General features: G+C 41.0%; 6 protein-coding genes and 2 non-coding genes across 10 annotated transcripts; 5 read left to right on the forward strand and 3 right to left on the reverse strand.

Annotated features, from left to right (window-relative positions):
* Nucleotides 1-11,552: 11,552 nt before the first annotated feature.
* Nucleotides 11,553-51,886, forward strand: tox (thymocyte selection-associated high mobility group box). 2 transcript variants are annotated; one of them, XM_072363638.1, is made up of 11 exons: nt 11,553-12,166; nt 24,585-24,656; nt 27,633-27,698; nt 31,546-31,656; nt 35,680-35,964; nt 43,198-43,440; nt 45,290-45,514; nt 46,489-46,569; nt 46,658-47,152; nt 50,338-50,498; nt 50,868-51,886. In XM_072363638.1, the coding sequence occupies exons 1-11, from the start codon at nt 12,062-12,064 to the stop codon at nt 50,902-50,904; spliced, it is 1,881 nt and encodes a 626-aa protein (XP_072219739.1). In that variant the 5' UTR covers nt 11,553-12,061; the 3' UTR covers nt 50,905-51,886. The 2 variants fall into 2 exon arrangements, with proteins under 2 accessions (XP_072219739.1, XP_072219740.1); XM_072363639.1 differs by lacking the exon at nt 24,585-24,656.
* A 4,572-nt stretch (nt 51,887-56,458) lies between these two features.
* Nucleotides 56,459-65,104, reverse strand: lrrc53 (leucine rich repeat containing 53). The gene is made up of 8 exons (XM_072363901.1): nt 62,500-65,104; nt 62,220-62,348; nt 61,876-61,974; nt 61,586-61,761; nt 61,199-61,362; nt 60,893-61,082; nt 60,450-60,642; nt 56,459-58,868 (listed from the first exon to the last, which is right to left on the reverse strand). The coding sequence occupies exons 1-8, from the start codon at nt 62,504-62,506 to the stop codon at nt 56,479-56,481; spliced, it is 3,348 nt and encodes a 1,115-aa protein (XP_072220002.1). The 5' UTR covers nt 62,507-65,104; the 3' UTR covers nt 56,459-56,478.
* Nucleotides 65,105-65,245: 141 nt separating this feature from the next.
* cryz (crystallin, zeta (quinone reductase)) lies at nt 65,246-69,810 on the reverse strand. Its single transcript, XM_072363902.1, has 8 exons — nt 69,605-69,810; nt 68,820-68,972; nt 68,503-68,666; nt 67,032-67,083; nt 66,204-66,353; nt 66,010-66,111; nt 65,823-65,918; nt 65,246-65,609 (listed from the first exon to the last, which is right to left on the reverse strand). Exons 1-8 carry the CDS (start codon nt 69,710-69,712, stop codon nt 65,445-65,447), a joined length of 990 nt encoding a protein of 329 aa, XP_072220003.1. The 5' UTR covers nt 69,713-69,810; the 3' UTR covers nt 65,246-65,444.
* A 403-nt stretch (nt 69,811-70,213) lies between these two features.
* Nucleotides 70,214-77,628, forward strand: dars2 (aspartyl-tRNA synthetase 2, mitochondrial). 2 transcript variants are annotated; one of them, XM_072363977.1, is made up of 17 exons: nt 70,214-70,742; nt 70,916-71,015; nt 71,459-71,525; nt 71,702-71,803; nt 72,103-72,198; nt 72,312-72,435; nt 72,556-72,602; nt 72,803-72,909; nt 73,419-73,488; nt 74,002-74,181; nt 74,990-75,097; nt 75,274-75,336; nt 75,487-75,639; nt 75,730-75,948; nt 76,050-76,160; nt 76,280-76,355; nt 77,097-77,628. In XM_072363977.1, exons 1-17 carry the CDS (start codon nt 70,580-70,582, stop codon nt 77,285-77,287), a joined length of 1,977 nt encoding a protein of 658 aa, XP_072220078.1. In that variant the 5' UTR covers nt 70,214-70,579; the 3' UTR covers nt 77,288-77,628. The 2 variants fall into 2 exon arrangements, with proteins under 2 accessions (XP_072220078.1, XP_072220079.1); XM_072363978.1 differs by lacking the exons at nt 70,214-70,742; nt 70,916-71,015 and having other exon boundaries at nt 71,519-71,603.
* A 1,850-nt stretch (nt 77,629-79,478) lies between these two features.
* bpnt2 (3'(2'), 5'-bisphosphate nucleotidase 2) lies at nt 79,479-84,784 on the forward strand. Its single transcript, XM_072363695.1, has 8 exons — nt 79,479-80,113; nt 80,651-80,723; nt 81,092-81,238; nt 81,355-81,511; nt 82,140-82,235; nt 82,377-82,535; nt 83,262-83,396; nt 84,054-84,784. Exons 1-8 carry the CDS (start codon nt 79,995-79,997, stop codon nt 84,194-84,196), a joined length of 1,029 nt encoding a protein of 342 aa, XP_072219796.1. The 5' UTR covers nt 79,479-79,994; the 3' UTR covers nt 84,197-84,784.
* A 1,669-nt stretch (nt 84,785-86,453) lies between these two features.
* On the reverse strand, nt 86,454-88,029 carry ankrd45 (ankyrin repeat domain 45). Its single transcript, XM_072363696.1, has 2 exons — nt 87,744-88,029; nt 86,454-87,423 (listed from the first exon to the last, which is right to left on the reverse strand). The coding sequence occupies exons 1-2, from the start codon at nt 88,021-88,023 to the stop codon at nt 87,224-87,226; spliced, it is 480 nt and encodes a 159-aa protein (XP_072219797.1). The 5' UTR covers nt 88,024-88,029; the 3' UTR covers nt 86,454-87,223.
* Nucleotides 88,030-88,609: 580 nt separating this feature from the next.
* trnaq-uug (transfer RNA glutamine (anticodon UUG)) lies at nt 88,610-88,681 on the forward strand. Its single transcript has one exon. It is a non-coding gene; the product is annotated as a tRNA-Gln (tRNA).
* Nucleotides 88,682-89,373: 692 nt separating this feature from the next.
* Nucleotides 89,374-89,445, forward strand: trnaq-cug (transfer RNA glutamine (anticodon CUG)). Its single transcript has one exon. It is a non-coding gene; the product is annotated as a tRNA-Gln (tRNA).
* Nucleotides 89,446-109,743: the final 20,298 nt, after the last annotated feature.

The raw sequence follows: 109,743 nt of genomic DNA on the forward strand, positions 1-109,743 counted from the left end.
ACATTTTTAAATGCTAACGTTGACTGAGCTTCATAGAACCTTTACAGAAATGTAGTTAAGAGCTGCAGTCACGAGAGTCTTCGCCTCACTGCAAACTGCAACTCATTTCCTGTCATACAGATTTCCCTCACAGCCATTTGGGGGAAGATGGGAATGGAAAATGACAGTCTGGACATGATAAGATTTACAGTGAAAACTGTGGGGCGTGTTACCAAATGCTGGAATTCAAGGAGTGTCACTTTATGATTGACTTCACACTCCTCACACCCCATCCCTATCTCCAAGAAATATGTTTCCAGACAAGTAAATGGCAACACAAATACATTCTGAGTGAAATGTAACTGCACATTTCTGTTAATGTGAAGAAGTAACAATTACATTGACTCTGAGATGGCAGGAAATATGCTCACTAACAGCACATTTTTCCCCCTTTAAACTAGCCATTTGCAGCAGCAACCTCAATTTCTAAGCCTTATATTTACCGTATGTTAGGGAAATGTAGTGATTTTCGTCTTGTATCAAATTTATTTAAAAAAAAAAAACATGTTGAGGTGAAATATATTCAACCTCTGAGGTGGTGACTTTTGGATTTCCTCATGGAACTTACAATTCAGTGTAAAATATCTTGTTTGCCATAGGGAACAACTGAGGAAAATTTAATTTTGGCTTTTGCACACAGCCCTTCGCTGTACGACGTACATATATTTTTACATTGACACAATTCATAAGGTAAAGGTTTTGGAGATGATAGGAGCAAGGCTCAGAATAGCTTACAAAACAGTGAGCTGTCTGACGAGCAGGTAAAAACCCCTTTTTGCCATGTGAGGCTGTGCCCACTGACAATGCTGCATCTGCAGTGGTCCCACTCCAGTCCACAGCATGGAAATGTAACTGGTACATTGTTAATGTGGTTTGATTTTTTTTATGTTTGGATTGCAAACACATTTTCACCAAGAACGCTGCTGTAATCTGACTGGGAAATACGTAATGATTGGAAACATGGGCTCAAGTCATCCAGGTGAGATTTAAACCTTGGTTACCTCACTGAGCAACATATCACTTCTACCACACTGTTGAAGGTGCAGACATAGAGCTGCAATGGCGTTCCATTTGGAAGTTCCCTAATACTGTGGATTTGTGACTTTTTACCAATGTGGGAATTACCAATGTGTGAACACATACTGTTTTCAATCTAGTACTCCAGTGTCACTCCTTACATTGGCTTGTGGGGTATGTATTCACATTGCTGACCTCTCTGTGCCGACGCTGCTGCAGCTTGACGCTGCCTGGACAAAATTTTACCGTTTGTAACGAAATACACTGAGTTTAGTCAAAATGTGACAATCGGACCGTTGGCCAGTTGTAACCAGATAGCAGCGACTTTACTTGAAAGAGTGGGAAGAAGCACTTAAAACTTGAAACCGACACAACACCCCACACAGAGTAGTAGAATTGTTAACATTGCAGTTTCCAAACATGCCAGTTAATACACTTTAAATGCCCGTGACACATTGCCTACACCCTAAAACTGCTGTGAAAACGTCTACTGTTGTCAATGTGAGGTCATCATGATAACCAACAAATGTTTTGACTGTGCAAATTTGCTGATGTGCTTCCCTGACACTAATGTACAACACATCCGAACTCTGGATGGAACACCAGCTCCTGAGACGTGTCAGGTAGCTGTTGAGAATGCTTTAATCTGTTAAAATCAGGGCTGAAAAAAAAATACACGTTCCTTAAAACCTAAACAGTTGCCGTGCACCTGGTGTGAAGCTGGTCTTAGTTCCCCCGCAGCATAAACTGTTGACTGGCCCAAAACTGTTAAACTTAAAGAAATGATCTGCTTCCAGCACAAAACAGACTTAAATAAATACTGACACAAATAATTTATCTCATGGAATCTTTGACAAAAATAGAAGTTCTGGAAGACAGAGCTGTTAATGTGAAGTGGAATTTAAGAGGTAGCAGGATTAAGATGAGCGAAAGAAAAAAAAAAGAGCTGGTGTGGCTTTTATACTGGTAACTCAAGCATTTGTCAAATGGCTGAATTTTTGTAGCATATCAGAAACATAAAATTCCACTACTGCCCTTTGGAGACACTCATAATAATGACTGTGTTTTACTAGATCTATGCATTTATGGTCTTATTATTATTAACTCCGTAATAGATTGAAACAAGAGGCAGTTTTCTCTCTTTGATCAATAAAGTCAAAACTTGCTCTGTGCGCAGGTGCACTATCACACAGCTGCCAATTTCTATTCAAACAGTCATGACGCACACTCAGGCAAACATGCACATTATGTCTCTGAATGTCTCTTTGAGAGAACATTGCTTTTGCTCGTTCAACTATCCACTGAAATGATCCTATGCTCCAAATACTCTCATGATAGATCTCACACACAAGAGCTCCATGATAGCACTCGATAGCTCCAGCTCGGACAGTTTTACACCTAATTTGATTGTGTTTTATTCAACCAGTCGGGCTAACATTGATATGGCCGCCCTGTTATTGTTTGGCCAACTTTTTGTACAAGTAAGAAGGGTTTTGTGGTTTTTTTAAGTTAAAGTAGGGAGAAATGTGAGATAAACATGATGAGGTGAAGGAAGCAGGTGCATTCAAGCCATTTTGCCTTTTCTGCCTGCTTATCAGGGCTTCAGGGACTCGCGGCTCATGGAGTTCATTTAGATTGGTTAATTCAAAACCAAAAACTGTTGTCACAGTTTGAATCAAATACTGGCTTAAAATCTCAGGATTTTCCAGTAACAAACTTGATTTTAAATCTACGATCTACGATGAGAAAGGGGAATGGAAAACTCTGGAATTTTTATCATGATCAGGTAAAGATTTCACACATATGTTAATAAAAAATATGTTTATGTTTTCTGCACTCACATGAAATATATAAAACCATGATGGTCTGGTTTAAATACAAAAGTCAAAAGTACTGATGCTGCAACTTGTCCATCACATACACCGATGAAGTATTAACAACATAAAATTTTATTTGAATAGCTCCTATCTTTTGTTGAATTGAGCTCAAATATACACTCAAATATTCCTCAGAATGTATGTCAGTGTGTGTGTGCCTGTGTGTGTGTGCTGTACAGTAGCATAATAAATAACCCACGATGAAATAATGATGAGGCTGGGTGTAAAACAGTTACTGCAGGGAAAAATAGGTTTGAATGATGCATCAACCCTCAGCTAAAAATGTGCAAATGAATTCGGTGGACTTGACATTCATCGAATATGAGACAGATCAGAGGAGTGTGCGTGTGTATATGCACAAGCGTGTGCGAGACAGATAAAAAGCAAAGGGAGTGAATATTTTGGCTTGTGTGAGGTCTGTAAATTTTAATCAGTCTACTTTTTGTCCAGACATCTGGTCAGGTTCTCCATCTCCCTTTCTGAAGTAAGCTCCCTATCTTCCTTCTCTTTCTTTCTTTTAGAATCACACTTGAAGTGTAGAAATGTAAATTACCATTATTTCAATATCAACATCCCTTTAAGAACATTTCTGGTCATTTATAACACAGGCAACATGTCAGTGACATATCTGTAACAAAAGTGTAATAGATAGGTTAATTCAGAGCATTGGTCGTCCAAATTATGCATTTTTCCGTTCCTGAACAAACACTTTTGTGAGTAAACTTGACCAAGACACAGGTTAAAAGTAAATGAACAATAAGGTGCTTAAGCCTGACCAAAAGAGACTAAGCATGGGGAAACAGAACATGGATACTAGTCAGAAATTGTTGGCTTTTGTGAGCTTTAATACATCGTAAATTGTACAAATGAAAACCTTGTTTTTCTCACAAGGGAAGGTGCCAGACGTAGAGCAGGGAAGGATTCCCATTAGAAAGTCTACTATAAGTGCGTGTTAATTGCTTTTTTTTTTTGATTGACAATGTGCCAACATGTAGGTTTTGCTCTCAAGTACCTCAGTGCCACTCTTTACTCCAACCCCCAACCAGCTGAGGTGGTTTACATGACAGTGTGAATGCACTTTTATGCTGATTGTTAACATTAAGTGGGAATGAAAATCATTCTCCGACAGCACAAACAGTGCGCAACATCAACTTAGTGTGCTAAAGTAAGAAAATGATCACTTCCCAGCATCTTGTGAAGATCCACTGAAAAAAAACCGCAACTTAGCAACACATTACGTGCAACAATGCGATGTTAGAGAGGCTGTGTTCATGTCACCTTCCCAGTATCTGGATCTCCACTGCCATTTTTGGTTTGTATTGAGAAAAGCTTCCAATAACGCACAACAGATACACACACTTGGCATGGTGTGCATACAGCTAGAAGTTTCAGGGCCAGAGAGACAAGGTTCAACATTTGATCCCACCCACCATGACTTCTTTTCTTTCTTTTTTTATGTCAAACTAGGGCAAAGAAAAAAATACATTCCTTTGATATGGTGTTGAACTAAGGAAAAAGTGAATAAAATGAATAGAGCTTGCCAAATATATCGCTTAGCCTACAATGCACTCATCTTCTATGAGCTCCAATCATTTCTACCAAATCCCACACACTTTTTTCCCCCCACTGACTTTGATTGATGGCGTTTACTGTATCAGCAATATGAGACTTTCTTCCTCCCAACAACAACCTGGTAGTTTTCCTTATGCAGGCCAAAACAACCTGTAATTACATTAAGAACATGTGGCCTCAAGTGATTGTGAGAGTAACTCTAAGGGAGTAGAGTAGAGCAGAGTAGAGAATAATTGTAAAAATAGTATCTATGAAGGTAATGGCTGTGTTTTCACTCTGGCCTTGATTGTTCTTTAACCCTAACCCTAATCATTTTAGATTTTTCATTGTAGCGTGTTGTTGCCTTTTTTTTCTTTTAGTCCATTCAAATTTCCCCCCACTGCCTTTCCTTGACCTCATTATGTTTTAAATTATGATTGTACCCTCTATGTAATCAGTTCTATTCAAATCTTTTTTGTCTCCTACCTGAGTGTGTACGATCAAGCAACGATAATGGCCTATTGAGGTACGTTGAGCCTAATGCCAGAATTCCATGACACAAAAGTGGATCTTAGCTAAATCACCGCAGTAGCTTATGCATGAATACACAGCCTGTTCCAGAAAATGGTCATTTTCAGAGTGTCGGATTGATATTGGCTAAGAACAAGCATCATCATTTCACTGATTCTTTTTCTCAGAATACCGCAGATAGCATTTTAATGTTGTCAGGCAGATATTGAATTGAGGTCTGACATTAAAACCAATCTGAAAGCACTTGATTGATGTTGAATAAATGTTGGATTTACCACCATAACAGATACCCAATCAATATTGATTCCACCATCAGCATAAAAAGTCAGTCTACAGTACACACCACATTGAGATGGCATCATGACTGTCAGATTTAACAATTGGCAGTGAATTGATCAAGTGTTGACTTGATAACAGCTTTTCAACTTTTACTTTATTGAATAAGTTATCCTCCATGGATTTTTAACCCCAAAAAATCAACCCAGAGCAACGTTTAATCAACTTTTTGTTGCCAGATCATGAGAAAAACTCTGGGAGCTGATGTTGAAACAAAGATCAGCACCACTCCACGTGTTAATTTGCTCCATTTCCATTGAAAAACAATCAGTAACATCTGCGCCTCTATTTATGCAGCTCTACATCACTTTAACTGGCCAAAAATATGAGCTCAATCACACCCTGGGGATCAACTCCCTTCTCATTAAGACGTTCACTGTAAGCAAAAGCAATAAGATAGAATAATGTACATGTATATGCATGTTATGAGAGAGAATATTGAAACAATTAAGGGATATGGCTCATTATAATAAAATATTCTTTAATGCGATACATTTATCATTCGCATTGGGCATTCGCTTCATCTATCTTCCACCTTTTCCATTCTTTTTGGTCTTTCAGTTTGAATCAGGTGAAGAAACTCTGGTAAAATGCTGGTATGTTAGAGAGACGACTTGAAAAGCTGACAGAAAAATTAGGATATGTATGCAGCAAAGGTCCAACTAGACACAAGACAATGACGACATGGTTCGAGTTTAAACATTAAGGCCACCATGGGACCCCTAAATGTTGATTACTAAAATCAACATGCGACCAAAAAAACATTAAAATCACTGCTGTGTTTAATTATTGTAGCAGCTGTGGCTCAGAGGGTAGAAAGTTGGATGTTGGAGCCTTATGTTCACCTGCTGAAGTGTTTTCATTGCCTGATATCAGACAGAAATGTCAACCTGAGCAGACTGATTCTAAGGGCTGGAAGCAGGCATTTTCACAGATGAGAGCACAAAGATTCTCATGTGAGACACATTCTCACAACTGGAAATGCTCCAGAGCAGCACATGGGTTCAACACGCAGAAGGAAAGATGGAGGACGCAAAAATCATGCTGCTAATACTACAGGGTTTTGATTACAGCATATTGAGTGTGTCTATAGATTTGTCTGCAATGAAAACCAAATTTACACGGATATTAATTCTGGATGTATTTTCAATGCGTCTGCAATATATGAAGCATATAAAACATACAGGCAAGCAGATGGGGATATTTTCTTGGAAAGACAATGTTCAACATTTTACATTTACCTCCACTAACAATGACTATATATATATATATATATATATATATATATATATATATATATATATATATATATATGTTTTTTTTTTAAAGCCAAACTTTGACCTTTGACCCATGTACAGGTACTGAATATGAATGACAATCTACATTATATGAATGCGAAACAAATAGTTGCATTTTATATGTTGCATCTTGAATTCTTAAACAAAAAAACTTAAAAATGAGTCGGTCTGCACATCAAAAAGCACAGCAGCCAGAGCCAACTGAAATATCACCTTCCTGTGTGACACTTGGCACTGGCAGCCAGAATCCAATCCCAATCAAAGCATCTAAATTCCTCATCCAGATTCTATAGTAAGACCAAATAGTTTCTAACTCAAATCACAACGGCAGGAGTTAAACCTGAATATTCAACCTGAGAATACGCTTCATGGCCGCAGAGGGGCCAAGAGCCATCATTTTTTCTAGATATGCTTTCTGTCACATTAACTACATCAACTACTTTGATTAGTTTTTTGATGCTATAATAAAGATAATTGGTGTTATGATTTGCTCTGAATAAGGTAGTAGAATGTTTTTCTTTCCCTCAGCAATCATTGTCTCCGTTAAATAACAAATGGGTTATACAGTACAGTAAGAGTAATTTAACCAGTAAGCAAATGTTTATATTATAATATCTAGCAAGCTCGGAGCCAAAGTGGGATGGACTAGCAAAAAGGGTGTACCCCGCCTTTTGCCCAGTGGTAGGTGGGATAGGCTTCAGCCCCCCCCCCGACCCTGAATTGGATTAAGTGGGAATAGAAATGGACGGATGGATGGAAAGCAGGAGCACGTCTACTCAATTTAAAATTTTCTTGACGTGCAGTTACTCTTTTATCTGTTTAGAAAAATGACAAGCGCACAGCAGTCGTACACAGCCTCAATACCTCGACTCCAGGAACTAGTCACTACTGCACTGCCTCGGATTTCGAAATACACCACCAGCATCCCAAGGTGGCTGCAAATTTTTCATAATATTTTGACTCCGGTTTTGCTCAGTGGGAGGATATAGTCACATGTTGTTCTTTTTAACACATTAGCTGGGGGTCATGGTTATGGGAAGACAGCGTCCCTTTTAGAAAAGATAATCTCGAGTTTTAAAAGTCAGGCAATAAGAATCAGTATAATCACGACACTGTCATACTAGAGAGAAAAGGTTGATTTTCACAAAAGAAACCTATAAATTAAGTTAAAAAGACATTTAAGAAGAAAAATGTAACAAAATACAAAAACATATTGTAAGATTATTGCACGAATGCTTGTAAATACAGCATGTAAGTAAACATCTGAATCATTTAGGATATAAGGTATTTTAAACATGAACTCTTCTGAAATACTTAAACTTAGATAGATTAAATCAGAATTTTTTTCACAGCTTTACAAACATTCTTATTCCTCTTGAATATTCTAATATCCTGATAGATTTTTCTACCCCTATTATCAGTTAACAACTCCCTTTTGCTCATTTTCTTCCTTTTCCGCCCTCTTTTTATTATCTCTTTCATACTGGAAAACTGCAAAGCCTGAAGGGCTAGCTGTTTTCACACAGGGGTGGATTGCTGTCCTATGAATCTATAATGTAATCCCCCTACATGAGGAGCCACACATCATTCAGATGCTACAGTACATTACGATCTCGACCTATAAGTTGGAGGGTTCATGCATGGGAATCTGAGAACTGTAGGGAGAGTGAGACTGAATGCGTTTGTGCTTCATTTCTGGATGTGTTTTTTTGTGTTGACATGAGCTGGTGTTTGGATGTTTGCAACTGTGTTCAAATCACAGTCTGTCCATGTGTGTGTGTGTGTGTGTGTGTGTGCACGCACATGTGCATTTGTACCAGAGGGTGCATATGTGGATAAGTGTTTTGAAAGTATATATGGCTTAGTATACATGTACACATGGTTTAGTGCCTATATACAATGTGTGTATGTGCAAGGAGTTTTATAGAGAGGAACTGTATGTGGGGGAGGAGAATGTGGAAGTGAATTATGCCTTTTTCGGAGGGGAGGGGTGCATATATGTATGTGTGTATGTGGGGGATGGGCGACTTACACTGTATGTTCACTAAGTATATGTGGGCTCGTTTGTTGTGTTGTATGTATGTGTGATAAAGCAGAAAATGCAGATTATGGTACATAAACTCTGCTGTGCATTTTTATGTTTTTCAATGGATGAAAAATGTTCCTTCAATGTGTGGTTGTGTGAGGGACTGGACCATATGCATATACTTACACTTGTAGCCCACATGTGTGCCTGTATTTCCATAAAGGGTGTAATTATGTGTGTCTCTGCAGGTACTTTATGTGTGTGAGCAGATTTTTTTGATTTTTTTTTCATACGCATGTGTGGCCATCTGTCTGAATGTACTGTATGAGTGTGAGTCTCAGAAATGGGCATGTATGAGTGTGCATGTGTGCGTGGGTGGGTGGGAGACGATCTCTTTGTTTATGTGCATCTTGTGTATATATATATATATATATATATATATATATTTGTAGAAAAATGCCATTAAAGATCAGCCTGGCAGAAATTAAATCAACATTTTGTCCGCATCAGTTTGTCCTGAATGTCTTCCTGTCTTTCTCTCCAAAACACACGGTCTGTTTCACTGTTTCATTTATGCTGTAACCACTCTGAAGCATCACTCACAGACTGTCTGGTTCTATTATTTTCCATGCGTTATGTTTGTTCTTTGCAGGAGGTGAATTAAGGTCTGTAAGATATTGCTACTGTAACATGGCACAATGAAGACTTCCTTTGTTAGGATTCCACCTGTAGTTTGCAACTACATGACAATAGTTTAACATTTAGCTTTCATGCAGTATTTGCAGTTTTATTCCTTTACTCTGAATTTTTTTTTTTTTAAATTCCCCAGGAACTTGTTGCATTATCGTTTGACTGGGATGGCCACAAACAGTGTATATTCAATGTAAGAAACCAACATAGAGCTCTCTCTGAACTGGTCACCGGATTCCTTTCCTCCCACACTTTTTCCGGTGTTGGATAGCAGGTGTCTGTATCCAATTATCTGTAACTTTATAATATCAGCAACCTGACATTCACGCCCACCTCTTTCCATTAATGGGCAGCTTTGTGGGGTTGAGGTTTGTACAGTGACGCTTGAAAGTTTTTGAACACTTTGATATATCTGTATGAATATGACCTAAATATCAGATTTTTAAAAGGGTCCTTAAAGTTCTGATTAGCTAGAAAAATGACGCAAAATAATGATTGCTCTACTGATGATATTGAAATGATATTTGATGTGGGGAAAAAATGGTTTAATCTTGTTTCCAGTATGTGTTGTGGCCATCTGAACAGCAGTGACTGCAGCTAAATGTTTCTAGTGGCTGTTAATCAGTCCCACTCATCTACTTTGATGAAATTTTGTCCATTCCTAGATTAAAACCTAGGATGTTGCTGGTTTTCCCTCCGTCAACTGCTCGCTTCAGGTCCATGACATTTCTGTTGGATTAAGGTCAGGACTTTGACTTGGCCATTGCACAAGATTAATTTTATTTCTCTTTAACCGTTCTTTGGTTGGCTGACTTGTGTGCTTAGGGTCATGCTCTTGCTGCTTGACCCACTTTCTCCTGAGATTCAGATCACAGATAGACCTCCTGACATTTTCGTTTAGACTTCTTTGGTACAATTCAGAATTCAAAGGTTCATCAGTCATGGCAAGCCTTCCCTGGCCCATTTGCAGCAAAATGGGCCCGGACCACAATACCACCAGCATGCACAATCTTTCTGACTGTGGATTGGTGGGATCGAACTTCATAAGAGATCATTTTGTAACATTTTCCAGCTCGATGAGAATCTTTTCTGAGGCCCTTGACCATCTCCTTTGTTTGTGCCTTGATGCACGTCTACAAACATATGTTGTGAAGTTCAGAGTTTTAAAATATCCTTGTTCTTTACTTAAAACAGAGAACTTGTTCATATCTGTTTGTGAAGCCATGGACAGAACTGATTAGTTCTCCAGTCTCACTGAGTTCTGAGCTGAAACTTTGGTTCCAAGTTACTATGCCAAATATGGCTTGTGCAATATCTGTGGGCAAATCCTATATGGAAAATAGAAATTGTTATTTTATAATCTGTATGTTTTTGTGTCAATTACCATTAATTAGCTTTTGCTTGTTTTTTAAAGATGTGTATCTACTATCAAACTATTACGAGGCTTGTACTGTAACAACTGCTCAAAATGTTACAAAATTGATCAATAAAATATCAATTGCAGTTTGAATAAAAACAAACTCATCAACTATGTTCTCACGTTTGTAACTGTCCAGTTTCAGCTTTTTTAATTTAATTTTATGTGCTTTAAATTTTAATTTTATGTGGAAGGACTTTATATAAGGAAATAATTAAGTAAGCATCTAAGTACTACAGACTGCCATAATGTAACAATGAATATACATAGAATATACAATAGGTAAACACCCAAAGCAAAAGATTGTTTTGAAATGATCTAAGTTAAAGCATGATGTACTGAACATAAAACAACACATCTCTTTCCCCCCATTTTTTGTAAACCCTGGGAGTGCATTCATTTAGGCTGCAGAAAGACCTGCCTGGACCTTGCTATACTCATCTTCCTCTAGATGGAGTACGTGCTGCCGTTCAACACCGACCTTCTTTGCCAAAGTAGACCTAGCAACATATTGCGGTACCATCAAAAATAAAGTCACTCTATGCAGTGGATTCTCAAAGAATGATTTTCCTTACAAAACTGAAATATCCGGTTTTAGTGAGTGTGTTCATCTGGGTTTGGAGTACTCATGCTTGCTTCGTCACCTCCATACTCTTGTTTTTGTTCGGTCCGAACTAGGGCTTTTAATTTGTGAGAAATAAAACTTCCGGTTTATTGTGGCTAACTCGAGCCAGCTTGTGTTAGGAGCTCTTTGTATGAGTGGTCCGCGAGACAGTAGAGCACCGGGCACACGCGCGGCAACAACAGCAGCAGCAGGAAAACGTGAAGCACAGAGTCCCAAGCGGGGACACACAGGGTTCAGCGACGTACCCGGTCCGAAACACACATCGCAACTGGATACGTACTGATAAAAGGAGGGAAAACGGCGTTTTTTTAAAAAAAGGGCTCAATTTCCTTCCAACGTTTGTTTTAACGACAGAAGTGCGTTTACCGGGAACTTTGCTCCCCAGAGCAGCAGTTACTGGAGCATGAAAGCCGGCGTGTAGAGAAAAGCATCAATCCTAAACTTCAGACTTTAGCTAGATATAGGCTCATTTTACTGATGAACCGAACCAAGCATTTTTAAACAAACCTTTTCTTTGGACCGACGTTGTTTCTATGCGTCGTCCCTAAGAGACTAAAACCTTTTAACTTTGCGAGTTTGTTTTTAGTGGCTCCTAAAACTCAGAAGAGAAAGTCGAAAAGAAAGAAAGACGGAGACGTGGATGTATTTTCAGCCATGGATGTAACAGTTTACCCACCTCCTCCGCAGCATTTGGCCGCACCAGACCACACCAGACTGGGGCAGCTCTCCTACCCTGACCCGGCCTTTGGGACCAACAAGGTAAGGAGGGATAGTCGAAAAAAAGTATTTTTCGTAATGTGCTTCTGTTTGCCATTCACATGGGATAAAAGCCATTTTGTGCTGTCCTGTTCTGACTACCTTTGCTACTCCCCGCTCTGTGTATTCTTCTTTCTTGCCCCGCTAATTAAGTCGTAATTAATTGTCTTATTTGACTCCAGTTAATTAACGCAGCCATTGAATGTAACTACATTTTAGTGCTGCTCAGTTCTTCCTCTCACCGGCTGATATGTAATTTTACTCTGGCTTTCTCGTCAATAATGTAATGACACCTATAATTAAAACTTCTCCACTGGTAATTATTGTTAATTGCGTTTAAACACGCTCCTCGTTTTTTTTAGTCCAAGCAGAAGAGATGCGGTCATGACAATGTGATACATAACCAGCAGAAATGAGACGACCATGCCGAACAATCTTTTTCTATTGCTTCGAATAAATTATTTCCACCAGAATTCACAGCAGGGCCTCTCATTTCTGCCTCTGTTATGCTCAAGTTGATTAGTGTCTTGGAGGATCAGTTGTCTTCCTCCCACCACAGCGAGGTCAAAGGTCAGGGTCAGATCCACAACACAAACCTGGACTTGGTAGGGATCCTGTGTCTGGCTGAAATTGACTGCTGGAACAGGACAACTGAATCCTAGGTTCACTAATTGTCTTCAACATACCTGTCTCGCTATGCTGAGGGATGCTCCTCAGAATAAGCGGTCTGTGAACCTGAAGACACACAGATGCGCCAAAACCGCCTTCATTTGACAGTGACGAATTGTTTTATGATTTAATTGTGTCCAACTGATGTGTGCAGCCAGCACAATTAACAACAGATTATTGACCTCTCCTCGGTCTTGGTGCGGTACCGTAGGACATTTTTGTTTGGTAGTTCTGTAGATTTGAAAGCAGGTGCGTAGAAATAACACGTACAGAAGTTACAAACTGCAAACAACCATTTTGTTTTCCTGCCGTGTGGACTCTTCTTTCTCGCTCTTTCAATTTTTTTTTAACTCTGTTTCGTCCAGCTTCGTTGATGTGATATGTTTACACAGTTTTAGTGTTTCCAAAGTAATCAAAGTAAAACAATCAGAACGTTCACACATTTTAGGGATTACACAGAGCAGGGTGGTACGCTGAGATTTGAATGAAATGGATGAAAAAGTAAGAGTTAATATTAGACTAAGTGTTTTATATGTCTGTTCTAGACTCTTGTGTGTTAACGCTGGCTTTACTTAACTGAGCCCTTTGTTTTTTTTTTTGTTTTTTTTTACTGGCTGTTTTTACAACCCTTATCTGTTTCATGTCATGGACTAAGTGAACCTAATAAAACCCAAATAGACTTTTCATCTTTGATTGGGTGACGACTTTGTGACCGAACGGATTGTCTTCAGGCCAGTTATCTCATCCTTCCCAAGGTGCTCCCTGTTCCACTAATGTATGAGTTTTCCTTCACTTCAGCTTCGACTAAACACCTTTGGTTAGCAAAGAGCCGCTGAAGTTCCCCCTGTAAACTGACTTTTGCTGCATACATGTTTCATGTTAAATATTAGATACGGGATATTTTGCACATTTTAAGTACTTTACGGGATGGACAGTTCTGTTTTTCAACATGTTTAGCTATATTTTCTTGGGGGAATAACCCACTTTGAGGAAATTAGCCCATAAGTTAATGGGATAGTGTAGTGGTAAGATTGCCACCTTTCATGTGGGTGACAAGGTTTCAAATCCCCTACATACAAGATACTATCTCTAGTAGGGGTCCTCAGGCAAGACCCCCTTACCCTGACTGCCTACCACTGTAACTCACTTTGGATAAAAGCATCTGCTAAATGCATAAACATAATGATCAATAGTTTAATTATCATAATAATTAGGTATATTTTGTCAGAAGAAAGTGTGATTAGTCCCATTAGTCGTCACTGTTAGCAGTGTTATTCTGTGCTGTCTGACACACAGAATAATGTTTAGCATTGCCAACAGCCTCGAAGATCCAGCTAAAGCCATAAACCACTGGACAGCAACTCAGAGGAAATTATACTAGTTTATGCTGTAGTGTTAATCAACTGGACTCTTCCAAATTGTTTTCATAAACATTACAACTCTGTGATGCTCACAGTGAAGTATTACCAGCAATTAAATACATTAAATAGCAATGAATTATCAACATCCCTAGTCAGTATAGCCCCCTGAGGTCTTTAAGGGAAAAAAAACGAACAGTTAAAAAACTTTATGTACCTTCCACAAGGCAGAATAGATGTGCAGCAGCTGGAAAATGGACAAAACATAAAGACTTTGAAAAGCATGTCGTGTTATTCCAGAGATACAGTTTGATTGATGTATAATGGGGGGAAAATGTTAGTTTCTCTTCAACTAAGTGCAAAAAAAGCAAACCCCTTGCAATTATTGCCCATTAAAGTGTCCTAGGGTTTTAGGTTTGACATTCAGCAACTTTGGCTCTGAAAGTTGTTGACATAAGACTCTTTCACTCACACGTTCTGCCACATTGGCGAAAAAGACGTCCGTGTTAACCTGCCGCGGTTCCTCCTGGTAATTCACACATGCCAGACAGAGGCGGCTCAGTCCCACATCACTGTGTCCTCATACACATCCAACAACGCAGAAGTAGAGTGACGAGTCCTGCGACTCTGGCTTGATGCATGTAAGCACACGTGAGGTGGGATCGTTTCGACTCCCTCGCTGGCTCAGATTCGGCTCTACTTCCAACTGCCTGCTGGGACGTACGGTCTTTGCTACAGGACTTGACTCACCATTGCAGTAGGGTCTGTTAGTATTTATGTTCTGCATAAGAAGAAGAAGGAAGTGTGAGCCTTGTGTTTTCTGCAACGTCGTACTAAACCGGTCTCTCTTGTGGAAGTGTTGCCTTATTAGAAGAACCGAGGACGATAAAAGAGAAGAGATTGTATGGGACATGTTGAGTTAGCCGTCTCCTTTCTGCCATCACAGCCACCTCCCCTTTCCCGCTCTTGTTGGCTACGCTGAACAGCCCATAAAAGTGAGCGCTCTCACCAACAGACCCAATGCAACAGGTTGATTTTGCATCCACAGAGTTTCAAATTTCAGATTTCCATACGTGCCCGATGGCCGATTCTTGACTCGGTGTATAAAAATTCTCTGAACTCATCCTAAAGGCGACTTCCCTGATGTTTCTGTGTACAAACTATCTGGTAGGAATTCAAAAGTAAGAACTGTTTCACCACAAGCTTTTTAGCTGATTGTGAAGACTTAAAAAGGATATTAAATTCATGTCGTTATTAGTTGTTTTTCTGTTTAGTTTTCTTTTCCCATAACCATCTTTTTACATGTCTACTGACCAAACTCACCGTACAGTATACCAGGGTGCCTGTTTTTAAGCTCAGAATCACGTTATTTGTGGAAAGGCTCCATACAGCACAGTAATGTGTTGTTGCTAGTGAGCGTACTTGCTTCAGAAAACGGGAGGGAGAGATAGACGGTAGATGTTGGGGATGTGGAGAGAGCAAACTGTGCGGTTGGGGGTAGGGACTGGAGAGAGATAGAGAGGGTTGTTGGGGGTAGGGATGTCGTAGATGAGAGAGCGAAAGAGTGACAGAGAGAGTGTGTGCTGTGGGGGTGGGGCCACCAGGGTTTGTACTATATTTCTGTCTGCGTGTCTTTTGATTCACGGCTCTGTCGACCTGATAGACGAGATCATATTACTGCGAAAGGGGGAGAGAGAATGTGGAAGGGGAGGAGGACAAGAAAGGAGGGTGGCAGGAAGTGGAAGAAGAAAGCAGGAAGCGGAGAGAAAAAAAAAACAATAGTTGAGGAACAAAAAAAAGGGAATAGGTATTACAGAGTGAGGCAGAAGAAGTGTGTCCCACAGATGTGTAAAGCGCTGATAACACTGGTGGTCGACAATTTTCACCTCAATAAAAGTGGAAAAAAAATCTGCAGAAATACCACTGAGGAGGCTGGATTTCACTGTATATTATACCCGTGGTTGGGAGTGATGATGACCAGTCTAACACTTAATTCATTCTTTTGGGTACATATAGTTGCTCCTTGGATGGCTTTTTTTTTTTTATTAAAAAAAATCAATGTGGTGACTGTATTCAGCAGTTTATCCCACAAACCCAGAGCAGCGGAGCCTTGTTAGAGATCCAGAATTAACCTCAGCTCACCCTGCTTTCCCCGTACTCATTAAACATAATGTATTGCACTGCTTATACTTCACATTTCGCTGCATGTGAGGGAGAATGTAAGAAGGGGAGATGGTACTGTGTGATTACACAGAACACGTGACGTATGGATTCAGACCTGACAACACGTTTAGGTTCCCTCGCAGAAATTCTACTTGCAGTCCGAACATGATCAGTTTTTGTGATGTCATCCATAGAAAGTATTTGTTTTGATATTTAATTGTTCGAGCAAAATTGTAATGTTAAAAAAAAGAAAAACTGCCTCTTAACATCTGAACATCTCCCACTTTTCCTTTTACGCATCAACTGTGGCTGCAGGATAGTATAATGGGTGTTTTTTTTAGTTTTCTGTTGCTTACGAGTAATAAGTTGATCTGCAGATTAAAGGATAATGAAATTGATCTGTATTTGCAGCCTAGTGTATAACATTAATGGAGCTGGTGGGAGATAGGTGTCAGGAAATGATTAATGTGTTTTAATGGATTTTGGTTAATCTTAAGAGTTTTTTTTTTTAATCTGGAAAATGTCACACGGGAAATTACTCTTATTTTTGTCCCAACTGCCCTTTCTCTCAAGATATGTTCTCTCTCTCTCTCTCCCTGCTCAGATGGTTTTGTTAACTTATCATAAAAGAAACTGAACAGTATGGCTACGATTAACAGTAAGACCAAAAGAGATGGGATAAGAATGAAGTTGAGGAGGTGGTTGTGCTTGGGTATCTCAAACCTCGACAGGCTTCACATACAGTTGTGCTCTTTTGCGTAAGTATACGTCGCAGTTGATGTTGTTTCGGGTTCCAAAAACCTTGAGTGACACATTCAGGAATTCATTTAATGCCACACGCTCCCTCCACGGTCTTATAGTCTTATACCTGTTATGTAGAATTTATGTTGCATGTATTTTTAATTGACATCAGCTCGGCTGACTGACAGATGGCGGCGCACATTTTCGCTGCTACTGCGTGGCTTTATTTATTTGTTAGAGTTTTAAAATGTTGTTTTTGTAGAATAAAGCCATTTTAAAACTAAAAGTGTCTGAGTGGTTGTGGCCAGCAGCCAGCTTAGTGTCCCTGTTTCTGGTTCTTGTGCATCGTTTAGCCATGCTTTGACTGGATATCATGCCCCGGTTTTCTACAAATACGAATAAGAGCAGCGCGTTTGATCCAAAACTGTACATTTGTGACATCACTTAAGCCTATTCCAAAGGATGTGTATTACGTGTTATGGTGCAAGCATGTGAAGTTCTAGTTCTGTTCAATTTAAGGCCCCATGCAAGATGGGATGAATCAGTGAGAGGGAGAGAGAAATGAAAGAGGGACAGCGAGAAAGAGAGAGACAGAGTGCCTAATGTAAACATAATGATTATGAAAGCTGGGTGAGGTATTTCTAAAGCAAATATAGAAGACGAGAGAACGCTGAGGAAAGAACACGGCAAAGAAAGGGACTGGTGGATTTAAATTGAATGAAAACAGTGCAACGTTGTCAGAAGACAGGGTGAGGTTTGAAAAATGTGGAAAGCCCAGAAGGAACAGAGGCAAGAGATAGTAAGTGAGAGAAGTATTTATCAAGATATGTGCTGTATAGATTGAACTGTTCCAGCTCTGTCTTTCACACAGTCATCTGCCAAAGACAATAGGTGTTTTCAAATCATGCGAATTTTCGAATCATCGTCTTTGTGGCATCATCATCGCTGTAGTTTTTGCTTACTGAACATAGTGAACACGGAGCGACACAAGTTTGGTCCTTATTTAATTAAAGAGATGCTGTTGATGTTTGGAAAGTTATGCAGGAAGGCGGTTGGTGCTGCAAGGCTTAGCAACATTAAAGAGGGAAATGTTGCAATTTATGCAAATTAACTTTCGCATACAAACTGTGCAGTCATTTCCCAAATAGACTTGCTAGGAAATGTGAGGCAGTGGTGGCACTGAGGGATCAGTAGGCTTCTTTCAGGATAAGATTTGGACGACCATTAAGCAGTTTAACAGCTGGAAAACCACAGCTGTAAATAATGAATTGAATCACGGTTGAATTCCATTAAGCTGCTTCAGTGTCAGGGCCCTGATGTTGTTATTGATGGTTCGCTGTCACTGTGTCATGGAATAAGCGACACTTTAGAGGAACTGATATTCTGTGATAGAAGATATCCGCTGTGATAGAAACATTTTTAGGTTTCTGAGTTTCTTACACGCCTCATTGGGATGTCCTTTGTCCTCCAGGCTGAAGTGCTGCTTGACAACAAATGGTTGGAGAAAATCTTTCTGTTGCTGTGTTTGCTAACAAGCAAGGGTCTTCTCTCTGTGAGTCATAGACTAAAAAGTGATTTGGACTTAAGGTCTTTTCAAACACGCCTCCGTTGTGCATCAGTGTCATGCGTGAAAGTGCTGAAAAGTGTTGTGTATTTCCCCCAGAAGCCATACGAACTTGTTGAAAATTCACAGATTGAACAATGTTCGAAACTTTTCAGTGACTTTTCAGTGACTCACAGCAGGACAGCTCTCACTTCTAATGAGTCTAACATTTATAGGAGCTACTCAAAACACTTATCAGAGATTCGTTTTTTTAAACTTTAGCCCCACAGAGCTATCGTCATGCTTCTGTGCCCCGAGCTTAAAAAAGAACTAATCAAAATGTATCTGTGGTAATGTGCATCCAGGGGCAGTTTTATCAGAAATGTCTCTGCTTACTCATTCAATCTTTAAGTTGGTCCATTTGCATCTAATCCATAGATTATACTGGAGCAGCTTGGAATGGGATTGACAGCCCAAAGTAACCTGACAAAAACAGGAGGACTCCTTTTAACTCAACCATGTGTGAGTCGCCATGAAGAACAGAACATCATCATCACACCCTTTTCTCCTTAAGCTTAGTGTATACCTGCAGGGTACATACTGTGTTTTCATGTAATGTTAAATCTGCTCCACGTGAGCTGGCAGACTGAACTTACTGTATATTGTGAGGGCTGGCAAGTAGCCATGGCATAAACAGGATAATCCTCTCTGCTATGAAAAATAATGCACTCTTCACAGAACCTGAAAGGAAGTATTACCATTTTTAAGGAACAATCATTGTCAGTCAGGATTACAAAAATGAATTAATATGGTGAATTAAAAATGCCTCGTATCAGACAGCAATATGTGTGAGTGTTATGGTATTTGGTGTTCCTATAGTGGCGTACAGTGAAAACCTCACCAGATCTAATAACACTAAGACATTTGGCTCCAATGCTTCTTGCAATGTATCAGCAGTGTTTCGATATTTCAGTCCAAGCTATTCCAATATATGCTCAGTACATTCACTGTTATCTTACCCTGTGGCCCTCTTCCAGCAGTTTTCTGCACGTACAGTAGTTCTGCTTTTGGGTCTTCCAGTTTTCTAACCATTTAAAGTGTCGTCATTTTATCTAATTATCTATCAGAACACACGCAGTCAATCTGTCAGTCCGTCTGTCCAAGTTGGCATTCTTTCTTACATGGGAACATCTCACCAGACTCCTCTGCTTCCCCCCACCCTTCAAGCTGGCTGGTGATTGGGTGACTATCGGTACTGTTGCTCGTGTGCTGGTTTGTGTGAAAGCGCTTCAGTGGGTGAAATTGCGAGGACAGAGCGATGAGGGACTCCTTGTTGGTGGAGGGATGCCAAATGGAACAGATGGGCGGAGACAGTGCGCTGCCAGAAGAGACTAATTATCAGGATTTCGGCTCCAAAACAAACATATTGCAATCAAATCACATACTGCAATCATTGCTGCATTGTTCTGTGTGTGTGTGTGTGTGTACTGTATTAGTGACAAGGACTTGGATCAATTAACTTGTGGTGGACGAGATTGGATCAGCTCCCGTGGCATTATTCAGGAATTGTTGGAGCCCATTTTTCTGTTGCAACTGGCTTTTGTTCACGATTCTGCAATCATAGCTGTTGTAGAGAAGTGCTAATTGCCGTGGATAGATTGGAATAAAGTTGTAACATTTTAGATTTGTAAAGTTGTGTCTGTTTTGACCCTGCTTCTCTCTGCCTCTACTAACTATTTGTTACTTAAACAGACGTTCCTACTTCTCTGTGGTTTATCTGGTGCTTCTGTGTTGTGCAGACAATGGAAAATGGGAGATCTTGAACTGAACTCCTCTCGTATGCTACTTCCTTATCTGAAAATCAAGATTCTGATTCCTAAACTGTACACACACGAACTGTTGCCTGGTTTATATCATGTCAACAATGTCGTAGACGGTAACATCACAGTCACACACATTTATTTGTTGCGGAAGTTTTTCATTGTGAGTTAAGGTTACACAAAACTCGCAGTTTGTTCCGATGTTTTGCTTACTCTCCCTCAAAATACTAACAGTGTATATTCCATCATATTCCATTCAACAAATCACCACTGAGATGACTCCAAATAAATGCTAATGTTGCGCTGAACTGTTGGATATAGATACATATATTTTAACTTTATAGCAGGGCCAAATGGACTATTAGCGGCGCCGTTTTAACGACGCAGTCAAACAACGTGCCGTGACGCGGGAAACATAAACAAAGATGTCGGCAGTGTGGAGATATTTTAAAGTGTCGGCGAGCGAGAAAAGAATTGCAGTTTGCAACAAGTCTTTGACCAAAGTATCTAGAGGAGGTTCCTCTGCAAAGACCTTTGGCACTACTGCTTTAATGAATCATTTAAAAGCCTGTACCTGTATCAGTGTATGAGGCTACAAGCACACACTTATAGCGATTTACCTGAGCCTTCTGTTTACATTATTAGCCTAATGTGACTAAGTAGACTTGTGCCAACAGGACAATAATTCATTTGTTGTGGGTTTATCCACTTTTATGCACTTTAGTTTTTTTGGGAATGCACTTCTGATGCAAGTTTTGTTTGAAGTAGATATTTCTGAACTCAGTTATATAGGGCTAATATAAATGTGAAACTACTGGAATATTCAACTGTCAGAATATTAAATAAATATTTACTTTCTTTTGAAAATCATGACTAAAAATGTATTTTATTTAGGCAATATTTAAAAAAAAGAATAATGAAAAACTTAACAACCACATTCGGTATTCGGCCAAGCATTTGATCTTTATTTGGCTTAGGCCACAAATTTTCAATTATTATAATAATTTATATGGCTCCTTCCCTGATCAGCATTGACTGGAACATCACACCTGGGAGCAGATGGTCATTTTCAAAGATGGTGCTGGGGCAAATTAGCCTAATTACGTTGGAAAGTCAGAATTTTGTCCACCATAGCCTGTAAGATAAAACTCATGTCATTCTGCCATGTTCTAGTCGCTTACTTGAATGTCCCCGTATTGTTTTGTGTTTTTGCCAGTTGATTTGGCTAAACAAAAAGGAAAGATTTTCTTTTTCATAACTCTGGTAACACGTGGTTGAATGTGTCGATGACTGTTTTGCTTCTTGGATTTGTCTGTACTCTGCTTAGATGATTGCAGCGCAGAAAAAAAATTCAATTGAAATGTTTTCTTTGGAACAGTACTGTTGAAATATGTACCACTGAGTCAATATGTAGTCTTACAAAATGATCAGACGGCTGTTTTAAGAGTGTTTACCCACACACATACAATCTAGATTTACGGTCAGAGTGAAACATTTAGCCAATAAACCTTTGTTTATATTGTTGTCAGGGTGACAGAGATAAGACGGATAAACAGTTGCTGAGCTGAACTATCACAGCTGCGAAAATCTCACTTTTCTACGCACACACATAAACAAAGCGTAAGTCGTTCCTTCTTTCTCCGTCTGACTGTGCGCACTTTAAAGTTGTTGCTGTGTGGAGCTGAAATTCATTCAGTCCAGTCCAAGCAAACAGCTGCACCACCCTTTTACTGGGCTAAAAGTTGGCTACAATGTATTTTTGACAGATTTGTGGAGGTGCAACTTTCTCAGCTCTTGATGTAAGCTTTATCTGAACAGGAAGTCAAACACAACACTGCAAACATTCAGACTGCGTGACATTTTCTTACTGTTTTGTGTTTTAGCCATCCATGGAACACCTGCATGTACTTGTTTTGTCTTCTTTTTAAGCCTGTGCCCGTCGTGTCAGGCTCTAAAATGCTTTTAATCAGACGTTTTCACTCTTATTGATTTGATTCAATAGTACCAATCCCCCAAAAATATTTTTGCAGCATAAAGAAACCAACAGCTACTCGTCATTTGTCATTTTAAAAAGAAAAAAGAAGTCATTACTACAACTTTATTACCTTACCTTGCATTTCAGATTGCATCACTCGATATAAAATGAGTAAATCTACAGATTTACGTGAACCTTTTGTAAAATGCATTTTTAAAAGCATCTATGAATCTCTTCAATTTAGTTGAACCAGATGACAGTCCAGTCTCTGGAAAATGGAGTTAAAATCACACTCCTCCCATTTTCATCCTCTGAACTCACTCCGCCTCACTCTCTCCCAACATTACCTCACCCTCTACCTCTTTCTCCATCCCTCATTCGCTGCACATTCAGTTTCTCAGCCTCTACCTCTTTTTCTCTCACTCCTCTCCTTTTTTTTTTCCTTCATACGCTGTATTCCTCTCCTTTCCTTTGTCCTTGTCTGTCATCCTAATAGTCTCTCTCCCCCTCTTTCTCCCCCTTCCTCCGACCCTGACCCACTTAGCTGGCTGCTTGTTATTCAAACCTTTGCTTTACCCACACAAATACAGACATGCACACACAGAAATGGAGAGGGAGCAGCAGAGATGAGAGAGACAGAGAAACATAGGCATGAGGAGGGGAGAGAGAGTAAGAGTCATTGCAATATTTTTTTAGTCCTTAGTGAAAGGTTTAAGATACACACTCGCAGCTTTTGTGACACCAAACAAACAGTCAATGTAAAAATGTGTGATTTCTGTCTTAGCAGCAAATAACAACAACCAAAGCAATACTTACTCACAGAAAAGCTCAGCCTCACGCCGGGTTTTCTTAGCTTAGCTGCAGTTATGTTCTTAGCTGTATGTTTCCTAACAGTTCATTCAAAGTAAAGTAAATGAACCACAGTCGTCCTAAAAAACGAAACACAAGCTCCCACCTGGCTTGTGTGACTTTAAAGAAGCGTAGATGCTCAAACATCTGTATATGTGACAGAAAATAGGGCAGTGGGGTTTTATTAATGGCAGAGCATTGGTTTGGAAGGGGCTGCGCTGCACAAATGTCACCCAAAGATAATAACAGGGTATTAAACAGGTGTGCGCTTGCACGTCTGTTGCACCAATTTGTCCAATTTGTTGGAGAAATGTCAGTGGCTAGCCTGCTAATTGCTCTCCTACTGGACTGCTATCTCATGCAATGTTTATCCAGTATGAAACAGCACTTTGCATGGTGATAATTCCTTTTGTTTAAAGTGAGGCAGCTGTGCCAGTTTTGTACCGCAGTTCAACTTTAATTCTGAATAGTAAAAAAAAAACAGGTGTAAAAATGCATGGAATTTGTTTTGGTGTAAAAAGTTGAGGTGGAACTTTAAGGATAAAAATCTGAAAGCGTAGTGGAGCGTTAACATGTAGCTGAATGTGTTTTCTACCTGTTTTAATCCTGGTGACGGGTGGCAGTCCGGTGACCTATGCTCGTCCCATCTTACAGTTAAAATGAAAAGAGCTTTTGGATGCTGATGGAAAATCTCCGTCAAGATCTTTTTTTTTTCATCCTTTCGCTACTTGAAGTGTTTCCTGTGTTGCGAACCAGTGATAACTCATCTCATTATTATCAGGAAAAAGTGCTACATTTCTGTCAAATTGAGTAACTTTTAAGACAGTTTTGGTTGAAAGTGCATCATTTCCAATCCCTGACAGACACAGCGATGCAGCTCTGTCTGCCTTTCCTCTGAGTTAATGAAGAGCGTAATAGGTTCCACTCTGACTCTCACACTGAGCGCCTCCTGAAAAGAAATCATCACCATTTCTCTCCACTGGCTTTTTTTTCCTGTGCCCTCATTCTTTCTCATCTGCTCTCCTCTCACGGTACTTATTGTAGGTTGAGAGCTATATTTGTCCGTTGGCTAGCGGGAGCACATTAGCTACTTAGTTTACCCACCACAGAATGATTCTAATTGCACCCTGATCAAATAAACTGCATGTATGTTTTCTATGTGATGTTTGACATTTGTAGGATTTACAGTCATTAGTCATCAGTATCCAGTGATTAGCTCCGCTGTTTCTGTTGTGCCATGCAAATAAATGTGGACAGTGTGTTGATAATAGTTGTAATTTCTCCTCTGTCTTTCAAACTGAAGTGTTTTCAGAACAAGCCTCCCCACCACCACCATCAGAGCTTCGAGCATCCTCGTCACTATCACCAGACTCAGGTTAGGCTTATCTCAAAAAGTGCAGCTATTTCAGACTGACTTTCAGATAGTCTGAGTCGATGCTTATTTTTTGAGGGATGAACACATGTGTATTACTCTCACATATAGTTAATGAGCTGTCATTAGCCTGAGTAATGTTATTTCCCCTTCATCTGCCTCTAATCTGCCCTGTTCTGCTTTTCCTTTTGGCATTTGCCTTCTGCTAAATCCACAAACAAGATTTATCTCACTTGGTGATATAATTGAATTACTGCCATTATGTGTTGAGTTCAAAGTTTTTCCCTAACTCACAAGTGTGTGAAATGACTTCGATATACAGCATCAGTGAATTATTATTATGTTATAAAACTTATCTTAAGTTTCTGAAGAGATAAGATTAGGCCTATATCAGTATATGCAGTCATATGGCGTATAGGGGAAACGCTGGCATCAGGCTGAAGTTAAACAATAGATCAAAGCCCGTGGAGCTGGTTCAGGGAAGAGTCGGGGCAACTGGTTGAGCTGGTGTGAAGGAAGTTACAAAGCACATAGTTTTATGAGCTACTAACTTAAATAGATGCTCATCCACAAGCAGCCTTTGTGAAGCTGGCAGCGTTTCCTGCTGAGTGTGGTTTGTACTGCACACTGCAACGAGAAATATGTAAATACCAAGCAGGATATCATTATAAACATTTTAAAGTGCTGTCACGAGGGCTTTTCTGTCTGTGAACTATTGCTCAAGCCAAATATTATGATAATATTCAACATAATAGCCCTCAGATATAAGCAGCCGTCTATTGGGAGAGATTATTATCGTAGACTCATGTGTAAATAAGATTAATTGTGATTACGTGATATTATCTAGCATGTCATGTTGCTACAGTAGCCTAGAAGGAACAAACCTCAGACCAAAGCGGGCGATGTAATGTTTTCTGCAACCACCTTGGAAAAGACGAGTGAGACCTGTGGTTACAGTTTGCAGTTGATACCTTTAGATGTCAGTCAACCGTTTGTTTCTCGAGTGTCAGAAAACAGAGACAGCTTTGCAGTCCAAATCCTCAAAGATTTGACTTTTATACAATTATTAAGTTGACTCTTTAATAGTCATACTGCACCTTACAATGAAAATACATGTAAAAAATGATGTTTTGGTGCTTTGTCTCAGTTAGTTGATTGTTTAAACTGAACTACTGCTAATTAAAAATTAAAAATTAAAAGCTGAAACAGCACATAAACAGTATGTTTGGGGGAAAAAAGTGTCCTCTGTAAAAGAGTCCACTGTGCCACAAGATGCTAAAAGACAGCCCTCTGTCCATTACAACTCTGTATTTTGGCTTTCTGTTGACTCTGTAAACCTACACCTCATTTGCATAATACCCAACAGCTGGCAAATGGATCAGGCAGCTACACCTGTCTGTCCACCTGTGTGTACGTGTGTGTGTGTGTGTGTGTGTGTGTGTGTGTGTGTGTGTGCGCTAGTGTACACAAGACAGTGCTTTACTTCCACCCACCTGTTCAAATGTTCCTCTTGTGTTTGTCAACTGAGACAATGATTATGTTCTTGGGATACCATGAATTATTTGAATATGGCTTATAGATGCAAATATGCTCTTGTTTTTTTTCCCTTTCCTTGCGTGGGCTGAAGGGTTTGATGACTAATAGTAACTGAAGGCCATATTGCTGTTTAGATTGAAGCACATCTTCTCGCATTCGGTACCATTTAAGCGAGTGACTAATGACAACTATACATAGAAGTTTTGATGATTCACTTTTTCTAATGACTGTTCACATTTATCAGATAATGAAACTAAATATTTGCTGATTACAGCTTAGAGATGGGAACAATTGCTGGCTTGTTGTCTCCTTTTTTTAATACTATTGTTTCTTTGACCTTTTCCGTTACAGTTTAAGCTTTTTTGTCCTTCTTTAGGAAAAAGCACTTTGTCTTTGTCAGCTCTGTCTAAACCATGGGCAAATGTGCTGTACATATTGACGTGATATTAGGAGAACATGCAATATGTGACACCTTGGTTGAATATTGCAGACTTGCAATATATAGATAAATACTTAATACAAAACTTCCTCTAAGTTGAATGAAGTCCTCATTAATCCGTCAGTGTTAGCCTACCATTTGACATCATTAATTTTAAGTCCAAGCAGTCTTTTGTGATGTATATATAGTGCTCGCTGATATGGGGAAGATGGTAAATTTTCATTATAATAGCAGCCCTAACACACCAGACCGAACAGGACTTGCTATCAGCAGCAAAGTTTCTGGTGTTGTCGCAGCTGAAACTCTCATAATGAGAAGGCAACTCCAGCCTCATTTCATCTATTGTTGCAACTAAAGCGTCACCAGTTCTTTTTAGGTCTGTGCTAACCCGCAACAGTTAAAAGTACTTTGAAGTGATGTCAGTGAAAATATAATGGTGCATTGTACGTCAGAAACATTATAGTTGACTAAAGTGTGCTTGTTGGCCTTAATATGATGCAACAGTGGGGAAAAAAGTTGGGAGAACATGCACACAGAGCCAGGAACCCTCTTGCTGTGAGGCGACGGTGCTAACCACTACACCACCGTGCCGCCCTGCTCTCATACAAACAACTTATAGTTTGTGTTATGTGGTAACAGCGAGTTATGTAACCGTCGACTACTTGCAACATAACAATCAAAGATGTAAGCACACATGGTGTAGGTGTAATATGGGAAAAATGTGTGAATGATACACACCTAACTGGATGTACGACTCAGTAAGGGAGCATCCTTTGGTGATGAATATATAAATACCATCATCTATAGACAGAATATAAGCTCATCCAAGCCTCTGTGTGACTATAAGGGCTTTTCATTTTAAAGGAAGAGAGCAGATTGAGTATGGGTTGGCTGCTTTCCACTTATCTGCTACCTCCATCTCCAGTCATGACTGGCTGTTCTGTGTTTGCTATGTTTGATTTTAGTTTGTTGACATTGTTGCTCTTGCTTTTTGTTCTCTCCAGCTGGATGGGGACACCATGTTCCTGGGTATGCCAGAAGCAGGCCTTGACTTCGCCTCGGCCAATCAGGTCAGTGTTTATCATTTAGTGTGTGCGAGACCAAGAAAGTGTTTCCCCTGCAAAGCTGTCTCTCTCTGACATTTTGTAGTTTCAAATTGTATTGAGCTATTATTACTTGTAAGAGTGATTTCACAGTCACTTAAGTGCATAAAGCTGAAAATAAAGGTGACAATGCACAGCTTAGGCGAGTAACATCTTTTAATTATCTTCTCTCCTGAAATTTAAAATCCACGTTTGTGACAAGGCTGAAGATTGTAGGTCATTTTGTGGTGATGTCGCAGCACACATTACTTTACAACATGTGGTTACTCGTCTTTATATAGTCTTTGTGTGAAACAAGCTAAATATGTGGTAGATGTACACAAAACAAACCTAATAAAGTTTGAAGGAGCCAAAAGACATAAAGAGTGTACGCTGTAGTTTAGTTTGTTCAAAAGTAATGAAAGAAGGAATGGGAGTTTTTCCAGAATTGGTTTGGATTTAAGTTTTTTTTTAGGTGGGGCGCTGGAAAAAAATGAATCAATGAAACAAGAGAAACAAACCATGTCTTTCACCTGTGAGTAGACATGATGGATAGGATTGCTAAGGCCATAAAAAACTGTCTGATAGTACTATCATGAATATTATAGGCTTCGATGTGTTCGGCAGTAGGGAGTGCTGTTTATTAAATCTGCTTGAATTTCGTAAATTTCACATCAAGAGCCCCTCAGACAGCCACTGAAGAGCTGAACTGTGCACTGTAATGCATCAGTTGAGCGGAGGAAAGGCTTATGCTCCGATGGGAGGAGTGATATTATTTCACATCATGTTGTTGTTGTTGCCTTCTTTAAAATCATTTGATCGTGCTCCACTGTCTTTGAGCTCACCTTTCGCTATTTTAGTCTGATTTCCAGTTACATGGAAAAGAAACGTCCTCCTTATCCCGTTCAAACGTGCAAATCAATATCCCCGTCTTCTCTCAGATGCATCTGAAGCATTACAATGTGTTTCTATCTGTGAGCTCCCTCGTCGCTTTCACTAAAGGAGAGTTGCCGCAGTACACTGTGCGATTATTAAGCAACACAATGTGTGTATTGGCACGAAAATGATTAGACTTCAGGTTTGAAAAGGTCCTCCAGAAGATAATTTGACTTTTAATCAGTTCCGTGCCAAAGCTTTCTTGGCTGCCTCGTTTCAATTTATACGAGTTCAAACATTTTTTTAAAAATCTTACGTTTGTGAAGCAGTTTTAACAAAGTAACTTTAAGAATTTAGTGTTATTGATCATCAAAACAATTATTTTCTGCCTTCTTCTGGATTTGGGGTTGAGTAGACAATGTACGGTAGTGGGCTGTCGTGGAAGAAATTTGCATTAAAAACAGTTCTGATTACGTAAAGTTAGATCTATAGTAAGAAGTAGATGATGGTGTACACACAGCTGCCTGTTATGTCACTTCTGTGCTTAGCTGTTATTAGATTACTTGGCTCTGAACAGCTCTGAAGCTGCGCTATGCAGCAGACACGGATTTCATCGGGCTATGGATCTAACTGCATTCAGAATGCAGTTTCTTGGGGGCAGGCATTAGAGCACAAGATGTGTGTTTGTTAGCACAGAATTACCTCAACACCAAGGAAAGCCCACATTAATAAGAAGCACTACTACATTATTCATAAAGTACCATATAGAGAATATTGTGTGGCATAGAACTGAATGATTTGATGTTTTATTCATAGTGTTGTTCTGTATGAAGATGGGGAGTGGTGAGTGGAATAAGAATTTATAGCTTTATTATTGAAGTACCATTGCTCCCATAAAGTCAGAGGTTGTTGTGATGAATGGGATCAATTTCAGACCAGCCTGACCCTCATCCTTGTCATTTTCTGAGTTGTTAATGGATTAGTAGTAACGGTGTTACATCTGTAAGGGTGTAGACACAGGGAGGGGGCAAGCGCTACTGTGAAAGAAAGGAAAAACTCAGTGGAGCAATATCTGTGTAGATTTACAGTTTCCAAGCCAGTACACTACAGTAAAGCAGGATGTTTCTATAAGTTCAGCTTTGGACTGCTCTGACTGCGCCTTCATTGAAAGACAATGTAACACTCCAGTAAAAACATTGAAATACTGTTAAATATGTTTTTCATATGGTAACAGAGATTTTGTCTCTTTCAAGCCAGTGGCTGACAAATCAAAAAGAATTCTGCTTTCTGCACTTGAGGTCGTGTTGTTAACCTTTACTGTAAGATAACAGTTTACAGTGTTATCAGTCTTAATCTGGGCTGAACTCAAAGGGTTTTATGTTCGCAACATGGAAAACTCTTTTTGTTTTGTTTTTTTTTGTTTGATAGAATGTCCTCGACAGCATAAAAAAGGAAAGACATGTTGATGGCCTGGATTAAATCTCAACAGAGCTTTCATTTGAACTGAATGTTACTGTTAGTGTGTAACATGCTGATGGTTTAGCAGGTAAAATGTAGATAGTGTTCACCATCTTAGTTGAACTAGTTGTCATGGTAACATTTGCTACTTTGACCTTTAAACTCAGCCAGTCCACCTATCGTCCCTCTCACCCGCTGCAGTCAACGTCACACCTCAGTTCACCTTTTTGTCAATGCGGCAACTTTTCAGACTGCTGTTTCTCTCGCCGCTATTTCACAAAGGTGCCAGTGGACACATTTAGCAACTTTTTCGACAGATAGTGTGCAGCTCTGCCTGGTAAGAGTTCAGTCTTGCTCTCCTGCACCACTCTGCCTCTCGTCGGTGGCAAAATAGAGCAAACTGCAGCACCCGTGAGCGCGCCGACTGCACATGTGCAGCACTGTTCTTGTTTTGATTGTTACCCAGATGGAGACTGTGCAGGAAAAATATACGTCCTGTCGCTTCTACCTTTCTCTCTGACTGGTCAAAATGCATATCAATGTAGTCTAAATTCACGACCGTTTTCTTTCCCTGATGTAAATTATTTTTCTGAGGTTACGAAATCAGGTTCCCAAATAATGCACGCCTTTCACTGTATCAAAAAAGCTTTCAGGCAGCCTTAAATTCGATGGCTGTAACAGCTCGAATCTGCCACATGTGTTTTTCACTCACAAATCGCAGGTTCTGCTTCTTTTTTTTTTTTGACCACATTGTAATTAGTCTATCTATAAAGTTAGAAGTGGACACAGTTCAGGGAGCCGAGAAGCCGGTTTGGATGCCTGTCTTTCAGAAGCAAAACAGTGTCCTTTAATTACTGCCTAACATCAGTATGATATCTGCAGATTTATAGTGCTGCTTATAGGTTTGGGTAAATCCTAAGTTATGACTAGTAGATTCTAAGTTATGACTGCACAGAAATGAATAAGTGCAGCTTTGTGGTGTTTAAAAAAAGAGCATAGGGATCTTCACACTTCCTCATTAATCATAGCCAACCTGACTATTCTGTTTGTGAGACTGTGTCAATGAAGTTTTTATGTGTTTCTCTTCCTTCACTGCAGCTGTGCAGCACTCTGTGTAACCTTTTCTTATCAGGGATTAGCTGTGAAGGAAACGAACAAGCAATTTATTTACAGCCCCTCCCTGTCTGTCCAAAAAGCACCTTGACTCTCTTTTATTTCTCTCTCTTTCTCTCTGTTGCACCAGCCCAGTTGAAGCTGTTCATTGGTTTCAATTTAAATTGCAATATTGGACAAACATAAAGATAAAAGCCGCTTCTGACCTGATTGTAGGAGACTTGAGTCGTACCCCAGGGTGAGCTCTGCACAGAGAATCTCTCTCTATCTCTCCCTTCCTCTTGTTTTGTCCTTGCTCCTCTTCATGGCCTTTGTGTTTGACCTCTGACCTCCTCCTGGCCTCTGGACCCATTTCAATCTTTGTTTGTCTTTGTGATTCTTCCCACAGTTTCGTGTGCCACAGCCCCCTCACCCACTCAGCAAGGTGACGCCACCCAACCCACACTCACAGCACTGGAGGAGGGAGGCACACATGGCCGACATACATCGCCTACCCTGGGTAAATGCACACACACACACACACACACTCACACACACAGTTAGGTCCTTTCAACACTGCTGTGGAGCTACACCTTTAATCAAAAACAGCACCACCTATAGGAAAAGAAAGTAGCAGCAGCAGTTTCCACCCACACATGAGGACCTGCGAAGACGCCATCTGAAAGTTAGGAAAGTACAAGCCTCAGAGGGTTTGAAGTCACATCAGCAGTTTTTATGGTCAAATCCTAGACATTTGACTTGGTTTTAAAAGAGGCTGCCGTCAATGTTCTTTTGCATTCCTGTAATAAAGTTGAAAAGTCTAATAAAAATTTGTATCTATTTTTCTGAAGATGTTCTATGTGCAGGCAAAGAAAAACCGTTTTTATTTTTAATCCAGAGAGATGCAGCTTCATCAATGCCCAGATCCATTTTTTAACAACCATCTCAGAAGGAAAACATCAGTCAGGATCAAGGAAACAACTTGAAAACGTAACTCCTGTTGCCCGCAACTGGCACAAGTGTTAAAAAACTGTAACGGCAGGTGCTTTTCCCATTGGAGACAAAATCAACAGGGTCGTAAAGTCTAGATCTGGATTTCTATGTTGCTTTGCCACGTTGCTGCTGGTGTAATGCTCCATGCCCAAAAGGAAGATGGTGCAGGTAGATGATTATTTAACTCGCCTTATATAGCTTCCCCTGGTCGAGTTTCTGGGAGCGTTGAAGGAGCATTTAAAAGCTCATTTCTCCTGCAGTTATTATGGGAACCTGTGATTTGCATGGTGCCGGGTCTGAACAGTGGAGACCGGACCACAAATCCCTCAAATCATCCGAGTTCAGTGCTGCTCGATCGCAGCAGCACTTCACCTCGTGAAAAATGAAAATCTTTGAACGTCTCTCATAAATGCCATTTGCTTTATTGCGTCTGCATGGAAAATCAGGCCTTCAATCATATGAAAGAGGTTTGTTGTTTATTATCAGAAGCTTGACCTTCACCTCGGGTTTTTCTCTCGGGGTTCATGTACACAACAAATCAAAGAGCCTAACTGTCCTCAGTTTAGTGCTTGTTACGTTTTATTTTAGGAGTTTAGTGAAGTTCAAAACATCACCAGGACGTTTGTCTTAAGTGCCTACACCGATCTGTCTAATGCTGTTTGGAAAATTAGATTTGATAATTAGTTTGAAATGGTCGAAGGTAATGACATTCACTCTCATATCTGCACTCACATTTGTGTCCACATAATTAAGATGACAACTGTGAAATTACCTGTAGTGTTTTTATGTTCTGCCCGCTGTCTATGTCTCTTTGTTTCTCAAACAAGAAGATGGCACACGGTGTTAGTGATCAGGCAGAGGACAAGTGTCAACCAAGCGCACCCTCAACTTTCAGTCCAACAGCTTCTGTCATAAAAGCTCCCCTCAGATCGTGGTCGTCATGGTTGTCTCCTCTTGTCTCAGGTTTTGCAAAGATGAGACAAATGAGCCCACTGACTTATGGTAAAACATCATTTCTTGCCACTCTCGTGGGGGCGGTAGGTCCGTGCTGAGGTGTGAGGGCTTCTGTTTGTACGTAAGCTCTTTGGAAAGTAAGAAAGACGGAAAAAAAACCAAAAAGAAAAAAACGATTTTATTTTCATTGATTCAGTGCGTTGGTGTCAGAACTGCTGAGCTCGCTGTTACACTTCAGCTAGCTCAACCGCACCCGAAAGTAAACAGATTTCAGTAGTTATAGAGGCGACTGACCGCGTGAGGTGAATATGGCACAGTTGAGGAAATGAGATGTTGGGAGCTCTTAAAGAATTAATCCGAAATGTTTTAACTTCACACACCTGAAAAACAAGCACTTGTTTGGTTTAGTTTCTGGTTCTTGTGGTTTGCAGAGGATCACGAGCCGGGACTCGATGAGGCCGCGCGAAAGTTCCTCCTGTCAAAATGTTGCTTTAGAGAAAGCATTTTAGAACTTAAAATGAAGATATCCACAACTGGTGGATGTGGTTACTATTGATTACTGTAGTAGATAAAGACTTTTAGTGAAATATAATGAAACATTATTATATACTTAAATAGAGATTTCAAATGCAGGAATTATAAATGCTACTTTTGACATGATTCATCAACCGCTGCAGAAAGTTTATCACCCTCATTTCATGAAAAGCTGCTCATTGCATGTCATATTGCTGATATCTTTGTGTGCTTTTTGGTATTGTATGAAATGAACATGGAGGTGCGAGAAATGCATTTGTAATGCGAACACAACGTGTGTGAAAGACTTAATCCTGACTACATTAGTCTTTCTAGAAGCTCCCAGTGCACAAGGAACAGGCTATTGTACTCACATGAATGGAAGAGCAGAGAGAGAGAGCAAGAAAGAAGGAAAAAAAACCACAGTAATTTATGCAGAAGTTGAAGAAATGATAGAGCAAGAGAGGGAGGGAGGGAGAGTGAGAGGTAGACAGAAAACAGACAGGCGGTGTAATTTATGCAGAGCTCTGAGCTCCATCGGGACAGTGTGTGGAGGACCATGTAGAAAAACCCTGTTGGACTGGTTGAGGCCCGAGAAACAGTGTTGTTCGATATGATGTCGACAACCAGGCTCAGAAACACATGCCTTTTGCTGCTTTACAGTAATTAAGTGGCTTATTAAACAAGGGTATTAAAACTGAAACATGCTCCACTCCTCTTCCTATTCATTCCAAAGATATCTGTAACCCCTATGATTGATCACAGATTTTAATATCTAATATCCTACCCAACCACGAAGAGAAGTAGCTCACTTATTTCTCAATCTCAGTCGGTAAACTACAGAAGCAGACAAGCTGTGCTCGCCTCCGTCGCTGTAACTACTTCATAGATCTTTCAAGGAGATGGAAAAACTGTTGCCAACTGCTGCTTATCTGATGCAGCCCTGTGATGGGCTGGGGACCTGTCCAGGGTCTACCTGCCTCCTGCGAGATGGCAGCTGCCGTGGGCCCCCGGCCCCCAGAATTGGATAAAGTGGGTATAGAAAATGGATGGATGGACATATATTTATAAAACTTAGCGCTCAGCTTGCAAGTCATGCAACTTATAAGTGAACCCTGCATGTGGGTTTGAGATAGAGCCGAAAAGAGTGAGACGCAGTGAAAGACTGAGAGATGAAAGAGAAATTGAGGATGAGATTAGGAGAGCAAGAGCGCACAAGAGGGTGGAAGGAGAAGGATGGTGAGAGATGAAGAGCAAAAGAGGACGAGATGGAGAGACTGGTGTGGCTAGCCAAGCAGAAAAGGCTGTCAGTCTCTATAAAAGATCTCCTCTGTCAGATTAGTATGAGAAGGCTTCTCTAACATTGCTTCTCCCTCTCTTTTCTCTCCCATGTTTCTCACTTCTTTCTTGCATGATTCTCTCACTCCATTTCCTTCTACGTGTCTCCCTGGCGTTTCTCTGCTCTCAGACTCTCGTATGAGACTGGCCCGGATTCTCTCTTTTTTTTTTTTTTGCATGTCAAATTAGCAGTGATGTATTTTTTGCACACAAAGATCTGCCTGCGTCTATTGTTGTTGCCAAAATGGTCTTGTACTTATAAATTGCTGTATTGTTCTGCTGCTGAATAAGAGGGTATTTGTTAACAAGACTTTCTTTCAAGACCGGGAATATCATTAGTGATAATTAGTCTGTGATAGGCGCTCAGGCTGAAGAAGAGTGACTCCATGAAAAAACCACAGAGCTGTAGTTCAGACTGGATTCAGCGCTCTGAGGTAATGGTAATGGGCAGTTTTTTTACAATCTCTCACATCTATTAACTCTGACTGTAATGTTTCATGACACTTCAGTCTCTTATAGTCCCCTATGCAATTCTTATTGATTTTCTCCAAGTTGTCATGATGCTAAAGGCAACATTGCCCATCTACCCAAGCTCGAAGTGTGACTTTGTCCCACATCAGTAAGGATTCTCTGAGGCAAACGACAATGTGTGTGTGCGTTTGGTTAGTTCATTGAAAATACTGCTAATGGAGCTACAAAGTGATGGTTTACAAGTCTTTTTTTTTGTTGTTGTTTTTGTCTTTAGTCCTACCCAGTGAGTGGTTTGAGTGATGACGATTTCAACATCCCGCCCATCACTCCCCCCACCCTGCCAGACCACATGCTGCCCCCTCACCTACCCCACGATTCTTCCTCTGGACAGTACCACCATATGGACCCCCCCTCCAGCTCTGTTCAACACCATTCCTACCAGCTGCAGGGCATGGACCTCCCCGGCATGCCTGGTCGCCAGGACGGAGCTGCTATGTTGAACCAAGACGGTGGTGCGTTCAGCCCGGACGGCGGCCCGATGACCAGCACTCTTTCTGTGGTGAGTGACTTTAAATAAGTCCCGCACTGTTTATACCTGACTGGATGCAGGGAGGATGACTCCAGCAGTGTTTACTCCTGGATATACGTGACATTAGAAAGCGTGTGCTTTTCTCTGTTAATCCCTTCCAAATGTGTACGTAAAGTGCTGCAAATGTTGTAGGTCCCGCTTACCCACACAAGTGTTTCGAAGCCTTTTACCGTCTAAGTTGAGTCATTTGTGCTTTTTGTTCTTTTTTCTTTTGAGTCTCCAAACTCCATGGACTGAAACAGAACGGTGAATTGAATCTGTTTGTGTCAAACACAGTTTACAAACTGATTCTGAGTATTTTCTGGTCAGTCCCATTGCCTCTCAGTCTGGTTGGACATTTGGTGGTCTGAGGTTTTTGCATGTCGAAGTTAATGCAGTTTGAACTTCGGATAAAACAAAAGGCGGGTGTCAATTAGTGACTTTCTTTTTGGTATTGCTGGAAATTCGAATGTCGGTGTGACTTCAGCATAAGTGAAGGAAAAAAATCTTTAAATCACAGAATATTTATTTTCTGCATTAGCAGAACTCAAGACTAAATTTTTGCTTTGGTTGCACTACCTTAAAACCTTAAAATATTCACACAGTGCCTTCAGTGCCGAGGTTACTATCCTGGCACCTCCCATGCTTGATGACAAATTTGAGACCAAAATGAGTTTTTGTCATATCCTGAGCAGCGTTTGAATGTATCATCAGTGCTTCAGTCCGCCTCTGCCTGAAGCTGAAATGCTGCGGGAGGGAGGGCACTTTGTTGGTCAGACAACTGTCCCGACAGATGATGCGTGTCAGTTGTGAATTTTGACTCCACAACAGCAAAAGCATGCTTTGGCTGCAATAGATGCTGTGCATCATGTTGCACGTTTTATCAGAAGCTGGGCCTGCCAGTCTCTCTGAAATGCACGGAGGCTGATGTTGCCTCCGGTGCTCGGCCAGAGTAACTGTTCACCACCTTATCGGGGACAGGGGAGATGAAGGATTTAACCGTCACCTCCGCTCATGGTTCTGGGATGGAGCTTTCAGAACTAGGATCAGGGATGGGAATGGACAGCACATCATTTTTCTCCACAAAAAACTCAATAATTCTCTTCATCTTAAGGTATTGATGGCAAGCATCACTTCTTTATGTTAGCAGTTAGAGGCCATGTGTCGCTCTCGAAGAGTAGCCCACGGTTTTCTAAATCGCACATCAGTTTTCATACGGGTGAAGACCCGCCCCAGTTATAGCTGCGAGTTGTGGGGGGGAAAGCACACGTAGATAGAAATGGAAAAAAGAAATTAAGAAAAAAAAAACCCAACCACACCAGCTAAGCATTAGGTGCGTCAGTGCAGTCAAGGACAAAAGTTTGTTGCACTTCTTGGACTTTTGGATGCACTCTGGTGCCCAGATTACTTTCATTTGTGGAGATTCACATGAAAATAAAGTGTTTTCATTACCTTAGAACTATCCATTTATATACAGTATATCCAGCATGTGTCATCCCGTGTTACTACAGCAACCCATACGGGACACACTAAACACCGGGTTTAAATCGGGCCTTTTCTGTTTTTCACTACCGCAGTAGTTTGAGGGTAAGCGAGGGACCTCTTTTAATCGCAGTGTGAGCTGCGAGATGTGACTACATCCTACTGACTGGACCTTTAGTTTCTATCAGAATGACTTTCTTTTCTTTGGGTTAGTGTTTCATAACCTTTTTTTTTTTCCAGCGCAGTTCATCCACTTTTTTGTGGCTTTTTCAGTCATCAAAAACAAGCTGCTTCAGTTTTGTTTCTACTTTTTAACTGAGCTAAAATGAGTTATTTTTCCAGTAACGGTGTGAGTTGCTCAGTACAGAGTCCTCCATGTGAAGTCAAAGATAAGCTCAACAGCGATGCGATTTATGTTTTATGTCCATCAAAACCGTAGACTCGGTCATATCGTTGCTGCAGTTTTGCCTGATTTCAGGTTATGAGCGCAACACTCCAATCGTTAATCATTGGGAATCATGTGACTACACAGAGACCCCCAGAAAAGCCCCCGCAGGAGTAGTTCTTCACATTAACAATGGACACATTCCTCTAAGTTAAGATTTCTGTTATTGCCTTTATTTAGTTCCAACTTTAAATATTTCGGATGATTGTCATAAATATATGTTTTTGCAGTCAAACTTCAGTGGATCTGATTTTCTGTGAAATAACATAAAGGAAGTTTACTGATAGTTCTATTTCTGGAGACACCGTACCTCTAAAGTGTTGCCAGGACATACTTTAGGACTTTCTTAATAAAGGTTTTTGCGCTGTAAAACCTTTCAGTCGTCGAGACTGTGATCTAGTTCAGTGGACACCCCCCACCGGAGAGAGGAAACGACACACTGAGCTGCGCTTTACTCAAACAACATACCTCAGGCTGGACTATCGGTTTGTTTCTTGATCAAATATGCTTTGACTCCACTTATTGAAGGTAAATTGAGAGTCTCAGCGAGTTGCCCGATTTGAACTGGCAGCCTGCGGGTATATTTTAACTGTATTCTTTTATATTTTACTCTGTGTAACTGTGTGAAATAGGATATTGCCCGGGGCAGCGTTATTTGAAGGCCAATCATAGCAGCCGGTCGATCTGACATTTGCTTCATATTCTTAAGTCTTCATTTCACAGTAAAGTGAAAATCTCGCTTTTAGCTGTGACATTCAGATGTGGCAGACTGTGTCATACAGTAAAGACATGAAAGCTAAATCTAAGACTTGTAGTTACTTCAACTGCTATAAGAAACTGGCTGTTAGGAGCGCTGCCAGAGGTTTATGTGTCAGTATCTGTAATAGATTTCTCCTGTTTTCATTAAGAATGAAACTTTCTCACCTCCCACTCTTGATCTTTCAGTCCTTCTGTCTGTTTCTTATTCTCTATATACAATGTGCCTGCTGTGATATTAAGAGTCATTTTGGGAGAAAAAAAAAAAAACACAAGAAACTCACAACCTGGCTTCATCTGAATTAGAATGACTGTTAAACAACACGGCGTAGATTTTAATTAAATTCAGATTTTCCTTCTCTTCAGGTTGGATGTGATTAACTTGTCTGCTAACAACGCACATCATTATTTCAGTGGCCTAAAGGGAAGGTCTTATTTCTCTGCCTCAGTCCTACTTTCTTCTGTCTCCCTCCTTCTCCTTACCGCACTTTTATATTTTCATACTAACATACATTTACTGCCAGACCATGAATTATCGTTGCCTAGCAACCATCCCAGGCTCAGCCTAATCGGGGTGGGTAGAAAAGGGGCCAGGAAGACTCAAGTCAAAGTGTGTGCGAGCATGTGTGTGTTATTCCGAGAGGAGCTGCACTATTCAGTTGTAGTTAATTCTGAGGTGTGGACTGCTCTTTTCTTTTTTTTTTTTTTTATTTTCTCTTGCTGCTCTCTAACTGTTGACTGAAATTATCAGTTTTTAGCATTCTGCGCTCTTCTGCTGCTCATTTTCTTGTAGTTCCAGCGTCTTTTCTTTTGATTCTCGTGTGCAGTTGGCACACAAAGCAGACGCCGTGCAGTCAGCTAACTTTCCAATAGCAGTTTGGAGGAAACTCATGCATGTTATATATAATATATATATATGTGTATGTATGTATATATGTTTTTTTTAGCTGCAATTTTTTTTATTTTACAATCACCAAGCTGTTAGATAGCTGCCATCTTATTGGCAAAAAGTGGCATGGAATCCATAATCAAATTAAACTGAAATAACCAAACTAAAATAGGATAAAACTGATTGAAACTAGAGAAGTAAAAATGCAATAACTAGCTGTAGTCTGAATAATAAGTAGAGTTTTGCGCTGGGATGCTTGCTAGTTTGAAAGTGTTCATTTAGTTTCTCCACCTCCTCGTTTGTCCCCGCAGATATTAACCACATTTTGGTCATAACTGCGCTCATTTTATAGCGCTTATTAAATCACAGTAAAGCCTGTTTAATTCTAGCGTGGTCAAAAGCTACTCAAGAAATTGTTTTCTCAAATCAAACTTTGCCAGAGGATAAAACAATAGAAAAAAAAACGTTTCAAGTTTAATTTGATCCTTTGAATAAAAGGAAAACCGTGTGGAAATATTGCACATTTGACTTCAGTCCTTTAACGATTCAGTTGTTCAGCTTTTCTCATTTGAACAATGGGCTAAAAGGTGTTTTAGAAACCCCTGAACTTACGGTGTAGTTTCACTGCTGACTCGCTCTAATGACACTGTCCATTAATGATGCTGGAAACGTGTCGTAGAGTCATTCAGGTAAACGACTTTTTTGGTTGCGTTCGCAACACGCAAATTCAGATTTTAGTTTTTTTGACTAAAAGCAAGAACGCAGTCAGGATTTCACGGCTCGACTTTTCATGCTGAAGTCAGAAGCCGCTGTGAGAACCTGAAGCCACAGTACGTAAGCAGAGCCTCCGCCCTGGCATGAGTCAGCCCTGACGCTGCCATCAGGGGTTCTCCCATCATCACAAGTTACCGTCCTCTCAGCCCCTCCAAATGGAAATAAAATCTTTCTCTGATTTTCCTCTTGTACATTTTTATTTTTGTTAAAAAAAAAAGATCATCATTCACATTCTGTCAGCATGAGTTTGTCAATTTAGAATTTATCCAATCCACACATAATGATTTTTGTTATTATGTTCCATTTGCACCATTTTTTTTTTTCAGGGAACAGGTGAAAGGTTTGATTTGATTTAATTTTATCGGTGCATCATTAGCATCTCAATCGTTTTCTAAACATTTGATAATACAGATAGCGTGTCAGAGCCGACGATTTTTGCAAGGTGGCTTTATTTGCTGTTAACTTAAATGGCATTTACTGAGGTCCCAACCCAGCCAACGGCAAACCACCGATACTATTTTTCAGCATTTCCATCCGCATTTACATAAGTCTGAAACCTCTTCCCATGTTCGACAAATGTCACCTTGTGTTCCATCTAAATACCACAGCAAAGTTCAGTGGCTGCTGCCAGTAAATAAGTTCAGGTAATATGTTCCCATGAGGGGGGCACGACACCCCAGACCACATCCACTGAGGTGAACTAAGTTAACTTTTGTTTTCCTGAGAAGTGGCCAAAATATCACCAACGACTGACTCACTTCAAGACTGAAGTGTGCGGTTCAAAGATGATCCAAAGTTCACATGTAAAACTGGGCCTTTAAGGTCAGACATGTGATGTAATGGTGTGTGTTTTGTTGACTTGTGTTCTGGTGCCCCCCCCGAATGTTTTGAACATTTGTGAGAACTTTTGTGAACTTTTTTTGGGGGCTTTCTTAGTGACTTCATGTCCCCTTTTACCTCTTCTGATTTTAATTCTAATAATTCTAGTCTCATTTCCCTTTTCATTAAATTTAATTGAATTAGATTTTTATTTCATTTCTAGCCACAGAAATATACTTTATACGGTATTCTTTCTGCCACACAACCACCTTCTTTCATCAACAGCATGTTATTATACAGTAACCCAGCTGAAATGTGATTTTTTTCTTTTATAGAAATCAGTGTCAATCCATCTTACTACAGTGTGCGTCACATGCATTCAGCTTTTTCATGAATTTACATTATAGCTCCGAGCATCATTAACTGGGCAACTCAAAGGAAGCTGCTACCACGCCGTAAATTAGCATTTAACATGACATTAAAAACTTCACCTTCAGCTATCTAGAATAAAATGACATCTTAAGCTAGATAAATTCTCCCTGAGCCACTTCAGATCAACTCTGAGTGTAAGACACTCCCATGATTCCTCACTTCTTCGTGGTGCCATCAAACTACAGTCTCATGCTGGGGTTTTGGCATTGTTGCATTCTGTGCATGTAAAACTCCCAGAGTCCATTTTTTTTGCAGCCTCCTGCTTACAGTAGCTACAGCTTATTCAAAATACACGGCACGACATCAATATGATAACATTAGCAGAATAGATGTCCCTCGTGTTCTTTGAAATTCTGATGATGTTTACGATCCAACTCAAGCATGTTGACCTTTTCTTCCATTTTCAGCCAGATTTATTCAAGATTGCCCCCATTGTTTCTTATATATTTGTTCTGAAAGACACATGATGCATTCATGACACAGGTTTAACAGTAAAAACAAAAAAAGAAAAGTGGAGCGGACCGTCTGGTCACTTTATATCCAGCAGTAAACATCTTTGTGATAAATTATCTAGGGCCTCAAGGCACAGAGAATAAACCCATGTGTATTCGTTCTGTCTGCACCTGTGGACTCGATGTCTTTTCCAGATATGTAGCCACTTCTCTGGAGTGTAGCAAATGGAGTTTAAAAAGCTCTATTGATGTACTTACACATGAGTGGGAAATGGGAATTGATGTTTTAAATGACTTCTGATCCTCTTTTCCCTCGGTGCTGTATTGCCTGTTGCCACGGTTACTATCAGATTTCATTATTAGTGAATCCTGAACCGCTGCACACTGCAAAACCTTGCCAAGCAAAGGCAGACTCTGTTTCAGGGCTAGGTCTGTTACATGAGCATGTTATGTGGCCCGGATACTCTTTCAGTCCAAAGTGGAATTTTAGATTCACTCCTGATTTGAAAGCAAACTATGAGCTGTCTCTGTAACTCTTAAAAGAGGATGTCATTTATTTTTCATGACCATTTCTTTGCAGTGGAAACAGGCCGTAAACAACACTTACATAAAGTCACTTAATGGTTGTAAACGTATGAACCTGTTAACAATTAGTTTAACACACATTATTTATCCTGGGTGTTTACGGTGACATCATGAATTTAAGCCCAGTATTCATTCTGTATTTAATGCTGGTCTCCACTATCCCCAGGGGTAAACATCATGTCTGATGTGTTGGTAGACTATGTGTTTATACATCCACTAGTCATGTCAGTCCCATCCATTAGTCCTTTTGCACTCCATTTGTCTCCATTAACATCTGATGCTCTCTTAATTTCTTGTTAGAGCTTATTTGTTGCTAACTTTGATTTGCTTTTAGATGCTTGACAGATTGAGTGCAACTTTCCATTCCACATAAACGCAAAGTCATTTGTTCTACTAGTGGTGAAAAGAGATGTTTTGTGCTTTAGAGCATAAAAACATGTGACAGTAGGCCTCGTGAACATTTAAAGCAGCATAACATGGGCTTGTTAAACTCCTGATTAAAAGAAAAAGACAGGTTTGCAGGCTGGAATATTATACAGATGCACAGTAAATCTAATCATTATCTGTCATCGTTTTCTGTCTTCGCTCAGATGCAGCAGATGGTGAACTCAGATTCTCGGTTTACCAGCAGCCAACAGCCAATCGAAGCAGCACTCGGACCCAGGAGCCAATCAGGCATGAGCCAAAGCCAGTTGTCCACTATCAACCAATCCCAGCTGGGGCTGCACGGGAACTCTGTTCCCCATAATTCCCCTTCACCTCCTGGAAGTAAATCTGCTACACCATCTCCCCCCAGTTCAGCACATGAAGATGACAATGATGATGGACTCAGGGTAAAATAAATTAAAAACGCTCACACACACGCACACATACATACAATTCGCACAAACACGTGTAGGCACCATACCTCCTGTTTGTATGAGTCATTGTGTCATATCTCACTGAGCTGCAAGCAGTGAGATATGTAACTACCATTTTTGTTTTCTTTGTGAGTGTTTGTGTGAATGCATGTTGAAAGTGGAGCTTCATAATGTTATGTGTCATAATACACCCATTTTCCCCATCATATCAGCAAGATAGAAATCAGCTCTCTCACTGCAGGCTGTCCCACACAGACACATAACAACAAACTGACTTCTCATATTCTGGGGAAATGAAACCATTACTGCCAAATAATATTTAGCAATTTTGTCAGGAACTGTAGATATGTAACATAGGAGCCTCGCGTTACCTTTACGGTTCAATCCTGAATCTGTAGACAAAGGCTGCTTTGGTGACATTATGAGTGTGTGTTATTGATTTTATGTAGTTCACCAGTTCTAGCCACTATCCACGGGTAAAAACAGGTAAACTGTGTTTGTATGTTGAAGGTACGCTCATCAGCTCGTCAATGAAGAAGGAAATAGGAAATTTCTGAAGGAATAAACTTACATTAACTTGTAATGTAGATTCTGAAGTGGATGCAGTTGGGGTCATTTAAGATGAGCAGTTTCATCACATATATTTTCATGCTGAAGGGGGGGGGGGTCGTTTTCAGCTGCGCTGTTTTTGGGGACCTCAGCTGAGCAATGAGCAGGGGAGCTGATAAAATGCTGGCCTGTGTCATAAGGCTGCTTTCAGTCAAGTTTGATCAAGCCTCATCCATAAACTAACAAAAAAAAAAAAAAAAAAGATTAGCTGAGATTTTCAGTGTTAAGTTAAGTTATTTTCATTTAGAAACATTTGATCTCCTATTGCTAGTTTTATAGAAAGCTGCTGTTGATCCAAGTCCAAGTTGTATTGATGAAAACGTTATAATTTTTCTCTTTTTTAAGAATGATTGTTATCAATATAAAAGTGACATGAACGAAGTCATTCCCTTCTGGTTTTGCATCACAGTCCTTGGAACTGGAAGATTAATATTGTCAAATATTGCACCAATCGTGCTTTTCCTGGTCTCACTTTATTATTGATGTGTCGTCCCAGTTTGTGATGTCGTCCCTTTTTTACACTTTTTTAATCTCTTTAGCAGTAAGAACACTGTGGCATTGATTTCATGATGCGGGAGGTAATTTTCTATCACTAACCTGCTTTAACATTCCTTTTAGCTCAAATAAGAGCTACAGTTCTGCTTTAATACACTTAAAATTGTAGTCAGTGCGTTATAAACACATGGTCCTGATGTAGGTTCACGTCATCTCTATTTTTACATGGATATCTGCAACTTTAAATACCACATAGGTTGATTCTGTATTAGGTTATGAGCAGGACAAAATGTTCTCCGGGCAGAATAGATCAAATGTGAAGGCTGATATGCTGCTTTAGTTGTGGTCACATAGCTACATGATCTGTATATAACATCTATAGCTTTTACCACACTTGGAGATTTTATCAGTTCTGCTGACAGGTGGGGAGTTTCCCTATGATTCATCTCTGCGGTTGACTGATTACTTAGCATCAAACAACAACAGTGGAGGTTGGATGAAAGTCGTGTCGCATGTAGTTTTTTTAATATGATTATCAACGTAACACCCAGCATTTTCCACTTTATGGGTCATTTAAAGGACACACTTTATTTTCCGTGCATTTCTGCTCAGAAGTGAGCTCACTCCAGCTACACTGTCCAGCTAAGCATTCATCAGTATCAGTACACTCCTTCTTTATAATGTCTAAAAGTCGTTGTGTTCGTCCACTTGTTTACAGGGAGAGAAGCGCCCCGCCACAGCAGACATCGCCAAGAAACCCAAAACGCCAAAGAAAAAAAAGCGAAAGGATCCCAATGAGCCGGTTAAGCCGGTGTCGGCCTACGCCTTGTTTTTCAGGGACACACAAGCTAACATCAAGGCCCAGAACCCCAATGCCACCTTCGGGGAGGTGTCAAAGATTGTGGCCTCCATGTGGGACGGCCTGGGAGAAGAACAGAAACAGGTACGCTATGCTGACTGTTGTCTTTTTGTTGCTTTGGATTGAGTTGCTGTGGCAGCTTCTCTGTCTAACTGACAAAGCTGGATCCAAACAAAAAGGACAGTGAAACCCCGGTGATGGTTACTTAAATAATTTGATTGAGCAAAGAATGTCAGGTGTCCTATGTCCGAAAGGGGCTTAGATTGTTATACTAGATCCCTGCTGTATTATGAAAATCATGGCCTATGGAAGTGATTTATTTGCTAAATACAGTTGACTTAACTCTTAACTCTCAGTCACTATAATATCATCACAATTGCAAAGGAACTGAAAGTGTGTCAGCAAACCCTCTGCTAAAAATAAACATTTGTTTTTGTTTTTGTTTTTATTCACTGCCATTAGTATCTGTTGTACTGACTGATACCTTTCCACAGACTTTGGTGATCAGGGTGAAATTTCTCCACTGATTGCCAATAAGTGTTTGTTGAAGATATTCATGTTCATCAGTCCGAAGATTGTCTGAACAAATGAGTTAATAGATGGTGTGTGACACTCGTGTCTTCCTCTATAGCCTTAGCTGTGCTTTTTTTTTCATGTCAGGTGATGAATTTCAGCTTGGTAACATGCTAAATGAAGACACTGAGCATGGCTTAGAGCTCCTGTATCTTCCAAATATTGTGAGAATGTTGACAGCGTTGTGCTTGTGTGTCCGCTGCATCTGTGCACAGCCTCACAGAACCACGTTTTTATCCTGTTTCAATAATCCACACACTGAACCAAGCGCAGGAAAAGGGGAATGAATAGTGACATCATCTTTGTGACTGAGGTGAACGGTTTAGCATCAGAGAGCGTCGGCTATAACAAAGCTGCTGGGACTTCCAGATAAATGACATGTAAACTGAATGTAACAATGTTCAGATTCAGAGAGAATGTGTTATTTCAGTTAAGTGCTATAAAGATACTATCTAATATCGTATATTGTGTTTAATTCTCTTCAGGTGTACAAGAAGAAGACAGAAACGGCTAAGAAGGAGTATCTGAAACAACTGGCAGCCTACAGAGCCAGTCTGGTCTCACAGGTGCAACGCGCACACACTGACACACGCGCATGTGTTTGGTTGTTAGAGTTCAGAAAGAGAAAACTAACTGTTTTTATTTGTTTCCCAGAGTTACAATGACCCTTCTGAGATGAAGCCACCCCACTCTTCTGCCACATCTTCCTCCTCTTCTACCTCAATGTTCACACCCAAACCTTCAGTTTACTCTGGTCACCCGGGCCAGCACTCTTCCTCCAACTCACTGGCCCACTCTCATCCTCTCCCTCCCCCTCAGCACCCAGGCATGTACATGACGTACCCTCACCCGTCACCCCCCACCCATGCCTCAAGCCCCGGTCTAGGCCCACATCTACCCCCTCCTCACACCCAAATCCACCCTCAGCTCCAGGCTCTGTCCTCCAGGGGGACAGTGCCGCGGGCCAGTGTGCCCCACCAGGGAGCTTTGTCCCTCGGTAATGTGGCGGCAGCATCTACCCCCCCTCTCCAGGTCAGCCCTCCTCTTCACAGCCAGGCGCACTTGGGAGGGCTGCACAGTCCACACCATCAGCACCAGCAGCTTAGTGGACACTCACTGGGAATGACACACTCCCCTGCCATCTCACAGGTCAGACTCACTGCAGCACGTAATCTTATAGCTTCATTTTGCCTGTTGAGATATTCCACTGTGAACCCATCTGTTCTTTAAGGCTCATTTACAGTGTGTGTCAAACTTTAAATCTGCCTGCTAATTTGATCGATACACACTATCGATCAAATTACCAGTCAGCTATTGTACGCTAGATACACTCGCTGCTACTCACGTCTGCCAGACACCAAAGTGACATAAAATGTGCTGCATACATCTCGGCCTCCTTATTTAGCAGACATGTTAGAGCTAATTATTATGGGTGTGTCTTGGATATTCAGTATTGGAATTTTTCCACCAAAAGTTTGACCCCTGGTGACCTTGTCTTCACTTTATGTTTCATCACATTGACGAATATAAAAATGATGCTTTGAATTGGTTCACTGTCCTGTTGAACTCGCTTTATATTTTCCACGTACACGTAATCCTTGCTTTCTGTAAACCCACATTTGGTTTTTAGAGGTACTATTTTTCCTTTTCAGCACACTTTGTTTACCTGCTCACATTTGAATCCTCTGTGATGTGAAAACATCAGACATAAAAAAGTGCATTTTAACACATAATTGTGGCCCGCCGCCGAGTCTCTGAGGCTGCACTCATTGATGTCAGTGATAATGAAAGGTCGATCAGGCTGGACATTTGAAAAGGAGTTAAACAACTTTTCATCGGCGAGGAAGAGGAAGAAATCCTTTTTTGATCTTTTCGCCGCAAGATAAGTAGAGTCCAGTGACAAAAAGAGAAATGACAAATTTTCAAATGCCCCTTTGTTACACAGCACGTACATTGCTTGGTCAAATTTTTGCACGATTTACTGCCAAAAGACAGCAGACTCGCATCAGTCGTACCTCTGTCTCATCAAAAGTCAACTTTTTAAATATGTCTGTGCAAGTCGCTTGTTACGTTACAGAAGAATGTTTGTCTGAGAGTCTTTTCAGGTGTTTTTTGATATATTCACCTCAAGTTTTCCGACTCTGATCGTCATCCGTCCGACATAATTTCTGTCTTGTTTTGGGGCTCCGTAGACGGCGTCCTCTGCAGCACGTTGTGGGAGAATACCACCCGGGAAACAGGCCTTTATTGACCCGCTGTCTTGACTTTTAGTTTTATTCTGGGTGTGAAAACAGAACTTTTGTGTGGAATTAGGACACACTTGATGTTTTATCTGTGCTTTTTGATGGGAACCTTTCTCTGTGGGTAACTAACCCATTTCTTAAGATCCCTCACACAGGCAAACCCATTTCCCCGATGTAACGACATCTCAAACAGCAAAACACACAGACACTCAGGAATTAGACCGATACTACAGAGGAATTGTATCTTCCAGATGACAGAAATTGTTCAGTCTGGGAGTTTCCTTTACTTCTGGTTGTTCCTGTGTAACTCAGCCTGTCAGCCTTCCCCTCTGCCTCCTCATCTCTTGCTGCCAGTCGGTTAGTTTGTGGTCATTTTATGAAGATCTGAGGTAAGTGCAGGGTGAGTGGCTGTAATGTGATTTTATATTAAATCTAATGAGAGCCCAGGAGATAAATATATATTCTCCAGAGTAGTTAGAGTGGGGGACAGATTACTGCTGAGTCTCGCTTCCAGTTTTGCCCATCTTTTTATAGCGCACTTTTAAATCCCTCATTCCCATAATCCTCCTCCATATTGCATGTTTTTAGTAAAAGAAGATTTTTTTTTAAAGTGAAGGGGAAAAAAAGGGAGAGGACTCGGTGACAGAGCTCCAAACTTTTTTTCTTTTTTTTTACTGGGTGAAGAGTGAGAACTGATGGGGGAAGGGAGGGAGAGACAAAGGAGGCAGATGGGGTTTTTGTGAAAGATTGAAGGAGAAGAATTTGCTCAACAATAGATGAATAGGTGAGGTAGAGGAGAGGAGGGGGAGGAGAGCGGGGGAGAACCAACCACCTGCTGTCCTCCTCTTTCTCCTCTTTCACTCACAACACTCAGATTAACTTCCCTTTCAGTCCCTCCCCCCCCCCCCTCCCGCGCACACACTCACGTCTGCACTTAGTCGCCGCGCACACTCATTTTTCCATTTCCCTCTCAAGTATCTTAAGGTTGGAGACATGCTCACCTCCTTCCTCATCTCCTCCTCCTCTTACCTTTTCATCCTCCCTTCTCCTCAGCCCTCCTCCTTCTGCGTCTTCACAGACACTCAAACCACAGTAATTACTGCTGATGAACCTGCGACTGATCCGTCTCCTTTTCACCTCAGTTGCATTCGGAGTTTTATTCATTTCCCCGTTCATCTGAAAGCTTTTTTTTTTATATAGGCCTGAAAGGCTGGTGTTCAGAAACCATCAGCTGTCTATGGATGAATTCTGGTTGAAGGAGGAAGTAAACAAGCCGCCAATTAAATCCACTCTATGACACTTTTACGCTTATAAGGCATTTTAACATGCTGCCACGTAATATGACCTCATAATTTGAGAATAGTCATTAAAATTCCACTTGAATAAGAGCCTTGTCTTACACTGTGAGGCCCCCACAGACAAATTTGAGACAGCCACATTTTTTTACCCCGAGGTTTTCCTCTAGTATCAGTGTCTGTTAAGTTGACCACAGATGCACAGACTAAATAACGCCGGAAGCTTTGCCGCTGAAAATGAATCTTCTTCCGTTATTCTTTTGATGATGTCGAAGCCGGCTTCTAAACGCATGTTCGTGTTGTGATTTCAACAAAGGAAATAGGTTTCTGGCATGGCCACATAAAGGGGCTTAAAGTACCTTAACTGTCTCCAGGAGTTTTGTGTCACAGCTGCTCCAACTGCTGGCCGTGTTGATAAGCAGGCGCCGAACAAGAATAACTAGCTTTCAGTGTGTTTTTTTTTTAGCACACCAGCGTGCACCTGTTCCCTTTCAGCTCATGCTGTATGTTTGCCTTGCGTGTCCCAATCTTTTTTTCAACTCTGTGAAGGCGAGCCACAGTTTCACTGCTTCTGATCTGAAAAAACAATATAATGTGGGGATCCAGTAGAAGCTGTTTCGCTTAAGTCATTTCCAGCACGTAACAAATTGATCTCGTCGGGTTGTTGCGGTCGCTATTGCAATCGTACGAAATCTGGATTTTCCCAGCTTATGATAGCAGAGTGCTGAACATCCTCTGTCGTTTCCTCCCTCCACAAAAGTTAAGAATTATTTTTCTTTTCTTCTTCGAATCACAGGGCTATGCCCCCGCCCTCCAGACTGACTACCAGTCAATGGGAGGAGGCATGCTGAACAGCGGAGCAGTGATGTCATCATCAGTGGACTACCACCAGCTGGGCCGACACACTCCGAACCACCACCCCTCTCTGGACTGGGGCACTGATTACCATGGCAACAGGTGGGTGGTAACCCTTGTGCACAGAGATTCAATTTCTCCCGGTTTTATTTAGTGTGCATGCTGGGGCGCTCTGACATCACTTTTGGTTGTGGCTTAGGTGGAAGTGAGAACCTACAGTTCTGCTAAGATATTCTTGTAAAGCGAGCTTGTTTTTACAATGTAAAATAACAGTTAGCAGAAATTCAGGAGAAAGCATCAAAGGTGGATTTCAAGGGCACCCACACCCCACCTTCTGTCGGTGTCCCTGCTGGTGTGGAATTTTGTCCATCTGTTGTCGGCTAAACTTTATTTAGATGAACAGATGTTATCGCTAATGTCTCTGTCTTTGTGTTCCTATCCTTACTCCTGTTTTCTCCTCTCTGCTTGCAGCGGTCTTCAGAGAGACAAGCCCCTGTATCTGAGCTAATCTCAGGACAAAATGACACCAAACATCGACCCTTCTACTGCCACAACGTGAACCTCCAGCCTTCATCAGCCCAGGCCAGCCTGGTCCCGCCCCAAACCCAGCGCGACCTCCAACAATGACCGGACTCAGCGGACTTTCAGACAAAATGTGAAATAAACTCGAGTTTAGCACTTAAAAATTAAAAAGCCCCAGCAGAGGAATAATGAAAGAGTTTCTGTGTGTATATCCACTATCTCTTTAAGGTAGAACAGTGTTAACAAAGTGACACAAACATCTGTTATTGGCTGTATCTTTTCTGCTGGTCATTCACTGCATAATGTTACCATTTCAATAGAAAATATGTATATCAGCGAGGAGAGGTGGTATGTCCCGTGCTGTGAACCATGCTGATAGGTGTATATACTCCACATTTGTCTAATTTCCTGTCTGCTCTGAAAATGTTCACATCTAGTTCCTCATTTTGTAAGGATGGTGTTTACCATCGGTTCCAAAAGGCTCCGAAGAGCATGTGTAAAATGCTGTAAGATAATTGTTTTGAGTTGTCAATTTAAAAGCCAGTGGTGATTTTTTCTTTTTCTTTTTTATTTTATTTTATTTGACCTCATAGTTGCTGTGCCCTTCAACAGCCAAAGCCAGAGGAGCGCAGCGTAAAAACGAAGGATTATTAACCAAATACTACTTAAACTGTGTTTCCCCTCTGGCTCTTTAGTTACACGATGATGCGATGCCATATGGACTGAAGTCCCACACAGACACAGAGAACTTGTGCTGATTGTGAGTGTTGAACCCGGCGGGTTTGCGCCGCTTTATTCGGCGAAAGACAAATGAGAGAAGGAATGCGGAACATCTCCCGAAGCTGTTTGTTGCCTGTTCAACCCAGGCGCTAACTGTGAATAATTGTGTAAGATTGGAGAACTTTCGTTGTTCTTTTGAAGAAATCTGATGTATTTTAGTCCCTGAAATAATGAAATGTCAAAACAACTGTTTGTTGGAAAAAAAAAAGAAAAACTCCTTTGTATGATGCCAGCTCCTCCCCCTGGCATATGTCTGTTGATAATATTGATTTGGATCCAAACTGTGTGTGAGTGTGCGAAGTGTTAATGAGAAAGCAGAGCGGCTGATTGGGTTGCATGGTCTCGTTTGTCATCTCTATTTCTCTCTGTGCTCAGAGGCTATTTAAGAAACTATAACTGTTGCTGGGTTTGGCCGTGTTTTAATGTTTTATTTTGTGTTTTTTTTTTTTTTTTTTTTTTTAAATCAACTTGAGGTTTGTTTTAGTGTTAATGATAATGCTGAGAGACGCATCTCTCTGTCACTCTGTATCTCTTTGTATTAATGTGTTTCTTTTGGCAGATAAAAAAAAAAAAAAGACTCTGGGCAACAACAACCATGAAGATTTTCTTATTTTTAGATTCTAATAATGTGATTGAGAATAAAGTCAGCGCTGCAGAAATGTGCAGACAGTACAACAAAAACCCGCCTCTTTGGTGCTTATTTCTGAGCAGTTGGTGAAAGTCGCTTTGATCGACCACAGCACACCTTTCGCTCCCATCACGACCTTTCAGAGTGCCTTTAAAGTCAAGCAAAATGTTGCGTCATTCTCTGGAAAGTTGGACGTGCGAGGGTTAAGAATATTGCTTCTTATTCTAAATTCACAGACTGAAGAGCCCGTCATTTTTCACAGAGGTTGGCAAAGACTAAAAGAGAAGAAGAATTAAGAGTTATTATTCACACATTTCTTTATCTTAAGGCCCTGTGCTGGTTGGGTGTGACGAAGCTCAGCCATACAGCAACTTTGCAGGAAGTTTGTGTATTTGTGGTACTCCACCTTCAAGTTGACTGAAAGAGAAAAAGACGAATGTTTGTTTACAGGGACCGTATCTTTCACGTTTGCTGTTAATTGTCTTGGGGCCACTCCGAAGCTCTGAAGGTTTGGTTATGATGTAACCAACAGTGGCTTCTGCCACGCATTAATTCTGATCAGGATTATTAGTCATTGTGGTGATGAACACGAACAGGTGCAATGATTCATAATTAATTAAGCCATGTCTGGGCATTTGTGTTGCATAATAAGAGAACTTTGCCAGAGCAGAGTGAAAATAATTTTATACATGGACATTTTTCCAAAGAAACAAGTTTTTGATGAGTTTGGGGGTGAGTCATAGCGAAAACAAGAGCCCACCAGGCAGTTAGTCGCCACATCCATTTCACACAGTTGCCCACGGTCCTGGTTACATGTTGACAGTATAAGGTGTTGGTGGTGGGGAAGTCCAACTTATGTATCAGTCAGTCACCCCGACACATGTCAGTTCTTTTTCTTTTTTCTGTTTTTATAAGTATCACCAAAGCATCCTCTCTAACAAGAGTTAATGGCTGCCAGCAAAACAGTCTCCGGCCTCCGGGCTCTGTCGACAGTTCAATCTTTAACCTAAAACGTTTAGAAAACATTTGGCCCTGCAAAATTTGAGGGCCTACTGCTTGTCCATGTTTTATCAAAGTGGCACAGTTTGTTGTTTTGTTTTTTTTAATACAAAAGTAATTGAGTTCATACTTTTACAGCCCTCTGACTCTGCCAACCTAATTAGTTATTTTTTCCCCTCATCTGTAATTATACTTTGTCTCCAAAGTGCCATTTCACCTCTATCCTCTCATAAATCAAAATATCGGTTGTGCTGAAAAGCAGGCCGTCTCTCTCTCTCTCTTTCTCCCCCTCTCTCCCCCTCTCTGTCCGCAGGCACACACTGCCCCCTACTGACCAAAGGATAGAGCTGCAACCAGTTCATCCATCCTCTTAACATTCGCCTCTATTGTACGTTTTAATCCATCTACTTGGGCAGATTTTGGTGTTGAGGGAAGGTAATTAAGGTATGTTATGTTAAAGTAATTAAGAGCCTTTATTCAACAGGTTCCTAGAGATTGTGAAAGATATTTTTTATTTGTTTTAGTGCTGTGTTAGAGCCACAATTTTCGGAGCTAAAATGTTTTGACTGCGCCTTTGTAAAACGCTGTTGAGCCTTTATGGGCCACCAAAGCAGGTCCAACCCCTTTAAGTTGTGTCTGTTGGGAGTCACCATGGGTCAGATCTCATCCTGCTTCATCCATTACTTCGCCCCCTTGCATGTTTTGCCCAGATCCAACAGGAGTAAATCAATTAGGACATTCAAAAGAATGATGTTCTATGTCTTATCCATGATCAAATAGTCTGATGTAAAAAAATTGCTAGACTAGTTGAACCAGTTTTTTTAAAAAAAATAATAACTTTGATTACTTTGTTTAAAATTTCATTTAGCAACATTGACGTTTCTTGCCTTAATTAACTTTAACTTTATTAATCTAAATTATAAGTCCTAAAAAAAATTAAAAATAAAAGGACTTTTGTACTTTTACAGCATTTTATTCGAAACACACAAAACCAGTTTTATTCACACGAGAGAGGCGGTGACGTTTCTGTGCTCCTTCGTGCACAATTTCATGACACTGACTGACTAGAGTCGAATTGCTTCAATTGCCTCACTCAGAGAAGTAGCCTGCATTTAACACTGTTTTCTGCTTGTCTCATCAGATAGATGCTGCAGTGAAGGCTGACATAAATAATCAAAGAGGTAGTGGGGAAGTTTTGTGTTAGTCCCTGCAGCTTGTAAGAGTTGGCAGATTCAGCACGGTAGCCATACAGCCTGGATTCTGTCAGAGATATAATCTGGAACTACTGGGAAGTCAGGAAAACTCAGGAGGTCAAGAGCATATTTCATTTTCACTTACAATCTCAAAAGATGAAAAGGAAAGGTTCACTGAGAATGATCTTTCTCTAACTAGAAAGTGAAGCAGACAACACAGCAGATGGAGCAGATCCAGAGCAGCAAATTCTTCCTCACCCATGGCCTTATTGATGGGAACTGTTTCAAGTTGTCAACTACAAGCAGGATTCTTATTAAGTCACGTATTCATCACATGAAATTAGGATGTGAGGTCTACTTTAGGTACTGTACTCGTGTGAGTGTGCATGGTTGTTTGTCTCGTTTGTCTCTGTGTGGCCCTGTGATGGACTGGCGACCCCTCCAGGATGTACCCCGCCTCTCACTCAGTGACAGCTGGGATAGGCTCCAGCCCCCCCGCGACCCTGAGTTGGATTAAACAGGTGTACAAAATGGATGGATGGGTCCAGTGAAAAACTGATGAAAGTGATCCATTCAATCTAGTTTTCTGTTTTATCTGCTGGCGTAGGCTACTTTCTGTTAAGATGAAAAATCTCCTGCATATACTGTAAAGGTATAAAACCTCAAATGACCTCAACAGTCTGTAAAAGGTCAGATCTAATGCAGCTGCTCTCCACAACCAAGGCCCTCTGATTCATCCACATGAGAAAGTATTTACATAGATCTCAGAAATTGACAAGTGTTGTGATAATCAACATAGTTCACCTCTTCCCTGAGACTTTTCATCTCAACTCTGAGAAACAACATGACATTGGTATGTATACCAAAATATTGTAATATCTTCTCCTTGAAATGATTTGTTCCAGCATTGAAACACAATTAATATGACAGTACAGTTATATTTGACAGTTGGAACAGTAAAGACTGGGTCAGTGACACAGCGGATCACAGTTCTGCTCAGCAGAGGGAAGAATTAAGCTCAGATAGTAACGACTTGGTAAGTGTAAACCTAACTCCCTGTGGGCAGCACTTACAGAACGGCGGTGTGACAAGTGAAACCTAACACAAGGCAAACCGCTGTCCTGGTGCCAAAACTGAAACCCAATCCAGCACCAACACACTGAGAACCCAGGAACTGGTTACAATCTGCACAGGGGTCAAATAAAATGGATTTACTGTTGTACCAGAGAGCAGCTGTGTTGTAAAATGTTTACATAAAAATACTGCAATATTAAAAAATACTTTTGCCTTTTTAATAGGAAGTTTCTCTGTACAGTCTTAGGCCATATCCAATTACAACAACTGACCAAAAGATTCCTAATTCGAGCCCATTTAGCAGCAATCCTGGAGCTCTAAACAACATCCCATGGTGTCTCATCTCATGAGTTTACAGACAACTGATCAAACTCAGCAAAAATCACATAATCTAAGAAAGTGCGAATGCCGATATTGATTTCTGAAGTCTATCTAATCTAATCAAATATCATGTGGAATGATTAAAAACCCTGGTTAATCTACTAAACTTATTTCACTGCAGACCTCAAGATGTACAACAACTTGATGAGGTGATGATAAATGGAAGACCCAGTAAAGTCATGAAATCCTTCCAAAGGAAACATTTAGTCATTGTTTTTGCTGAATGCTGTTTCCAAAGTCATGGATGAGCACTGAATTTTAAAAATGACAGCAAGGACTTTTTGTCTTCTACTCATTTATAAAACCAAAACAACATATAACATGATGACAATGCACTGAAATATCAAAATTACATTTTGTGGCAGTTCATAACATCACATTAACAATGTACAATATGAGGGCATCAGTCTCAGCCGTCTTATTTTCTGAATCTGGTGTTAAACTCTTCGTTTTGCAGACCTTTACCCATCTACATATAGAAAAACCTGCAATATGATGGGGACTGCTAGCGTATTTTCCGCTCTAGCGATGTGGGAGGGCGGCTGGATGTCTTTTCAGGAAGCACCAGCCTCAGCTTCCTCCTCGGGGAGGATCCTCCTTCCTCTGACAGGTACTCCTGCTGCAGCAGAGGAGCCACCGCAGGTGCAGCTCCTGGGGAGGATCCACTCGGTGTGGACATACTGGGCGCAGAGACACCTGATACAGACACACCTGTAACCTGCTTGCCTCCTAATCCCCCCGCTGCAAGTCCTTCAACTAGAGTCACATTCTCAGCCGGCATTTTGACTGTCGAAGCCCCAGGAACATGCTCAGTTTCTGTTTGACTGTTATTGTTTGATATATTCTCCACTGTGGTCATTGGTTTCACGGCCTGAGGGGTCACACCGGATATCTCATCCTGACCCTGGTCAGGGAGACTCTCTTTGGTAAAGGGTGTTTGGGATTCAGTTGGCAGCTGGAGCTGTCCTTCCCCAGTCTGAATACTTTGTGCTGAATCAGGCTTCAGTGTTGCTACAAGAGGAGAACCATTTGAAGGCAACTGGCTCTCAGATGGATTGGATGGTGTTGGATTAACAGCTGGGTTTGCTAATTTCAGGGGGTGTCCTTCAGTTTGGGAGGTATTAAGATGAGCTGTGTGTACTGGATTTGCCTGCAAAGTGTTAGCATGTGCAGAGTTAGTTAAAAGAGAGGGAACTGAAGACATGATCTCTCCAGCAGCTTTCCCACCAAGGCTGCCTGTAGCACCTCTTAGAGCCATGCTGGGTCCACTGAATGGTGTGCCAGGATTAGTGGGACCTTCAGGGAGCAGTGTAGTAGATCCTGCAGAAGTGGTGTTGAGCAAACGATTCCCTCCTTGAAGAGAAAGGCTGCTGCCAGTTGGTTGTGGGCCAGCTGATCCAAGCAGGGAGAAGTTGGCAGTACGGTTTTTGTCAGCGGAAATTAAGGAGAAGGGATGCTGGTAGGAAAGCTGAGTACTGCTCAGTGCCAATCCAGCTCCTTGATACTGAAAACTCTGCATACTTTGTGCCTGTGCACTGACAGCAGCAGAGACTGATTGGACTGAAGTTGTGGTGTTGTCTGCAGGTCTGGAGCTCTCTGGATGGGAATTCTCTGCCTGGTCACCTACTGCATCTTCCGGGCTATCTTGCTCACTTAGAGAAGTTGTCTTTTTCTTCTTAGCAGAGGTTTTGCTTTTCTGTCCTCCCTCTTCTTTTTGCTCGTCTTCCTTTTCTTTCTCACCTTCCTTAGCCAATCCTCCAGTCTTGGAGGACTTCTTAATTGTCTCTCCGGTATTTTTATTCCTTTTGCCAGATTTTCCTTTGCCTACCCTTCCTTCCCCTTCTTTACCGTGCTGTCTTTTCTCTTTAATTTTCTTGGAACTGCCCTTCTCAGTGTGGCCCTGCTCATTATTTCTCCTTGGAAGGACTTTGCTTTTGCGAAGCGGGTTTAAGTTTAGTTTGACTTTCAGTAGGCGGCTGGACTGGACTTTGTGTGTCCTTTGCATTATTTCATCTTTGTCTCTCGAGTACACCGCTTCCTCCACCATCTTTTCCTTACCTTGACTGATTCTAGGACTCCCCAGATCAAATGTAACATTTCTTGAGTCTCTTTTCAGCTCTGTTCTCTTCGTGTTGTCAAACTTGTGAAGACCATTTTTTTTTCTGTCAACCAGCCTGTCTTGAGAGGGGAAGTCAACAAATAGTGCAGAGTCGGTTGGATTGGAATGAATCCTCCCTTGTCTCACATCGTGGTCTGATGGTCTGTATGTCCTGTTGCAGCTCTTGCAGTGTAAAGTCTCATAACCTCTGACTTTTGCCTCCACATTAGCCCTGTGGTTGTCCATGTCTTTGCCAGTGTTGTAGGATAGCAAGGTTTCTGTTCTCTGACTTGAAATTTCTCTCGGTGGATGCAAAGACGAGTTTGTATTGCCATGTAAATTAATCTTGTCCCTGCTCAAGTTTCCATGCTGAATATGTGTCCTCCTCCTCTCCTCTTCCATCATCATTCTCCTTCTCCTTCTTTCTTGATCTCCTTCCATCTCAATTCCTCCGTTCATCCAGTTGTCCCTTCTCATTGGGTTTGGCATCATCCAATCAGTGTTACAGTGAGGGCACTGTAAATAGCCGCCATTTTCCTCAGCTCGAGACCTAAAATGTCCACCATGACTATGTGTCTTTGAATCAGATATCATGGCTTCCTTATTCCATGGCTGACTGCTGTTGGCTTGCAATAGAAAATCCCTTCTCCTCTCACTAACATTGAGGTGACTGATATGATTAGCCACAGTGCCGTTTCGCTCTTCTTCCTCCTCCAGCCTTCGACTTTCTTTCAGTTTCTTCCTTCGAGACACTTGATAGTAAATAAAGACTGCCAACAGAGTCAAACCAACACCACCTGAGACACAACAGGACATAAATTAATCTCTTTTCACATTCATTATATCACGTTCAAGAGTTCTCTATGAGGACCTGGCAATGTGAACATTTTTGAGTGGATCATTTTCCATCAAAGTTAGAACTGTTTGCATCAGAGGAATGGTTCACGACAGTCAAGCAAACTTAAAGAAGCTTTAACAAGATTTGCAAAGACCAAATGTTCTTGATGGATCATATGTTAAAGTCAGAGCAAAGCAAATTCAGAGATTTGTATTTAAACATGCTATATGTGTTGCTTAAAACACTGAGTGATTACCACAATTGTGGAATTGTGTCGTTAAACAGATTTTCATTTGTTTTAAGCTTGTGATTTTTTTTGGGCACATCTAAAATCCAAGTTCCCCATCTTGGACCCCATTTCAGACACTAGAAGGTTATAAGAATAAATAGATCTACTACAGTTCAGGACTGTTCTGCCATTAATATTTTCTTGCATAACTTAGGTTCTTTTAAATTGCAGAGGAATGGTGATAATAGTTATAAAGGGTGAAGCTGAAACACGGAACCACCACATTTCTTGCAACACACTAGCGCATACAAATCATATTGTGCTTGGTGGATTGAAGGGCAAAATATTGCAGTTGTTACAGGAATGTATGTGCACATACAGGAGTTGCAGAATGTAGAAGTTCAAGGGCTGCACCTACTCAGAGAAGCTGAGTTTCAGGAGAAACTGGTCAGGGAGTGCTCAGAGAATTGATGTTGTGTACATTCATGTTGATAGAGAGTATAGGATCACCTCCAACACCAGTCTGATTTTTCCCCTGGTATTCCCATTATGAGTTACACTATTAAACAATGTTGATAATTTCGTCAACAGATGACAGGTGACAGAAATAGTTAATATCTGCAATGTGCACTTGTAATTTTTCATCTGACCAGTTTGCTTTGTCATAAAAAAAATCATCAATGTGGTCCATTTGAGCTGAACTGAGATCTGTCTTTATTGGACATACGCCCAGTGTCTCACAGCAGGAAGTGCTGCTCATTTTCTAATGATTTTGAGACCAACACAGTGATTTTTTTTTTTATTTATTCATGTTTAGTCACGCTTTTGCATATTTTTGTTTCTTATATAATGAATATCACCATAAGTATTATAAGTATTCTTAAAAGTGTAATGTTAAATTATTAAAGTTTGCTTAGAATCTCTCACAATGAGCAAACTTTAAAGTTACCATGCATACAATATTCTATATTTGTGTTTTAACAATGTGTTGCTGTGCATTGTTAGATTTGACGATGCACAGCAACAACTATCACTGAATTATTTTCTCAGTCAAGTTCTTGTGTCTCCGTTTTTGCATTAGTTCACTGTATATTGTCTCACATTGTCTCTTTTTGATAAAATGGATGCGTCTTTCATTGTGCATTTAATTAATTTCTGCATCAAGTTAAGTAGAGGTAGTTGAGAATTTTTAGTTGAAAATATGTTAGTAGATATGTACGTATATAAACAAGGGTTACTGTACTGTTATGTGGCATAGATGAATAGAACCAACTGAAAATTGTTTTTCACTGGGGTGTGTATCATTCTCACCAATAAAGCAGATGACTGCAGTGATGGCCAGATCTCGAGCATACAGCTGAGGTGTGATGCTGCCTCTTGTCTCTATCTGCACAGTGATGTTCTGATTGGATGGGACACAATTGGCTTCGGTCAGTTCCAGCACTGTGGTTACAGCCGGGTTGTCAGCACTCACACACACCATCTTACGCCCATTATAGAGAGTCTGAAAGTAGCAGTGGTAAAAGATGTTTAGTTTATGTAAACTAGGTCTTTACTGATTAAAATGTTTAATATTTCAGCTGATTGGAACCTCGTTTTACAGCTGCATGAGCCACAGCGTCTAGACAATGGATTACGTCTATGTATCCTCTATTATGATTGTTTTGATTATTATAATTTGTTTTGAGTGGCCATTAATGAAAGAAGTGAGATTGCATTGCTGTTTTGCATAGATTGATGAGGAGCTCCCACACCTTGTCAGGTTGTTGAATGAAGGTGGACAGAACTGCAGCCAGCTCCAGCAGCTCACAGGTGCAGTTCCATGTGTTGAGGTCCAGGCTGAGGTTCGTCAGCCAGCTGAGGTAGGAAAAAGCCTCAGCAGGAGCAGCACTCAAACGGTTTCTGGAGAGATCCAGAGTCTTCAGACTCACCAGCCCATGAAAACTAAGACCACAATGAATAAAAAAACTGATTTTTTTTCTACAAATGTCGGGCCTTTTGGTACTCTTTTTATTTGAAAAGAAAATGAAATTAAATCAAAGAGGAAATTTGTTTTAAACCTGGTTCTCTCCAGATTATCAATCAGATTATCTGACAGATCCAGAGTCTCCAACTCTCTGAGGTCATTCAGAGGAAATGAACCAGAGTCCAAACTGGTGAGCAGGTTTCCCTCCAGTTTCAGGCTAAGCAGAGCTTTTGTGCCTTTAAACCAGACAGCCTGGATCTGCACAGCAACCAAGAGAATCAATTCTTTCTTCAATTACTTATTCCAACAATGCGCTTTTAGAGCCATAACATAAACCATGACATACACCTGAGATAACTTAAAATTTAAAGATAAAACTTAACTTAAAACCTGAGAAATAACCACAAAATCAGTCTATCAAAATAGAGGACACCAACAGCATTATTGCATTTGCAATACCTTCCCATTCAAACGTACCCACCATGCTGATGAGGTTATGGCCCAGGGCAAGAACCTCCAGCTGTGTAAGATTGGTCAGAGCTCCACCCTGCAGAGCCTGGCTGGTCAGGAGGTTATGGTCCAGCAGTAAGGTGTGAAGGAATGGAAGGTTTCTAAAGGCCTCCTCACCAAGCTCTGAGATATGGTTATGACTCAGACCTGAGCAACAGACAGATGTGTCTGAAATTCAACATTTTCAAGTCTTTTGCTGTAGAATGTAAAAGATGCACTCAAACTGTAAGTAAATAAGTAAAGATCCACATTTGTTCTGACCTATAACGGTAATGTTGGTGAGGCCAGACAGCGAGTCAGGCTGGACCGTAGAGATGGAACCCTCGGTGAGAAGCAAAGCCTGAGTCGAATCAGGAGCATCTGGTCACACAAACACACACTTACAGCAGGTGCTCGTGGATCACTTGGCTTCAATATACACTTAATGATACATATCGTTGGATCACACAACACCAGAGGATCATTTAGTAACTCCACTGATGTTAACATGCTGACACCAAAGAATTGATTAACGAATAATATTTAAGTTTATTTATGATAACATTTGTATTGAAGCAGCATGCCTTTAACCATTGACTGTGACTAAAATAGCTTGGATTTTTTACCAATAATATGAGTCAGTCTTTGACAGATGACAGCTTCCTCAGAACAAACCACGCAGGAAGCCGGACATGATGGTACAGCAGACACTTGCTGGGCTCTGATGACTGACAGCAGCAACATCAGCAAAACACCTGGACACAAATTCAGAATTATTTATTTTTGTCTTGGCTCAACTTATTTTGATCAGAATTAGCTGGAAGTTAATTTCATTTATATTTTTCATTTTCAATTATGATTTCCTTTTTTTTTAAGTGGTGTGAATCCTTTTGGTTTACTACTTACTGATCATGATGTGTTACAATGGGAGCACTGTGGTTATGAGGCAACATCTCTTCCACGGGTCTGTAACCTGATACAGCTTCGTCAATGTCACTGTCAGCAACTGTTTGGCCTGAAAAGACATTATTAAAACACTAAAATGATCTCTCTGCACAGCTGAATGTAAATTCCATCCACCCATCACCCAGAACAGGAACAAATGGGTTTGGAAATGAAACAAAAGCCCATGGAAAACCGTGATTGAAGAGTGTGTTTAAAGATTTGGACCCTTGATTGTTACCAGCATCGTCGGTGAATATCTCCATCAGTGTGTTGTGACACATCAGGCATAGAATGGAATTAATCCTGACAACCTTATCTTTCTGTTTAGTTGAGAATAGAAAAAAAGGACCATTGTGATCAGTGCCCAGGACTTGAATGGATGTTATCGAGACTTTTGAATTTACCTTGCGACAACTAAAGCGCGTCCTTGGACAAAAATTAGGTTGACAAAAGCCAGCCTTTCTGTTGCTGTGTTTGTTCTGAGTAGCTGCCCAGACAAACATTGTTACATGTGATGGCAACACTCCAACATGTTTGTGTTTGTGTGTGGTGTCGTCAGGGGAGGTGGGGGTAGTCCCAAGAGGATGCTAACTGATGGATGACAGCCAGACATTGTAGCAGAACGAGGCTTATCGTGTTTCTGCTGAAGCTCTTGTATTAATGCACTTTCCTGTCGCGGGCCGTCCTTTTTGATGAGGAAAAGTGAGTTTCAGTATTTATGAACCAGTGGATCATCAGAAGGGCCAGTTTGTGACAAAGTGTGAAACTGTTACATCCTGGCAGGCTTTTATTTATCTCGCAAGAAAATGATTTATTCCAGTGAACTTAACACAGCCACTTACTGAGAGAGCATACCTCTAAACTTCTAAGATTAAATCATATTCAGGAATGATTAATGAGCTAACTGAGAGAAGAGAGGATGAGCTTTCTGAGTGCGGCTCCTGTTGTATGCCCCTTTGTTGTCAACATGGGTCTCACTGTATTCACTCTGTGGTTGTTTAGTACAACTTGATGGTCCTGTGTCATAAACCATCTTGATCTCCTTCGTGTGTCCGTTTTAATTTATATTGCATCGTTGTAATTGTTTTGCACTAAAATAACTAAAATAAGTAGTAATAACAAACAACAGAGTATGATTATAAAGTGACCTGCGAACACCAGAATTTTTTCTATCTGCCTGGCTGAAGCCCATGTGTGTTTGATGCATCCCTATGTAGTTGATTTTTTACCGTTTATGTCAGTTCTGTAGCTGTTTCACATCACTGTGCTTTGAGATTTGGATCCATATGAGGTCATTTTGCATTTATTGTTGTTGCTTTGAGGCTCTTTGTTACTTCAGCACTTGATAGGCTTAAAGTAGGCCCGTGTTGTTTGTTTTGCATATTTTTCCAATCAATAATATTAAGAATAATGAATTGACAATAAAACCTAATACATCCATTTAGAACTATTCTTAAACCTTGGTGGTATTGACTACATACAGTATGTTCATTGAAAATAACTCGGACTAATGTAAACAAGTGGAGACCAAAAACATCAATTTTGTCTTAATAATGACATAGTTGGAAGTGTAAAAGCCTGCCAGTGACAGCTATTGTGGTTGTTTAGAGGAATGATGTATTAAAGGAGTGCTTCACTGGCATGCTTTGATGACCTCAGTGCAAACAAATTTGAACTGGAAGACACAGAAGCATTCTGCTAGGCCAAATGATGCAGGTGTTCTCATATTTGTCTGGTTCCAAGGCTGATCTGTCACAAAATGACATCAACAGAAACATTAAAAATCCTTTTTAAACATTCTGAATTCACCATCATACTTTATTTGTCTAGTAAGCTTGTAATTAGCCAGTAATTAAAGTACATCCAACTGAGGGGGTTGCATGGGGTTGCATACTTTCCTCGTCAGCTGTCAGTTTTTGAACTTGTGTCTGATGTCCAACTACAGGATGTACATTCCTCTGTCAAATGGAACATAGATTTTCCTTGTGAGCCCAATTCAAAGCTATCTTCTCATCCTGTGAATTAAGTTTATTCAGTCCAGTCAAATCACCTGCATATCCTCACCATCCATCCTCATAGTAACGGTCACTAGATAGAGTCAATATCTCCAGCATACAGAGCAAGGATGCCCACAGCTTATTAGCAGTGTCTGTTCATTTTACCATCATTAATTTGTTATATTTGCTTTATTCAAACTGCTTATTTTTTTGTTTCTGAGCATCAATTGTTGATTGATCATTGAGAATCAATGAATTGTGTGTTCATTCATTGTCAGCCATCATTCTAAAATATTTAACAAACTGCTTACCTTTTGAACTGAACCCAAAGGTCCACCCGCTCTGATGACATGGTACACGCCACTCATGCACTGCTCCATAAGAGTGATGTGTTGCTCCGTTAGTAGATTTAAACTCAAAGCTTAATCGTTTACCGGTTGCTACAGAGCTGTCGCATGTTCTGTGTCTGAGTGTGTCGAGCTTAGGTTACCTGGCTGTTTCCTGAGCATGCTCAGTAGAGGTGACTGTCACCTGAGACACAGATGTCAAGTCTGACTCAGAAATTGGCCCTAAACTTCACACCTGAAGCTGAATTTCTTTTTTCCTAAATTCAATATGACTCCCAGAGGAATTAATCCAAGTACATCCATTTTTATCATTCATTCTTTAAATCGTTACTCACAATTTACAGTTATATAAATGTTTAAAAAAAAATTAAAAGTATGCATAGTACCAATCCTCTTAAGTGTGATTTGAAGCAGAGAAAATAAGTTCTCAAAGCAGATTGATAGCTGCTCTTTAACCCTCGCTGTGGATTATCAGACAGTAGGTCGCCTGCAGATAAGCATCAAAAAGATATGCATTTGGCATAAAGTGGACATGGTGACTACTGCACTGTTCAACTTCATGTCATGACACATTTAGGATCATTTTCCCAGCAGCTCCGGTAGACTCGATGATGTCATGGTGGGCCTGGGCGGCCTTGTCGAGTTTATACTGGGAACCGACGACTGGACGCAGCCAACCAGCTTCCATCCCTGCGTAAAGCAGCGCTGCACACTCCCTCTTCTCCTCCTGTATGAGGAGGGGGAGGAGAGAAAATTACTTTAAATGGAACATAGTGTCAGGATTTATCTTTGCAAGTTATTATGTGATAAAAGTAAGTGTAACTTATGCCGGTGAGTCAGGTGATATCAGCACTGTTAACTGGTTGGTTATTTTCGTTGGTTTTAACAGCAGTCAGAAACAGTTTCTTATTCGTTATCGTATACTGTTATAGAAATGTACCGGTGTAGCAAAGAAAAGAGCCACTCCCATGATGCAACTCTCTTTGGCCATGGTGTCCCTGGGATTGATCTCTATAGGGCCTCTGGAGCCAATAACCTTCAGATTCAAGGGAAAGAAGATGTAAAAGAGATGAACGCTCTGAGCCTCAGTTTAGAGACAAGGAGTGCCAGACTGAAGTCCTACTGACCGTGACACGTCCTCCGATGGCCAGCATCTGGAGGTCTTTGCTGAGGTTGACATTGGACAGCATCTCCACGACCACATCAACACCTCGGCCCTCTGTGGCCTCCTGGAGCACACAAAAACACAATCTGTGTCCCTGTAGGGTCTACAGTTTGGACCTTTCTTTTCTCCTGGTCATCTTTTTGTGCGTGCGAGTACCATGATTTTGTTTGTGTACCCCTCCTCTCTGTGATTAAAGGCCAGGTGAGCTCCGTTGTTCAGAGCCAGCTTCGCCCCCTCTGGCGTCCCTGCTGTCCCCAACACCCTGAGACCCAGAGCGCGGGACAGCTGGCACGCTGCTACACCCACCTGGTGGTGGAAGAAAAAATTAGATTTCAGAAAACAGTCCATCTCTGTGCTGATACTGGGGTGGATAATGCTAGATCTAAATGACCCACCGTTTAAACAGCACCATTTATTTCACTAACACACAGTATGCTTAAAACAGACATAGTGGTATAGACTATTGATGGATAAAGAACTGCTGAGCATCATCTGTGGTTGTTTTTCTGGCTTACTTTCTAATTAAACACAAATCTGTTAGAAATGTGTGTTTCTTAGCCAAAAAAATAATTATGATTAACAAGTGATTATTTGATTTATTTTGGTCAACCTGGAAACTAGCAAAGCAGGCTGGTGATTATGAAACAAGGCGAGCTAATAATGAGCCTTGAGCTAATGATGTCTGGCCTTGACAGATAAAGTTCTTTGTCGTTTTTTTAACTTGCCAACTCATCTGTAATAACAAGCAGTTTCCAGCCCAGGGAACCTGTGCACTGATTTCAGTCTACAACATTTTTGGAAAATGTTTTTTGAATTATTGTTTGAAATGATGGCTTACTCTGTGTTGCCAGCACTTCTGGCACTCCCAAGTTGACTATAAGTATTGTCTTTCTCCCGGTAACGGGCCTGATGGTCCCTAATATGGTAAATATGGTAAATATTGCTGTGTTTCATTGATGCAGAAAAGCTGAAAACTTGTCTCACCCCTCCACTGGCACCATGGACGAGGACGGTCTCTCCAGCTTTGACATGAGCTCTGCAGAACATGACACAGCAGATTAAAATAGCATAAAAGAAAATAATAGGTGAGTCACTTACTTTACGTTTAAGAGCATGTTATGTGGGGCTTCGGTGTGTGGTTAATTTGTGCCATCAATACTATCTGCATAAAACCACAGTAAGATTTTAAGTTTTCTTCTTTCATCGTCATTATGCTTCTTAAGAGAACCGACTTGATATCAGCGACTGTCTAAATGAACAGACTGGTGAACTCGTAAATGAAAATTACTACAAAATTGTTGGAAATGAGAAATGAATTGTGCCAAATATGAGTGTGACTGAAACGTGACAAACTTTTATTTATTTTTTCCATCAAGAGTCAAAGGACAGATAAAGGTCAGAGATGAACAAACTGCCTCTTTTCTTAATTTTTTTTCTGCATAACAAGAAATATCACAAGCAAAATTAGTCATCAATACCATGGCCATGCATATTCACAGATTGCCACTCACTGAATGCAGAGGATGCCGGAGAGTTAGGCACAGAACGAAGGCTGTGAATGTTTTACTTTTCATGCCAAGAAAAAGAAAATGTAACATTTTCTGGGAAAGCAGATTAGTTGTCAAGGGATCGTGAACTTCTGGAGCAGGACTATAAGAGATGCTCTTCATGAAATATGTAGAAAATATTGTAATTTCAGTTAACAGTTGTTGTTTTTTTTTTTAAATTACAAAAGTATCATGGGGCCACAGGGCTTAACATGTTGAGTATAGACATGTGCTCACATTTTACCAGTTTGAATGACGTCTCCTTTCATTAAACTGGATGCCAGCAATGAAACTTATTTACAGCAGTGTGATGCCAAATGTTGAGATCTGAAGCGATGAGAATGGGCTTCCAGTGATGAAGGACACAGCTTGTATTACTTGTTTTAAATGGAAATATTTGCACACCTACAGAACCTGGACTTGTCTATGAAGGAATAGGAGGCGAGGGTAATATAAATCTCTGGATCGCCTTCCTGTAAACTACTGCCCACCAGAGGGCAGTATTACATCTTTTACTCTGACAGCTTCCGAATATGTTGAGTAGTTTATGTTTTTGTCTTTGTGTTTTTCCGGGCCCTATCTGGAGGATCCTGCACCTTGAATTAATCCGAATAAACATGAACAAAGATTACAGTAACTCAGGCACTTCTGGATTGCTCGGATTTCTGCAGGGCTCACCAAATCTAAACTAAGACTCAAACACCATTGTTACAGTAATACATAACCAATACCAAGTCCCAGTGATACAAATATTCAAACAAGGATGTGTATAAGCTGCAGGAAATGGATGATCGGGTTAACCAGTGAAACAAATTATTAATGAGAATTCCCTGCTACACAAGACCTTTGAAAACCCACAGACCCCCGGTTGAAACTTGCCAAAAGTTGCACTGATTGTGTGGTCTTACTTGTGCACAAGAGCTCTGTATGCAGTGAAGTACGGTATGCCTATGGCTGCTCCCTGTGCGAAGTCTAAAGCGTCAGGCAGCTTGTGGACACAGTCGTCAGCTGCTACAGCGTATTCTGCATAGCCTCCCGACTCTGTGGCTGTGGTGAACACACGGTCACCTGCCTGGAAAACACTTGCACTTAGAACTGTATGTGGGATGGACTGAACAGTCCGCTGCAACTCGGTTAAACATAAAATCAGATCATCTTGATGCGGATTTGAAGAATTTCATGGCAATGTGTTTACGCGTGCATGCCGTCCTGCAAACACTCTGACCTTTACTGCAGTGACTCCCTCCCCAACAGTTTCCACCACTCCGGCTACATCAGAGCCCGGCGTGTAAGGCAGAGACGGCTTCCGGGCGTAAGCTCCGGAGCGGATGTAGGTTTCCACAGGGTTGACTCCACAGGCCCGGACACGGATCAACACCTGCATCGACAGAGAGTCACAAGACACAGATAACATGAATGCATCTCAGATGTACTCTGTCCACACCTGTAAGAGGTTTTATGGGAATATTATAATAACTAGAGTATAACAGACAAACTAAAGCACTGGATTGTAAACAATATCTTTACCAGGCTTGTGCATGTGTTCACATGTGCAGTGGGGATGTTTTTGCTGCTTTGTGCATTTGGACAAGACACGCACTTGCTTTAGTTGCAATTCTGTGTTATTTATAGTATCATAACGACAAATAAAAAAGATTTTTAAGACACCCAAAAGTAATTTAGAAACATCCAAAAGAGAAAGCCGTCTGTCATTTAGGTTTCAGGCGTTATTAAGCTTTGTAAGCACTGCATGTTATAAAATGTAAGGGCCAATTTAGCTGGCTTCGGATCAGCTTGCCAGTGACGTCAGACCCGTCTTTGTACAGGGAGTTGCATCAGAAGGGACTGTCCTGTACATATGTACATATTGGCGTATTGGCATGAGCCACAAAGCACGCAGAGTGATATTCACAATGAGACCCACTCCAGCCGCACATATTTTCTGTCACCGAGGGGGCTTTAGTGTGACTGAACTTCCAGCACCTTTGACCTTTGACCATACTGTCTCACCTGTCTATGTCCGGGCTGAGGGACAGTCACATCTGAGCACAGCTGGAGGACCGACGGAGCTCCAAACTCCTTCACCCTGATGGCTCTCATCAGCCTGCTGCCCGACATGTCTGCGCACTCTCACACTGATCCGAGGACGGGATAAAAGAGTAATAACGGACCCACGGTTAGTTGCGTAGCCTGAAATCCGTGGTCAGTCTCTTCTTCTCTTGAGGAGTTTTTTTTTCTAGGCTTTTGGCGCATCAGTGCCCTCATCTGTACAATTTTAAAAGGTGACGTTAAAAAGCGCTTCTCGGTGAACTTTTTCCATCACTATTCTTAACTCAGCCTCTCTGAGCGTTTAGTGGAGAAAAACGCCGTGCAAAGCGGAATGCTCCTCCATGAATTTAAGTAAACATTTAAAATGTACTGGTAACATTTGTTCCCCATATATATGGTGATTCAAACATTTACATGTTTTGCAAATAAATGACTACCTTCAATGTGCATCATTAAAAAATAAAAGTATCTCTGTATATGTTGTTGAAGAGTGTTATTTAGGTGCTTTTTGGAAGAAGGGTCGTGGGCACCTCTCTGACAGTACACATTTTGGTCTGAACTCGATCACGTCGCAGATTGAATACTTCAGTCTTGGGCCATGACGTCACATCCGCTTAGGCAGCACGGACCCGCTGCAGGAAGCGCTCCACACTGAAGGAGATGCATAACAACCGGAGCGGCGCGTCCACATGAGCAGGAAACCCTGAAAGCAGTCCGGAGTGACCGCAGAACCGCGGGCCTCCTCCTGACGTTTTGTAATGTTGTTGTTACGCACAGAGCCTTCCTTCAGCGGTGTTTCCCCTGTGTGTGTGTGTGAGAGAGGAGCCGGTATAACTGTTTCAAAACAGACAGGAAACATTTGAGGACGCACCGTGATCCTGACAGCCCTCAATTACATCGCTTCATCGTGCGACTTGTACTTCTTGTTCAGACGAAATGGCAGCAAGAGGCAGATTTTTGCTGCAGAGGCTCCTCGGTGGGCTCAGAGCTCGCTCTGTTTGGTACCAGAAGTCAGGTGAAGGACGCCGGCTGTGGAGAGCCCCACTGAGACACCTGAGCTGCTCGGACGCACTCTGCAAACCCGCCTCTGCCTCCACAGGTGCTGATTTAACGATCGTCTCCGTGTTTGACAGGTTACAACCTATTTAGATCCAGTCTGTTATTAACAGTCTGACTGCAGAACCAGTAAGGTGAAGACCTTTCTGTTGAAACTTTGGTTTAAGCACGTCCACTTGTAACGTGTAATCTGCGCTGCCTCTGTGATGTTGCCAGGTCCCAGCAGTCTGTCCTTCAGGAGTCACACCTGTGGAGAGCTGAGGTCAGATCATCTGGGAGAAAAGGTCACTCTGTGTGGCTGGATCCAGTACCTCAGGTATTATTCGCTTTCAGCTGTTAATAAACTGAGATGGAACCTTAAAGCCGCAGCTATTACTTGATGCCTTGCTCTGTGGGCGCAAGTTATTGTTTGAATGATTACAAGGAGACTGCAAGCAGAATCTAAAAAAGTGCTGCGATCTGAATGATCATGCGAACATGATAGTGATCAGAAAATCTCACTATGCTTCGGTGCATGATGCAGACAAAACAGTGAACAGTATGCAGGTTGCTTAGAAGTGTAAATACATACAGGTCGCAGGTCTCTGTGGAGTCATATGAGTGTGATGGTCCAATAGACGAGTTCACTGTACGCTGCATGCTCATAAACCTGTGAGGGGAGGAATGGAGAAGTTGAGCAGGGATCAAACTCCTGCAGAGATGGCAGTTTAATGATCTTCAATGAAATAAATGAGCAGTTTCTGCTTCTGTTTCATTCAGACAAGACCTGTTTGTCATCCTGCGAGACTTCAGCGGCCTGACACAAGTTCTAATTCCCCAGGAAGAAGTAAGAAAGACAACAAACACCATGCGCTAGTCGGAGTAATGAAACCGTGTGACTTAATATTAACAAAAAGCTATGGAGGTTAATAAGAAATAATATACTGCTTACTAAAAAACAGGAAAATAATGAAAATGAATGAATGAAATGACATATTCGACATATTATTCCTCTGTTTTCAGTCTAAAAGTAATCTGAAAGCAGTGCTTTGTGATCTCACGGTCGAGTCGGTCGTCAGGGTTACAGGAACAGTCAGAAAACGGCCAGCGGGGCAGGAGAATAAGGTACGTGTTTTAAGGTGGCGATGGTTGAGTGAGGCGGCCACTGTTATTCTTATGTTGACTGTCAGCTCTGATGAAACATACTGAGTAATTCAGCACATTTAACCTGCTTTTTTGGTGGATTAAATGTTTTCTGTTTTAAGTCTAACGCTGTGGATGATGATGAAACAGCTGTACCCAAACCGTGACCCCGGTCATTGGTTTATCAGATAGATCCTCAAACTTTATATGGTCGCCACAGTTAAGCTTTGACCGCAGTCTTTAAAGTGCTCTCTCCTGTCATTCTTTCCTGCTCAATACAGGGAATGCCGACAGGAGACATCGAGGTCCTGGCTGAGAACGTGGAAGTTTTCAACGTGTGCCGGAAGCTGCCTTTTGAGATTAAAGAATTTGTCAAAGTAAATGACTCGAGTTACTCCCCCGTGCATTAATGAGCACACTTTATCGATTGTTTGTAATGACATGTGAGATTGATTCATTTGCTGATTGAGTCATTTTGCCTGATTCGCAGAAGTCCGAGTCTTTGCGAATGCAGTATCGCTACCTGGACCTGCGGTCATGGCAGATGCAGAAAAACCTTCGGCTGAGATCTGAGCTGGTGATGAAAATGAGAGAATACCTCTGTAATGTGCACGGTATGGACAGTGAGGTTCATTGTTTTCTCCCTGCCTGGCTCCTTTTTTTTTCCCCGTACAAACCATGTGATGTGCCCTGATTTTGTGTTTTTTTTTTGTTCTTTTCCCACTGATTTGTAGGATTTGTGGATGTGGAAACACCTACTTTGTTCAAAAGAACACCAGGGGTAAGATGGTCCTCAGATCTGTCTGTAAGGATGTATCTCTGTCAGGCAGTCAAATCATTTCTTTTGAATTCAAATCGTTTAGATATGGTTTCAGCATTTTGTCTTTTTGCAAAAACTAAGTGTCACTGTTGTAGACTAACTCCCAATCATATCTGATATGTTAATGAGCGGCAGATGTTGCACACCTGTGTGTGTTTCAGGGGGCCAAAGAGTTTGTGGTTCCCTCCAGAGAGCCGGGCCTGTTTTACTCTCTGCCCCAGAGTCCACAGCAGTTCAAACAGCTCCTCATGGTGGCCGGTGTAGACAGGTAGGTGTGAGACACACGAGACATAACCAACTTAAGTACGTATTAATGTTTCACCTGCAGCTGGCAGCAGCTTTGAGGGAAAAAATCTTTAAAAAAGTCATTTAGCAGATGTTAAAATCATGACATGGATACAAACACTTCCTGAAATTAATAAGAATGCTGCTTTGTAATAGCTGGATTTGCAAATAGATAAATGTTTGACAACAAGTTCACCATATCAGCCTAACAGCAGAAGTACAGGGAGCTGAAAGTACGTTGCCTGTAACAAACCAGAATCCTAACTGCTTTTTGTATTGGCAATAACTAAACGTGTTAATTGACTGTGATAGAGTAAAAACTATGGAAGTTGAATTGGAAACCACAAGTGTACAAATGTATAGTCTGAGTATTTCGTCCACATTTTAGCATACTTTATCCATGATCTGTTGGCACACTATGCAATCAGGACTTCCAGCAAAAAATAAAATGCTGTTACAGCCAGCAGCTTCAGTCTTTGTCTTGTGTGGCAGGTATTTCCAGATGGCTCGGTGCTACAGAGATGAAGGCTCCAAACCAGACAGGCAGCCGGAGTTCACACAGGTGAGGACAGGAAGGAGGAGGGAAGGGGGAAAGGCCTCATCAAACAGGCTGTACACTTAAATATATGTTCTTTAACCCAAGTCCACATGACTGTCTTGTCACAATTTATTTTTCCTGGTTAAACTAATTCATGTTTTCACGTGGGGAGTTCAGGAATCCTACTGCAACTACGTGGCTTTATGGGACTGTGTGTATTTAAACTTTTAAAGTTCTCATCACTGAACTTAAACAGTTACTGATCAGGGTACTCAGCTACTCCTATAGGCAGGTGATTGTTTCTTCTCCAGTATTAACTTACATCATACACCCCATTTCTGCATTCATTAGGAGCTGCTGCTGCTGCTTATGCTGCTGCTCTGCACACAGTTCCTCTTTCTTTTGCTACAGCTTCTGTATCAGTTTGGACTTGTCCTACTTTTGGACCTGGTCTTTGATTTGGGTAGGACTTTACCTAAAGGGCTTTGATGAGTGTGTTTTGCTAAACTGAACTTGACCTCTCACTATCTCTCCCAGGTGGACATAGAGATGTCTTTTGTGGACCAGGCAGGTATCATGTCCCTGGTGGAGGGTTTGCTGCAGCACTCCTGGCCTGCAGAAAAAGGTCCCATAAACAGTCCTTTCCAGACTGTGACATATGAGGAAGCTATGAGGGACTACGGTGTGGACAAACCTGATACCAGATTCAGGATGAAGGTGGGGGCATAAAGAAACTGATCTTTTAGTTTTAAACACGTAATAAACTGATATTGAGTGACTGCTATTGCTGCTCTGATTGGTCAGTTCAACGAGCTGTCGAGTAGGGGCATTTGGTGCTTTGGGACCAGGCACTTGTAGGTGCTTGCTGAGAGAAATAAGAATCTGGGCAGCTCTGTGAAAGACTACCATACCTTCAAGTTTTTTTTCCCACTGTGATGATGCAGACGCCGCTGGTCCACCGCTGTACACTAAGAGCTTATGAGGATGAAATAGGAAGCAGACAGCGGGTGCGAGTCTGTGCATGCTGATAAATGCATCCATATATCACTTTCTACACAAAGCAAGTGGTTGTTTTCTGTGTTAAGCTTTAAAATGATGTACACTGGAACTTTAAAAAGACCCAGCAAAACTGAGTGGACAGTGCAAAAAAAGAGGGCATTTTCTCCATTACTATTAACTGTGGAAAAGTGCATTTGGTCTGAAAGATCCTAATAACAGAGTTATTCCAAAGGTTCCTGCTCTCTGAGGTAAACTTCCTGCAGTGGAAACATGTCTAATGATTGGTGTGTTTATCCATGAGGAGCACTTATCTGTCATCTGTTGCATAGTCCGCTTTAATTAATGCTCGTACTGAATATACTTCATGTTTATACAGACTTTAAAGAGTTTGAGCTGTGTTCACCTAAACTAGCTCACTTAACTAAAGAAATGTTGCTGTTCAAGAGTGAAAATGTTATCTATTTCTCTGCATATCTGTCTGTTATCTAAATCACTGCCTGTTTTTCTTGTCTCTCTATATTTCCAGCTGATAGACCTCGGTGAAATTTTCTCATCGACACCAATTGAATTCCTCAGGTCAGCTCTCAGCCAATCAGAAGGCTCTGTTCAGGCCCTCTGCGTCCCAAGTGGAGCAGTAAGAACAAAACCATTTCTTCTAGACCATACACGGTCTGATACAATAAACAGACACTAAAAGTGACAGTAGCTGACAGAAACTGGCTTTATTTAATTGCTGTTATCTGTATTATTCATTTTTTTTTTGCTTTTGTCTGTCTCAAATGATGTCCTTTGTCCCACATTTGATAACAGAAGCTTTTTACTGGAAGAGATCTGGAACAACTGAAACAAACAGCCCAGACTCAGTTTGGACAAGTAGGTTTTGTCTTCTCTCTCTTTTTTCAATCTAAAGCTTTATCAGCACTTTCTGGATCTGCTTTGACCAGATTCACAACCAAAAACTTTCTGATGCATCCTAAACTCATGTAGAGGATTTTTTTTTCCCTTTTTGTCTTCCATGTGAAGGAGCTGAGCCTGGTGCTGGTCAGAGAAGACGGGACAATAAAGTCTCCCCTGAAGAAGCTGCTGTCTGTCTCTGTCACCGATGACCTGCTGAAGAGGACTGAAGCCAAACCAGGAGACCTGCTGCTGATGGCTGCCGGCTCCCTCCACTCTGTGGTAAGACACTGGTGGAAAACATAGATGGGGAAGATAGCGCTAAATTTATTATATTTCAATGTCTTGTTTGTCCCTCTGCTCTGCTCTCAGCGACCATTGCTGGGTAATCTTCGCCTGCAGTGCGCACAGCTCCTGGAGTCTCGTGGCGTTTTAGTACGCGACCCTTCGGCCTTCCACTTCCTGTGGGTTGTAGACTTCCCTCTTTTCTTGCCTAAAACAGACAAGCCAGAGGAGCTGGAGTCGGCTCATCACCCATTTACTGCCCCGCTGCCGGAGGACACGCCGTTACTCTTCACCGAGCCACACAAGGTGCTCATGTTGCATCTTTCTTTATCCAGGTTTAAATGTTCGGAAGTTTAGGATAATGTGGGCTGCATAAAGTTTAATATTACAGTACCTGTATTTTACAGGTACGCGGTCAGCACTACGACCTAGTGTTGAACGGCTGTGAGATTGGAGGAGGCTCCATCCGCATCCACAAGGCTTCGGAGCAGCTTTACGTCTTGAAGAATATCCTCGGGGTGGGTGATGATGCAGAGTTTGGCCTCTGTCAATCTGAGAGTCAGCATAAGTATTTCCCAGCTTTTAAAGAGTGTAAATGATAGTAGAGGCTGAATATCTTACCATGTTTTTGCTGCAGGAGGATCCAAGTCTTCTTTCCCACCTGTTGGAGGCTCTGGATTCAGGAGCACCGCCTCATGGAGGCATTGCTCTTGGTAAGGTTAAATCTCCTCTTGACTGCATCAAGCTTACATCATTACTGAGTTAGTTTAGCATTAAAAAGAAAGAAATAAGATCAATTCTAAAGCGACACTGTATGACAACTCCTGTAACGCTTACCTCCCTGTCTATAACTCAAAGTAACAAGATAGAAATAATATGAAAACAACCAGATGTGCCTGTGAGTGGTTACTGCTGCGTTGACTGATTCAGGTCCTGTAGGTGTCACTGTGAGTGATGTGATACCGCTGCATGGTCAAACTGTACGACTGTACTCCACTCAAATCTGTCTTATTTGTGAGGAAAACTGCAGTGTGTGATCAGTCAAAAACGACTTGCAAGATTAATGAGCTGTTACTGTTTTAGTTATTTCTAAAAGGAGTAGGCAAAACACAGTGTAAGGACACAGAGTTGGTTACATTTATTAATTTAACAGACACTTCTATCCAAAGCCACTTAAAAGTGACTCATCTTGTTCAGATGAGTACATCACACACCCCCCCCCAACTGGGGCACAATGGCTCTATCTGCCTGAGCCAAAGCTCCTCCCAATAGATGCCTAATGAGTTTCTATCCTACGAAATTACAGTCAATAACCAATTAGAGTTTACAACTTTTGTGGTTTGCTGTGGCAAAGAAGCTGATGGTGATCAGGTTCCGAATTGAACTAATCTCACCTCAAAACTTTGGTAGGAGAGAGGATCAATTTATCAAGTTGTCTTGTTACCCTTCTCTAGGTTTGGATCGGCTGGTCTCCATTATGGTCGGAGCTTCCAGCATCCGTGACGTCATAGCTTTCCCCAAGTCATTCCGTGGTAACGACCTCATGAGCCGCGCGCCCGACTCGATATCTGAGGAGGAGCTGAAGTCATACCATATTTCTGTCAAATGGCCAACTGAGCAAGGAGGAAAAGGAGGGGATAAGTGAGAGGATTAAAAAACCTTTTGACAAAAGAGGAGGGGGAGATGTTTTTCCAGTTCTCTCTTAAATCCTAACGCCAGACAAGAGAGTGACGGATGAGGCCTGGGAGACGTGTGGACAGTCCACAGGCGGCTTGAAGAAGACTGAAGAGTGCAGGATCTCTGCCAGCAGGAGGAGGACAGATTGTAAGAGAAAGAGTAAAAGCAAACATGGTGGAAATCTGAAACACTGACTGGTTCAACAAGAGGAAAACTTAATACTAACTCTTTGGTAACCAACACTCTTGTGGTGAGACTGATTTGTAAATCCTCACGTCATGTTTTATAGAATAAAGTTTTCTTGAAAAACATTTTAGGTACTTAAATCTTTCCAGACTCTATAGAGTCGCTTATCTCGTGTTAGTTTGTGTCACATGTTTGTTTGACCTGGACAAGAAGGGAGCTGCAGAGTGAAGCTGCTATTATTTTGGAAATGCAAACTTAAGTTTAAGCACAATGAGAACTTTATTATTCTGTATGTCCGTGGGGCTTAATAACATTGTTTCTGATTAAAAACAACTGCATTTATCAAAGTTTGAATAATGGAAAACATACGTATTCATATACTTGCAGAGGGGTTGCATGCAAATGGAGAATAGTAACCAAATAAACCATGAAATGTAGTGACATAGCAGAATATTGGTTCATTAGAACGCAAAGAATTAGCTACACTGTTGAAACATCTGTTCTGGTACATTTTCTTACTGACATAAGCAAGTAATAATTCTTTCTCTTTTCAAGCAAAAATGACAACAACTGTTTCTCCATCCTGCAGATTTGCTGCTCTTTCATTTCATATAGCTGTCAAAGAAATATCTTTGGTTTTCCATCGCGTAAAGTGAGTCACCGTTACTTTGGACTGAGAAAGCTGTTGACTGTTTTCAGTGTTCTCTGAACATTTTATGCTCCTGCAGAAGATTCCTGAAGGAAAACATACATCTTGGGCATGTTGCAGTTGATTTGTGAAAAGAACTGTTTGTTGATGGGAGGTTCAGAGAAGAGCAAGTAAGAGAATTATAAATAAAAAAAAGAAAAGGAAGAAAGGAAGGGCTATGAGGAGTATTAGGGCCACATTAAAAAATTTTTTTTAAATTTAATTACGAGATTAAAGGTGTTATTAAATATGGCGAGAATAAAGTCGATTCTACTTAAAACGTAAAAGGCGAGAGTGCAACAGTTAGCATATAAGGTTAATGTAATGCTAAAGGCTATACGTTAAACGTTAATTAAACGGTTCTGCTTACTGATATAATATTTAAGACTTTGTTCTCGTAATTTCTTCTCGCCATATTTAATAACGACTTTAATCTTGTAATTAATCCCCCCCATTTAAAAAAAAAATGTGGCTCTAATACTCCGTCGTAATAGTTGCAATAGGCCATGTAAAAGGCTGAAAAAAAAGCTCAAATGCTGTGAATGAAAATGAAACAACCATAAATTAGTGTTAAGAAGCTATAATAAGGATTAAAAAGTCATTATTATGAAATAACACTGACACGTGCTGTTAAAATGTTTAGTTTTTGTGGAAGAAAAAGACAAACAGATGAAGTAAAACACTGGAATATGCTAAATAAAGACTAAATATACAGTTAATTAAGATACCATTAATGAACTCTTCTGCACTCCGCCACCCAACTTTTTTGACGACAAAATAAAGGAGGAAATTTTAAAAGAATATTTATAGAAGGAGTATGGCTGCAGGTGGGAGGCTTACACACTGAAGCCAAAAGGGACCTCTTCTTTTAATTATTTACGTTTAATAAAAGCTAGACTTCAACAAGCATGGTCTTACAGTGGTCTAGACACACTTCAAAATGTAAATGAGATATTTATTTGTAATAAAAAAGTACAGATGCATACAATAAATATGTTCCCCTTCCACCATTAAAAAGGTCTGGAGATACTGCCGTTTGACGTTGACATTTTGAAATGGGTCATTATCAAAACTAGAAGGGAACTTGGAAAGCTCAGTATTCTGCCAGTGCCTCATCTCTGAAATGCCAATAAAGCTCTCCGGATCCACCCCGTTGTACTTTTAGTAGTAGACGAACTAACAAGCGACATTATTTATTCCACTATATATATATTTTTTTATTTTTAAATTTTGTTTAAATTTTTTACAGACGACACTGAAACACACCCAACTCCCAAGAATGACGACATGCGCTGTAACCCGGAAGAGGAGTGAAGAGTCGTGACGTCAGCTCTCAAGGAGGAAAAATGACTGAACAGAGATGGGATTGTTCTGTCCTGCGTTCGACACTGTTGAGCACTTTGCTCCTTTTAACTAGTTAACAGCGACAAAAAGCAGTAACCCCGCATTCCGTAAAGCGGAATGCGAGTCTTGGCAAACGGAAACGACAGTCGGTTATACGGTGAAACTCGTCACATCTGGGAGAACGCTAATCGATTAGCAGGTTGATCAGAGTTAGCCAGTGTGTGCTTTTATTTGTCAGCTTAATCGAACCTGTTTTCGGCCGTTTGTTTTATGACTGTTTATGGCGTATCTATGAGGAAGCTACGTGCCAGGTGTGAAACGGCAAGATAAAGGTTTTACAAGTCCCCGCGGCGGTCGGAGGAGCCACGTCAGCTATCCACCTATACTGTGGGGTCCTTGCCTTTGGTTGTAGTTGGTATTTTCTTGGTCACAAACCGCAAAGATTCCTCCCGTGGTCATGGCGCCGATGGGAATTCGGCTATCCCCTCTCGGTGTGGCGGTGTTCTGCCTGCTTGGACTCGGTGTCATCTACCACTTGTATGCCGGAGTCATCTCCGGCCACCTGGCTGCCTTCAGGTAAGAAACATCTGTCATCGCAATAAATGGCATAACTTGGCATTGCCTCTCACTGGGTTACAGTTGCTGTCTGGGAACGCAGTGTATAGCGTATCTGAAGGCTGACGAATCCTCATAATTTCTTAAATGCAGTGACAGACAACTTTAACACAGTGTTGTACGTAGTTTCTGACCATCTGTATTAGGAGTGATCCATCTGAGGGATAAAGAAAAGCGTCGTTTTGTGATAGACAGAATTTACTGGTCCAGGTGGCCAGACAAAAAATAAAAATAGAAGAGATTAAGAAGACTTGTTGAGCAGTGGTTATATATAATATAGCCAATGAACAGCTGTAGGGGTTCTGGTGCCAGGCTGATTGTAGCTCTGTAACAAGCTTTCCTCTTTAACATGCAACTGTTCAAGACTCTTGACCGAGTAAATCCACATTTCTCTTAAGTCGCATACTGTTGATTATGTGTGGAACTTAAGCTGGACATTGAATTTCATCCTGTAAACCACAGTTTAACCAACTTTATGTTGTGACTTTGCATCAGCAGACACAGAAAGAAGGTGGATCTGAGGGATCTGCTGGCTGTCTCCATGGAAGCTGCTGTGCTGGGTGGTAAAGAGGTAATACAAAAAAAAGCTTTTTTTCCTGAGTTCAAGAAACAAATATGAAGCAGTCCTATCAGGTAATTCACTGTAATAGTGGTTTTGATGTAGCCGATAATATTTCTCTGTTAGAAGCCACTGAGGTGACACACTTTAAAAGTAACCTTTACAGTTTTCTACCTCGTTCATTTCTTCAATTTGTTGCCGATATTCTTAATGAAGGTTAAAAAAAAACAAGACATTTTCTCACTTACTCCATGCCAGTTGGAAGGTTTTTTATGTAGGACAGTCTGTTGTCTGTACAGGAACTGGATATAAGACTTTAACCTATAAAGCAGGTGGAATGCGGATTGTTTATATTTATTCCTATTTTCCCTTCTCTCTAGGTGAAGAGAGTGCGTGATGAGAATAGTCTGAACGAGAAGGCAAAGGGCGAGACGAGGGAGGGCGCCAAAGAGCTTCTGACTACGGGTGACCTGCAGTCTCATCGGAAGATGTTTAACTTACTAAAGAACACATTCCCTGACATCACGGTGAGCACATCAGCAGAAGTGCTTTTTTTCCTAAAGGGTCCATATAACCACGTGCATTAAAGTTAAGTTTAGAATACGACTAGAGCATAGGTCATAGAATTATTTCTTTGTTTAAGGTTAACAGTGAGGAGCACGACAACGAAGTGGATCCAGCAACCTGGAGCAGGGATATTCCAGCAGAAATATTAGAAAAGATCGAAGGGGGGAGGGAGGTTCCTGCTGAGAGCCTCACTGTGTGGATTGACCCTCTCGATGCAACTCAAGAGTATACAGGTGGGAAGAGGTTCTGCTGTCGTTGTGTCAGTTTCTCTGCTGCTTTTCTTTGAATAGAAAAGAGCTTGAGCACTCCTCTCTGATTTAAGCTCGCGGCAGTCACAAACCTCTTTGAATGCTGGGCAGGTGTTAGCTTTTCCATGACGGTGAACCACGTCATTACATAATTTCAAATATCGGCTCCAGTTTGAGTCGCGAGATGTTCAACATTCCTTTTTTTTTCTTTTCTTTTCTTTTGGAGCAGTTAAATCTGAACCTGCAAGACCAGTTGGGGGAGCTAATTAAAGCTTCGGAAGGCTTAGATGGATAGGACATGGATCCTGGTGCGTTTCTTTGCCTTGGCCTTTGCAGGCACCACCTCTGAGCTGTCATGCTTAATATGCTGCGGGGCCAGGCATTTAAGCTGTTATTGCAAACCTTATTCAGCCTTCTCCTCTCCTCAACTTTCCCAAATCTGGCACCGTAACTATATTACTCTAGTTTTGTAATTGATGGCAAAGCGACACTTGACGTATATTTGAGGATTTCCACATAGTTGAGAGATACTCATATTTTCTTTTTTTTCTGTTTTCTTCTGTTTCTTCATTTCCGTGTTCTCAAACATTTCCTGTAACCTCTCTCTTTACAGAGAACCTCGTGAAGTACGTGACCACAATGGTGTGTGTGGCTTTAGAGGGTAAACCAGTCATTGGGGTAATACATCAGCCATTTACAGGGTTCACTGGTAAGTTTTGTGAGCTCTTAAATTATTTGCATGTAAGAAAATGTGCTCCACCTTTTGGTTGTAGTCAAATGAAGTGAGTTACATTTTCTTTTATTTCTAACGTCTCTCGCTGTCTCTGTCTCCTTATCGCTGCTTCCTCAGCCTGGGCGTATGTTGGTCAGGGATCAAACATGCGTCCCCGGTCGTCCTACAGTGTCAGCCCTCCAAAGGTTATTGTGTCACGTTCCCACTCCGGAGAAGTGAAGGATTTTATTCACAAGGCTTTTGGAAACAGCACAATAGTCCAAGCAGGTGGAGCAGGTAAATGGAGAACTCTTTTACATCGGTTAGCATTTATTAGTTATCAATTAAAAGTCTTGCGAGGCGTTATCTGCCATGATGATGGACAGTTGGAAACGAAAGGTAGAGATGCACATTCTTCTTCCATGTAAATGTATTTGTTGATTATCAGACATTTTTGTGAGATTTTTAGCTGTATTTCCTGGACTTTGTCTTTGTCACGATGACTCCATGCGAGCTACGGTTTGGTTCAGCTGCACCGAAGCTTTCAATGTGTGAGCTTTAACCAGTCTCCAGTCAGTTGCACTCTTTGAGAAACAAATTGTAGACCTGTTGATAAAAGTGAGTCTCCCTGCAGGATAGATCCTCCAAACAAGCATCCATCTTGTTTTCTGAATGGGAGGCAGATCCAGGCACACGCACAGCCCGGCAGACTTAAAATAGAAGCAGTTTGTGTGGTTGCAAATGTTCAGGCGGCTCGCAGACAGCTGCATTGGGGCTTTGTGGACATTTATTTGCCTTGCTGAAACCTTAAAAATCATCTTTACAGCTTGACATTCCATAGGTTCAGTACCCGGTCATACAGGAAACATTTCACATAACAGTTACTTGAATAAAACCCCTCGTTTGTTTTCTTTTTCAATGAATTGTCAACAAAAAGGTGTGTGCACGTAGTAGTGTGAGAGGCAGTCAGTCATTTCAGCCTTTCTCTCTCTTTTTGTTTTTATGTGTGTGCCCGTCTCATAGGATACAAGGTCCTGTCGCTGTTGGACATGCCTTCAAGTGAAGCAGACTCTATGGACCAAGCCGATGTTTATATCCACATCACATTTATTAAGAAGTGGGACATCTGCGCCGGTGCAGCACTTCTGAACGCACTGGGTAATTTCACAGCTCTCATTTTTAATGTCTGGCTTTCTCTCAGTTTCCAAGTTTACTCTGACTTTCCTCCTTGATTATCACCGCCAGAGACTCTTTTTGGCAAACAGAACTCATTGACTGGGCTACATTGGGTATTAAACTGAGTGCCCTTGTATCGTTTGTTGTTTTATTGAGTAATCGGCAGCTCCTCTTCATCAGGATTGTGTGGGCGTGGTTTGAATGAATTAGATTTGTCAAAATGCGAGACGATGGCTGTGTTCGGAGTATTCACTCAGTCACTATATAGTGAGTCATCTTTTCTTGACAGATGATCATGTACCATCAAAGTATGTTAATGGTGACGTTAATAAACATACAAGTTGTGCAATAAATGCAGCATACTGGAGCAGATGCTCTAGTATATGAAAGAATATATCAAACATCCGTCACACAGTTGTAGCATCCTTAAAGTGTCCAAAATGTATCAATGGCTTTCTGTTCTTATCCAGTCAGTTTGCGATGAAGCAAATGCTATACGGCAGGTAAGTGACTGAGTGAACAAGCTGACAATGTGTAAACAACCCATGATTTTCCAGCCAAGCCACAAGTACTTAAACCTAAACCTACATTTCCAGTGGACTTGTTTTCTAACTAACAGTGCGCTTGCTTTTTTTGTAGGAGGTCACATGACCACTCTAAAGGGAGACAACATCGACTACACTGGAACTCCAGTTAATAAAGGAGGACTGGTAGCCAGTGTCGGTGTGGATCACAAGGCTATACTGGCGAAACTCCCAAACTGGGACCCTGAGAAGCACTGAAAGACACCAACACAGAGCCAATGGAAGCTGAGTCATGTTAAACATACCCAGGCCTGCACAGTTTCATCTCTGTTAGACACCAAACATCCACCGGTCAGTTAGATTGGAGCCTCTGTCGGCAGCATGGGCCACTGAGTCGGACTGTGGAACCAACACAGCTGGCTAAATGGCTCTGAATACAAACTCATGCATACATCTTTCAGCTTGAACACATGGCATATTCTCCTCTCCTCAGACACTCATGCAAATACATGCTCGTGGTGTATGGTGAACAGTAACGGTCCTCTCTGAGTCTCCTCCTCTCGACCTAAGTAGACAACAGGGGGGACTGCAGCGTGAAAGACTAAACTGAGGAGCACAGTGCTGAATATTACAGTGAAACAGCACTGGCCCTCACAACCCTCATCTTCACATAATCTCCCAGGAAAACCCAAGACTAAGGGACAGACAGCCATGATGGAGTGAACAACGGGATGAGTTTATCTCAGATAGTCAAATAACCACCTGTCATCATTGGAAGCTGGGCAGAAACTCCTAGGAAAAAAGAAAAACCCTCAAGAGGTCATTACACTCCAAGAAAATATCTTTCAGAAACTAACCACAAACACTCACTGGAGTGAAATTTAGTCGAAACAAGTCCAGCTAAAAAGGGTTAGGGTCAGATGGTCCAAATGGCCAGAAAAGACAGTCACAAGGTGTGATTAAAGGGGGACGAATAAGGAAAACATACCCATTATGTATAATTGTTTTTCTTTCACCCGTTTGAACAACCCCTGGGAAAAGTATGGAATCAGCATATTTGGAGTATATTCATTCAGCTTTTTAACACAAGTGTGACACAAAATAACTTTATTTAATAGTTGGAAGTTCTGACTTTGAAAAAAAAATACCTCAGAAAAATGTAATAAAATCATTTTAGTAATTCATGAATTTTTAAAAAAAAATTTCAGATGAAGTAAAGGATGAAATGATTGAACCACCTTAGAGGTAAACACACAAGTCCTGAGTCAGACCCTTAAACGAAGGCATAAGGTGCCTCCTCAGCAGAGTACCTTTCTCCAGCCCTAATGTGTTGGTTGGACTGTTGCATTTCTTAGTAAATTTGGAGGATGTGTAGAACCAAACTACCAAGTGGACAGCAGGGCGGTGGGATTTCTGTTGAGAACAAGGTCCAAGTCCAATATCCATTCTATATGTACAGTCTCATTCATGACTTCAGTGCTTCCCATCAGAAAACGGGTTGGTGGTTGGTTTTGGGGATGTTCTGAAACTGAGAATGAAATGAACTTATTTCATTGGAAGTCCCACGTTTAAGACTGTTCAACATGTCTGGAATCAAACTGTTGCATCTCTTCCTCTTCCATATGCACTGTGTTTGATCCACACCTGAACCGTCATCACTGGACTTCACGTTGTTGAAGAGTACTTTGCATGATTTAGAACCTTTTGCCCCTCTTAGATTCCATCCTAATGAAAATGTCACCAGCTTGATGAGCCTGTTTCTGCTAACTGCTGTGCGTCTTTGTGTTCTGTTCCCAACAACTGAGTCACTCTGTCTGAGCTGGGAGTTCCACAACCAGTGAAGCTGGACTTCTATTATTTGCGTTGAAGCTGCGTTGCGTTGTACAAAAAAAGCAAACGGCTCATGTCAGTGTTTTGAAGAAGATATAGTTCTATATTCAGTGTGTCTCAGCACTCTGTGTGGTTAACATTGTGTGGATAAAAAGTGTGTTAAGGTAAAACAAATAATCATTTGATTTTGGAACAAGTTTTCTGCCACAGACTGAGGACACCACATGATGGTGGCTTGGAAAGTCAGAGCTGTTGCACCTGTTAAGGGTCAGGTCCTCGTATGTTAAATTTGAGTTACTATGGTAACCCTGGTTTATATGACAATTGTAATTTTGAAACAATAATGTATATTCCTTTAACAGATGTGAAAATGACATGGGTACTGTTTGGAACTCTCTCTTGAGGCTTCCCTTTTAAGAAAGAGAGTTAAAGCTTGTGCAAGCATGAATTGGGCTAACCAGGCCTCTGTAGCCTCTCCTTGAAGCTTGACTTTGCCCACCTCCTCCAACACACCAACCAAGCTGCAACAAATTGAGTTGTTTGGATGGTGTTTGCTTGGTTTTGATAAGGGGGGGGCCAACATCCCACAACGTCACAGATTAAACGTCACTAGTGCTCTCATTATCTCTCTCTCTCTCTACCTCTTAAGATAAGTTTAACTTGTTTTCTTTTCAGCCAGGGGATTCACAGTTTAATTGAAATACTACAAACAAAGTGATGAGTTGATTGGATTTACTTTAAATCATCTGAAATGGAAATAATTTATGTAACTACTGCAAGAAAGGATTTTAACACTGGCAGTTATGTGCTCTGTGGTCTTTATTAATGTGTGTGAAGGGGGGGTGGGGTGATCCTAAAATTACAGATTGAGAAAACTAGTTGAGAGTAAACAGACTGCTGTGTCACTGAGCAGCGTAAAAGGGCGTGGAACCTTCTTCTCGCCTTGAACGTGGAAAGGAAAGGTCACTGTGTGACGGACCCGTGCTTACAGTACATTTAAAGTTCAACTTGTGCAGCTGCTCTGTCGGTCACTTATCCTACTTCTGGTGTGAATTTCCAGTAAATGTGTGTGCAGGAGGGTGTGGGCTGCTTGGTCTGCTTTCGTCTTATTCCAGCAGGCACTGGAGGTGCTTTGTCAAAATCCCATTCAAATGAAAACCAGGTGAATTTGCACGAGAAGCTCACAGGGGACAGGGTAATGTAATAATGCTTGGAGTAAATGGTTTTTACTAAACTTTTCTGGCATTTATCTGACCTCTGATATTGCACATTTCTTCAGCAAAGTCTTTGCAGCTACCTCTTGTCACCAGTGACTTCTGTGGATGGATTTCGACACAAACTAAATAAAACGCACGGAGAACTGGATTATTGATTAATCTTTTGCCTTTGAATTAAAATTTCCTCTCTAGTCTCTGCAAGCAGTGAAAACACACGGTGCTTTGGGATCAGATTGTGCTAATCCACACCGCTTTTATCAGCGCCAGGATCACACTGTGAGAGGAAGTCTGCACAGTCTGTTTTGGAGTATTTCCTGGCCAGGTCGACAGGCCGCTCCCCTCTGAAGGTCTTGACCTGAGTATCAGCTCCCAGCTCCAGCAGGGTCCTCACTGTCTCCAAGTGGCCCCAGCATGAAGCCAGGTGCAGGGATGTATAACCTGGGAAGCAACAATGCAATAAAAACAACTTTATGCTGCCTGATTGGTGTGGATCTACATTTACAAACTCCCAAAAGGTGTAACATACCTACGAACTTACCTGCTATGTGCTCATACGCGGTGCAGGTTTATGTGTGTGGCTATTTAAACTAGACTGGACATATGAATGAACACAGCAGTTCTTTTTATTTTTACGTTATCCCGTTCAAACCGATTCCAGTCGCATTGCTGAAAAATATCCCCATAGACTAACCCCGCCGAGCCTATATGTAGTCGTTTTATCAACGTCATCGTTTTTGGTAGCTCTGTTTTTCACTCACCCCTGACTGTCCGCTCATCAACTTCGGCCCCGTGTCTGACCAGTTCTCGGACGATGGCGCTCCTTCCTAACATGGAGGCAATTAAGAGAGCGTTTCTGCCAGCCTCGTCCTTTTCGCCAAATAAGTCCTGCTCCAGAGGCTCCTCTGTGACGCAGATAGCTTGAAAAAGTTGCTGGAGGGATTCTAAGTCATCAGACAGAGCGCATTTTAAGATTTCCTTCCGTTTTGATCCCATTTTTCTCACGCTTGACTTGGCATGACGGGAAATGATCGTTTCCATGGTTACCGCGTCACTTGTAACAGGTCATTTTCATTACGTAAAAAAGATGCTGCTGCGGAATATTGAAATAAAAAGATTACCATGTCCTCAGAGATAAACACACTGTGAAACCACAACATTTCTGACAATGTTAATAAGTACTAAAAATGTCAAGAGAAAACTAACTTTAATGGAAATGAGTTCATTTTGGGTTACTGAACCAGTCCGGATTTTTATTTTGAACTATTTACCTGAACATTTCTAAGCTTACAGTGAAAACTTTCTTTTTGATTTTAGAATATTTGCATTTGAACTAGAAGAAGGGTTTAAGAGTGAAAGCACGATTATTTTTTAATCGCGATTAATCACACTTTTTCCATAGTTAACTCACGATTATTCTCTATTTTGAAAATTTAGTTAGAATGGAAAAGAATGGTTAATATTAAATATTGAAAGGACTTTGATATTTAGTTTCTTCTTTTCCAGGAGTTCAGATGTAACTGGGCAAATTGACTTAATTTGTTCATCTGTCAAACTTTGTCCAGACCTGTGGCAAAGTGCATATAGAGGAAGAATTTTTTTTTAAAAGTTATAATACCATATGTAGGGTTCCATGATGTAATGGTCAGCACTTTGGACTTTGAATCCAGCGATCCGAGTTCAAATCTCGGTGGAACCTGATCTTCGCTTTCAACAACCAATTCTTCCCTTTGTCATGTTTGATGAGAACGCTGAATCTGTCATATATGAATACCTCACTTACAGTTACTCATTTAATTCTTGTTTTGATACACAACATCCACTACACTAAATTCTGATGAGACAGAGGAGCATCATCAGCAGCAGGCTGCTGTCTCTGAGCTGCTCCACAAACAGACTCAACAACACTTTTGTCCCCCTGGTCATAAGACTGGACAACTCTTCATTGGGTGGCCAGGGATAATCATGATTAAACCCATATTCACATGCATATCAGAACTGTTTGCACATGAGCACATCACACAATTTCATATTCATTTTTTCATACTTATATCCTATTACACTTTTACCGTAATGCGCTGCATTATAGTGTTATTATGTTGTTACCAGGGCTGTCAAACGATTATTTTTTAATGGCGATTAATCACACTTTTTCCATAATTAACTCACGATTATTCTATTCTTGATTTTAGAATATTCGCATTTGAACTGGAAGAAGGGTTTAAGAGTGAAAGCACTTTGATATTTAGTTTCTTCTTTTCCAGGAGTTCAGATGTAACTCGGCAAATCGACTTCATTTGTTCATCTGTCAAACTTTGTTCAGACCTTTGGCAAAGTGCATAGAGAGGAAGAAATTTTTTTTTTTTTTTGAAGTTATGATACTGTATGTAGGGTTCCATGGTGTAATGGTCAGCACTTTGGACTCTGAATCCAGTGATCCGAGTTCAAATCTCGGTGGAACCTGATCTTCGCTTTCAACAACCAATTCTTCCCTTTGTCATGTTTGATGATAACACTGAATCTGTCATATATCAGTACCTCACTTACGGTTACTCATTTAATGCTAGTTTTCATACACAGCTGCTGCACAAACAGACTCAACAACACTTTTATCCCCCTGGCCGTAAGACTGTACAACTCTTCTCTGGGTGGCCAGGGATAATCATGATTAAACCCATATTCACATGCATATCAGAACTGTTTGCACATAAGCACATCACACAATTTCATATTCATTTTTTCATACTTATATCCTATTACACTTTTACAGTAATGCGCTGCTTTATAATGTTATTATGTTGTTACTAGGGCTGTCAAACGATTATTTTTTAATCGCGATTAATCACACTTTTTCCATAGTTAACTCACGATTATTCTCTATTTTGAAAATTTAGTTAGAATCAAATAAACACAAAGAAAAAATGTCTTTTATCTTTATATCTATAAATTATATAGCCTGTATATACCCTGTAAACCTTTCTTTCTTTGCCTCTGTCACAACTTCGCGATTAATCGCGATTAATCACACTTTTTCCATAGTTAACTCACGATTATTCTCTATTTTGTAAATTTAGTTAGAATCAAATAAACACAAAGAAAAATTGGCTTTTCTCTTTATATCTATACATTATATACCCTGTATATATACCCTGTAAACCTTTCTTTCTTTGCCTCTGTCAAAACTTCATTTAAGAGTGCTTCAAACTCAAATTATCTAAATGCTTTGAAGTAAGTCTTAAGATTAAGAAATAAGACTGAAATAACTCATTTGTGCTTTTCTCTGTTAGATAATGGTTCAAACGAATTAATCAACAATGGTTAATATTTTGTATTAATGGTCATATTCTCCGCTATAATATAAAAAAGGCCCATTTTTTATGTAAATGAGTTCATTTTGGGTTACTGAACCAGTCCAGATTTTTATTTTGAACTATTTACCTGAACATTTCCAAGCTTACGGTGAAGACTTTCTGTTTGATTTTAGAATATTCACATTTGAACTGGAAGAAGGGTTTAAGAGTGAAAGCACTTTTATATTTAGATTCTTCTTTTCCAGGAGTTCAGATGTAACTGGGCAAATCGACTTCATTTGTTCAGACCTTTGGCAAAGTGCATAGAGAGGAAGAATTTTTTTTTTTTTGAAGTTATGATACTGTATGTAGGGTTCCATTCTGTCAGGTCCGAACACTTTCCTAACCAGGTCCGAACACTTTCCTAACGAAATCAAAGAGTTCCTAACGAGGTCCGAACAAGGTCCGAACACAGGTCCGAACACAGCCAAGCATGGGGCAAAAGGGACACGTGACGTGACGTCGGAGGGGGCGCGGTTAACGCTTTAGAGTGTCGGCCATATTTTTCTTCGCATACACTTGTGACAAGCACGGGAACAAGGTTTGTAAACTTGATTAATACTCATAAAAGTAACGCCATGTATAAGCCGAATGTTAAACCGTGGGACAAACAATATGCAATTTAATCTTCCGTCTTCTCGGCACTTTATCCAAGTTGTATTTCAACTTCCTTGTAACGTAGCCATTTTGCCAATGGAAGTTCTGCCTGTAATAGCGTCGCTGTTCATACCAGCATTGTGTGGCGACGGTGGGGATGTTAGTGATATGACAGAATCAGAAGACAAATAGTAACTTATTTTTTTGTTTATTTGCCGTATAAACTATGCCGATTCTTCGGGGAAAGCCTTAAGATGTGAACTATTCTTTTTGCATTTATTGTCCGTCAGTGCAATAGTAATTCGTCGGCTATCTGTTGCGTTTTCTCCACTCTGGTAACTGAGCCTGGTTATGTGTTTGAGCAGAGCAGACAGATGTGTCCAGATGTATTAACCCTTGTGTTCTGGTCATATTTTTGTTACTCAGGCAATGTTTGTTGGTCTGGTGGACCCGCTGCATTTTTGGGGTCTTTCATTCAACACAATCAAACAATTTTATGTTAAAATACTTTACAGATATTTACTTAATCCCAATTACAAGCAATATAATCAACATACATAATTAACATGTAATATGATCACATTTATGTATTAAAGTGCAATTCGTTTTTTTCAGTAAAATGTGATTAAAAAATAAAAAGGATGGAAAACATTCAAGAAATGTGCAAATGAAGCAAGGTTTTTTGGTATAACTATCATGTATTATTCATTTGAACTTTTTTAGAACTTTGAACATTTACAAAACATAAGTAAGATCTCAATCTCAGCTTGGCTGCTGACCACTTGGTCCTGGGGCCTGCTGCTGTCTAGCTGTGGTTCATTCTCGTTTAGGAGATAGCTGATGATTAATGTCATCCTCTTCTAAAAGTCACTGTCAGACTCTGAATTTGATCTTCATATTCTGAAACCTCTGTCTTGACCAAAATCAATTTCAAGGCCTTGTGTGCAATGAATCTTTTGGTTGTTGCAGAGAATCGGTTGTATTAGTAGTTATCACTGGGAAAGCTATATTTATCCCCCCCCCCCCCCCCCCCCCCCCAAAAGAAAGAGGAGGGAAAATGAAAAATGTGCGGGAATATGATAACAGGTGCAGGTGCGTGAATGTCGGTTTGACACAGGCACGCGTGCGCTCACACACACACACACACTATCAGCTGGCCAAGAGAGGAGGAGGACAGAGTTTAGGGACACAGGGCCTACAAGTTCCACACATTTATTAGACCTGGGTCCGATATAATATAAATAAATAATTGTCATCACACGTTTTGATTTTTTTATCACAAGAAAGACGTTTTCTTGTGATAAAAAAATCAAAACGGGTCCCACCGACCCAAACCACACACAATTAAACATGCTCAATTGTGCCAAGTTTAAGTGTTACATCTGTCTGTGTAATAGTAGTTATGATGATAATAATAACTTTATTCATATATAATATTTTAAAACATACATTTACAAAGTATTTCAACAATAATAAAACAGTAATGCAAAACATAACTAGATATATATATACATAAATTATGTACCTACCTACATACATACATACCTGTATAATCTCCGCTCTGTCTGTCTGTCTGTCTGTACGCACACATAGCCTGGCTTGACATTAACCTGTTTTATATTTAATGTTTGTAGATGACCAAGACAGGAAAACCGGACACATACTGGAAGGACATCTGTACAAAATATGCCCAGGGCCAGTACCATTTCTCCCCTGGCAAACGACCAGGGGCCAAGAAATGGAAAAAGGCCTTGGAGCAAATAGATGCTTGCCCCCTGCAGAGCCACACAAAGGATCTGTTTGGGAGAAGGCTTCGGTGCTCCTGTGGGTTTCATAAGGTAGGGGAAATTATTTATTAAGTCATGATGATTCACTGTAGCATGTGCATTCATTTATTGAACAATATATATCTGCACAATTAGAGAAAACTACTAGTGTTCTTAGTGTGTTCTTAGTTGCATGTAGCATGGCCCTCTTTTTGTACCCCCCCCCCCCCAGCCAGCAGATCTGTCATCAGGCGCTGGCTCTAGTGAGGCAGGAGCAGTTGAGATGGAGGCAGGGCAAGTCCGAGTCTGCGCGGAGTTAGGCAGAGGAGGCATGGAGACAGGGAAAGGAGACACGGAGGCAGGGGGAGGATACAACACAGAGGCAGGGAGAGGAGACACGCAGGCAGGGGGTATTGGAGACAACACAGAGGCAGGGAGAGGAGATGCAGTGGTAAGACCATCAGTGGCAGGACCATCAGTGGCAGGACCATCAGTGGCACAAATAGTAATTATTTTGTACACCATGATTAAACGCAGATTCCATGGAATGAATAAAGCATATGGAGGTCTCTTTCACCGTTTAGGTACACGCAGAAGGCTAAAAAGAAAGGATGCGCATCAGGAGGACCATGGAGAGCATCCAGGAAGCCGAGTGGCTCTGCTCCTGGACAGCAGGCGGCAGAGAGGTGTTTGAGCACAATTTGCTCTCATTTTGGTTCAATACAAGTCATTGAATTAGACAGCACTCATCATTGTGACTTGTGAAGTATTTATTAAGTGTAAATTATTTTATTGCAGTCCCTGTTCTTTATGACTTTACATCCTTGTTCACAGTCCAGTTCATATCATCTTTCTCTCCCACAGACTATACATGACTCATGGCCAAGCAGCCCAGGACCCTGAAGCACACAGGGTTAGTGAGTGTGTTTGCCTCAGACTCTTTAAAGAATTTGAGCAAGCACGCAACCGGCCACGGGACGCAAAGGGGAAAACAATGCCCATCCCTCAGTCCATTGTTAGTGCCTACAGCCATGTCAAACAGCTGCTGGAGGACAGCAGGGTTGTCCTGGGTCAGAGCAACTTGGTTTTGGTGCCAGTTAATAACACCACTGTCTCTCTATGGTGTGTGCTATTTCGTTTACCTTTCCCATACAATCAAGATAAACAGTATATAAAGATTTCACCTCAAGAAAAACTGCCAACTGCATGCTTGTATATGGTATAACCTTAGGGGGATATGCTCACATGTTTAAAATAATGAATGTTTGTCTTGTAGGCTGCTTAGGAGGGATAAAAGGAAGGACAGGGACATGCTGCTGCAAGGCACTTCACTTCCTAAACAGCTGCACCTGGCCAAGGAGTCTCTCCCTCCAGCAAATGCACTTCTGGCTGCCCCTGTGCCCCAGCATGAAGTGATGACTTTTGCAGAGCCTGAAAACCATGAGGGGGAAGCTTTCCCCCGCAAGCGCACTCTGACAGCAAACAGGCCTGTGTTTTATCCACCATTTCCTCCTCCCCCATTCCCTGCACAATTTGGGCCATTCCATCAAGCTCCTCCATTCCACCAAGCTTCTCCTTACCAGCAAGCTCCTCCATTCCACCAAGCTTCTCCATTCCACCAAGCTCATCCGTTCCTGCAAGCTCCTCCTCACCAGCAACCTCCTGCTCACCGGCAAGCTCCTGCTCACCGGCAAGCTCCTGCTCACCGGCAAGCTCCTGCTCACCAGCAACCTCCTGCTCACCGGCAAGCTCCTGCTCACCGGCAAGCTCCTGCTCACCGGCAAGCTCCTGCTCACCAGCAAACGTGCCTTCCATCTGAGCCAAGGCAACGTGCCTGGAGACTACATAAAGCTGCCCAGGAAGATGAGGAGCTAGCGACGAGGGGGGAGCCACCACGGAAACGGCTGGCAAAGGAAAAGTATCATTACACCTGCAAGGAGTGTGGCCTGGAAAAAAATAAAGGGACTGGACACACCCAGCTGAAGGGGCAGTGGTACTGTCCAGCCTCAGGACTGACCCTGGATCAGTGGAAGGACAGTTTACGTTAAGTGTCTGTCTGTCTGTCTGTCTGTCTGTTCGCAGATGATTGCTCGTCTGTTACTGTGTGATTATTGTTACAATGTTAATAAAGTTTGATAATTTTACTTGAATCAAGAACAGCCTTCACATTTTTATTTAATTTCCCTTTGCAAAACAGGACGACAGTGAGTGTGAGTGACATCCATTTAATGCAATTGTCAAAAGTGAAGCCAGAATTACTTGGAGAATTATTTTACATTTATTAACAAAACCCAACACTCTTTGTCTCAACCAAAGATTTTTTTAAAATACTTTCTTTTCAATTTGGAATTTGGAATTTGTTTCATTCACTTGTGTTGCACAAATAGTGATACAGATAGATAGCTAGTCTCTCAAATAATTGAGTGTACCAAAAAAAGAGAGGAAAAATGATGGGAGACTTATTTACATTTTTTTTAGGTTCTTCTTTTCCAGGAGTTCAGATGTAACTGGGCAAATCGACTTCATTTGTTCATCTGTCAAACTTTGTTCAGACCTTTGGCAAAGTGCATATAGAGGAAGAAATTTTTTTTTTTTAGAGTTATGGTAGGGTTCCATGGCCGTACCCGCCGGTTTTCACTTCCGAACACATTCTGTCAGGTCCGAACAAGGTCCGAACACTTTCCTAACGACATCAAAGAGTTCCTAACGAGGTCCGAACAAGGTCCGAACAAGGTCCGAACACAGGTCCGAACACAGCCAAAAATGGGGCAAAAGGGACACGTGACGTGACGTCGAAGGGGGCGCGGTTAACGCTTTTGAGTGTCGGCCATATTTTTCTTCGCATACACTTGTGACAAGCACGGGAACAAGGTTTGTAAACTTGATTAATACTCATAAAAGTAACGCCATGTATAAGCCGAATGTTAAACCGTGGGACAAACAATATGCAATTTAATCTTCCGTCCTCTCGGCACTTTATCCAAGTTGTATTTCAACTTCCTTGTAACGTAGCCATTTTGCCAATGGAAGTTCTGCCTGTAATAGCGTCGCTGTTCATACCAGCATTGTGTGGCGACGGTGGGGATGTTAGTGATATGACAGAATCAGAAGACAAATAGTAACTTATTTTTTTGTTTATTTGCCGTATAAACTATGCCGATTCTTCGGGGAAAGCCTTAAGATGTGAACTATTCTTTTTGCATTTATTGTCCGTCAGTGCAATAGTAATTAATCGGCTATCTGTGGCGTTTTCTCCACTCTGGTATCGGAGCCTGGTTATGTGTTTGAGCAGAGCAGACAGATGTGTCCAGATGTATTAACCCTTGTTTTCTGGTCATATTTTTGTTACTCAAGCAATGTTTGTTGGTCTGGTGGACCCGCTGCATTTTTGGGGTTTTTAATTCAACACAATCAAACAATTTTATGTTAAAATACTCTACAGATGTTTACTTCATCCCAATTTCAAGCAATATAAACAACAAGGTTTTTTGGTATAACTATCATGTATTATTCATTTACAACTTTTTTAGAACTTTGAACATTTACAAAACATAAGTAAGATCTCAATCTCAGCTTGGCTGCTGACCACTTGGTCCTGGGGCCTGCTGCTGTCTAGCTGTGGTTCATTCTCATTTAGGAGATAGCTGATGATTAATGTCATCCTCTTCTAAAAGTCACTGTCAGACTCTGAATTTGATCTTCATATTCTGAAACCTCCTCCCCCACATTGTCATCAAATGTGTCTGTCTTGACCAAAATCAATTTCAAGGCCTTGTGTGCGATGAATCTTTTGGTTGTTGCGGAGAATCGGTTGTATTAGTAGTTATCACTGGGAAAGCTATATTTATTGCCCCCCCCCCAAAAAAAGAGGAATATGATAACAGGTGCAAATGCGTGAATGTCGGTTTGACACACGCACATGTGTATAATTACAACAAACAGTTTGAAAGTAGTGTTTGTTTTACAGATCACCAAGAAGCTGGCTGGCGCTATTGGGGACAGTGCTGCATGGATGACAAACATCGGCAACGAGTTTGGCCAGGTTCTGAACTCTGTTCTGACGACGGGTGAAGGTGCAGGGTTGGAAGAGTTGTGCCATGGCATCGTCACTCGATACAAGAATGCGGGCCAAGCTGAACCTGAGGTCATCTATGTTGACCGGGACTGCTGCAGCCAGTCAGGTGGGTAAAAATGATAAAATTCTTTATCAAATATACGTTTGAAAAACTGTGTGCCACACACACACACACTGTTACCACTCCACTTGTGGGAGGAGGGGTACTGGCAATTGGGCAGCGGCTGACTTTGTTTTTCACAGGTGTGTCTTCAGTGGTCAAACTCTTCCACCCACGGAGGTCTGCAGTGCGCTTGGACAGCTTCCATTTCATGCGGCGTTTTAACTGCGGCGTTAAGTTTACATTAAGTGTCTGTCTGTCTGTCTGTCTGTCTGTTCGCAGATGATTGCTCGTCTGTTACTGTGTGATTATTGTTACAATGTTAATAAAGTTTGATAATTTTACTTGAACCAAGAACAGCCTTCACATTTTTATTTAATTTCCATTTGCAAAACAGGACGACAGTGAGTGTGAGTGACATCCATTTAATGCAATTGTCAAAAGTGAAGCCAGAATTACTTGGAGAATTATTTTACATTTATTAATAAAACCCAACACTCTTTGTCTCAACCAAAGATTTTTTAAAAATACTTTCTTTGCTCAATTTGGAATTTGTTTCATTCACTTGTGTTGCACAAATAGTGATACAGATAGATAGCTAGTGTTAGCCCGATTTTTTCATTGGAAGCCCAAGAACAAGCTGGAGAAATCGTTTATTAAAAAAGTATTTATTAGTGGTCACATAGTAAAGTATATTGCAGCGCTGGACTCGGAGTGCCAGAGCTCCCGCAGGAAATCCGTCAGGCCGAGCCCCGATATCCGGAAACATGTCATATTTATATTCAGCTTTATCTCACAGAAGTTGTTTTCACACTTGTCAGAGTATAATTGGCCAGTTTTGGGTGGCATGATCAGGCCAGTTGCTGTCCTTGTTGTGTTCTTTGGATGTGAGAAACAATGTGTGTGTATGTGTGAGTGCTGTTTTAGGCGTGGATCTAATGTACCAGACCTATCTACTCTACTAGAGATGTTTTGTCTGACCCAGTTGTTTATGTCATTCTAAAGTCTTGGACCCTTTTAAGGTCATCGATTGTGCAGCATGAACAGAGTGGAAAAGTACCAGCTAGGAACATTTAGGAAAATAAAGAATATGAATTTATAATGTCTAAGAACAAAGCCAATCATAACACTAGTCTCTCAAATAATTGAGTGTACCAAAAAAAGAGGGGAAAAATGATGGGAGACTTATTTACATTTACAGTTATACACATTTTGTGTGCTGCCCCCTACAGTAGGCTTTAGTAACATCCAAAGCACTGTGGTATGTTGGGGTGTTGCCACAATACAGGTTCGAATCCCACAAGAAACATGAAAATTAAATGGATTGATAAACCTTGCAATAAGTGCAGAGGTGTGTGTAAACAATGTTGAGAAGATAAGAGAATAGAGAAAAGTGGATATAGTGTACGTTTTCCTCCTTTTTTCTCCTTTTCTTTTTCTCTCTTTTCCCCCCCTCCTTCCTCTTTTTTTTCCTTTTCCCCCCTTTCGGGCAGTCCCTTTTGCCCCATTTTGTAGGGTTCCATGGCCGTACCCGCCGGTTTTCACTTCCGAACACATTCTGTCAGGTCCGAACAAGGTCCGAACACTTTCCTAACGACATCAAAGAGTTCCTAACGAGGTCCGAACAAGGTCCGAACAAGGTCCGAACACAGGTCCGAACACAGCCAAAAATGGGGCAAAAGGGACACGTGACGTGACGTCGAAGGGGGCGCGGTTAACGCTTTTGAGTGTCGGCCATATTTTTCTTCGCATACACTTGTGACAAGCACGGGAACAAGGTTTGTAAACTTGATTAATACTCATAAAAGTAACGCCATGTATAAGCCGAATGTTAAACCGTGGGACAAACAATATGCAATTTAATCTTCCGTCCTCTCGGCACTTTATCCAAGTTGTATTTCAACTTCCTTGTAACGTAGCCATTTTGCCAATGGAAGTTCTGCCTGTAATAGCGTCGCTGTTCATACCAGCATTGTGTGGCGACGGTGGGGATGTTAGTGATATGACAGAATCAGAAGACAAATAGTAACTTATTTTTTTGTTTATTTGCCTTATAAACTCTGCCGATTCCTCGGGGAAAGCCTTAAGATTTGAACTATCTATTTTTGCATTTATTGTCCGTCAGTGCAATAGTAATTAATCGGCTATCTGTGGCGTTTTCTCCACTCTGGTATCGGAGCCTGGTTATGTGTTTGAGCAGAGCAGACAGATGTGTCCAGATGTATTAACCCTTGTTTTCTGGTCATATTTTTGTTACTCAAGCAATGTTTGTTGGTCTGGTGGACCCGCTGCATTTTTGGGGTTTTTAATTCAACACAATCAAACAATTTTATGTTAAAATACTCTACAGATGTTTACTTCATCCCAATTTCAAGCAATATAAACAACAAGGTTTTTTGGTATAACTATCATGTATTATTCATTTACAACTTTTTTAGAACTTTGAACATTTACAAAACATAAGTAAGATCTCAATCTCAGCTTGGCTGCTGACCACTTGGTCCTGGGGCCTGCTGCTGTCTAGCTGTGGTTCATTCTCATTTAGGAGATAGCTGATGATTAATGTCATCCTCTTCTAAAAGTCACTGTCAGACTCTGAATTTGATCTTCATATTCTGAAACCTCCTCCCCCACATTGTCATCAAATGTGTCTGTCTTGACCAAAATCAATTTCAAGGCCTTGTGTGCGATGAATCTTTTGGTTGTTGCGGAGAATCGGTTGTATTAGTAGTTATCACTGGGAAAGCTATATTTATTGCCCCCCCCCCAAAAAAAGAGGAATATGATAACAGGTGCAAATGCGTGAATGTCGGTTTGACACACGCACATGTGTATAATTACAACAAACAGTTTGAAAGTAGTGTTTGTTTTACAGATCACCAAGAAGCTGGCTGGCGCTATTGGGGACAGTGCTGCATGGATGACAAACATCGGCAACGAGTTTGGCCAGGTTCTGAACTCTGTTCTGACGACGGGTGAAGGTGCAGGGTTGGAAGAGTTGTGCCATGGCATCGTCACTCGATACAAGAATGCGGGCCAAGCTGAACCTGAGGTCATCTATGTTGACCGGGACTGCTGCAGCCAGTCAGGTGGGTAAAAATGATAAAATTCTTTATCAAATATACGTTTGAAAAACTGTGTGCCACACACACACACACTGTTACCACTCCACTTGTGGGAGGAGGGGTACTGGCAATTGGGCAGCGGCTGACTTTGTTTTTCACAGGTGTGTCTTCAGTGGTCAAACTCTTCCACCCACGGAGGTCTGCAGTGCGCTTGGACAGCTTCCATTTCATGCGGCGTTTTAACTGCGGCGTTAAGTTTACATTAAGTGTCTGTCTGTCTGTCTGTCTGTCTGTTCGCAGATGATTGCTCGTCTGTTACTGTGTGATTATTGTTACAATGTTAATAAAGTTTGATAATTTTACTTGAACCAAGAACAGCCTTCACATTTTTATTTAATTTCCATTTGCAAAACAGGACGACAGTGAGTGTGAGTGACATCCATTTAATGCAATTGTCAAAAGTGAAGCCAGAATTACTTGGAGAATTATTTTACATTTATTAATAAAACCCAACACTCTTTGTCTCAACCAAAGATTTTTTAAAAATACTTTCTTTGCTCAATTTGGAATTTGTTTCATTCACTTGTGTTGCACAAATAGTGATACAGATAGATAGCTAGTGTTAGCCCGATTTTTTCATTGGAAGCCCAAGAACAAGCTGGAGAAATCGTTTATTAAAAAAGTATTTATTAGTGGTCACATAGTAAAGTATATTGCAGCGCTGGACTCGGAGTGCCAGAGCTCCCGCAGGAAATCCGTCAGGCCGAGCCCCGATATCCGGAAACATGTCATATTTATATTCAGCTTTATCTCACAGAAGTTGTTTTCACACTTGTCAGAGTATAATTGGCCAGTTTTGGGTGGCATGATCAGGCCAGTTGCTGTCCTTGTTGTGTTCTTTGGATGTGAGAAACAATGTGTGTGTATGTGTGAGTGCTGTTTTAGGCGTGGATCTAATGTACCAGACCTATCTACTCTACTAGAGATGTTTTGTCTGACCCAGTTGTTTATGTCATTCTAAAGTCTTGGACCCTTTTAAGGTCATCGATTGTGCAGCATGAACAGAGTGGAAAAGTACCAGCTAGGAACATTTAGGAAAATAAAGAATATGAATTTATAATGTCTAAGAACAAAGCCAATCATAACACTAGTCTCTCAAATAATTGAGTGTACCAAAAAAAGAGGGGAAAAATGATGGGAGACTTATTTACATTTACAGTTATACACATTTTGTGTGCTGCCCCCTACAGTAGGCTTTAGTAACATCCAAAGCACTGTGGTATGTTGGGGTGTTGCCACAATACAGGTTCGAATCCCACAAGAAACATGAAAATTAAATGGATTGATAAACCTTGCAATAAGTGCAGAGGTGTGTGTAAACAATGTTGAGAAGATAAGAGAATAGAGAAAAGTGGATATAGTGTACGTTTTCCTCCTTTTTTCTCCTTTTCTTTTTCTCTCTTTTCCCCCCCTCCTTCCTCTTTTTTTTCCTTTTCCCCCCTTTCGGGCAGTCCCTTTTGCCCCATTTTGTAGGGTTCCATGGCCGTACCCGCCGGTTTTCACTTCCGAACACATTCTGTCAGGTCCGAACAAGGTCCGAACACTTTCCTAACGACATCAAAGAGTTCCTAACGAGGTCCGAACAAGGTCCGAACAAGGTCCGAACACAGGTCCGAACACAGCCAAAAATGGGGCAAAAGGGACACGTGACGTGACGTCGAAGGGGGCGCGGTTAACGCTTTTGAGTGTCGGCCATATTTTTCTTCGCATACACTTGTGACAAGCACGGGAACAAGGTTTGTAAACTTGATTAATACTCATAAAAGTAACGCCATGTATAAGCCGAATGTTAAACCGTGGGACAAACAATATGCAATTTAATCTTCCGTCCTCTCGGCACTTTATCCAAGTTGTATTTCAACTTCCTTGTAACGTAGCCATTTTGCCAATGGAAGTTCTGCCTGTAATAGCGTCGCTGTTCATACCAGCATTGTGTGGCGACGGTGGGGATGTTAGTGATATGACAGAATCAGAAGACAAATAGTAACTTATTTTTTTGTTTATTTGCCTTATAAACTCTGCCGATTCCTCGGGGAAAGCCTTAAGATTTGAACTATCTATTTTTGCATTTATTGTCCGTCAGTGCAATAGTAATTAATCGGCTATCTGTGGCGTTTTCTCCACTCTGGTATCGGAGCCTGGTTATGTGTTTGAGCAGAGCAGACAGATGTGTCCAGATGTATTAACCCTTGTTTTCTGGTCATATTTTTGTTACTCAAGCAATGTTTGTTGGTCTGGTGGACCCGCTGCATTTTTGGGGTTTTTAATTCAACACAATCAAACAATTTTATGTTAAAATACTCTACAGATGTTTACTTCATCCCAATTTCAAGCAATATAAACAACAAGGTTTTTTGGTATAACTATCATGTATTATTCATTTACAACTTTTTTAGAACTTTGAACATTTACAAAACATAAGTAAGATCTCAATCTCAGCTTGGCTGCTGACCACTTGGTCCTGGGGCCTGCTGCTGTCTAGCTGTGGTTCATTCTCATTTAGGAGATAGCTGATGATTAATGTCATCCTCTTCTAAAAGTCACTGTCAGACTCTGAATTTGATCTTCATATTCTGAAACCTCCTCCCCCACATTGTCATCAAATGTGTCTGTCTTGACCAAAATCAATTTCAAGGCCTTGTGTGCGATGAATCTTTTGGTTGTTGCGGAGAATCGGTTGTATTAGTAGTTATCACTGGGAAAGCTATATTTATTGCCCCCCCCCCCAAAAAAAGAGGAATATGATAACAGGTGCAAATGCGTGAATGTCGGTTTGACACACGCACATGTGTATAATTACAACAAACAGTTTGAAAGTAGTGTTTGTTTTACAGATCACCAAGAAGCTGGCTGGCGCTATTGGGGACAGTGCTGCATGGATGACAAACATCGGCAACGAGTTTGGCCAGGTTCTGAACTCTGTTCTGACGACGGGTGAAGGTGCAGGGTTGGAAGAGTTGTGCCATGGCATCGTCACTCGATACAAGAATGCGGGCCAAGCTGAACCTGAGGTCATCTATGTTGACCGGGACTGCTGCAGCCAGTCAGGTGGGTAAAAATGATAAAATTCTTTATCAAATATACGTTTGAAAAACTGTGTGCCACACACACACACACTGTTACCACTCCACTTGTGGGAGGAGGGGTACTGGCAATTGGGCAGCGGCTGACTTTGTTTTTCACAGGTGTGTCTTCAGTGGTCAAACTCTTCCACCCACGGAGGTCTGCAGTGCGCTTGGACAGCTTCCATTTCATGCGGCGTTTTAACTGCGGCGTTAAGTTTACATTAAGTGTCTGTCTGTCTGTCTGTCTGTCTGTTCGCAGATGATTGCTCGTCTGTTACTGTGTGATTATTGTTACAATGTTAATAAAGTTTGATAATTTTACTTGAACCAAGAACAGCCTTCACATTTTTATTTAATTTCCATTTGCAAAACAGGACGACAGTGAGTGTGAGTGACATCCATTTAATGCAATTGTCAAAAGTGAAGCCAGAATTACTTGGAGAATTATTTTACATTTATTAATAAAACCCAACACTCTTTGTCTCAACCAAAGATTTTTTAAAAATACTTTCTTTGCTCAATTTGGAATTTGTTTCATTCACTTGTGTTGCACAAATAGTGATACAGATAGATAGCTAGTGTTAGCCCGATTTTTTCATTGGAAGCCCAAGAACAAGCTGGAGAAATCGTTTATTAAAAAAGTATTTATTAGTGGTCACATAGTAAAGTATATTGCAGCGCTGGACTCGGAGTGCCAGAGCTCCCGCAGGAAATCCGTCAGGCCGAGCCCCGATATCCGGAAACATGTCATATTTATATTCAGCTTTATCTCACAGAAGTTGTTTTCACACTTGTCAGAGTATAATTGGCCAGTTTTGGGTGGCATGATCAGGCCAGTTGCTGTCCTTGTTGTGTTCTTTGGATGTGAGAAACAATGTGTGTGTATGTGTGAGTGCTGTTTTAGGCGTGGATCTAATGTACCAGACCTATCTACTCTACTAGAGATGTTTTGTCTGACCCAGTTGTTTATGTCATTCTAAAGTCTTGGACCCTTTTAAGGTCATCGATTGTGCAGCATGAACAGAGTGGAAAAGTACCAGCTAGGAACATTTAGGAAAATAAAGAATATGAATTTATAATGTCTAAGAACAAAGCCAATCATAACACTAGTCTCTCAAATAATTGAGTGTACCAAAAAAAGAGGGGAAAAATGATGGGAGACTTATTTACATTTACAGTTATACACATTTTGTGTGCTGCCCCCTACAGTAGGCTTTAGTAACATCCAAAGCACTGTGGTATGTTGGGGTGTTGCCACAATACAGGTTCGAATCCCACAAGAAACATGAAAATTAAATGGATTGATAAACCTTGCAATAAGTGCAGAGGTGTGTGTAAACAATGTTGAGAAGATAAGAGAATAGAGAAAAGTGGATATAGTGTACGTTTTCCTCCTTTTTTCTCCTTTTCTTTTTCTCTCTTTTCCCCCCCTCCTTCCTCTTTTTTTTCCTTTTCCCCCCTTTCGGGCAGTCCCTTTTGCCCCATTTTACTTTCCTAACGACATCAAAGAGTTCCTAACGAGGTCCGAACAAGGTCCGAACAAGGTCCGAACACAGGTCCGAACACAGCCAAAAATGGGGCAAAAGGGACACGTGACGTGACGTCGAAGGGGGCGCGGTTAACGCTTTTGAGTGTCGGCCATATTTTTCTTCGCATACACTTGTGACAAGCACGGGAACAAGGTTTGTAAACTTGATTAATACTCATAAAAGTAACGCCATGTATAAGCCGAATGTTAAACCGTGGGACAAACAATATGCAATTTAATCTTCCGTCCTCTCGGCACTTTATCCAAGTTGTATTTCAACTTCCTTGTAACGTAGCCATTTTGCCAATGGAAGTTCTGCCTGTAATAGCGTCGCTGTTCATACCAGCATTGTGTGGCGACGGTGGGGATGTTAGTGATATGACAGAATCAGAAGACAAATAGTAACTTATTTTTTTGTTTATTTGCCTTATAAACTCTGCCGATTCCTCGGGGAAAGCCTTAAGATTTGAACTATCTATTTTTGCATTTATTGTCCGTCAGTGCAATAGTAATTAATCGGCTATCTGTGGCGTTTTCTCCACTCTGGTATCGGAGCCTGGTTATGTGTTTGAGCAGAGCAGACAGATGTGTCCAGATGTATTAACCCTTGTTTTCTGGTCATATTTTTGTTACTCAAGCAATGTTTGTTGGTCTGGTGGACCCGCTGCATTTTTGGGGTTTTTAATTCAACACAATCAAACAATTTTATGTTAAAATACTCTACAGATGTTTACTTCATCCCAATTTCAAGCAATATAAACAACAAGGTTTTTTGGTATAACTATCATGTATTATTCATTTACAACTTTTTTAGAACTTTGAACATTTACAAAACATAAGTAAGATCTCAATCTCAGCTTGGCTGCTGACCACTTGGTCCTGGGGCCTGCTGCTGTCTAGCTGTGGTTCATTCTCATTTAGGAGATAGCTGATGATTAATGTCATCCTCTTCTAAAAGTCACTGTCAGACTCTGAATTTGATCTTCATATTCTGAAACCTCCTCCCCCACATTGTCATCAAATGTGTCTGTCTTGACCAAAATCAATTTCAAGGCCTTGTGTGCGATGAATCTTTTGGTTGTTGCGGAGAATCGGTTGTATTAGTAGTTATCACTGGGAAAGCTATATTTATTGCCCCCCCCCCCAAAAAAAGAGGAATATGATAACAGGTGCAAATGCGTGAATGTCGGTTTGACACACGCACATGTGTATAATTACAACAAACAGTTTGAAAGTAGTGTTTGTTTTACAGATCACCAAGAAGCTGGCTGGCGCTATTGGGGACAGTGCTGCATGGATGACAAACATCGGCAACGAGTTTGGCCAGGTTCTGAACTCTGTTCTGACGACGGGTGAAGGTGCAGGGTTGGAAGAGTTGTGCCATGGCATCGTCACTCGATACAAGAATGCGGGCCAAGCTGAACCTGAGGTCATCTATGTTGACCGGGACTGCTGCAGCCAGTCAGGTGGGTAAAAATGATAAAATTCTTTATCAAATATACGTTTGAAAAACTGTGTGCCACACACACACACACTGTTACCACTCCACTTGTGGGAGGAGGGGTACTGGCAATTGGGCAGCGGCTGACTTTGTTTTTCACAGGTGTGTCTTCAGTGGTCAAACTCTTCCACCCACGGAGGTCTGCAGTGCGCTTGGACAGCTTCCATTTCATGCGGCGTTTTAACTGCGGCGTTAAGTTTACATTAAGTGTCTGTCTGTCTGTCTGTCTGTCTGTTCGCAGATGATTGCTCGTCTGTTACTGTGTGATTATTGTTACAATGTTAATAAAGTTTGATAATTTTACTTGAACCAAGAACAGCCTTCACATTTTTATTTAATTTCCATTTGCAAAACAGGACGACAGTGAGTGTGAGTGACATCCATTTAATGCAATTGTCAAAAGTGAAGCCAGAATTACTTGGAGAATTATTTTACATTTATTAATAAAACCCAACACTCTTTGTCTCAACCAAAGATTTTTTAAAAATACTTTCTTTGCTCAATTTGGAATTTGTTTCATTCACTTGTGTTGCACAAATAGTGATACAGATAGATAGCTAGTGTTAGCCCGATTTTTTCATTGGAAGCCCAAGAACAAGCTGGAGAAATCGTTTATTAAAAAAGTATTTATTAGTGGTCACATAGTAAAGTATATTGCAGCGCTGGACTCGGAGTGCCAGAGCTCCCGCAGGAAATCCGTCAGGCCGAGCCCCGATATCCGGAAACATGTCATATTTATATTCAGCTTTATCTCACAGAAGTTGTTTTCACACTTGTCAGAGTATAATTGGCCAGTTTTGGGTGGCATGATCAGGCCAGTTGCTGTCCTTGTTGTGTTCTTTGGATGTGAGAAACAATGTGTGTGTATGTGTGAGTGCTGTTTTAGGCGTGGATCTAATGTACCAGACCTATCTACTCTACTAGAGATGTTTTGTCTGACCCAGTTGTTTATGTCATTCTAAAGTCTTGGACCCTTTTAAGGTCATCGATTGTGCAGCATGAACAGAGTGGAAAAGTACCAGCTAGGAACATTTAGGAAAATAAAGAATATGAATTTATAATGTCTAAGAACAAAGCCAATCATAACACTAGTCTCTCAAATAATTGAGTGTACCAAAAAAAGAGGGGAAAAATGATGGGAGACTTATTTACATTTACAGTTATACACATTTTGTGTGCTGCCCCCTACAGTAGGCTTTAGTAACATCCAAAGCACTGTGGTATGTTGGGGTGTTGCCACAATACAGGTTCGAATCCCACAAGAAACATGAAAATTAAATGGATTGATAAACCTTGCAATAAGTGCAGAGGTGTGTGTAAACAATGTTGAGAAGATAAGAGAATAGAGAAAAGTGGATATAGTGTACGTTTTCCTCCTTTTTTCTCCTTTTCTTTTTCTCTCTTTTCCCCCCCTCCTTCCTCTTTTTTTTCCTTTTCCCCCCTTTCGGGCAGTCCCTTTTGCCCCATTTTGTAGGGTTCCATGGCCGTACCCGCCGGTTTTCACTTCCGAACACATTCTGTCAGGTCCGAACAAGGTCCGAACACTTTCCTAACGACATCAAAGAGTTCCTAACGAGGTCCGAACAAGGTCCGAACAAGGTCCGAACACAGGTCCGAACACAGCCAAAAATGGGGCAAAAGGGACACGTGACGTGACGTCGAAGGGGGCGCGGTTAACGCTTTTGAGTGTCGGCCATATTTTTCTTCGCATACACTTGTGACAAGCACGGGAACAAGGTTTGTAAACTTGATTAATACTCATAAAAGTAACGCCATGTATAAGCCGAATGTTAAACCGTGGGACAAACAATATGCAATTTAATCTTCCGTCCTCTCGGCACTTTATCCAAGTTGTATTTCAACTTCCTTGTAACGTAGCCATTTTGCCAATGGAAGTTCTGCCTGTAATAGCGTCGCTGTTCATACCAGCATTGTGTGGCGACGGTGGGGATGTTAGTGATATGACAGAATCAGAAGACAAATAGTAACTTATTTTTTTGTTTATTTGCCTTATAAACTCTGCCGATTCCTCGGGGAAAGCCTTAAGATTTGAACTATCTATTTTTGCATTTATTGTCCGTCAGTGCAATAGTAATTAATCGGCTATCTGTGGCGTTTTCTCCACTCTGGTATCGGAGCCTGGTTATGTGTTTGAGCAGAGCAGACAGATGTGTCCAGATGTATTAACCCTTGTTTTCTGGTCATATTTTTGTTACTCAAGCAATGTTTGTTGGTCTGGTGGACCCGCTGCATTTTTGGGGTTTTTAATTCAACACAATCAAACAATTTTATGTTAAAATACTCTACAGATGTTTACTTCATCCCAATTTCAAGCAATATAAACAACAAGGTTTTTTGGTATAACTATCATGTATTATTCATTTACAACTTTTTTAGAACTTTGAACATTTACAAAACATAAGTAAGATCTCAATCTCAGCTTGGCTGCTGACCACTTGGTCCTGGGGCCTGCTGCTGTCTAGCTGTGGTTCATTCTCATTTAGGAGATAGCTGATGATTAATGTCATCCTCTTCTAAAAGTCACTGTCAGACTCTGAATTTGATCTTCATATTCTGAAACCTCCTCCCCCACATTGTCATCAAATGTGTCTGTCTTGACCAAAATCAATTTCAAGGCCTTGTGTGCGATGAATCTTTTGGTTGTTGCGGAGAATCGGTTGTATTAGTAGTTATCACTGGGAAAGCTATATTTATTGCCCCCCCCCCCAAAAAAAGAGGAATATGATAACAGGTGCAAATGCGTGAATGTCGGTTTGACACACGCACATGTGTATAATTACAACAAACAGTTTGAAAGTAGTGTTTGTTTTACAGATCACCAAGAAGCTGGCTGGCGCTATTGGGGACAGTGCTGCATGGATGACAAACATCGGCAACGAGTTTGGCCAGGTTCTGAACTCTGTTCTGACGACGGGTGAAGGTGCAGGGTTGGAAGAGTTGTGCCATGGCATCGTCACTCGATACAAGAATGCGGGCCAAGCTGAACCTGAGGTCATCTATGTTGACCGGGACTGCTGCAGCCAGTCAGGTGGGTAAAAATGATAAAATTCTTTATCAAATATACGTTTGAAAAACTGTGTGCCACACACACACACACTGTTACCACTCCACTTGTGGGAGGAGGGGTACTGGCAATTGGGCAGCGGCTGACTTTGTTTTTCACAGGTGTGTCTTCAGTGGTCAAACTCTTCCACCCACGGAGGTCTGCAGTGCGCTTGGACAGCTTCCATTTCATGCGGCGTTTTAACTGCGGCGTTAAGTTTACATTAAGTGTCTGTCTGTCTGTCTGTCTGTCTGTTCGCAGATGATTGCTCGTCTGTTACTGTGTGATTATTGTTACAATGTTAATAAAGTTTGATAATTTTACTTGAACCAAGAACAGCCTTCACATTTTTATTTAATTTCCATTTGCAAAACAGGACGACAGTGAGTGTGAGTGACATCCATTTAATGCAATTGTCAAAAGTGAAGCCAGAATTACTTGGAGAATTATTTTACATTTATTAATAAAACCCAACACTCTTTGTCTCAACCAAAGATTTTTTAAAAATACTTTCTTTGCTCAATTTGGAATTTGTTTCATTCACTTGTGTTGCACAAATAGTGATACAGATAGATAGCTAGTGTTAGCCC

Source organism: Leuresthes tenuis, unplaced genomic scaffold, assembly GCF_036924035.1.
Source record: "Leuresthes tenuis unplaced genomic scaffold, fLeuTen1.0.hap1 SCAF_14, whole genome shotgun sequence".
Classification (NCBI taxonomy): domain Eukaryota; kingdom Metazoa; phylum Chordata; class Actinopteri; order Atheriniformes; family Atherinopsidae; genus Leuresthes; species Leuresthes tenuis.

What these genes read in the sequence shown, in the direction of transcription:
- ankrd45 (XM_072363696.1), bottom strand. Translation starts at nt 88,023, where the DNA reads ATGGAAACGATCATTTCCCGTCATGCCAAGTCAAGCGTGAGAAAAATG. An exon ending in TGATGAGCGGACAGTCAGGG is followed by an intron (nt 87,424 to 87,743) that starts GTGAGTGAAAAA and finishes GTTGCTTCCCAG; the next exon opens with GTTATACATCCCTGCACCTG.
- tox (XM_072363638.1), top strand. Translation starts at nt 12,062, where the DNA reads ATGGATGTAACAGTTTACCCACCTCCTCCGCAGCATTTGGCCGCACCA. An exon ending in CGGCCTTTGGGACCAACAAG is followed by an intron (nt 12,167 to 24,584) that starts GTAAGGAGGGAT and finishes TTCAAACTGAAG; the next exon opens with TGTTTTCAGAACAAGCCTCC. An exon ending in ACAATGATGATGGACTCAGG is followed by an intron (nt 43,441 to 45,289) that starts GTAAAATAAATT and finishes ACTTGTTTACAG; the next exon opens with GGAGAGAAGCGCCCCGCCAC.
- bpnt2 (XM_072363695.1), top strand. Translation starts at nt 79,995, where the DNA reads ATGGCGCCGATGGGAATTCGGCTATCCCCTCTCGGTGTGGCGGTGTTC. An exon ending in TGCAACTCAAGAGTATACAG is followed by an intron (nt 81,512 to 82,139) that starts GTGGGAAGAGGT and finishes CTCTCTTTACAG; the next exon opens with AGAACCTCGTGAAGTACGTG. An exon ending in GCCATTTACAGGGTTCACTG is followed by an intron (nt 82,236 to 82,376) that starts GTAAGTTTTGTG and finishes CTGCTTCCTCAG; the next exon opens with CCTGGGCGTATGTTGGTCAG.
- dars2 (XM_072363977.1), top strand. Translation starts at nt 70,580, where the DNA reads ATGGCAGCAAGAGGCAGATTTTTGCTGCAGAGGCTCCTCGGTGGGCTC. An exon ending in AGATTAAAGAATTTGTCAAA is followed by an intron (nt 72,199 to 72,311) that starts GTAAATGACTCG and finishes CCTGATTCGCAG; the next exon opens with AAGTCCGAGTCTTTGCGAAT. An exon ending in ATACCTCTGTAATGTGCACG is followed by an intron (nt 72,436 to 72,555) that starts GTATGGACAGTG and finishes ACTGATTTGTAG; the next exon opens with GATTTGTGGATGTGGAAACA.
- cryz (XM_072363902.1), bottom strand. Translation starts at nt 69,712, where the DNA reads ATGTCGGGCAGCAGGCTGATGAGAGCCATCAGGGTGAAGGAGTTTGGA. An exon ending in AGGGAGTCACTGCAGTAAAG is followed by an intron (nt 68,667 to 68,819) that starts GTCAGAGTGTTT and finishes AGTGTTTTCCAG; the next exon opens with GCAGGTGACCGTGTGTTCAC. An exon ending in TCCATGGTGCCAGTGGAGGG is followed by an intron (nt 66,354 to 67,031) that starts GTGAGACAAGTT and finishes TTCCACCACCAG; the next exon opens with GTGGGTGTAGCAGCGTGCCA.
- lrrc53 (XM_072363901.1), bottom strand. An exon ending in AAGACTGACTCATATTATTG is followed by an intron (nt 61,975 to 62,219) that starts GTAAAAAATCCA and finishes TTGTGTGACCAG; the next exon opens with ATGCTCCTGATTCGACTCAG. An exon ending in GCCATAACCTCATCAGCATG is followed by an intron (nt 61,363 to 61,585) that starts GTGGGTACGTTT and finishes GTTGCTGTGCAG; the next exon opens with ATCCAGGCTGTCTGGTTTAA.